The following is a 144,179-nucleotide window of genomic DNA, read 5'->3' on the forward strand; positions in this document are numbered from 1 at the left end:
TTTAAATCACTAAGTTTTAGTCATGACCACACCTTTTTTTTTAATCTATGCATTGCATTGTGGGTATCGGGCATGTTGTTGAAAATGTGTTCTTTTTCTGTGCAGGGGTTCAGCAGGGTTGTGGTGTTAGTGTTAATTTGGACTTCATGTGTGTATGGCAATGTTTATTGGCCTTTTTGTGTTTGTTTTTGTATTTTTGTAGAGCTGCACCATGAGTCAGAGTCATAGGAAGAACAATGGATTTACTTTTCATCTATAATTGTTTTTGTTGAGTGTAAATCCTTATGCTTTGCGTAATTAAAAGCACTTCCCATACTGGTAAATTAGATTAAGCTAACTCCCTGCCTAATTTCCATCCATGCTACACTATGTAAAGTTTAATAATTATACAAAGCAAATTATATTGTGGAAGATTTTAATTTAAATCAACTTGGAATCGAGTCCAATGAACTGATGATATTAAGTCTAATAATTATACAAAGCAATTGACAATGGAACACATTTTAAGTTAAATTAATTTGGCATTTTGTGTTTTGTGCTTAAAATAGCAATTCCATTCAAATCAAGCATTTAAGTTTAATACACTCAAGTTTTCATTACTCACTACTTAAATTTTTTAAGGCAAAGGGTTTAGAGTTACATTTCTTAAAAATTTTGATGTAATCAGTTTCAACTATTTTTTTGAGTTTAATTAACTTATTGGGGTTTACAGTGTAACAAAGACCCAAACATCCATCACTGACCAAAGGCATCTACTGATCTAAAATGTTTAATACCTGTTGGTCCACTAATCCTATTAATCCATGTAAATAATCTGTATAAAATACAATTATTCATCTTTTCATGGTCATCGGATATGACTCATTTGGACGTTCAGAGGCTCCGCTGAACGTGGAAACACCATCATCTTCTACAACATTGATTCACCAGTAAAACCCATGGAGTTGGTTCAATGACAGTGGATAGAGACACTTGGTTTATGTTCAGTTAATGATAGATTTGACTGAAAAAGTCACATTTTCTTCAATTTTCTCTGTTTTTGATATAATAACCTTCAACTTAAATCTGAGCTTTTATGAACATCTATAAAATCAGTGAATTAAATACAGGAAAATACCTTATTTATACTGATAAAATACCAAATACAGAAGATACTATTATAAATAAATGGTGATAAATCACCAAAGAAAGGTTAGATATAGAGAAAATTTAATTTGGGAACTGGCGTTAAAGTAACGCTGGGTCTTTATGGGTTTCTCTACCTTTTTTTTTTAATGTTTTGATAGTTAGAATGGTATTACACAGAATATGATATGTTAAATGTATGAACTGTGTGTGTAATTTACAGTGTACTAACGGATAAACCCATGGGATCCACCACTGGTGTGTGTATATAATGTATGGGTGTACATGTGTGTGTGGCAGCAGAATATAAACACATACTAAGACTTCCTGCCTGAAGACCAAACTGAAGGGAGATTTAGAGTGAGAGGGAGGGAAGACAGACAGTAAAGGGAGAGGGAAAGAGGGACAATGATGCTAAATAGGAGGAGAAAGGGAACAAGAGTGGGAGGAAGACTTATTAAAGTGAGTGAGATATACAACAAGAGACGGAGGCACAAGGATCTGAGGATTTTTTTTTTTTTAGAAATCTAGAAAGAAAACAGTGTCAGTAGACAGTCTGAGAAAGTGCCAAAAATGACACGGATAACTCTTGAATCCCTCTGTGAAGAAGAGCGTTTATTGCTGAAATGAGTGGAGAAGCTGAAGAAGAGGGACGAGACTGACACTCTTTGGAATAATGAAAGCCTGAATTACTGCAGAGAGGGAAGAAAGTGGCAGAAGTTCATGTTAAAAGATGGTACAAGATTGCAAAGGTCACTGAAAGCAGCACATCCTTACTGGGAAAGATTCAGAATCACCTGGCTGAGTAGAATCTGTGGATTAAGACCAGTATAAAGGCTCAGTCACATCTATTTTTAGAAGTCCTGTCAGCCACCTAGATTGACTTGTTTCCATCTTATTCTCTGGAGGTAAGTTCATTATCAGACTGTAATTATATGAGAAATAATCACTGCATCTATAGATTTAACAAAAGTGAGTTAGGGTTGGTTATGTTTGTAATTTGTTACACATGGAAAGGCCGCTCTGAACTTTTATTGCAACCACAAGAACAAGTGCCTCTAAAATTAGACTTTAAAACAGAAACAACATGTTCTTTTTGCCTTCAGGGGCTCTCAGTAATCCAATAATTTGATATGGGACAGCGTGAGATCTGTTTTCCAGTAGTCCATCCTGTATCTTTGACTGTTGCTAAATTTCTTTCTGTCACATTCCTAGGCATGCACACACACAAAGGAGGCTCCCACGCTGCAGAAATTTATTTGGACAGTGTTATTTGTGATCTGCCTCTGAGCCCTCTGCTCTCCTCTCAGGATCACTTTACAGTCGTTGCATCACCACAGTCTTTGATGTTGGAGAGAAACAATAAGACGGCAACGCTGATGCATTAGTTTGGTTTTGTATCATCTGTTCGGACTGAAATAAGGCTTTACCCAATTATGTATAGTAGAATGTAATCAGTTTTCAATTAGTGCCAGCTATTATTTGCAGCTTTAAAATCTAATTAGCACTGAAGGATTATACACGGTAGAACATAGATATGCTTGCAGGCTTACAGAAACATTTCAACAATGAGCATCTTAAGAGTGTAACCCAATTTTTTTTTAACTAAATGTGCATCATTGCTACTGTGTGTACAAAAAATTATACAGATTGAAATTAATCACCACCAGTTGATAACAGGACATTTTTTCAGCGTCTGCATTTGAGAACTAACTGTCTGAGTGTGAGGATCTGAATGCCACTATCGCTCATCTCACCAGTTTTCAACGCCTCCGAATACTATTGAAATATACTACCTGTCATTTGTTTCTGAACAGAGGAAGCAGTTTAACACACAATTTCCCCAGAGCGACCCTCACATCACTCGTTAGCGTTGCTAATGATGATGAACTAGCTCCTGTAAGTTGAATAATATCTGGGGATGTAACAGTGGAAACACCATTTATTTCCCTCAGTAGCCTTAATGTTCTGTGGCTGGACTGGTCTTGTTAATGCAGATGAATCACATTATTCATGCCTCACCCTCAGCTGAGCATGTTATTCTCATTAGTCTGAACAGACAACATTTTTCATCAGCTCGATGATTATTTTTGCCGTGAGAGATGAGTTTTGAGCTGTGAGAATGCACAGAACAATACCGAGAGTTTCTTGAACCTTCCCTGATGGGGGCTCACATGAGTAATTAAACTACATTTGTTGGAAAAGGATTTAGAGCAGTGTAGAGGGTTAGGGTTAGGCCTCCAGTCGATCTCACATTTTCATAGGAAATGACATTTAACCTAAAGCTTTTATATTAATATTCCAGTGGAGTGAGTGAACCGTGCAACAGTCACAAAAAGGCAGCTCACCTCACTCTATCTATACTGTGTTGACCCATATGTAGTACAGTCAGCGAGTGCCCTCTACTGTCTTAATATTCATATAAGGTAGACTATAGTTCATATTTGCATATTTTTACCCTCAGAGCTGAGAACACCATATGGAAAAGGTCACATGGTTATTTCAGGTGTCTAATTTTATCAAGTGCAATTTGTCTTGTACACTGGAAGACATTATCAGTGCAATTTGAAAATATGAAATATAAAACATACTGTAACGCCTGCAGTCACATTTTATGCATTGACATCTGTTTCTGACATCTCACTTCTTCTTCAGTCACTTTTTAAGTAGTATAAAATATACATATACATACAGAACTTTATTGACCCCAGGGGGAAACTCACTGTACTGTGTATTTGTAATTATCACCTGCAGCTGAAAGGCTATGGTGTATATATTGTAGAATTCAGTGCATTTTTATGCACTCAACAGTTATTGTAGTGTCATCACTGTATCCCTTTGAAACTAAAATGTGTTAATATGAAGTTCTTTTCCTCTCGGTTTCACAGAATGTTATGTATAACTTAATTATGCCCTCTGCTTCTGTTTTTCCCACTGTATATAAATGTGGAACTATACACTGTTACCTTGGTTGTGCACCCATGGGATCACCCCCTCATACTCTCTTTAATCTTTTTACCCATTTCAGCCTTGACATTCATGTGCATTTATGCAAAAGATGATATAAACGGAATAGAATAGAATAGAATAGAATAGAATAGAATAGAATAGAATAGAATAGAATAGAATAGAATAGAATTATTGTCATTATACAATGGCTATACAACGAAACTGGGTAGAGCTTACCCTCATATATTTACTATTTACACAAAGACACACACACACACACTCACACACACACACATACATACATACAAACATATATTGTTCATCTTAACTGTCTAAAGCCAAGATCAAACATAATTTATGCAGACAGATTTGTTTGATTGTTTGATTCGTGTAGTTAACAATATAATTGTTGTCAGACATGTGTACTTGTGAATTAATTAAATATAGATAAGAGTCCTGAAAAACACCCACAACTATATTAAAATGAAGGGCCTTGACTTGCGTAGTAAAAATAACGTGGAGAAAAAAATCATCTGCAAGCTTAAAACAGTGACTTTCTTTAGTGTTCACAATAAAAACAACATTTTCAGTTTAAATTTCAGTAAAATGATCCATTATCACACAGAGAAAATGTAAAATCTGAACGTTGACAAGATGAAATGTTGGGATCTTCCAAATCAAAGACAACTAATGTTAACTGATGGAAAATTATAGAAAAGCTGAATAAATTCAAGACATAAAATGGCACAAACACATTAACTGTGGAAGAAAGTGTCCTGTCCATCATATACAGACTTCATTCATGTAGCTGTCCCAGTTTGGCTCTGCTCTCATCACATTTATGAGAAGAATTCACCATCTCTCTTGAGATAAATAAACAGATGAGCTCCAAGAATATGATTAATTCACATAGACATAGATATTGTCTACTGTTTGTTGTCCAGACCTAAACAAGGTTAAACTACTCCTAAGATGTTCTTTTCTTTTTACAACTGCAATCAGAGGGTTAAATTTTGACTCTATAGAAGTTGATGCATTTCTTTTTTTTTTTTAATTTGTGCTGGTATGAGTTTAAATCTACATGTAGTTCATTCAGAAATAATACAGCTTGGTATAAATAAACTCACACTGAATTCACAAATAAATAGTTACACTCCAAATAACCAGTGTAAATAAATCAGATGGTTCCACTGGCTCACCAGGCCAACAGTAGCATCCTTATTGAGGTCAGACACAGGGTAGTGAGACCACGTCAGGGCAGAGACATGGAGAAAGGGTTGTATATGATAGAGGATGAAGAGATATTTGAGGAGAATGTAAATATCCGTCAGATGATGGTGAGGCTACTAAGGTATCCCTCAGTGTTGACTGGATGTTCTTCTTGAAAGTGTGAATTTGTGAATATATTTATATATATAGTCCCAAGACAGGTGAGTACAGGATGTTTACTTTCACCTATAGCATGGTTTCATAGCCTGACACCGATGAACAGTACAGAAAATGTCCAAATGTGTGTGAGTATGTAATGTATATTATGTTTACACTGAAGCTGAAATCACTGGTTTTAAACACTGTCTTTTTGTCCTGCAGTTTCCACACAAACTAGGACTCAAAAGACCCATCTGCAGCATCAGCGACCATTCGCACCATTGTCATCATCACCAGAACCACCATTATGATGGACTTAAACAGTACTGAGTCCTGGATTTTTAACAGCACTTCATTTCCCAGCCTGCCGGTAATAGCCAGTCCCAGTAACAGAAGTGGCATGGAGGCATATCTCCAGCGACTGGCGCATTTAGATGAGGGGCTCTACAACGACTTCTATGGTCTCTGGATTGCTCTGATGGTCATAAACTCTTTCATATTCCTGGTAAGGAGGCTTCTTTTAGTGCAGTGGATATTCTCACTGTTGTGAAATCGCTGACAATGGCACTTGGTTGAAACTTCTAACTCTCCTCTTGTCATTCTGGGGTCCAGGTAGGCATGGTGCTCAACATGGTGGCACTTTATGTTTTCTGTTTCCGCACCAAGCAAAAGACCACTTCAGTGATCTACACCATTAACTTAGCGGTGACAGATCTCTTGGTGAACCTCTCTTTGCCGACTCGTATCCTGCTCTACTACAGTGGAGGGGGCTGCCTCACCTGCTCCTACCTGCACATCTTCAGCTACTTTGTCAACATGTACTGCAGCATCTTGTTTCTGACCTGCATATGCGTCGACCGTTACCTCGCCATAGTGCAGGTGGGTTTGTACTGACCTCACTACTGACTTCCCCTAAAGCCTAAACTGTCCTTTCACAACAAACTATTGTGCATATCCTGGCTTCAAAAACAGGGTAAATCTAAAATTGCACATTTTGTTTTGACCTTGCAGGTTGAAGCTTCCCGCCGATGGCGAAATACCAGTGTGGCTAAATGTGTGTGTGTCTCTGTCTGGCTGTTTGCCATCGTGGTCACCTACTCCTTCCTTTCCAGTGCTTTCCAGCACACAGGCTGCTGCCTCTCAAAGCTGCTCTTCCTTACCATCACTGAGTTCTTTCTACCACTCGTCATCATTGTGGTCTTCACTGTACGGATTATGTGTGCCCTCGCTGACCGCCGCCTCATGCAGCAAAGCAGGTATTCTCAAAGTTTAACACGAGCCCCTTTTACACAGCACTTCTGTTACGGGAATATTTCATCTTTATTCCAGAATGACGTCTGTGTAAACGAAATGGTGGGGTCATTTGGTCCCACCTTTGTCATGGCTCTGTAATGCCTCTGGAGGTAGTAACAGAGCCATGATAAAGGTGGAACCATGATTCCAGAACGCTATGTAAAAGGAAAACCTTGTTCCGCAACCAAGGTGTGACGTTTTGATGATGGCGACCCCCATGCTGGGGGGATTTAAAAATGAGCATGGGCCATGTACAGTAAACAAACATGTCAGTGTGACCAGAAAGATGTTGAACTGGGAAGACGCCGAGATCCGCGAGCTGTTGTCAATTCGAGCGGAGGACTCTATCCATGCTAACATTTGTGGAACAGTGAAAGACAGGCTGACTCTGGAGAGGTTAGCAACACCGACACCGCTATGCTCAGGGTATTTCAAACATGGAAGTGATACGTCACATTACACGCTGTGCTGCGTCACCACCCCTTTGATTCCGGAATGCAGGTCCGCTGTGTAAAAGTCCAGCCTTTCTCACCTCTGTTACTCCTCTGGCTTGGCTGTGGAAAAATCGGTCAGTGGTGGAAAAACTGTGGGATCACCATTTCACCTTTTTCCAGGATCTCTGTGTAAAAGTGGCCACAGAGAAGTACAACGTCACTGGTTGAGCATTTTAATAAATAAATCATTTTATTAGCTACAGTAATCAAGTCAAATACTGTAAGTGACCAATGAAAAAAAAAAAATATTTAGGCATTTTTATTTTCTGCATCAAGATTTCAAAACAGGTAAATAAATAGAACAAATCAAAAATGACAATAGTGGTTATTATTTGATTTGATTTTGAAGATCTCTAAAAAAAAAAAAATAAGCGTCTGTAGTGTCCTGGCTCAAAGCTGATCCAACACAGACAGACATACTGGATGGTTCTGTGGATAAAATTATACTGACACTTGACTCAGACTCGTTTGAATTGGATTTGATCCACAAACTACACTGAATGTTTTTTGCTGCATTCCATACAATTCAAAGACAAAGGTTTCCATGTTCTGTGTGTCACATTTATTTTGATGATGTGTTGATTTAGTCTGATGAGATTTCAATAGCAAACTAAATGTTGCCTGAAGACCCCAAAATAATACATATACAGACTGGTGTCATGAATGGATAATAAGTTAGTTCTGAGGTAAAACACAAAGATGTTACCTCCAATTTAGATATAAGAACAAGCATAAAAACAAATGATTGGCCTGACTTGCTCCAGAAGAAAAAATATTGTGTTCTGTAAATTTCCAAATAGAAGGCTCTGGAAAAACTTCCCCCACTTCAAAGGCACAAGGAGAAGGAGAAAAACTAGCTACAGGTAAAGAACTCCAGCAGCACTTATAGCATAGAACAACTTAATTAAATCTAAATATAGACCAACTAGGGTCTGATGAAGGCCACTAACTGAAATGTCTTCTATACAGGGTGTATAAGAAAAAAGTAGACTCTTAGAAAAAGCTACATAAAACCAAAATGCAACGGCATTTTGAAAATCTGAAAATATGTGTTTATTGACCATGAAATTGTCCCTTGATTGACACCAGTGTCCTGGGACAATTTTCATGCTTCAGTGAACAACGCTAATTTGAATTGGGCAAAATAAAAGTCTTTTGTGCGCTGAAGTGTAAGGGTTAAAATTAGATCTGTCACCATAGACAGTCAGGTTTGCAGCCCTATTCACCTGGAACAAACTACAAAAAGACCTGAAACTTAAGGATCTGGTTTCGTTGGACATTTTTAAGAGGATGTTGAATGACTTAGAGAGGGAGACATCTGGCTGAAGATGTTTTACCTGATGCACTTTGTCTTCATTTCATGGGCACTTTTTGCAAAGTTGACTTTGGAAAGTTTGACTTGACAATGTGTTTTTTATGTATTCGTTTCATGTATGAAAGTCTGTGTATGTAACTATTTAATGTACTGCTGCCCGTCTTGGCCAGGACACTCTTGAAAAAGAGATTTTTAATCTCAATGAGGTTTTCCTAGATAAATAAAGGTAAAATAAAAAAAAAAAAAAAAAAAAAAAAAATAGATGACCAGTTCCATTGGTCTTTTACTTGCATATGTAAAACAGGGAAAAAAAATAATTACATGTTACCATCGATACAAAGATTTCACATTAACAACAGGTTTGAGTATATCATGCCAAACACAAGGGGTTAATGCTGTGAGTGACAAATTTGCGTGGCAAGGAGCGGGACCCATGTGGAAGACTGAAGGTACTGGAACCCTTTGACTAACAGAAGTGTGTGCCTTTAATTAAAATCCTGAAGTGTAAAACCCAAATCTTGACTCACTGAGCAAATTTTGCTGTTAATTTTCAGTTTCTCAACGATGTGTGAAATCTTTGTATCAATGGTAGGGGGTTAACACGTCATTATTTTTTTCTTGTTTTATGCATGTAAGTAAAAGACCAATGGAACTTGACATCCATGGCAACGGATCTCATATTAACCTTTACATGTCCTTGTGCAAAAGATTAAATTTTGCACAATTCAAATTAGCATTGTTCACTGAAGCATGAAAACTGACTCAGGACACTGGTGTCGATTAAGGGAGAATTCCATGGTCAATAAACATATATGACCAGATTTTAAAAATGTCTTCGCATTTTGGATTTTTGTTGTTTTTTCTGAGAGTCTACTTTTTTCTGATACAGCCTGTATAACAAGCGCTGCTGGAGTTCTTGGCCTGTGTTCTGTAAATTTCCAGCTCTGACACTCTACGACTATACATAAAGTATAAAGTCTACATTTAAATCTGGAGACAGTAAGCAGCCACTTTAAAATTTCAAGCCTGACACCCAATGAAAACCTGTGACACAAAGGATATGGATGGTTTTAGGTCATAAACAAAATTGAGTTGATTACATTTTTGCCACATGGTGCTTCCAACAGACCAGTTGTTTTCTTTTCATGATCTTAAGTCTGAATATTTTCCTTTTTTGAATATTTTGACTAGTTGTAATTTTTTGCAAACACATGCTTTAAATAATAGAATTATATTTGGAATTTGGGAAAATGTTGTAAGTGATTTATGGAATGAAGAAAAACTTTCATTTCACTCAAACACAAAACTAAAAGTGGAAAAATCAGTGGTTTCTTAATTTTTTTCCAGATCTGTTATAATGGCCTATTAGAATGGTGGTTTCATAGATCATTCTGTCTTATATGTTAATGTGTGCTTGTTGTTCCTCATCTAGATGGTCTGTGTTGTTTTTTACCATCTGATATTGTTCTTACCATTGGTGGTATGTGCCGCCCTTTACCATTAGTGGTATTGTAATTTTTTTTTTTTTTTCTTACCATTGTTGGTATGTAATTCTTCCTGTTCTTTACCACTTGTGGTATTATAGTTTTTTGTTTCTACCATTGTTGGTATGTAATTATTATCATGTAAGTTGACGGTTAACTGTTACCTGTGCTAACACCACCAGGAATGTACTTTGTTTCTATTTTTACACACATTTGGGTTATACAATGTAAATGCTGTCAAATGAGTTCATTCTAATTTGGTATAGGCCTATTTTGGTCATTGTTCTGGCTTGAAGTCACAGAACAGGAGTGAGTATTTAAAATGTTATTATGTTAAGTTATTTGATGATGAGAATAGGGTTGGGATTAAATAAATTTGTCTTCTTCCCACTCCTTTTCGAGTATAGATGAATGATTTTTGTTGGAATTTTGAATTTGCATGTATTCTGCAATGCTTGAAATAAACAAACAAATGAATGAAAAATGAATGAATGTGTTTCCTCAGGGAGAGGAGAAGAAGGGCCGTCCAGCTGTTGACTACTGTCCTGATCATTTTCACTGTCTGCTTTACACCATTCCACATCCGACAGGTGAGGGGAACACATGGGGGACACAGTGCTTTAAAACATCCTCTTAATGCTCATTATTTGTGACCCTAAATGTTCATATTTATGATCTGAAACTGTGTGTGTCTGTGTCTTTGCATGTTGCACTTCCTGTTTTTCTGTCAGGTGGTGGTGTACTTCTATCCTGACATGCCTCATCATGTGATAGTCTACCACTTGACCGTCACTCTCAGCAGTCTGAACAGCTGTATGGATCCTGTTGTCTACTGCTTTGTTACAAATAATTTTCAAGTAAGACTGGAAACCCCTGCTTTTCTCAAACTGAGGACCCTTCCTTTCTCCATCCATTTTTTCCTTCAGCCATAATTTGTCCATCTGTTACTCATTCACTCTTTTATTTACTCATCCGCTCACTGAATAATTTACTGCTTTTTCCTCCCAGGCTACCATGAGACATCTCTTTCGTCGTGCAGAGCCTGAGCAGACAAGTGGTGACATTGTCAGCATGCAGCACAGCTCCAAAGCCTCAGGACGGACAGCCAATGCCATCACTAATAATATGATCATGATGGCCAGCATTCCCACTTCACCTCAGAAAGACAATGTGGAGAAAAACCAAACAGTGTAAATCCCCCTTCGACGTGGGAGGAAGAGAAGTGAAAGTTACAGAGATGTCACATTTGCCTCAGGAAAGATGTGACTGATATTTCTGTTGACCAGTGATAATCTTGGAGTATAATGGCACAGTGCTAAGAGCTCAGGCCTTCCAGTCAGCTGGGTCATTAACAGTTTAAGGGAGGACAGGTCCATTGGCAAAGACAGTGATAACACTGCAACAGAGCTTCTTCATATTTGTATTAACTACTTGAATAAACACTGTCCTTACAAGAGGTAAGTTTCATTTTCATCATGTCAAGCAAGGCTATCACTTTGGACTTGGAACTTTTCAACCATGGGACTGTTTTTTTTTTAGAGTGTATCATTCACCTGCATTTTGGTTTCAGTAAATATAGTCTTCAGAATTGCATGACTTGTATACATTTAACACCCAGATATTTTTTTTGCCAGCAAAATTGACAATTTTTTCAAAGATGTCTGTACGTGTAAAAATTGAAGATTTGTGGGCATTAATAATAAAACAGTCTCTACACCTATGTGATGTAAGTACAGTCATTTTTTATTTCGATGTGATTTTATCTGAACAGAAAATGAAGTAGAAATAGAAAGAGTCCACTACTGAAGAAATTTACTAAACAGTTAAAAATAACCTTGTAAAAAGAGCTTTACATTTCCAACACACAGTTTTTCAGCTAGATTACTTGTTGACATTCTCATTTGCCACTTAAGAAGATCTGGCACTAAAAATGGGAAAATATTTGGGATTGTGCCCACTTATATGCAGCAGATGGCAATATTTCTCTACTTATTTTTTGTTCCCTGTACAAGAAAACCAAAAGAGACATTATTACTTACATAAAATCTGCTTGGGGAATTGATAGTCGCTACAGTGTGAATGTAGGACAGTTTTTCTTTAACTTTCTTCCTTTTTTTTTTTTTTTTTTTTTTAAAGTAGAATTTTTTTTATTTATTTTTTTTAGTTTTTTTATTAAGTGCATTAGCATAACCTCCAGCTGCAAAGTAAAAAAAAAAGCCCTATCAGATGTACAGTGGTGGAATTCAGGGATGTTTAACCCATAAAGAGCCAAATACCAACCGGTAACCAAAAGTATCTACTGATCTAAAAATGTTTAATAACTTGTGTACCACTAATCCTATCAATACAAGAAAGTAATTGGTGTACAATGCAGTTTATCATCTTTTCATGGTCACCAGATATGACCCATTTAGACATTCAGAGGCTCCGTACTGAAACACTGTCTTCTACAACATTGATTCACCAGTAAAATCCATGGTGTTGGATTAATGACAGTGGATGGAGATGCTTGTTTTCATGTTCAAGTATTGGTATCTTCACTGACAAAGTCACCTTTTCTTCAGTTTTTTCTGTTCCTGATATAATATTATTCAACATTAATCTGAGTTTTTATGAACATCTACATGATCAGTAAATTAAATATAGGAAAATAAATGATTTCCACTGAAAAACCACAACATGCAGAGGATTATAGTATAATAAATGGTGATAAATCATTTAAGAAAGGTTAAATATAGAGGAAAAAAATATTTTGGAACTGCCACATAAGTAACACTGGGTCTTTATTGGTTAAATAAGATCAAACTCTTTGTATTTTCCCTTTAAAACTCCCAGAATATAAAAAGCTAAATAATGTCTTAAGTATTGTTTATCTTCATCTTTTTATTTCTATCAAAATTCTCCTCATCATTATGTTTTTTATTCATAATTAGCGGTAATAATGCATTTGGAAACCCAAAAGATGATGAATGGTGCACTGGCGTCACGTGATCTGTCTTATGACCAGCCCTCTTTTGTTACTGTGGAAACCAGTGACATTGATGAACGTAGTAAAACGGATGGTCAGTCGCCTTAGCCTGTTAGATTAGCCGAAATGCTAAACCAAACTGAGTTTCATTCTTATATTATCGCAACGATGAATATTGTTGACTGTTTTTTACGTTTCCTCGTCGGACTGAACGGCGTGGTGAGTTTCATTTTTATTTGTAGTTTTTTTTTTTTTTAATAGGTTTCTCTCACTTGCAACCTTCTAACATTAGCTGTCATAATTCATTAGGTTAGCTAAACTCGCTATGGTGTATAGTAGCCGGAAATATTAACGTCAGTTTATTCATTTATGTCTCAAATTGCTTTAGCGTGTGTTAAAACTACGCAGTCAGTGTTAAATGTGTTCAAAAGTTGCGTAAATACACGTGTGTTGTAAATTATCTGTTAGTGCCGTTGCTTAAATGACAGGTATTGCTTCATATTATTCGTGTTAGTGTTAGATCAGGTACGTGAAGGCACCGTTACCTTTAGCTACGCGGCCCCCTCTTAAAACATGACGGGTCCTGCCTGGATCAACAAGCACCGAGTTCAGGTACATTCCTGTGTCATTTTCAGCTCAGCTTGGTGAGGGTAAGCAAATTCGGACGGGCACGGTGCTGGTTACTTTTATAATGCCATAAAACACAAAGCTGCACAGGACGCTCCCTCTGAAACGTTATAAAGCCTAGTGATAATGTACATTGTTTACACATTGAATTTAGTGCTGCAAAGACTTTATTTGGAGTCCTGTCCTCCCCCAAAAAATGAAGACTTGAGGTGAGTGAGAAAACATGGGATTAACTAACCAATAGACCTAAATTATCAATTCACTTTCAATTAATTGAAGGAGACAGTTACTTAACTACAAGGCAGACAGGATTTACATGAGCTTCACTTACGCAATAACTGAGGTGTTGAAATGAAGGAGAATTTCTTAATGTGCTTTTTTTTTGTTTTCAGACCCCTGAAATCAAGGCGGGGTATTGACATAGTACATAGATTACATTTGATGTCACTGGACTTGTATGAGAAGTTTTGTAATATGTACTGTCATATAGTAAAGGTGTGGCATAAGTGATTTCATCCTTGCTTGTTTTCTCTTTTTTGATGCCCATCCCTTCTGTAAGCCATTAGTTATGTGTAAAAGCATGAAGGCTTGATGTTCACATTTGTTGAAAGTGAGTAAAGAGTATCTTTTTATAGCTAAGTGAATTTTAGTTTCCTATTTTGGACCCAGCTGGAACACACTGGCACACATGGGAGCTTTCTGGTATCTGTCCCGATTACTTGGCTATTTTTGATCTGAAGCATAATTGTGTATCTCTACATTTTTATTGTAATTTTTTTTTTTCTTTTATGGAAAAGATAAAGAGTTTTCTGTTGAAACCAGCTGCCTAGTAATAGGACTTTACTGTCTAACCAGTGTCTGTTTTTCTACAGGTTGCTGTGTGACTAAATGCCTCTTTGCCTTGGAGTGTCCATGTGTTTCGTCACTGACTTACTCAGAAGTGCTCTCACATACACACATTGGGACCTTTGTAAATCTTGCACAATCCAAAACCTGCACATACACAAACCAACTCATGCATTCCTGGCCACAGCAAACACAGCCACAGACCTGTACAAATCAACAACGCAAACTTATCACTAACTCAGCTACAGGACGCCACAACTCAAATATCACAGGACTCCCTCCTCCCACCTCTTTTACTCCTCCTTCTACATACCTCTTGAGCTGGCCAGGACTACTATCTATTCCTGCATTTTTTTAAATGCTGCAAGCCACTGTAGGAAATCCAGCCATTTTACTGGTGAGCTACTGAGGTCGTATTTTGTTATGAAGGCCACAGGATAAAATGCCTAGAAATGCATGATTTTTTTCTTTGTGAATTTTGGGCATGTATTTGACTTATTCTAATAACGATCCATGCCTCCTCCTCAGCTATTTGTGACTGTTTTGGTCTATATGGATCACAATCCCGAGGCTTCCTGTCTAACAGAGATGCTCCATGATTAACCAAACTGGATATTTTTGATGTTTTTTACAGAGTGAGTGATTAAGATCTATACCATTAGCATTACACATTCTGTAATCATATCATAACATATTGTCAATGTAAAGTAAATGTATGCTACCAACCATTCAGCAGAATAAATGTTCGGTCTGAAATCAAACCAAACTGCCATGGAAGGTGAAGCAGAGAAGGAGGCTTCAGGTCCTCTGGAGAAGAGGAGTTTTAATGAACAGACAGAAGAGAGTGAGAATGAAGATGATGAGGTGGACTGCAGACGCCTGCATATTCCTTTGTATCGATGGGTTATGCACGGGGCAGTGATGTTTGGCCGGGAGTTCTGCTATGCCATGGAAACTGCCCTTGTGACACCGGTCCTGCTGCAAATAGGTAAGGAGATGCACGCAGAGACTGATAAACTACTGTTCCTGTTCTCTGTTCCTCAGCCATCAATTATTGTTATGGTGGTATAAATGAATAGTAATTAAAATTATGTTAATTGTGGCATCATCGCCTTGTTTATGATGTACTTAGGATATTAGATTACTCTGCTATACATTTATGGGGGGAATTTTCTCTTTCAGAGATTAAAATAACTTGGATTAGATTTATTGGAAAACAAAACACAAAAGTTTGTAAGCTAATATTTTTAAGATGTATGATAAAGCATTATACAAAGCTTTATGTATATTTATATGAAAGATTTACAAGTCTTATAGCAGAGAGAGTCTGAAAAGTGAATGTATTATAATGTGCAGACTTTTTTGATGTAGAACTGGTAGCTCACAGTCCTTATGACTAAGGGTTAAGATTAAACTTTAACTATGAAGATGAACTATGACCACTATTTATAATTCAAATTGGGAAATTCAGTCTCTGTATTTCACCCATTCTAGTAAGCATACAGACTAATACCCGCTCTCTGATTAATTAAGAAATCTAAAGCCAAGTAGCACTTGATCTTTCTTTCTTGGTTGTTAGTTCTGTAATGCTTATATATATATATATACAAGCATTTTGCTTGTAGATCAGTAACCACCTCTGTATATTATTTGCATACACTAATGGTTAAACACCACTGTCATATTAACTCTGGTTAGTTTGTTGACTAACAAGACTAGACAAGTCAAGTTTAGGAAGCCTCTCAGTTCTAGCAATGAGCGTCTTCTTTTCAGTTCCTTTTCATCTGTTGTTTTTAACAAGGATGCTCTAACTGTACAAGGGAAAACATGTCCATCATTCTGAATTTCAACTGCAAGCATTATTGAAACCTAGTGAGAGTTGGCTGTCATTTCACTAGTCAGACTGAACCTATTGATTGCCCTGGTTGCACACTGTATCCTGTGTGCCCAGCAGTAGCCAGCCTGGGGCTATGCAGTTTGATGTCAGGTTTGCCACCATGGCAGAAATGGAACAAAAGCATTTTTTCCTCACTAGGTATGACAAGAATGTCTGACAAAGCACATTTCTGTCTCACCGTTCCTCCCTGTTTGTGATATTTTTTTGAAAAATGCTTCAAACCTTGTATTTGTAACATTGCACCATATTTTCTAAACTTGCTTGAGTAATCACTGATGAAATGGTGCGTGTGACATCAATGAAATCTTTTGATTTACTGTCATCTGCTGTGTGTTTATATGGGATATTGATTGTCAAATGAAAGTTCTACCAGTTTTGATGGTGTTTTAACGGCTGAAGCATCAAGTGTGTTTTGACGAGGCTGAACTGGGTTTAGCTTACAAATTCCCCAGGGTTTTCATGCTTGACCAAACATTGCTGCAGTTCCTCTTTTAGTTGTCTGTGAGCAAAATAGATTTGATTTGGGTTATGAAACTTGATTGTATATATCTTCATACAGATTGATGTATACTTCTACTCTCTCAGAAACACTCAAGAAGACCTAATAACTATAGTTCTTCTATAGTTGTAGTTCATCTGGTGTTTTGTTGACTCAAGGGAGAGGGAATGTAGGAGCACAGCAACATGGGTAAAATATTTTTTTCCCGTGAGAACCACTCATGTTACCCAGGCATTTGACTGCCTTTAAATCCATGAGACATTTACAAAAACTAAAAGAGTGAGAAATAAGGAAACTTCCCAGAAACAGTTCCCTCTCTGTAACTGATCCAGTGGTATTGATTCATATCAGTCTTATATACCATATAACTGGGCCAAAATAGTCCAGTGAAAATCATCATATACCACTGGTTTTAGAAAGTAATAGAAAATGATTGTTTCTAAGTTCAAGTGCAGCTTTGTCTTGTTCTGACAGGGTCAAGTGAAGGTGATTTCACCACTTTCCTGGCTGGTTGGTGCATATTTCTGCCTGTGCTGTTGTAACAGGCTACCTCATTATCTTGTTCCTGCCACTCGAAAAGTTGTTGGTAGAGGAAGCTACACAGGAGTGCTTGTGCTTTTTCAGCCATGCGGTGGTATGCAGAGGCTGAGCTGAGTTGTGCTTTTACTGTATATGGAACATGGGAAAGTTCTGTGTGAGAACAAATAAAGATTCCCTGTCTAGCTTTCTGCCATTTCACATTTAAGTCAGTTTTGGTCCAAGTGAACATGATCAGAGTTTACTACTTCATTTAAAGATATTGCTCACCACATATGACTCGTAGTAGTTTAGTCCTAATAATTTAGAATTAATACTAAAAGCAGTATGCAGTATCTTATGACCATAATGGGGAAATTTTAATTATAGGACTAAAAAGCAGAATAAACAGGCACTAGAATAAACACACAGTCAGTTAAGAGACAAAACAGAATTATAGCTTTGCAGTGCTGATGTTAATATTATACTGTGATTGTGAGTACTTTTTCTGTCTGTGTTTTCCCAGGTCTTCCTGAGCAATATTACAGTTTAACCTGGTTCCTGAGTCCCATCCTGGGCCTCATCTTCACACCTCTGATTGGTTCAGCAAGTGACCGCTGCACTCTGCGATGGGGTCGGAGACGACCGTTCATACTGGTTCTGTGTGTGGGCGTACTGATGGGAGTAGCGCTCTTTTTAAATGGCTCATTAATAGGTGAACAGAATGTTGCAAATATGATCAGCACTAACAATTTACAAAGCATACTTTAGTAGCTCAAGAAAATGTTTTGTGGTGTTTTTTCAGGTCTTTCCATAGGTGACAGCCCTGGCAGCCAGACAATTGGCATAGTCCTCACTGTCTTCGGTGTAGTAGTGCTGGACTTTTGTGCTGATGCATCTGAAGGACCAATCAGAGCTTACCTTCTTGATGTCGCTGATACTGAGGAGCAAGATATGGCCCTGAATATTCATGCTTTCTCTGCTGGTAGGACACAAACATTCCCACTGTCTTGTCTGGACAGTAGTGTCACTGATTCATTGTAAGTGTTCGTGTTAATTACAAATTTCACGTTTAGACATGTGTGTCTTTTTCTTTCTGTGTTCCTCTAGGGCTGGGTGGAGCAGTGGGTTACATGCTGGGTGGTCTAGACTGGACTGGTACAGCTATTGGTCGTGCATTTAAGTCACAGGAACAGGTCCTTTTCTTGTTTGCAGGCATCATCTTCATAGTTTCAGTCACACTGCACATGTTCAGTATACCTGAGCAACCCCTCATCCTGTCCCACCAGTCTAAAACTACAGGAAGTGGAGAGTCTACCAGCCAGTTGTCTTTTCGGCCTGTTAGCCACACACCACCGCTTCTTGATGTAATTGCAGAGGAGGACGCTGTTGCTCAGGCTTCATCCAGAGAGGACAACGAATCAGATAGGGAAGAAGGGGAAATGGACTTCCTGGCTGTGGACAGAATCCGGAGTAAAAGTGATTCAGTTTTAGCAATGCCAGATGCTGCAATTGAGTTAGATCCTGATCTTCATCCGGATGGTCAGCTTTTCTTGCCAGAGTCGCATCACTTTCTACCAGAAACACAGGCGGAAGATATTTTCAAGCCATCAGACCACAGCACTGAATCCTCTTTTCTTCCTGCTCCCCCTCCTGGAGATTCAACTACTGTTCCTGATGGGATGCAGGATCTACAACCTAAAAATGTAGCATTTCCAGAGCTTAAGGCTCCAACAAACAGTCCTTCTTCTCTTCCCCTCACAACTGGGTCTGATTCAAACAACAGCCAAGTACAGGTGATATAAAGTTCATGTACTCAGAAATGTCCCACTACTGTTGTGATCACTTGCCTTAGCATGAAATGTTTGATAGGTTATGAGACATTTTATTGCTTTTATAAATGTTAACTTGAATTAGGGATTTTAAGGATTTTTAATAATAAGCCTATTTTTGCATGAGGAACAGTATTAAACTTTTCAAAACCTTTGCATTTGTTTCAGATATATGCTCATTTCCCTGTTTCATTTCTGCCCTAGCAGACCAAGGCTACCAATGGTGTCAATACTGGCTGCTCTAACAGTTCCAATGTAATGAAAAGCCATCCCACCCCCAAGTTGGGAAGCCGCCCCACCAGTACCTCAGTAGCCAAACGGCCACACCCTCATACATTCTACAGACAGGTACAAGTTCATTTCTTAAGTTATCCTAATGTTAATCACATTGTGATTCAGTGTACACTTTAGTTTATTTGCTAATATAAAAATTCTTTCTTACTCCTTCCTTCCCCAGCCCTCCTTCACTTTTTCTTACTATGGACGGGTAGGATCACAACGCCACAGACTTCGACGAGCTACACCAGCAAGCCCTCGGCGAATCACCACGTCTCGCAGTCTGAATGATCTGAGTGACCTCCAGAAGCATGCAGAGAGGCGTGAGTTGCAGCTGTCAGTCAGCAGTTTATCATCTGACGGCTCTAGCAGTGAAGGTCAGGGGCCTGACCAGGGCACAACTGTCCGACTGCTTTGGCAGTCCATGATGAAGGTGAGCAACATGGGAAATTTTCACAACGTCAGTGTCATTTTGTTTTCTTTTTACTGTTGCACTACACAACACTAACATCAGGAAATGGCAAAGACAGTACAAAAAAAACATCAAACCTGCCGTTTTTATCTGCGAAATATTTTCTCCATCTTCATCTTCATTACTTTACCTAATTTTGTCCTCAGATGCCAAAGCAGCTATGGAGACTGTGTGTGTGTCACCTGGTCACATGGTTCTCTATAATAGCTGAAGCAGTGTTTTACACAGACTTCATGGGACAAGTCATCTACCATGGAGACCCCACGGTAAACACGTGCACAAACACGTACCTCCTACCATCATTTAGCAGTTTTGGCAGAAGACATCGAAAGCTGGAGTAATTGAGGGTGTCAGATGCACAGAAACATTCAACTGAGTCATTTGCACAGAAAACAGCATGCCGCACAAACAGTCACATGCCAACTGCAGATGAAAAACACAATTATCTCATAATTATTACAGCATGTCTGATTCTCTTTTCTCAGGCACCAGCCAATTCCACAGAGCTTCAAAATTATCACAGAGGGGTACAGATGGGCTGCTGGGGACTGGTGGTCCATGCTGCTACTGCTGCTGTATGCTCAGGTAAAGCTCTTGTAGAGTTCAGTAAATAACTTAACTATTGTACTTTCCTACATAATCTCACTTAATCTCATCCTTCTTTCCAGCAATCCTTCAGAAGTACTTGGATAATTTCGACTTGAGCATTAAGGCCGTCTACATTGTTGGAACACTCGGATTCTCAGTAGGTCAGTAACTGCGGCTGGAGTGGATTATTGCATAGTGTGTAGATCAATAGAGTCAACTGTGTGAAAACCACACTAAAATAACTTCTGTTCCCTCTGTCCTTAGGCACAGCTGTGATGGCAATCTTTCCAAATGTCTATGTAGCCATGGTGATGATCAGCAGCATGGGCATCGTGTCCATGAGTATCTCATATTGTCCCTATGCGCTACTTGGGCAATACCATGAAATGAAAGAGGTACATATCAAAACTTGTTCTTCAGTAAATATATGTGAGTCGTGGAACAATATGCAGTTGTAGTCATAATCTGTGTTCTATTGTTCCTCAGTATGTTCATCACAGTCCAGCAAACACACGCAGAGGTTTTGGTATTGACTGCGCCATCTTAACCTGTCAGGTGAGCGCTCACACCTTTCACTTTATGATCCAACTACATGTATTTTCATCTCCTAACTTTAATCTGACATCATTCTACAGGTTGCATTTTAATGGAGCTAATTCCCTGCTCAAACTTAAAAAGAAAAAAAAAAGACATGTTTTAGTAATGCCCTGCAATTCACTAACAAACACAAAATCTACCTATCAAATAAATATATACATCTAATACATCATCCTTCAGAAACACCAACACCATATTTTATAATTACAAAAAACATTCTACAAAGTAAAAAAAAAATGTCTTTGCATAATTGTAATTTGCCTTTCACAACTGTAGATGGTGCTATGAGTCAGTTTAAAAGTGGTGGTGTTATGCTGAGATCTGCCAAATATCGGACGTTTTGAAGTTTCACATAAACAATATCACATTTTCTTTTTTTTTCTTTTTTACAATGTAAATTTCACACATTAGCATCGTCTAAACCAACTGTGGAAAGCTTAATTGAAGCTAAATTGGCTGCATATATTTTGACATCAAAATGTTATTGTGCTGCATGACTGTATGTTGTTTTTCCAGGTTTATATCAGCCAGATTCTGGTTGCATCAGCCCTTGGGTCTGTGGTTGAGGCAGTTGGCAGTGTTCGTGTCATCCCTATAGTGGCTTCTGGGGGCTCCTTCCTGGGATTCCTCACTGCCTGTTTCCTTGTCATTTATCCTGATATGGAGTCTGGCAACTCAGGACAGGACCAAGGCTTTGAGGGTTCAGCTGCAAATGGAAATAAGAACAGTCCAAGGCTGGCTCTGCTGGACCTCACCTCTTCAGAGAAGACGGAGAACCACTCTACTGTCTGAGCATGAACTCATACAGAATGTTTTGGGTTCATTCTTGCCAAACACAATGAAGTTAGTAAGGATTATAACAAACACGTCTGTGCTAATGTGATGGTCTGTGCCACTCTGAAGGTAGAGAAATGATGAAAGAAGGGAAAAGGGCAGATGACACCTAATGGGTAGACAGTTGGAGTGTTCTGCTTCTGCTGCTTGTACCTCGAGTCAGTCACAAACAAGTGTTTGATGAGTAAGATGAACAGGAATGATTATGAGGGAAGGAGGAGCCATTGAAATAAAAACAGCCACCTGACATACTTGGTGAGGCTACTGAAACCAACGAATACTACTGAAACAAACATAAGCCTTTATAGTGATAACCTCAGTGGGAGGAAAACACAGCACTTTCATATCTTACCTCTGAAATGTAGGCAGTTGTCACATTGATGCTGGAGACTTATTTAATAAATTATATAAAATAGAGCTAGCTTTACACATGACGATTTGGGACGTAGCAATATTTAACTCAACAGATGCTGCTCCATAACTGCTTTATAGACAATCAAAATGCTGCCAAAGCATGACTTTTTGGTCCTCTTCCTTAAAATTGTAGGTTGATTGCGGATAAAATCTTTTTGGAATAGTTTTATCATAGTGTTTTACTACATTTTGTATTCAAGGGACAGCCACAGCATGGTCTTGGATAAATGTAAAACACACATTAAGACGCTCTATTGTTCTGTTTCTGGGGCGTTACGGTGGTGCAGTGGTTAGCACTGGCACCTCACAGCAACAAGGTCCTGGGCTTGGTTCCAGTGTTGCACGGCAGCTTACATGTTCTCCCCATGTCTGTGTGGGTAAATACAGGAGCACTCTCTTCTATCACTGATAACACTTTCTCATATCACAGTTGAATTTACAGATGGATCAGTTACCACACTGACTTTATTTATTGTAAAATGCCAAATGTAATGTTTAAGACTACAGTAAATTTATAATATAAATAACATTTTATCAAGGCCATATTAGTTAGAACCTCAAGTGATGGGTTTGTGTTTTTTGTTTGATTCTATTGCAGGTTGATGCTCACTTCACTTTCTACTGAGTGACTTTAGCAAGTTTTTTTCAAATATACAGTACAATCGGTTTATTTTTTACTAAAAAATGGGAAAATCAGATAAGATTTATTGTCTTCTCTCTGTCACGGTGAAGGGATTGCAGTTTGCGTTTGCACTTTATATTGGAATTAAAATGACCTCAGCTCTGATGTGTATAATAGCACTGTGTGCCGTTATGATCAATACTGCCTTAAACTTCGCCTTGAAATATCACAGTTTAAAATACCTCTAGGATTTAATACCAGTTTACTTGAACAAGTCATAAGAGGTGGCAGAGTTTGTCTAAAACATACATGTCCTAACCAGATGTAAACATGTCATTATAAATGAATACATACAGAGTGTGATAAGCTTACATTACTATTGTGCTTCCTTCATAAAGATACTGTTGAATATGGAAGTTGATATAATTGGCACTTATCACTGCATAGAGCAGCCATCTGGCATCCTGTCACTAATAAGAGTTTGACTGGTTTAATCAGGGAGTTTTAATGTCTTGTGGTCTGAGGTGTTCTAACTGAATGCTGCACGTTGAACAGTGGAGAGACCATGTCAATGCAAGGACAACCTATGCAACCATAAAATCTCCTTGTCAAGGGGTTTTCACCAAATTAACCTTAAAGCAAATAACCTCAGCTTGCTTTTGTTCTTAACAGACTGTTAAGCTTGGAAAGTTCAGAGAAAGTGAAAACATTGTACAGCACCTTTTATTGATTTCAGATTTCACTAATTATACTGTCTTATTAAACAATGAAGATCTTAATTCATTGAATAGTGTTTATAAGGTGTTAGAAAATGCATTATAAGTTCTTGGCCTGGTTTTTTAAAAGCGCTTTTTGCTATCTTTTATTCATATATATATATATATATATATATATATATATATATATATATATATATATATATATATATATATATATATATATATATATATATATGTGTGTTTTGGTTATGACAAGTTTACATGGACTGGCCAAAAAAATAGATACTGTACATTATGAAGAAAGTTCTCTTACAATTAGACAGTATTTTACCAAACTACACTCAGCTTTATATGGTCATTGGAATCAGAGCATACTATGGCTGCTAATGTGCCTGAAAAAATCTGAAATCTGTTGAAAAAAATCAAATTTATTTTGATTATAGCCTATAGTGTAAGTGGTTTTGATTTCATTCAGCTGTTAAGAGTCTGAAAAATAATATTGTGATTTTTGGTTCCTTTTGCTGCTCTACAAAATTTTGTACACTGAAAATGTGGTATTTTTTATACTATTAAAAAAACTACTAAATGCTTCTCTAGCTTTGTTTTCATTGGCATTCCTCATGCATCATGGGTACATGATGTGTATACCTATCAGTCATACATATGTATATCATGGAATAGAATCTGATTTAGATTGTGTTATGTTACAATGCTGCATTTTAGAAAGTGGATCAGACAATTTAGTGAAATGAAAGATTCCTCAATGTTTCACACAAACTATAAAAAAAAAAATTGAGTTTTTCTGTCTGCAAAACAGGATAAAATTGGGTGACAATGTCTCATTATATAAATACTTTTTCAATCTGAATGAAGCAGCAAATTTTCTGTTGCTTAGAAATTAGAAATTGAATATATATGATAAATGTGTTATTATTTTACTGATCCCGCTCACGTGCAATCAAATTGGACTGTATACGGCACCTATGACTTACAGTCTGTTTACTAAACAGCAATACTCATTGGTGATCAAAGCGATTCCACAAGGTAACATGGTAAAAGGAAGGTTGATTCATGACAACAGAATACCCAGGATCCTGTCACTTTTTATAGATGATATTAATTTTATGGATGAAAAATGTACTAACAAATTCATACGTGGTGCCCTCACATCCAATCTCTTCCCTTTATCATTAAATAGAAAAAAAAATATTATCCTAAAGAGATTATAGTCAGGATCAGAACCAGATACCCTACACTACCCATATCACTAAAAGCTAAAGAAAGACATTTTAAAACCTTAAATGATATCTGTCCTTGTAATGAGTTTCTGAGACAAAGATTCAGTATGGAGAAAAATAACTGTGTTTTTGTGACTCTGACACTGAAACTTTAGAACACTTTTTTTTTGCTGCACTTACACCAGAGTGTTTGGGGAAGCATTTCAAGACTGGATATCCTAAAAGGACACTCAGTCGCCCAAGCTGGAATATAAAGGCATCAAAACAAAAAACGAGAAATGACATTTAACAATTTAATTATTATGGCCAAACAGTTTATCCACAGATGCAGATTCATAAGCATCCACTGTTCTTATGTTCTTAGTTTATATGAGATAAACTTAAAAAAAAAACAAAAACAAAAAACTGTATTGTGTCAAAACCAAACAAGCCTTGACTGTATATAACAATTTGAATGTACTGATTCCTGATTAGACCTCTGACTTTTATTTTAGTTACTTACTTTATTATTTATTTATTTATTTATTTATTTATTTATTTTACATGTATACTGTTTTATACAAATACAGATCTATACAAATATGCTGTTAATGCTCAGTCTGAAAAATTAGGATGTCTCTATGGACTTTTTTTGAAAGTAATTAAGAATAAATAAGGTTTGGGGGAAAAAGTATTATTTCTGGACAAAGCTAATCGTTAGATCAGTGGTTCCCAACTTTTTTTGGCTCGTGACCCCATTTTAACATCATAAATTTCTGGTGACCCCAGACATTCAAAATTTTTTTTTGCTAAAATGAATTTGTTTTTGATCATGTAATAGTTTGCTACACTATGTTGCAAATAAATGTTCATTTTAGACGACATTTAGTCTATATAATGTATATTATTATGGACGGAGGCAGTAAAGCCAGGTGTAGATTACTGCACAAAAGGAGAATTTTATTTCCCTTGGTCAGGATATGTACAGTCAGTCCAGCTTGGATTTACAAGGCTGACAATTAATACTGAACAAACCATAACTCAAACTATGAATTATGAAAGAGCTGCAGCATCTGAAACCGACTACAATGAACATTTGACAGATAAACAGAACCACAGTGCTTCAGTTTCAGCTTCACAGTTTGTCTGCTATGGATTGTGATTGTCTCTGTCAACACACCATATATTTTTTTTGGTAAGTTTTTATTTTTATCAATTACTAGAAATTTCAGGCGACCCTATTTGAATTTCAGGCGACCCCATGTGGGGTCCCGACCCCAAGGCTGAAAAACATTAAAAAAAAAAACAGTCTGTTGCTCACCTTGTCAATTACTGCCATCTACAGGCTAGTATGAATTATTACAACAAAAACAAACTTTAAGGGAAAATCGATAAAATGAGATAAAATAAGATTTATTTATCTCCACTGTGTTTCTCGGAAAGTGAATTACTTATTTAAATCATCATGTGACACATTTTCACGTCTAAAGCCGATTAATTACACTCTACACTGTGGAATGTCAGCCAGTAGTTGCCAGATGATGACAGAGCCTGTGTTGTGGTTGTCCTGTTCCACAGAACTACAGTCTGGCTTTGACTTTGGTTTCATAGAACAATGATGCGCTTCCTCAACTCGTCAGTGCGCATGTGTAACCGTGCACGCGTAGAAAACAGGAAGCGGGCTGTGAGACGGTGGACATGGGACCCGGGATGAGTCGGTGTCATTCAGAGGCAGAGGAGTTTAGGAGAGACTTTAACTCCAGACCACAGCCATGAAGGACAGGGGGTATGAATGAGGACCTGCGAGGGAGTCTGTCAGGAGGTTAGTGGTCCGAAACAGCCCGGCTCAGGTGAAGTTATGACGCTTTTGACAAGTCGCGAGATTTCCGTAAAGCATCCTCTACCTGTGGAGCTTGTGACTCCGAATCACATGTCAGAGGGTCAGTAAAACTTTTACCTGATATTCTACTGTAACTACAAGACTTTACTTAGTATCTATATTTGTGTCCTTCAAAGGACACATTTTGAATCGAATGAATTTGATGAATTTGTCGAAATAATCTGAAATAGCAGTGATTTTCTTCTTCGTCGTATTTTTGTTCTTCTGTTTTAGATGTTTCTTCTTCGTTTGCTACTTAAGTATATCTTAAGTAGCAGTATATCTTTTCTCTACATATTTCAAATATAGCCATTAAAGAAACTCATTATGGTTAAATTGATGACGATATAGATGTTTTGTTATTCAAAAAATTACTTCATTATTATTATTATTGTTATTATTATTATTATTATTATTATTATTATTATTAGTAGTAGTAGTAGTAGTAGTAGTAGTAGTAGTAGTAGTAGTATTTAGTGTTAGTATTATTTTCTACAAAACTGGAGTGCAACTTCAATATCAGGATTTCCATGGGAGCAGATAAGTGAAATAAATAAAATAAGTGTTTCTGAACATAAACAAATGTTGTCCATAAAGTTGGAATAATGTTGCTTTCAGACACATTTCTCTATTTATTCCTATTTACGGGGGGGGGGGGGGGGGGGGGGTGGCTGAAAAGTTTATAGCCTGACTAAGAAGGAGTTATTGCACAGCAATGAAACTTGGCATACATTAAATTCAACCTTTCCTGATACTAACTGCTTGGTTTCCTTCCAGATAAACCCACGCTGGATAAATAATTTAGGACTTTGAAAAGTAGTACTACAGACATTTCATGAAGATTCTTGCTTTTCACCCCTCCCTCATTCTCCCTACCCCTCTTGAATTCAGCTTCCCAGTTTTGCACAGCTGATAAAGCTGGAGCATCATCCCCTATAGCAGGGATGTCAAACTCATGTAAGTTCAGGGGCCACATTAAGCCAAATTTGATCTGAAGTGGGCCAGACCAGTGAAATAATAACATAATAATATATAAATAATGTCAACTCCAGACTTTCCTCTATGTTTTAGGGTGAAAAAATGTAAAATTAAACAATAAAAATGTTTACATCTACCAACTATCCTTTAAAACAATGTGAATAACATGAACAAACTGTAATTTCTCTACATCATTTACATGTATAAACTTACAGATCACAGTAGATCTACAAATACACAAAATATTTAATAACAGGCAGAATACCGGTAAACTTGGTAAACACTTCAGACATATCAAAATGTTCATATGTGTTCAGGTTATTCGCATTTTTGTGAGATGGTAGTTTGTTTTTGTGTAAATACAGTAAAATGGCCTGAAAATGTTTATATTTACAAAGAGAAAAACTTGGAGTAGTGAGTATTTATAGGTTATTATGCTAGTATTTTACTGATCTGACCCACTGCGGATTAAATTGGTCTGTATGTGGAACCCGAACTAAAATGATCAATATCTTCAGTGTAATTTTTGCATTTTACAGGTTCTTCCCAGGGGCCAGACTGGACCCTTTAGAGGGCCAGATTTGGCCCCCGGGCCGCATGTTTGACACCTGTGCCCTATAGCAACCATGTCAGCATGAATGTCCTTGGGGGCTAACCCCTTTTTCTGCAGACATTTGATAAGACCACGGTGCCACGAATGGTTCACGAAATGTCTCTGGTACTGCTTTTCAAAGTCCTAAATTATTTAATCAGTGTGGGTTTGTCTGGAAGGAAGCCATGCAATTAGCATCAGGAGAGGTTGAATTTAAAGAATGCCAAGTTTCATTGCTGTGGAATAATTCTTTCTTAGTCAGGCTATGAACTTTTCAGCCCCCCCTCGTATACATATCATTAATCACATCTGACCAGGTGCAGTGGTTACATATTGAGTCCCAGTTACCCTTCATCTATCAGGGATAAATCAGATTTTCACTATCATTTCTTGACAAGAGGTAAAATGTTTTATTCCAACTTTATGGGTAACAGTGTATCAGCCCCTTAACTCAGTAGGGCTGTTATGGGTCAAAACACAGTAATGTCCTGTCAGAGAGCAAACTTTAATTTATTACCGTTCCAAGATTTATTTCAGTATGAAGTGGCTCCTTGTTTTGAATAATCCCTTATGGTCCAATTAAAGCAAAATGAATTTAAAAGTAAAGATGTGGGTCATTTAGCAACACTAATCTGTCAAATTGTCTCTAAAATGTCCCTTCAGAGAGATTTCGAATACTGTTTTGACTCTTACACTGATGATTGAAATGCTCCAGAAATTACCAAATGCTTGTCTCTGTTACTTAATATTGGTCTTCACGTTGTTACTGAGAGAGCTCAGTGCACTGAGCTTATGAAAACTGGTGCAAATAGACAAAACACAAAGAAATAAGGGAAGTGTCGTCAGTTTAACAACACGTGGTGCAAATACAACAGCAAAGTACAGAAATGCACTGTAAATACCCATCACAAACAAATATACAGGCAAATACAATATAGGGTTAACTTTCAACGTGGTTTATCTGTAAACATTTCCATTTACATCTGTGCTACCTGTGGTGTCTTTGAATATTTGTTTGTGTTGTGTGGATTTAGGGCTGTGTAATGGTGAGAAAGTGGCAATAACACACATATTATGGCTCGAAATATTGCAATGTGTTACAGTCATTTTAGGAAAACCTATTTACAACACAAAATGAACTGTCTGCCGCAATCTTTGCTTGAAAACATAATATCGCAATATCCAAACTTGTGGTTTTGTTGCATGATTTTGTGTTTCCTTGTGTTTATTTGTATGTTTTTACTTAAGTTGCACTCTGTTGACCTCTCTCAGCCACTGTACATTGATCCAAGCATGAAATTGAATCCAATAACAAGCTAGACCATCTTTAACCAAAATGTCACCAGGGTCAGATTTTAGAGAGTTAGATTATTAGAGTGTAACCACTGACAACATCAAAGAGGGTTAAACCATTTGAAGGATAGTCTAATGAGGAATTTGTGCTATTTTTCAAGGATCATATGATTGACTTACCGGTATATATTATTATGTCACATCCACTGATAATGATGAAAGACAGCAGGTCATGTGATAGGCTTTTGAAGTGGGATGTTTTATTTTAACCATTGTGGGATTTATAAGGATCATAAGAGATTTTTAACTAAAATGTTCTAATCCTTCTTGTTGTTTTTCAATGGTTTCAGTCATGGTCTAGAGTGGAATCGATGCCTACTTTTCTTTGTTGCCCAGTTTGAAGTTATTTTTGTGTTTTCAAATGTGCACTCACCCTTCTCTGCACACATGAGCTTAATTTTCCAAGAAGAAACTAGACTGTCTGGGACATGAGGGAAATGTGATTAAAAATGTTTTGCTCCTTACTGTAGTGACTCAGTTGTACATAAAGACCAACTATTTGAAGGTGGAAAATAAAACCAAAGCTAGAATGTACAACAATGGGTCGGTACTCAGTCATAGTCTCTTGATTTACTGTGAAACGAAGCTAAATGGGGGCTAATTGGAAGATCAGCAACATCCTGTTTCATGCTAACATTACCCCTCACACAGATTAGTCCGTTCAGTTGTTTCTCAAGCTGTCAAAGATTTCTAAGAACACCTCATGGATCCCACTGATACTAAGTGTGTGATTTATGAAAATTGATGTCTAAGCAAAAATAGATTTTAAATGGTGTTTGCCATTGTTTGTCTGAAACACTGATTTAACATATTTTCATTTTCTTTGCCATATAAATACTCACAGCGAACACACTGCAAATGACTGAATGCCTGAAATGCAGTACATGTGAAAAATCATTTTACTTACACATGCCATACTTTCACACTCAGAATTTGTGAACTTACCACAGACTATTTGATGATAAGTTGTGGTAAAGTATGTATAAGGATCATGGATATATTTATTATCCCAAAAGGCAAATTGTTGTTCTGCATAAATAGAAAGACAATGATTAAAAGAGCGAGTAATGCAAAACTAAAGCAGTAGGACATTATTAAATACATTATAGAGAATAGGGATCACATCATGTTATTTTGGGCCATTGGTAAATGAACACACTTTGACAATACATTGCATCTCTTTTCATTTTTTATGCTTCATGAACTGTATGAGCAGACAAAGAAACAGGAATCATACATTTTCATAAAGGTATTATCAGCATTAAAACTATGATTCTTCCAGGAAAATATACATAAATGTGCACATCCCACTGACAAAAACATTAGTGCACATTGAACATTTTACTGTTGTTTCAGACAGTTGTGTATGTTCTGTCTCCAGACAGAGAAGATTTTTTTGCATCAAAACTTCAGCAAAGGCAGTTCTTCACTGTTAAAGCTCTGCCACCATGAAATAAACAGCCAAAGTAAACAAGGCCTGCTGTGTGTGATTCGTAGAACCATCTAATCCATAATTAGTTGTGGTATGTCATGGTGCCGTTTGCTTAGGTTAACCTTAGGGCTTTATAGTTTAATGGAATTTGTCTTCAGTAAAAGAAATAAAATATTTTCATTTCTTTTTAAAACCAAAACATCTTCCCTAAATTCTGGTAGATCAGTAAATTACTGGACTCTTCAAAGCTTCTTTAATAAACCTTGTGAGCCGATAGTGCAGAGCAGAGTTACTGAGTTTATCCACAATGTTATACAACTGCATGTGTTAATGTGCCCATCAAGTAGCTGTAATAATTGGTGAGACTTATTTCATCTTGGACTGATCTGTGCTACAGTGACTGCCGGGTCTGTTCAAGTTGTTGTTGCTGTTGAACAGCAGCGATGATAATGAGCTGGAACAACCAGTCGGTCATGTGTTAAGACTCTATTTAGACCATCGATGTGATCTCATGCAAATAGCTGAAGATGAGAGAAACAAAACAACTTTCACCTTTCGTAACAAATAATATCTCCTGTGTGCTTGGCTGTTGCTTTTCCTGAGTTCAGTGGTTGTTTTTCCGCAGGTCTGAGAGTTCAGGTTTCTGCTGGTCCAACTGAGTCCTGGACTGGTTTCAGCAATGGGAGATCATCTGCCTCCGTCTCTGCTGGAAGTCTGCGTGGTGGTCGGAGCATCCAGTGAGAAACTCCGAGACGTCTACCAGGTATTCTCCTCATGGCAGATGACGACAATTATTGTGATGATTTGTCATTATGTTAAAATGTCCAAGTTGATACTATCTCAGTCAAAACAATGGCAAAAGATTGCAGCATATTGCAGAGCCAAAACTTCCTTTACTACCTTTCACAATAAAAGCCCTGAACATAAATACTATGTTTAGGCCTTCACAACATTAACAAACTTAATCATTCGGGGCATTTCTATGAAAGATGAATAAAATAGTAAACAGTTTTATTAACATTCCGTTTAGTGGCATGTTTAGTTAAAAAGGTGATGTTAATATTAAACATTAATGGGTCTGATCAAGTGAAAGTGAACATCAACATGAAAAAGTAAATTTACACACATCATTTATCAAGTGGGCTCATTTTTAGCAAAAGATTTCTATTTTATGGAACTGTTATCCTTTTTAAAATACCACTTACACAGTATTATCACATTTAAAAATACTATCTATGAACTGTTACTGAGAAATTACTCTTTATTTGTAATTTACCTAAATCAGTATGGATCGCCACAAGTTGTAAATAACACTGTGTTAGTATTAAATACATTAAATAAAGCATTGTGATTATATCTGGCTTGTTGTTTTAAAAAATAAGTCAACATTTTGGGTGATGCATACAATGGTAAAGAGTCATCCACATGTTACTATGGGAGCCTGTCCGTGTGTTACCGCATTCTCATGTCAATAAAACAGAGACTTTTCAGTATTTTACTCCAAAATTGATTTTCAGCATAGATGAACATAATATCTAAAAGGTTTTGTCCTACTTGATATCAATTACTGTCGAGAACTGCATATTTGACTTTTTTGCAGAAAGCTTAACAAATTGCGTTACCGAACAGTAATCTGACATTCTTGACCTAAAAATTTTATCTCCTCAAATTTTGCTATACATAATGTTAAAGTGCTTATAATTACCTACTCAAATATATATAATACATGTGTGTAAGTTACACTGCTTACATGACAGAGACTGTTGAACATGAAATGTGTCCACGTGTTACCACTTGATCGGACCCTAATGTTAACTTAGTAACATGCAGCCATTGCTGGAAACATTATAAGAAATACTCAAACATAAGTCAGCAAATTATAGAGCACAGACCCACTCATATTAAATATTTTATTGCTGAAACACAACACATTGTACTGCTTATTTAAGAGCCTGAAATCATATTGTACTGAGCAAGGAAATAGGTATACACATTAATTGTGGGAAAAGAAAAGATCCTTCCTAATTGTTCCTTCACATCTCAGGCCAACCAACAGGCCATTAACAATAATGGGACACCAGAACACCGTCTACCATTGGAACCAGAGGTCCTGCATGTCCTGGCCCCTCCCTTCATTAGCAGACCACACACTGACAGCGAAGTGGTTCGGTCACATGGGAAGAGGCGGCGTTCTTTTCTCAGGAAGAAGAGGGATCACTCTTCTTCAGTTATAACACCTCCCACTATAGGTCTGCTGCATCTTCTCTCTGTCCACACATGTAATATAACAGACTGATAAAATACTAACCTGGAAAAACACACATTTTTTAATATTTCCTAAATATCTATGACTAAATTTTATATTTGTATTTTAATTCTTATTTTCTCATCAGTGAATGATGGAATCTTTGGTGTATTCTGGTTTGGGTAGTGTAACCTCTCACACTGTTGCAGGTAAAAGTGGAGCAGAAGGAAGAGCAAGTGAAGATGTTGCTGTTCCTAAAGACATTGACCTCATGGCTTTACCTCAACTCTGCTTCCCTGGTATTTAATATTCAGTGACACACTCACACACAGTTTCTTTGTTTAAGATAACAATCGTAACAACAGACTTTCTATAGTATTTTCAGAACATAAGGATCAAAGCTCAAGCAACATATAGAAGTGATAATTATAGCAATTGTTCCATTTATGTATGTTAGCGTTTTCTCTCTCAACACTGAATGTTACTTGTATACAGTAAAATCCATTGAGCTCTTGTTATTACAAAGCTAAGTGATGCTATGTAACGCTAACATGTTTTTTTTTTAATAAAGATTTTTTTTTTTTAACAGAAGCTCTTACAGGATGTTTATGGTGTTTAGCAAACATCTACAGTTCGTTACAATGAGATAAGGCACATTTTACAGAAGGAACATATATAAATGTTTAAACTTACAGATACACCACACAAGGATGAGTTTTAAACATTAGACGAGAAGAGAATAAATAAATAAATAAAGTAACTCAAAGCAAAAATATTACATGAACTTTTCCCATTCCATCCCATCCCATCCCACCCCCCACCCTCCTCCCTCATACGACTCTCAATTTCGCAGTCTATGTGCATAGTTTATACTTACACCCATCTGTGCACAATCATATGTGTAGAAATCAACACATTATTCTCTGCAAATGCATCAATGAGGAAGTTATACAAGAAGTACCTGTAGAGGGATAATTTGAAGTTGCTCCATGAAGGCTCACATCACCATGGTCAACCAAGCACTAACATGTGTTTGATAGCACCAGTGTCTGTATCTACTACTTCCATTAAATTATACAGAGTATCACAAACCTCACAGATGAACTGTGAATATAAGGAGGTGTCCTTATGTTGACAATTCATCAGCATATGAGAACCACTATGTCCATCAGGGCACAAGTTTATATTGGCATTACTTAATATTTATGTGTTTGTGCAAATAAAAAAAACAATGCAGCAGACTGGATTATAAACCCCCCACATCCAATTAGGAGGAATGTCATCACTCTTAAGCAGTATAAACAAATAAACATCATACAATCTACAGAAGTAAACAAACTGTATATGCTTTCATGGATGATCACAGTTGGAGGAGTTTTGTCGATTGTAAGACAGTCTCAGTTAATGTGTACAGCAAAGGTATGGGCACTGTTACTGCTCCACTTACTCCAGACGAGAGTTAATGACAGGGCTATAACATGATATTAAATACTAAAACATGTTTTTTGAGCTGTAAACAGAGTCATATGACTCATTGGTGATGAAATTGCAGCAAGTACACACAAACATTGATAAAAAAATTTAATTGTCTGCCTTTTGTAGGTGAAAACGGCTCAACGTGCTACTTCCTGTTTCCCCCTATTCCACATCACAGAGCTATAGTTTTAGTACTGATGTGAAATTTGTATAAAAAATAAAATATGAAAAAATTTCTGCCAAACCTACTGAAAGATTCTGCTAAACCTTTTTAAATTTTCCAATAAAGCTGTTATATCACAATTTGGAAACACAGGACTCAAAGGAGGGTCAATTCATCTGAGAATCAATTAATAGGTTTGTTGGTTTGAATCCGAAATAACGTATCACAGCACAGGGGAACTCTGGTAAGTTTAAGGGAACTGCAGGGCTTCACTTCTCTGTGGAAAATGACTAGCAAGAAAAATGGCACAAAGATTCTAATTGTAGTATACATGTAAATTGACATTTATTTTTAGGTTGGTTTTTCTCAGGTGTTAAAAGTCAAACCCTTTCAGAGCCTCATGTGGTTTTGCATAAGTGTCTTGTGATTCTCTGTCACACAGATTTCCCTAAACTACTCCTGTATCACATGATCCACACCTGCACATTCACACACCGATCACCTCCATCTGAGCCTCTTTCTGATCATGTGATGGGTGCAGTTAGACTCAGAACAGGGTTAAAGTTAATATTAAAGATGCCACCAACATTTGATATTAAATGGCTGTACAGTATGATGCCATAGAAACAAAAGGAAACTATTTAGGGCCATAGTTTAGCTCATCTCAAAGGGAGCGTGCAGTAAATCAAATCTAAATCCAGTCTAGATCTTGCGTAGTCTATAGCCACATGATAATCAAAAACTTAAAAAATGTGTGTAAATATGTACCTAACTCTTTTGTACCAGGTGGGCTCCAAGTAACCAATGAACAGAAAGATGAACAGTTCCACTTCCTGGTTTTCACTGATGTGTTTGGCAACAAGACCCATGGAGCTGTCATGCAGTGTTACAGGCCGATAATGGTACGTATGTGTCACTGTCAGGTCTGATAACATGTGGAGAACATAGTCGAACATGTGTCAGTACATGACATATCTACATCTGAATCCTACTGTACATACAACACTTTAGAAAATAATGTGCACTCAAACTAACAACTCATTTTTGGTTTTTGTTTCCTGTTTTTTCAGGATGGGACATCTCTCTACCAGAATGGAGCTGGATATTCTAAGTTTTCTAGGCTTTTCTCTCCCTACAGTTTCTGTGTCATATCTAAGTATCCATACTTCACAGCTCTGAGAGATTGTCTGTCATGGTGAGTGACCTAACACCAGTTGGAGGTTGATGGATTTCATTACATTTGTTTTAACCCGTTCATGCATACTGGTCACTGCAGTAGACATCTATTCTACAGCTGTTCTCTTGTATATTCATGGGTTTTCTTGTTTTAGTTCCATTTTAGCCAACACAGTGGATGCTTATGCACCATCCCATACACTGCAATTCATACCATTACTGTAACTTTGCTGTTTTTGATAAACTTGATTTGCCGTAATATTTTTTTGTGTAAATCAATTGCTAATTGTTATTACATTGTAATTAACAGTTTACTTAATCAAAAAGGTTTTTTTTATATTATCTCCATGAAGTGAGTAATAACTAGTATTAGAGTATGATAAAATGTGAGAAAACATCAGATTAGCTGCATGAAAAATGTTTTTATTTCATAGTTTTCACACAGTATATCAGTAAATACATGTGTTTTGCCTAAAAATGAAACGCATGGTGTCCAGCTGAGTGGACGTTTTTGTGACGCCATGAAAAATAGGTTCATAAAAAAAATTCAATCACATTGTTCTTTTCATGCTTAAAGAGGAATAAAAACACTCAGGAAAAAAATATTGACTAAGGTTTTCATAATTCATGCATAAAAGTGTTAAATCTGCACTTTCTTTCTTTCACATAGGATTATTAATACAGTATTCTCACATGTATCGTTGATTATGTATATGTCTTTTAATCTCTTGTTTTTCTTTCTTACCATTTCAGTTTTTTAATCCAGCTGAAAACTTGCCGTTTATCAGACTTAGAGGAAAGAGTGAAGGAGTTTGCAGCCAAACTGTCACTAGTGCCTATACCACCACCTGGACAATTACATTTAGTAGGTGTCTGCAGTTGTTTAATCTAAAACAGAAATTTTAATTTGTCAAATGCATGTGGGTCTGATCGAGCAAAAGTGAACATCAACATGAAAAAGTAAATTTGCACACATCATTTATCAAGTGGGCTCATTTTGTAGCTAAAGATCTCTATTTTATGGAACTGTTATCCTTTTTAAAATACTACTTACTCAGTATAGGAGAAGTCCCAAACTTTCTGCTCGGCTGCATTAAATTAACAAAAAGACATGCAAAAGACTGTCTATTACATTGAGAAATTAAAATTCTGAATGATGAAGTTTGTGAATTCATACACTGGTCACATTTAAAAAGACTATCTGTGAAGTGTGACTGAGAAATGAGACTTTATTTGTAATTTATCTATATCAGTATGGACCAGCACAAGTTGTAAATAACACTGTGTTAGTATTAAATACATTAAATAAAGCATTGTGATTATATCTGGCTTGTTGTTTTAAAAAATAAGTCAACATTTTGGGTGATGCATACAATGGTAAAGAGTCGTCCATGTGTTACTATGGCAACCTGTCCACGTGTTACCACATTCTCATGTCAATAAAACAGAGACTTTTCAATATTTTACTCCAAAATGTATTTTCAGCATAGATGAACATAATATCTAAAAGGTTTTGTCCTACTTGATATCAATTTCTGTCTGGAACTGCATGTTTTGAATGTTTGCGTAAAGCTTAAAACGTGTAAATCCACTTGTTACTGAGCAGTAATTTGACATTTTTCACCTAAAAATTGTATCTCCCCAAATTTTGTTATACATAATGTTAAAGTGCTTATAAATACCTACTCAAATATGTATAATACATGCTTTTAAGTTACTCTGCTTACATGACAGAGACTGTTGAAGCATGAAATGTGTCCACATGTTACCACTTGATCAGACCCATGTGCAAATGCCAGTCCACATATGACTGCGTAGTTACTGTAAAAATGCACAGGCTGATTGTTACTAGCGAAGACTTACTGACTTAACGTGTGTGCTTTCAGATGTTCAGCTTACGGCCTCTGACAATCATATTACCATCTGGAGAAGACAAAGATCACCCTCCTGTAGATTTAGACCTCCATTTGCCCTTCCTTTGTTTCAGGCCACAACAGCTGCTTCAGGTATGACACACACACACCTGTTGTGTTTGTGTTAGTGAAGTGCCACCTTGTCTCTCACTGTTTCTGTCTCTGTAGGTGCTGTCATGTCTTCTTCAGGAACAACGGGTGGTCTTATTTTCAGCCGACTGGGCCCGACTCACACTGGTAGCAGAGAGCTTCTTACTTTATCTGCAGGTCAGTTTATAATCAGCTGTTTAAACAAACCTTATTGAATAATGTTTTTCCTCTTTAGATTCTTTATCAAACCATCTGTTCTTCGGTCATTAGTAAACTCCTTCATCTTGTCTCCAGCCTCTGTCGTGGCAGCAGCCTTATGTTCCTGTCCTGGCTCGTGGCATGTTGGACTTCCTAATGGCTCCAACTGCTTTCCTCATGGGGTGCCACCTCAACCATTTTGAGGAGGTTGCTTCTGTAAGTACAACCATTACTCTTCAAAGTGTGTAACAACTGAAAACTAAACATATAATGAGCTGGAAGTAATGTTAAAAACTTTGAAAGGTATGATGGAGTCACTCCTTTTGCTTGAAGCTGGTTATCATACCAGAGTCCTGGGTCAATCCATCTCAAATCACTCAATAAAATGGCATTTTTAAACCTCACCCCCTCCAATTTTTTAATGAAATTTGACATTTTGATAATTCATAGCCAGAAAAGCCAAAATTTCAAATTTTAACTTTTTCAGACCAATGGTTTTCAAAATAGGGCAATTTAATTTTTTTCACTTTTCTACGAAAAGTAGCCTAATTTTAAATTGCTGTTGCTCAGCAACCACTGGTCCAATTTTAAAAAGCAAGGTACTTCTGTAAAGGGGACATTTGGTTACTTTTGCATTGGATAACCTTTTGATTTGTATTTTGACCTTTAAACTGACACTGTGGGACACGCCTGACCTCTTCGACACCATATGAAAAATGTAGCCCTATGTGTCAACTACAACATATAAAAAAAATTAGATTGCTTATGGTCTCCCCTATACAGAAATACCTTGCTTTTTAAAATTGGACCAGTAGTTGCTGAGTTACAGCATTTGAAATTAGGTTGCCACGGCCTTTTTCGCAAAAAAGTGCAAAAATGAAATTGCCATATCTCGAAAACCATTAGTCCGATTAAGTTAAAATTTGAAATGTTGGCTTTTCTGGCAATGAATTACCTATGCACCAGAGGAGGTGGGGTTTAACTCATTGGGTGAACTGAGATGGACTGACACTCCCACCACATTACAGCATCACTGAAAAGCCATTTAATAATAATCAATCTCTTTCATTCAGGAAACAGATGATTTGATCCTCATTGACATTGATAATGGGAATGTATCCACTTCCTGCTCTGAGACCATTGACTTACCAGATATTCCTCCGGCAGCTGCAGAATGCTTCACGGAGAGGTATGCACAACAAAGCCAAAAATATCATAGAATAACAAATATAAAGATGAATCACTATTAAACAGACACAAGACTTATAAAAGAAACAGTTCAGTTTCTCCAGTCTGAGCCAATGAAATGGTGTGATCGTGTTTCACAGGTGTGCGTCCTTGCAGTTACATTTTGATCTGGATCAGTGCCACCTTGCAAGCTGCACCGATATCAATGAACATCGGACACAAAGACGAGTCTGGCAATGCAACCTCAACCATGACATCCAGAAGATTACACTGGAACTGATTGTCAACATCTTCAGGTTCTGAGTACATTGTTTCTGTATCCAGCTTTGATGAAATGAGATCTTATAGAATAGTTCTCCTTAAAAGATGAATCCTCATTGTGCCCATGTATGTGTATTTAACAGGGATGTTAGTAACCATCTGAACTATGAGCACAGAGTGTTCAACAGTGAAGAGTTCCTGAAGACCAGAGAACCAGCTGAGCAACTTTTTTACAAGAAGGTGACCAGTCATTTACAGAAAATACATGCTTTAACTTGTTCTGCTGGTTTTTTAAGTGTAAAACTGTCCTGTGCCAGCAACTAATGTTCAGTGGAGAGATGTGTAATGTTGGCTTCTGGATACCGTATTACAGGTCTTAAAAAGTCTTAAAAGTCTTGAATTTACAAATCTGCATTTAATACCTTAAAAAGTCTTCAAAAGGTAATAAATTTGATATGGTAGGTCTTAAGTTATGTTCCCATAAAGTTGTTGGCTGTGTTGTGTTTAAATGTGTCTGGGAAATATCCAAGCTACAAAGAAAGTGACATTAGTCGACTCAGTTCCGCCTGTTCCAACCAGACAGTTTATATTGAAATTAGTTAGTTAGTTATTTGGTGTAGTTTTTATTTCGAGCACATAGAATCAGATAACAAAGAACCATACAACATGGTCAAACAAAATTTTTTGGCGCTCAAAAAGGAGTGGGAAGAATTGTAACTTAAAATTAGAATTGAAATTATGGACTAATTATCAATAACTTTGCAGCCTCCGGTGAGAAATGAACATTCAGCCCAACACATGTGCAGCTGTCAGTCATGCATGTGTTGCCTGACAAAGCTGACTTTGGGAAGTTTAAGGGATTGCTCACAAATGAAAAGTAAGCATGGGGTAGTGCAAGTTTAATAATGCCTGGTTGGAGAAAAGTCATTCTCAACATGGTTGACACAACTGGAAGGGAACGTGTTTGAATCTTGCTGGACCTTGTGCAGGAAATCAGTTAAACTCAGGACGATGGGAATCAAGGGATAGGAGAAAATAAATACATTTTCCCTAAATTCTAAGAGACACAAATTTTTGCCAGTATGGCCGTGAAAAGGGCATTAAATTCTGTTCTAAGTAGTCCTAAAAAGGTCTTAAAAAGTGTTAAATTTAACTTGTAGAAACCTGTAGGAACCCTGTAGGAACATGTTGACCTTAGCAGACGGTAGATACTGGGGTGTTTGCATATTACCATGACTGTGTTTTAGGTGCTGGAGACACACATCTTCCATTCCTTCCTAAAGGATCGTCTCAACAGGAAAATGGACAATTTTTCCCGTATGGAGCTCAGCACTCGCTCTGAAATGCATAAGTAAGTTACTAAAATAAAAATACATAGAGTTAAATTAACAGATGACATTCATAAAACATTTGTTCTGTCTGTTCTGTCCGCATCCAGGAGGTTTGTATTTCAGTCTGATTCTGCAAATAGTCTGCAACCGAAATAAAAGAAACAACCATAAAATGTCCTGGGTGATTTGTTCCTCACAAACAAGGAAGTGAAATATGAGAAGTGTCAATAAATTGTGTTATTTCTGTTCCTTGACCTCCAGGATGAAGGCCATGTTTGAAGTGTCACGCAGACCCACCATGCAGGAGATTCAAGCCCGCAGAAAGAGCTCTATCACAGAGAGCAGGCTCAGTAAAAGGTTAGGGATGAGCCTCCCCAACCTCGGAGATGATCAGACCCTCAGCTTTCAAAGAAACACACTGCTGACCAGGATCATGCTGTCTGATCCAGGTGAGACTACAAGATAAGGAAGGTTATTTATCAAAAGAGCAGACTTTAAAGCACTCCTCCATTAAATACATTTACACCTACTAAATGTTTCGAAGTCAGTCATGGAATATTTAGAGATGTGGCGTGTACATACAGTGAACAGCAGGTGAACTTGTAATTAATTTTTTTTTTTTTTACATATACACATATTGTGAAATTTTCAAAGCAGGAGCCACATTTGTCATACGTTAACATAAGTTAACATACGAACCCATAAAGACCCAGTGCTACTTTTGTGGTAGTTAAAATAAAATTTTCCCTATATTTAACCTTTCTTAAGTGATTTACCACCATTTATTGGAATATTATTCTCTTTAGGTTGACTTTTTCAGTGTAAATCATGTATATTCCAATATTTAATTCACTGATCATGTAGATGTTAATTAAATCTCAGAGTAAATTCAAAGATTATTTTGATCAAAAACAGAGAAAACTCAATAAAAAGTGACTTTTTCAGTAAAATCTATCATTAACTGAACATAAAGCAAGTGTTTCCATCCACTGCCATTGATCAAACTCCATGGGTTTTACTGGTAAATCAATGTTATAGAAGATGATGGTGTTTCCATGGTAACTACGGAGCCTCTGATTGTCCAACTGGGTCATATCTGATGACCATGAAAAGATGACAAACTGTATTTTACACCCATTGTTGACATGTATTAATAGGATTAGTGGCTCAACAGGTATATAACAGTTTAGATCAGTAGTTGGTTTTGGTTGCCAGTGGCTGTTTGGGTCTTTATGGGTTAAGCAAGTTATTATTCAAAGTAGAGTGGTTTCCTCATGTGTTACGACAGGTCTGGAGGTGATCCTAAACAAAGTGGCAGGAAGAATTTAAACTCTTTGCTTGCTTTCTTACCCTCTTTCTGTCTAGTAGCAGTGAGAACACCTGCTAAACCTGCAAAGGTGTTTAAGCTCCCCGATTTCCCAGCCTCTTTGTCCTTTCACTCGGTCCAAAGTTATTACAGCGAATTGATCCAGCAGCTTGGAAAGGCAATCTTCTCTGTTCAACATGAGAACTCAACTTTGCTGGCCAGGTATTCTACTTTTATTATTCGCTGCAATTCATCTTCAAAAGCAGTGCATCTACCCTGTTCACGTGTTGTCCTTGTCTTTATTTTTTGTATTTGTTGACATTCCGTCGCATTATCTCGACCTCTCGCAGCAGTGCAAACACTCGAGCCTCATATCCAGCTCTGAAGTCTTATTGATCTTAGTTTGAGAATTACATAATACACAGTCAGATTTTATAAGATCATTAATAATTCTTAAGAATGTTTTTTTTTTTTTTCTTATTTTTAAGTCTTCGAGGTAGTTATTTGATATGCACTTTAACCCTTTCATGCGTTAATTATGAGAACCTTAGTCTAGATTAGTCTTAGTCTTGGGTGTTTTTATTCCTCCTTAGGCATGAAAAAAATAATGTGATCCGAGTTTTTTTTTTCATGGAATTACAAAAATGTCCATGCATTTAATTTTTGAAGTATAGAAATGTGTTTAAAACCCAATATCAGAAAGTGATATGAAAATAATGACAGAAAAACATTTTTAATGCTGCTAATCTGATGTTTTCTCACATTTTAACATATTCTAATGGTAGTTATTACTCACTTCATTGAAATAATATGCAAAAAAATCCTCGTTTTGTCTTACAAATAACAACTGATTTACACTGAAACATGTCACTGCTGATCAGGTTTATCAAGAACAGCAAAGTTACAGTAATGGTATGAATGTCAGTGTATGAGATGATGCATAAGCGTCCACTGTATTGGCTGACATGGAACTAGAACAACAAAACCCATGAATATACAAGGAAACGGCTTTGAATAACTGTCCACTGTAGTGACCAATATGCATGAAAGGGTTAAATTAAAGAACTTACAGTGCTGCTGTTTTTTGTTTTTTAAGACTACTTTAGGTGTAAGAACTAACAACTACTCATCACATTTCAGTGTAAAGTTATATAGTTATTTTATATATTGCAGCTGCGTCACCATCAACACATTTATTTATAAAGCATTAACAAATCATAGGTATCAATATCAAATCACCACTTCATCTCTTATATACAGTACTGTGCAGAAGGTTTAGGCTACAAGTAGGTTTGTTGTGGAATAATATATTATATAATATATTATAATATACAAACGCATTTCTCAGTCTCTTTAAGAAAATACAACTCAGCATTAAAAACAAGAATTTCAGAAAAAGAACAGGCTGAAGAATCCAGTATTTAATGTGACCTTCCTCTGTACTTAACATGTCTCTAATTCTGCTGCACAGACATAAATGAGATAATGAGATTTACTGGACTAATCCTCTAGTGTTTTACACCAGGTTTCATTCAACACATGTCCAATGTTTCTGACTGTTTGGGTTACTTTTTGTCATAGGAACAGAGATCACACTAAATACTGACTGTTTCCTGTAGAACCCATCTTTTTCTCAAAGCTTTTAATGCTGTGCACAATATTTCGCTCTATTTTTTATTGTATTTAATAAAAAGATTAAGAAATGCATAATCTGCTCATTGCAACCACGTAAAAACAACATAGCTAAGAGTAGTCTGATACTCCTCCACAGTACTGTATGTAAGTTCAGTAATATCATGTTTCAGTTCCTCATGTGCACCTTTCAATCAAGTATTAATTCCTTACAGTTAGACTTAAACAGGGCACTTTCACAAGTCTTGAGAGACTTAAAAAGTATGGAATTTTGAAACGCTGTTTTCCAGACCTTGAAAAGTCTGGAATTTTGTGTGAGAGTCTTAATAAAGTATGGAAAGAAGTTTCTCTCATAGTCAAATTATAGAGTATTCCCAAAGGCCCATCATCTTGTAAGATAAGAAATACACGAGGAAAGTATATTAAAAACTTGATTTCACTTACTGGTCATTACTGGAATGATTCTATTGAAACTTATTTTGTGTGATATCAATGGAATTTTGTGATTTTCATATGATTTGAAAACGTTTTCAGTAAAACATGATTTCCAGCGAATTATCCATTCATTCATTCATTCATTCATTCATTCATTCATTCATTCATACATTTATTAAAAGTGTTTTTTCTACCACACACAACAGGTACAATGTTAACCAAAAAAGGAGACACACAAGTATAAAAATACATGCAGTCAAGGTCTTGAGGAAAAAATGGCAGTTTTGAAAAAGTCTGGAATTTTTATTTGGATAAAGATCAAGCACCCTGTTAAAGCTTTTTCAGTGTCTAAACTGTTTTCCAAAGCTTTGTGATTTGAATGACATCATTTCTCTGTAGATTCTACTATTTGCGTGGTTTCATCAACATGCTGTGTTCACGGCGTTTGGATGCTCTGAGTGATTTCCAGAACCTCTATAAAACAGACACAGCCATCTTCCCCACGCAGCTGGTCACATGGCTTGTAAATTCACTGCATCATGATGAGAGACATCAGGCCGACAGGAGACCTGAACTCAAGAGACTCATCCTTAAGGTGAGTCCTCTCAAGCCACTGTCACTTCTCAAGAGGAAGTTGTGTTTGTAGGAAGGTTCTTTGTCTTCATACATATTTCTTTTTTTGTTTCCCTTCACCTTAATTAGGTAAAGATAGACAATGAGAGACCTTTGGTGCAGCCTGATGATCATGTTAAGAAGTTTGAACTTCCCAGAAAACATCTTCAGCTGGAAGACTTTGTACGATGTGTCCAAGAGTCTGGGATTGTTAAGGACGTCGCAACCATTCATCGTTTATTCGAGGCTCTCACAGATGGTACGTCTGGTGATAATGGAGGCTGTTTTTAGTTTGAGAAGTCCTGAGGTCAGTCATTCATTCATTAATTCATTCATTACCTGAACCCGCTTTATCCTCACTAGGATCGCGGGGGTTGTTGGAGCCTACCCCAGCTACTTATGGGCGAGATCATTCAAATAGTGATAATTTTCCGGACAAAAATAAACCTCACAATATCAGATCTGATCGTGTTAATGTTTTTCTGAGTGCTTTGATAAGACATGGTCTTAGCTGACATGCAGAAGAGACACAGTTAATTATTTTCCACTCAAGCATTGTAGGAACATTTTATTAATTGATTACGTGTCTTGTTCCAGACATGGAGGAAGTAAGCAACTGACAAATGATTTGTCACACTCCTTCATACATACACATTACCCCCTGTACAGCATAGAAATGACGGAAATAGATACATGGTGCAAACAGTAGAGGGTAAAATGTTTGTTCAGTTGAAATAATGTTAATCAGCAAATATTTTGATAATTTGGTAATTATATCCCCAAAATCGAGTTTCAGGGATATAATGGTTTTACCCCAAATGCCACTGCCGTTGGATATCGTTTGTGTGAACACAATAACTAGGATAGATTTGGTTGGATTTCTTATCCCTTAATGACCAACAAAGGGGACCCCTAGTGGAAGAACCCTGTTGATTTCAGCTTCTCTATGAGTATTATAAGTCATTCATATGGGGGCGCTTTAGTTGAAAATCAGTTTTTTTGGACATAATCAAGCAATAATAGGCCGATTGAGATCAAATTTGGTTCATATTGATCTTCTTACAAGTGTTCATTTTCTCGCTACCTTCCAGAGTTCATATGGTGTCATTTTCATACACTAGGTAGAGTCATGTGTGGAAAAATTGGTTCTCTGACCATTATTCTGCCATTATCATGTCGATGTAACTCAAATTGAGTTCATATTGATTGTCTAATCATTCTCTTTCTTCGTTCCACTACCTTGAGTGTACATGATGTCATATTTTAACACCAGGTGGTGTGTTTTTTCCAAATGGTTAGGGGAGCTTCTGTTGAAAAATCAGTTTTTTGGATATTATTAAGGAAATAGTCAGGCAATCAAGCTCGAACTTGGTTCATATTGATTGTCCAACAAATATCTAATATGTTTTCTGACATTATTCAGCAAATAATTTTCTGTCATTGTTCAGGTCAGATATCCGTCATGTGAATGTGATAACTATCCCCCTTTAGCACCAACATAGATGACCTCTAGGGGTAGAATCTTATTGATTTTGGGTGGTCCATGACTATTATCACTTGTCTAAATGGGGGTGCTTCTGTTGAAAAATCTGCTTTTTTTTTTTTGGAACATTTTTAATAAATATTGTAGGCCAATAAAGCTCAAATTTGGTTCATATCGATCATCCAAAATTAAGTTGGTCTCTTTTGTACATTGTGTCATTTATTTGCTTTATTATATAGCAGAGGATTGGGGGGATTTCGAGGATACACCCTTGCTGTCGGCCCTCGACAGCGTAAGCCTCGTTGTTAAAGTCATTTTTTAGGTAAACACGCTGGTCATCTCTGCTTTTCACTTCCTTGATAGGAGAATTTGTTGTTGATTTTTTACAGTAATTAAAGTTGTGTCATTAGGTTTCTGTCTGTTGGTTTGATAATAAAAGAAAAGATATCCTGAGTCTTGTTAAGTGAAGTTTTAAAATATTTACACTAATAATGGGAAGATAAACTGTTTAGTTGTTAAAACATACTGATTTATTTTTACTACTATTTACTGCTATTTTTTTTTACATTTTTCAGCAGAAGAAAATATCCCATGTCAAATTCCATGACCTTAACATTTTTCTTTGCCTGATGGTTTGATATTCAGGCTTTGGTCATGGAACAAAATGACAGCCTACATTTGTTTCACGAATCTACTCTATTGTTCTGTTACGCAATGAAGTGTTACAGATCTAATTTGTGAGTTTAATTAGTCATGTGAATTAAATTTTGGTGGTTATATTATTAGCGACATTAAACTTGAGAGACAACAGACATTTCATCACATCTGACATGTGAAAGTCATGAAATATGTTGTTCACGGATCCATAGTTCGGTACTCCATCAACCACAGAGCAAGTCTTTAAAGGCACGTCAGAACAGTTGTTTTTAACAAGGCTGAACATGTTTTTCCCCTTTCCAGTTTTTATTTTCAGTCCATGGTAAAAGGCAATCATGCGTGGTTAGAAAGAAGAAAAACGCATCTGAGCAGAACATCAGGTCCAGTGGTTCGTAATTGACATCTGGGAGATTGCTTTTATCATGACACTCTGTGGAACTTTATGATTTCAGACGCTCATTTACTGGCACATAAAGAACAATATGTGTTATTCTGAGATATCCCGGGTGGTTGAAATTGTGCTGGAGCCAATATGTTCATGTGAGCATTTGTGTTTTATGTGTTTTAATGGATACATTATCACTGTGGACTTTCCAGTGTGTTTGTTGTCTTGTTTTGCTATTAGCTGGTGGTATCTGTATGGCTTAAAAGCACTGCTAATTAAACATCTGTATTGTAAATGCACTGATACACAGTGTATTTATGTGTCTTTGTATATCAGGTCATCCAAATCAGGTGGATCCTGAGCTCTTTAGAGTCTTCTACACCTTCTGGAAGGAGACCGAAGCCGAGGCCCAAGACGTCAACCTGCCCTCGGAGGTCATAGACCACCTGGACAACAGTGAATGTGTCTATAAGTTGTCTTCGTGTGTAAAGACTTCACATGGTGTTGGTAAAATTGCCATGACACAAAAACGCCTCTTCTTGCTTACCGAGGGACGGGCAGGCTTTCTGGAAATCACAAAGTTCAGAGACATACAGGTCGAGTCATTTTCCCTGCTATCTGTTTATTTGGGTCTTATAGATATTGTTGGTGCTTTTTTTTAACTTCATTTCTGTTATTAAGTAAAATCTCATAATGAGTCTTCTTTTTTGTCTGAATTTTGTTGTTTGCTGTCTATCTGCAGGAGGTAAAGATCTCCTCAGCCCCCTTTCTTCTTCTTCGGATTCCATCTCTTCGTATCCAGACCACCAGCAGGCCTGAGGTGTTTGAGGCCAATCTGAAGTCAGAGACTGAACTCTGGAACCTCCTGGTCAAAGAGATGTGGGCTGGACGCAAGATGGCCGACCAACACAAGGTACGACAAAGTCAGCAGGGGGATCCTGACACATATTCACATTTAATTCAACAAACTTGTTATGAATAATGTTCAAGTGGTTTGGTTTTGTCCCACTTGTTAATGATAAATCACCCAACAGAGACATGTCATTTAGCTCATTTCTGGTCTCTCTAGGACCCTCAGTACATGACTCAGGCTCTGACAAACACCCTGTTAATGGATGCTGTCATGGGCTCCCTGCAGACCCAGAAGTCCATCAGTGCTGCCTCAAAACTCGCCTACTTTGACAAAATCAGACATGAAGGTGAAAGCTCACTCTTTCTTCAACTTTTTCTTCAGTTTCTTTCTTACATCGGACAGAAAAAAACAGTTTTATCATATTAAATCATTGTTTGTCTTTCACCAGTGCCCATGATGGTGCCTAAAACGACATCTGAGACGCTTAAACACAAGATCAACCCATCACTGGGCCTTTCTGAACCTCAGACTGTACATGTGCTGCTATACACACCAGGTGCAACTTCAATTTTTTTTTTTTTTTTTTAGTTAGTGATACACTTAACGAGACATAGTGGAAAGAAAAAACAACAACAAATAAAAGACAAATCGAGCAAGTAAACAAACAAACAAAAAAACAATGACGATCAACAACAATGACAACATCATATTACAATGAAAAAGATAATAAACGTCAAGAGTAACTAAACAATATGGATTGATTTGGGGCAATAGGTTAAAGGGAAGGGTTGTGGTGGATGAAAGTGGGGGGGTGAGAGTGCAAATAATTATTATAATAATGATAATGATAATAATGATGACCCAACAATATATAGTAATAATACGAATAGTCTTATTTGTTTTTACTGTGGCAGCAGCAGCGGTGGAGGCAGCCACAATACCAGTAAAAATGGGTTAAATAATTCAGTATTTATAATAATTTATATCAATTTATATCAATCCGAGTTTCTATTAATTAATTTAAATTAATGTGGCTGTGGGGGGTGGAGCCAAGCACACAGAGCCCGAGGCGGGGAGGACACCATCACCTTCGCACACGCAACTTGTGAACTGGTTTTATTCGCACGACTGTTGTATTGAATATATCTTATGTGTATTTTGTAAAGGCAAATGAATGAGTAGTAAGACATGCATAGTCTTATATCATGACGCTCTCATCTCTCTGTGGGCTCTATAATGTGGATCGAATTGCAATTAAGTGGAAATAGTGTCAAGTACATCCACATACTGAATCATGTGCCTTTTATTATCTGTATTGCTTTTTCTATGTAATTTGCTGTATAGAAATGTGTCTGCTGTCTATTTGTTGTGCAGTCACAAGTTCCCCATGGTCCACTGTTTTCCCTTGTCCAAATGAACATTCAGGTCAGAGTAAGAACAGGTGGAACAAAAGAAAGCAAAAAGGATGAAAGTATTTTTATAAACCTCAGTCTTTGATATCAGTTTGGTGTGATTTTCTGTATTTTACATATTAGAACCTGATAGAAATTAATGAAGATTTAGATTTTTGTACTCATGACTGTATATTAATACAGCATTCAATAAAATATTTTCTTGAAACCAGTTGAGGCAGACTGAGATTCAGAGGGGGGGGGGTCAATGTCCGTAGATTCTTGTTTTATAGTTAACTTCAGTGAACCTAATCCACATAACCTCATTAGTCTTACTGTGCTGTGATAGATGACTTGGTAGTGGCTGCCATTTATTTACACTGTGAGAACAAAGGCAACTCCAAGCTACTGATTAAACCGTTACTCAGCAGTCAAAGGCGTTAAATACAGCAGATAACCCAATATTTAACAGGGGATAAAAATAAGAGCATTGCACATTTAAAGTGTGAAGCGAGTGTGAGCTTAAGTCCTGAAAATAACTCTTCAATTTTTCTAATGGCCTTTGAGGATGTAAAAAGACACCCACCATAATAATAATAATAATAAGTGACATCTCCCATTCTGTCTTCAGGTCAGTTGACTTGTAACGGCTCAGGCAGTGAGATCAATCCAAAGCTGTGGGTGGCTCTGAGTGGTGGCCGAGTGGTTGTGTTTGATGCAGCCAGCTGGTCCATGCTGGAGGACTGCATCATGGTTGGAGAATCACAGCTGGTGAGGAGACATATGGCTGAGATATTTGACTACTGAATATTCATCCTGTGCTTAGACGATCCAGTTTTCCATTTTAGTATTCGGATAGATACTGCAGCGAGTGAGGACCCACTTGTAAAAGACCTGACAGGGTTATTGGGTTTTAACTTAAACAAGCAAAGCACTGATCATCACACTTCAGTTCACTATAGCTCTCCTTGTTCAGGCCTGTTTAAATAACCAATAGTGTATTAAAAGTACTGTTGCTATGACAGAAACACAGCAGAACAAATCATAGTGATCACATCTGTTTGGGTCAAACTGAACACTTTAAGAGGTTCATTGTTATAAGCAAACATTTAAGCCTCGTATTATCCTTGGGGTCAATTTGACCCCATTCAGTGTTTATCTTTCAAAAAATAATAGATGACTTTTTTTTGCTTCATATTTCATGACTTTTTCTAATTTGATGGGGACAACTGATTAAGCACAAAATTATCGTATTTTTTTTCAAGGTGCTGAACACATATTTCACACAGTGGTGTTCCTCTGGGGTCAGTTTGACCCTAAGCTGTTTTATCTTTGTAAAACTTGTCTGTGTGTGTGACCTAACATCCCCACACCTGCAGGTGCAGAGTTGATACTTTTGAGTTGATACACAACAGGGGGTGGGGAAAACAACTATTCCCACCAGAACTTTGATACTTGTTGTGGTGTGGGCATGTGGGAAACAACTTGTTTGTGAACTTCTGCCAAAATAAGGAAGCCAATGTTGGCTTGTGAGTTGATCACATCCAAATCCTTCCAACTACACATGCCTCCCCTCTAAAATTATCATCTCAAGTACAATATTTTCAATTGATGGTTACATGAAGAGCTCGAATAATGACTTTATGTCTTCAACATGGCTGACTGTGTGTCTGGTGGGACACACTCTTAGCAGCACGTCTACCTTGTTGAAGTGAGTAGAGGGACCATAGTTTTCCATTTTTGGTGCTAACGTGACATGGGGGAGGGGGAGACAATATTCTCATATTTTCTCATGTATTCAAAAAACAAAGTGCCTGACACAAAAACTTGGTCAACAATTTTCCTTCATTTTCTGGAGGCAAATATTTCTGGGATCAGATTAACCCCAAGGGCAAAATGTGTTAGTAATATTTGAGGATAATAGGAGGGCTTATCTGTCAGTGTTGTAAGTCTAATACACTGATGGTTTATGACAATATTTTGAAACATGTAGTGCAAGATTTGTAACTGAGATATGCCCTATATTTCTGAATTGGAGTTATGTTTCTCCCACTCTGCTGCTCATAATGACAGTTCATGTGATGTGACATGAATGCAGCATTATTGTGACTTTTTCTCACTACACAATCATGCATGTATCCATCCATCCACTTGTGTATTATTTTTATTATAGTTATCAGTCCTCTCCCTTTACACATTTGCAGTATTTGCTGTTGATTACTATCAGAGCTCAATAACCTATGACATGGCATCTGTGACAGAGTTATTTTTTTTATAGTATAAAGTGCAGTTTAACTAAGAATCCTTATTCTGTGTCTTAAAGAACTGCATGCTGGGATTGGTCCAGGAGCAGGTGTGGATAGGATCTCAGGACTCTGTAATCTACATCATCGACACCCACAGCATGTCCTGCAACAAACAGCTCACTGAACACAGACACGAGGTGACGGGACTCACAGTGGACACGAGAGAACACAGGTAGACAATATCAATACTTCACAGTAAAAGTGACTCCAAGTGATCAGACGAAGGCTTTCAGCTGGCCTCATTTTCTCCGTTTTCCAGTCACCAGACGTTCTCGTGCAGCTGTGATGGGACAATTCTGCAATGGGATTCATCCACCCTTAAAGTGAAGCGTCAGCTCCACCTCAGCTGTGCACGTCTCTCCTCCATACAGATCCATGAAGGCACACTGTGGTGCTGTAAGTGTAACCTCTTAAAATAGAAGAAACACTGTCTGCCATTACTTCTAAAATACCTTTCCCCAAAAAATTGAAACTAATACCGTCTGTCTGTTGTTCAGGTTGTACTGATGGTATTGTGGAGCTGAAAAGAAGTGGAACACCACAAAGAAGGATGCCGCTTCCCGACGACCTACAAAACATCCCCAGAAACTTCAGCAGCTTTATTGTGATCCCAGAGGTGACTTGGCATTTCTTATTCAGTACACAATAGGGTTAGTTTGGATTTTTTGAAGTGGGTATGTATGAGGTACTTATTTACAGTCAGTGTAGAACCAGCAAGAGACCAGAGTCAGCCCTAGTCTGGAGAAGAAGGGATACTGCTAAGGAAGCCATACAATGTACGGCTATGGATGAACATAGAAGCAAAGCCTATTTTAGTCCCCTGAAAAAACCAACGTCATTTAACCCATAAAGACCCAAACATCCACCATCTACCAAAATCATCTACTGATATAAAATGTTGAATACTTGTTGATCCACTCATCCATGTAAATAATTGGTGTAAAATGCAGTTTGTCATCTTTTCATGGTCATCAGATATGACCTGTGCATAGAACCCATTGAATACATGGAGAAAACCAGGTGGCTGCCCAGGCTGTATTTTCACTGCTTTACCTAGTGCTGTCTTATCTGCTTCTCCAAACTGAGAGCATACCACCTGTTACCTACTACAATTCCACTTTAATATGTCATAGTCTGAGGACAGCAAAGAAAGAATTTCATTGTACAGGGAAACCTGTTATGGTAATGTGCATATGACAATAAATACTTTGAATTAAAAAACCCAAACTATCAAACAATTGAATAAATGTAAGAATATTTTTTGTCATATTTCCTATGTAAAAATGCTCTCATAGTTTATTATTAACGTCTTAATTTTTCACCAAAGATGTTGGTGTTCACTTGCTATTCACCCACAACAGTAAAAAATGTATTTTGAGTCTTCATTTACTTCTGATGGCAGTGCGTTATACTTACAATATAGTGTATTGTGCATACTTTTTTTTTTTTGCAGCGGGGTGAGTTGTGGACAGGTTCTTCAGACTCAGGAGAGCTGTCTCTGTGGTACACTAACTACAACAGACGTCCCTTTAAGACAATCTCACTGTCTGGTTGTTCAGGAGTCACCTGTATGATTCAAGTCAAGGATAAGGTAAACTGTGATCGCGGCTCTCAAAATACATAACAGAAGATGGATAACTAGTTTGTTTCTTTCTGTGGTGTGTGGTCAGCATTTGCAGTTACATGGTAAACATATGCTGAATGTTCTTTCTTTCTTTCTTTCTTTCTTTCTTTCTTTCTTTTTCTTTCTTTCTCTTTTTTCTCTACTAAAAGCCTGACAAGGGATTTGAGATGGAAACTAGCAATAGCTATAATCTCTTTATGTGAATCATCAGTTACTACAGCTTGTTTGTAACAGGTAGAAGTTCTGCATTGTCCCTATCAATAAACTTTATAAATACTTAAATAATGGCTTCATGGTAAAAAGGAAAGATGCTGTTTATAGAGGAAGCAAAGTGGAATCATGATGGAAATGTTTAGTGTGATTTGTGCAAGTTCTTCTGTGTCCCTATTAGATACTGAACTCTCTCTCTCTCCCTCTCTCTCCCTCTCTCTCTCTCTGTGTATATATACATATATATATATATATATATATATATGTACATATATATATATATATATATATATGTACATATATATATATATATATATATATATATATATATATATATATATATATATATATGTACATATATATATATATATATATATAATATATATATATATATATATATATATATATATATATATATATATATATATATATATATATGTACATATATATATATATATATGCACTGTTGCCCCCAAATTTTTTGGCTTTTTTCATGAAATGATTGTGATGTGATTTATTCTTGATAGATAAAGTGTAACTGGGACTCAGTATGTAATCATTGCACCAGGTCAAAGGTGATTACTGATGTGTATAAATAAGAATAAAAAGAGGAATGTGTCTAAAAACATTATTCCCACTTTATGGCCAACAGTGTATATATTTACATTTGTGCACTGTTTTCTACTTGCAGTCTTTTAAGCTACCTTTTCTAAGCTAACTGTGTAGATGAAATAGTTTCTATTTCAGTTCTATGTTTTTCTCTGTTTCTTTTCCCCTCTGATATCTTTCCTCAACCTGTTGTTTGTCTCCTCAGATCTGGGTGGGCTGTCACGGCTGGAGCGGTGTTGGAGGTCATTTTGATGGTCATTTGAGGAGTCAGGTGATGGTGGTGGACTCAGAGACCCACACTGTGGTAAAAGAACTGCAGGCACATTCAGACAGCATCCAGACACTCTGCTCTGCTGAGGATCGCTACGTCCTGAGTGGCTCGGCATGCCGTGATGGCAAGATTGCAATCTGGAAAGCTCAGTAGAAAGCTGAGGTGGAGAAAGAACTGGAATGAAAACAGGAGGGTGGAGGTGATGCAAGAGAGGGAGGAAGTGAAAAGAGGATGGCATATGATAACATTTTTGGCACTTGACTGTGACAGCAAGTTCATCCTGTAAAAGCTTGAGTCAAACAAAAATGGAGAGGCATAAAAATAGTACAATGTGAAAAATGAAAACATACTCAAAGAAACTTGAAGACCGGTTTGACTGCTTTTCTTTCAAAATGCAGAAGAGTAATGTCTGAACCTTAAGAAAATTAGTTTGATTCATGGGAAGAAAAGCCTTTGAATTAGAATGTGTTAAGAAAGAATTCCTTCATAGGTTTTTTTGTTTTTGGAATCGCAGTGTTTCCTAGTAACATGATTGTGGCACAGTGAAATACTGAAGTAGTTTTAATCCGTTCATTCATTCATTCATTCATCTAAAACCACTAAGACACAGTGCATTTTTTGACATAGTCATGTACTTTTTGGATTTAAAGGTGGGGTAGGAGATCTTAGAAAAATGGTTCGAGCGAGCTACATTTTGAAAATACACAATTCAAAAGTCCAAACCCCTTTCTTCAGACGTTCTCCCAAAACCAAATATAGTAAAAAATGCTCCAGGAAAACATCTCCCACCCCACCTTTAAGTGTTGCATTTGTGTTTTTTTTGTATCTCCCCTGATTGTCACATCATCTTTTAATGTTCTGATAACAGTTGACATTTGATGACATAATTTATAGATTCATATGATGGGGTCAAAATATTTAATTAAAACTTTCATCTGTCTGCTTTCGCACATTTCATTTTACAGACGGGTTAATCAGGGTGCATAAATTATTATTTTTTGTAAGTACAAATAGAATCACACTACCCTTTTAAACATCTTTGCCAATGTGAAGCTTCACAAAGCAAAGAACAAATTCTGCACTTAAAATACAATAATATGGATAAAACATTTTTAAGAACTGAAAAGTCAAACTTTAAAGAGACGTTGCCAAAACATAAAGAGGAAGCAATAAAAAAAGAACAGCTGTGTTTTTTAAGATTTGGGGTTATCATAAGTCTGATAATTCTTTATTTGTACAAATACAATGCAGCTTAATCCAAAGAGCTGTAACATATTAAATCTGCAAGTTAGTTTTGTTGCCTTCTGGTTTTGTGTAAAAGATTTTGGCACTTGTGAATATTTATTATGTTCATATTAAAAGACAAGTTGAGCTATAAATACATAGATCACAAAGAAATATAGACAAGCGGTAAAGAGAGTGGGGTCCTCTGGGTTTGCAGCCCTCTGGACCTGAGTGCTTCCACGTTGATTGATTGATGAAAGAAAGAACTTCTGTGGTCTCAGTAGTATAACTCCTGATCCCACCAACCTGAGAGAGAATGGTCACATGTCAATGAAAGCTCTTTGGAAGTGGAGATTTTGACTCATAAATAAGTGGGATGAAGGATATAGACTTACTTCCTGGATATCTTCTGACTCCTAACTTCCTGATCTCATCGTAGACGAAGATTAAAATACCGTACGGAACAGGAACAAACCACCACTGGACCCTGGAAAGTAAATGTAAAAATAAAAAATGTTTGCGATAAAAATAAAACTGAAGTGACACAGCAGAAGGTAAGGCAGAAAATTAATACCTGGTGGCAACAAACCAAGCACACAGGCAAAAGGGTAAGAAATAAATGATAAAAACAATGAAATAGAGCAAAAGAATGAAGAATAAAAAAGTTGTTAAATAGTGGAACAAAAACTAAAACAAGCTATCAACAGCACACACCATAAAAGTAAGAAAAACTGTAATGAATGGTAAACAAGTAGATTCAGCCTTTGGATTTAGTCGATAGAACCTGAAGGCAATTTCACCATGTTTCACCAAGTCAAGTCATGCAGCAGATCACTGTGTAATGTTACCTGATGGGCATGAAATTGAAGATATTGGGCATTCCAGGGCAGTAACACAGCAGGTTACCCAGGCAGAGCTGGAAGATGATGGCTGTCACCAAGACCCGATTCCTACACACAGATGAAAACAGAATATATCATCAAACACCCAAGTAGAAGCCAGTCAGTTTACATTCAATCCTGGCCTAATGAAAATGCAAAAGGATGTCATAATTGAAAATTCAGGTAATGAAGTGAGGTTAATCATGCTCACAGAATGATGCAAAACGATGATTTGGCACTGGAAATCATTAACTTTTTTAGCTTATTTCAGAGGAAGTAGTATGATCATCAGTATATCCAGATGAAAGTGGAATAATCCTGGGAATGTCAATGCATTAATTCTAAGTGGTGGAATGTAATAAAGTAAAAGTACTTCATTACTGCACTAAAGTCAGTTTTTTATGTATCTATATTTTACTTAAGTAAATTTATTCAGGGATACTTTTTTACTTTTACTTCACTCATACCTCACTTCATTTTAGAGCATAGAGGTACAGCTGGATTGATCTTCTGTCCCAAAGGAGCGTGACACAATTCAAAAAAACTCCTTTTGAAGTTGAATCAGAAATGCTGGTAATATTCAGATTTAGAAATGTCTGGCCTGTTGGGTTGATAACTGTGCCAGAAGATTCTGTTTGTTGTGGGTCCTCTTTATAGTTTGAGACCAGAGTTTGTTCTGCTTCTGTTTACAGTCTCAGTACTAAACTAGAGAAGCACTTGGAGAGCGCAGACCTCTGCCAAGGCAGATCAGTGCCCCCCCGCCCCCACGATCACCACCAAAATTTTGTCATTTGTTCCTTGTGCCAGTATCAGCATTTCCTGAAATTTTCATCCAAATCCCTCCATAATTTTTTGAGTTATTTTGCACACGGACAGACAGACAGACAAACAAACCAATGCTGGCAAAACCATGACCTCCTTGGCAGAGGTAATAAGATGAACAGTCATAGGCTAATGCTGGTTCTTTCTTTGTATATTTACCAAACGTCCAATTCCATCACTTTTAATCAATATTTGCTTTATTAAGTATAATGGTTGAATTTGGATCAAATACTTTTGCTTTTTAAGTACATTTTAAAATGAGTACTTTTACTTAAGTAGATTTTTCCCTGGATACTTTTACTTTTACTTAAGTAAACTTTTTACCCCTGTATCTGTGCTTTACTTAAGTAAAAAAGTGAGCATTTCATCCACCACTGGTTATTCTTGATGATAATAATGTAATAGAACAGACAGACCAGGTGGACTGACCTGAAGAAGCCCTGCTGGAACACAGACAGACGCCGAGTCTTCCTGATCAGCACATCTGAGATCTGACAGATCTCTATACTGACAAAGAACACAGTGTAGCATGTGTACTCCTGGTACAACCTCTGACTGAAGGTCTGCAGCAAAGACGGCAGAAAGATGTGACGTTACTGATTAGAATATAAATGCATTTACATTTATGCATTTGGTAGATGCTTTTTTCCAAAACGACTTACAGGGGAAGATTAACAATTAACCCTTTCATGCACAACGTCCACATTTGTGGACACATAGTTTAAGCTCACTTCCCAAGGGTTTATAAAGGCAATATTCTCTAAACCACATGGGGGCAGTCTCTACAGACCCTAAGCAATACAATGAAAAACAATATCATCTTAATTCTAGAATTTTGACTGTTCTGTTCTTATAAAGTTAACCTCCTTAGACCTAGCTATGGGTTTTCTGTCTACGTTTCTGGACAAGAGTTTCCCAGCTTTATAAAAAAAAAAAAAAAAGAAAAAAAAGCAGTCCACCGAAAGGACATATTCCATTACAAAAAAATTTAAAAGCAGCTGAAAAAACTGTTGCCTCATGATGTTTCCAATATATGCAATTATTTAATTTAAAAAAAAGCCAAAACTTGTACTTTCCTGGGTCTCAGGAGGTTAAATATCTTCTTAATAAAACCCTATTTTTTAAAAAATTCTAAATACATTTCAACTTTAGCCTACTTTTGAGTAATAAAATCAATCTACAAAAAAATCTAGATACTTTTTTTCATAATGCATGCATGAAAGGGTTAAGCTCTCTCTTTCTACTCTATTTGTAAAGCACTTTAAAACAACCATAGTGGACCAAAGTCCTGTACAGGAGAATAAATATAAACTAAAATAAAAGAATAAAATACAAGAATACATATGCCACATAAATATGGCTGCCATTTTCTAAGAGGTAAATGAGTGTCTACAGTGTCGGACCCATTAATGACCCCTGTATGTCCTGTCCATACTAACCCATTCCTGTCCATAGCTGTCCTTTAAGTCCTGAAGATGAACGTCCTCCCACTGAGAGCGCAGGCCGACACACAGGAGTGGAAACCAACCCTCCTGGGCCATGGTTGTGAAATAATCTGTAAAACCTGCGAACGACTGGATGGCTCCTACAACAAACAGAAATAGACCAAACAAACGGTTCAACGTGGTCCTGCATAATAAGTTGAGTTGACTGATTGTGTGCAGTGTTGTTTGCAGAGGGCATAGTCTCACCAATCTGGAAGTACGAGTACACAGCCAGCGCTTCATTTACCAGCCGATCACGACGAGGGTTCCTGGGTTTCAGGTGCATAATGTCACTCTCTGCTTTCTCATAAGCCAGAGATACAGAAGGGAACTACAGGATAGATAGAGTAAATAAACACATGGTTGTTCTGCCCACAGCAGTGATGATGGTGTTTAATGATGCAGTCATTACACAAGCAAATGGGAGACACTTTTGAAATAAAAAGTTAGTTTAACGGTGATAGTTAGATGTGCAATAATCGTAAAAAAGCTGCTTAGTTCATCATAAACTGACACTAATAGCATATTGACTTACAATGTCTGTGGCCAGCTCAATGAAGAGGATGGTGATACAGCCCAGAGGAAGAGGCACGCTGACGGTGATGTAGATCAGATACGGAGTGAGCTCAGGAATGTTCTTGGTGAGTGTGTAGGCAATGGACTTCTTCAGGTTATCAAAGATAAGACGACCTACAGACACAGTTTTATTTTGTTTATGCAGTCTTAGGGTGAAATCCACTGTCATGACATTTCCTCTTACACAACTACGTCCTGGTTGGTAAAAAATACTGTCTACCTTCACGGTTACTATAGTTACCAGCTTTAACTAGCAGTCAAAAAGGTCATTTTCATAAACAATTTTAACAGAAAAATTGGAATAAAGCCACAAAATGCAACATAAACATATTACAAGTAATAATCATCGTAGTATTTATTTGCCATAGTGATAATGTGGTTAAATTTTTTTCTGATTTGCACTGTTTTTGGCTTTTAATAAAAAGTTATTTTGTTAATTTTATTAGATATCATGTCACCTTTCATAGGTTTTGCATAAAGCTGACAAAAGATATCAAATCTTTGAAGTAAATATGATACTAAACCTGGTTATACACTTGCAATTAAACCATAAAAACATAAAAAATAGTAACTCATGCGTAAATACCATTCGACACTTTAACAGGTGTGTCAAAGTCGTTTTAGTTCAGGGGCCACAAACAACCCAATATGATCTCAAGTGGGCCAGACCAGTAAAATTATAGTAAAATAGCCTATAAATAATGACAACTCAAAATGTCTCACTTTGTTTTAGTGTGAAAAAAATTAAATCACATTATAAAAATGTGAATAACCTCAACAACCATGTACAACATGAAATTTCTTATAAAAAATGAAAGTGTAATTCCATCAATATTACGTCTCAGGTTATCCCTAACATGACTTACAGATCACAGTGGGACTACAAATGCATGAAGCATTTAGGAACAGGCATAATATTGTTAAAATTGCACTTATTTTTCTTAAGACATTTAAGGTAGTTCATATTTGCTCAGGTTATTCACATTTTATTGTGAAAGGATAGTTACCTCCACCAAGGAGGTTATGTTTTTGCCAGGGTTTGTTTGTTTGTCTGTTTGTTTGTTTGTTTGTTTGTTTGTTTGTTTGTCTGTCCGTTAGTGTGCAACATAACTCAAAAAGTTATGGACAGATTTGGATAAAATTTTCAGGGTTTGTTGGAAATGGGATAAGGAAGAAATGATTAAATTTTGGTGGTGATCAGGGGTGGGGGGGGCCCACGGGGGGGGGCACTGATCAGCCTTGGCGGAGGTCTGCGCTCTCCGAGTGCTTCTAGTTTGTAAATATAAATATTTCCATATTGTCAAAAAAACAATTTAACAGGCAGCTACTGGTATTCAGCAAACCAAAGGTGCTCATGGAGAGGGCATGAACAACTGGAAAAAGACAAAAATTCATGCTTTTTGTTGAACACCCTGAAGAAGGTACATGCTGACACTGTGTGTTTTTTTACTCCAGCCCTTATGAACTGGTCTACAGGCCCTCATGGAATAAAGTTTTTTTTTTTTTAATTTTCAAAATTTTCTAACCAGGTAAGTGCCTGGATTTTTGTCTTTTTCCAAATTTCCATATCGTAATTTGACTTTTTTCATATTAAACCAAGAAGAAAATTTGGAGTTGCCATTATTTATAGGTTATTATGATATTATTTTAATGGGGATCCCATTGGGCTGTATGTGGCCCCTGAACTAAAACAAGTTCAACACCCTTGACTGTTAATATCTTCAGTGTAATTTTTGCACTTTGCAAATTCATCCCACAGGCCAGATTGGATTCTTTGGCGGGCCAGTTTTGGCCTGTGAGCCGTATGTTTGACACCCCTGCACTATACTATATATAGGGCAGAGAAACGTTTTAAGTTTGTCACATCCTGTCAGCCTGCCATAAAACTGAGGCCTTTTCCTTTTCATGTGTGTAAAGTAAACAAAACAAAAAGGAAGGGCTGCTTCTGTAGTTTTAAAATATTATAAAATACATCTAAACTGAAATATTTAAACCTACGACCACTTTGAGAAGCTACATATACTGGATAATGTTCTCTTTTCGAGGCTCACCCTGCTCCACTCCAGTGACAATAGAAGCAAAGTTATCGTCCAGCAGGATCATGTCGGCCGCATTCTTCGCAGCATCTGAGCCAGCGATTCCCATGGCAACACCAATGTCAGCCTTCTTCAGAGCAGGGGAGTCGTTCACACCATCACCTGTTACAGCAACGATGGAGCCCTAGGGGAATGACACACTTCTTAAAGCTCTTTTAAAACCTGAAAATGGAGTTTGATCAAACACACTAGATCTGAAGCTGACAAGGCTCAGAAAAGGAAAGTACTTCTTGTTCCCTCTCAAAAAAAAAACAGTCACTAAAGGGTGTGGGAGGATGTGTATTTACCAGACGTTGACAACTCTCCACTATGATCAGTTTCTGCTGTGGAGAAGTTCTTGCAAACACCATTTCAGGATGGTTTCTAAGCGCGTCATCCAACTCGTCAGCGGTCATTTCTTTCAGTTGACCGCCACTGATCACACAAGCACGGGCGTCTCTGCAAACACCGGACAGTGGTGGACACACAAATATATCAGCAAATGGTGAAGACACAGGTGTAGACACATGCAGAGACAACAGGTGTATGTCTCATGGTTGTGATGAGTGATGGGATACTTTTTGTTGACTTGCTCCACAGGTATGCGTTTTCTTTGTGCGATATCTTCCACTGTTTCGCTGCCCTCTGAGATGATGCCAACGTTGGCTGCAATAGCTCGTGCTGTGATTGGATGGTCTCCTGTTACCATGACAACCTAGGAATACAAAATATATTCAGTATTGCAGGGGTGTCAAACTCATTGTAGTTCAGGGGACCGGTAAAATAATAGCATAATAACCTATAAATAATAGGGAAAAAATGTTGTCTTTGTTTTAGCAGGAAAATTTTCAAATGATGAAAATGTGAATAAACTGAACAACAAAGTACAACAGGAAATTTCTTGTAAAAAAAAAACAACAAAAAAACAAAACAAAAGTGCAATTCCATCAGTAGGATGTCTCAGGTTATCATTAACGCAACTTACAGATCACAGTGGATCTACAAATGCACAAAGCATTTAGTAACAGGGATAATGTTAAAATTGCACTTATTTTTCTTAAGACATTTAAAGTTATTCATATTTGTTCAGGTTATTCACATTTTATTGTGAAATGATAGTTCGTAAATATAAGTATTTCCATATTGTAGTTTAACTTTTTTCACATTAAACCAAGAAAAAATATGGAGCAGTCATTACTTTATTATTTTACTTGAGGTCACATTGGGTGGTATGTGGTCCCTGAACTAACAAACGAAAAGACATATGTTTATCAGATACCAAAAACTGATTTTTGTTTGTGGACGCACCCTGATACCAGCAGTTCGACACTTCATCACAGCGTCTGGTACGGTGGCTCTTGGAGGATCAATCATTGAGATAAGACCAGCAAAGCACAGACCTGATGTGGTGAAATTCATCTCATCTGGGTCAAAAAGGTAGCCTCGGGGAAACTCTTTCTCATTCAAATAAATATGACAGAAACCTGATGGAAGAAGAGCAGCAGATAAATAGTAATGAATAATTTCAAATATTATGCAACACAACACCATGTGTATGTGTCCTAGACAAGAGCAGATAGTCGAGGAAGCTGATCACAACTTAAATGGATGGCTGAGTCATTTTTATATTGTAATGTAACATAAGAGTCAAGGCTACAAGCGTAGAAATCCTCTAACCTAGGACTCTTTCTCCCAGTCCTCCCAGGTCCATGTAAGCGGTCTGAAAAGCCTCTTTCCACTGTTCATCAAGTGGCAGCTCCTGGCCTTTAATTAAAATGGTGGAACAGCGCTCTAAGATTCGCTCAGGTGCTCCCTTCATCACCAACAGGTAGCGCAGGTCCAGAGGATCCTCCAGTTCATGGACCGACAGCTGAAGACAGAGGCCACAGTGTCACAACAGCATCACAAAGTGACTCCACATGTTAATGTAAAAACAAAAGTCATCATGTCTTTGTTTACAGTAAAGCAGCTGATAATGTACTCTCATTTACACCAACCACCCTGCTCTCACCTGAAACTTATTGGTGGAGTTAAAAGGCACTTCCACCACTTTCTTGAAGCGGTTTCGATAGTCCATAATGTTCCCAACAGTGAGCTCAGTGAACTTCAGCAGAGCTGTTTCTGATGCGTCACCAACCACAATCCTCTGTGTGAAATCACATGAAGACATTCAGTACAGATACAAGTCAAATCACATTTAGAGCAAAGCATTCTTTATCATCCAACATATCATTTGGTAACATCTATTCCCACACACTGGATCATGACCCAAGAAGAGATTTTATATAGGTTAGTAAATAAATGTGCATTTTAAATTTTTACTTTTCTATTACAATTGTGTTTTCTGTATGCTACACAGTGTACCGCTGTGAGGAGAGCCCACATTTTCATTGTGCCTTATTGCACAATGACATTCTATTCTATTCTATTCTATTCTATTCTATTCTATTCTATTCTATTCTATTCTATGCATGTTTCATATTATTACTAATAAAAATTACAATCATCATGATTCTACTTGAATGAATCTTGTATTAACATCCAGCAGACACTCAGTTTTTTTGAAGTGAAGTGAAGAAATAATAATGAAACTACCTTTTTACCTTTATCTAAATCTAGCTCTATAAGGCTGAATGTGTTACCTATTCAGGATAATATAAAGAGATGAGGAGATGTATTTTTCTCTCAGTTTACAGATAAAGCCTTGTAAACTGAATTATGATGGTCTGCTTAAAAAGAACAATGTTGGGAACATGTTTTAGATTCTGTGCATTGATCTAGTGGACAATGAGGCAGAGTGATGGGGAAACATTTTGCTTCATTGCCTCAAAAATGTTGACATTGAGATTATGGTGTAGTATCGAAAATGTACCTTTGGAATTGGAATTCCCTCTTGATCAGGTTTGAATGTAGCTCTGTTACACAGAGAAGCCACTCTGGCCAAGGAGCGCCATGTTTCTGAAGACTGATCAAAACTCTGGCCTGAAGTCAGAGGGTAGAACAGCGTCACTCCACTGTGGATTGGTACGATCCTGTGTTAAACCTTTAGATGACTCATCGGTTTACCTGACTGATCCTCAGTGGTGTCAGCAGCGTGGATCTGGTTGTCAAACCAGAGGTGGGCTACAGTCATCCTGTTCTGGGTCAGTGTGCCAGTCTTATCAGAACAAATCACGGAGGTGGAGCCTGAAAACACACAGTTTAGCAGTTATACACTGAATAACCACAGCAACAAGGAGCTTCAACTCTTATTCCATATTATGGAAAACTGTCAGGTTAAAAACTGCAAAAATCAATCCAAACATGATGCATCATAATAATTGCATTGCACTTGATAATAAAATAGTCAAATGAGATCATAACCCACCCCCCGGATCACACAGCTAATGAGCTGGTTAAAAATGCATGAATGTCAGAAAAGTTCATGGTAAAAGTAGAGAAGCGCTCCCTGAATAAAACATGTATTTAAATTGTATAAGTAAAAGAACTGGGACACATTGGATTTAGGTGTTTCACTGCTACCAGGGAGCTGAGATACAATGTGATAATTACAAATACACTAACATATTGTTATTTTTTTAGTGCTAAAAATATGATTGCAATAAATGTTTTTATTCCTCTTTAGGGTTGATGCTGTTTATACTGTCATCAACACCTCACAATGTGTCAGAAATGACTCAACACTGTTTCTTTTTTTAATATATATAAAATCATAGTGGTTTTAAATGTTCTGCCTCTAGATCTCTGAAATATTTGTCACATTGTGGTCATAAATAACAATTTAAAACCAAAAGTTGGTTTCGTCAAGCCTCAGTCAAGAAGAAAAAACAGGCTTTAAATTAAAAAATGAAGGTGTGATTTGACCCATTGTTTTGCCCATATAGTGTACTTCAACTCACCACTTAGGATCAGTAGGACATTATCGTACTATTATCATTATTATTATACTTAAACATGTGTCATACTAACCGAGAGTTTCCACAGCTTCCAGGTTCTTTACAACACAGTTCTTCCTGGCTAATCGTTTAGCCGTCAGAGACAGACAGACCTGTTCACATAGACACAGAGAAACACCTGTCAATTTGTTTAACCTACAGAACAATGACATTATATTAGATGTTTTCTAACAAACCAAGTATAGGGTGTTATAAAATGTAGTACTACAATACATAATCCACTTGATTATCCATATATTGTAATATATAAATCATCAAATATAGAATATCATTATGAAAATCAGACATAATAAAGACATGTATGGTTCCCATGTAGTTTCATTTACTCACAGTAACAGTGGCGAGCAGTCCCTCTGGCACATAAGCCACTACAATAGCCATGAAGAAGATCATGGCTTCCAGGAAAGCGTATCCAATGAACATGGCCACAACGAAGAAAGTAAACCCAAAAAAGATGGCCAAACCAGCGATGATGTCCACAAAATGTTCGATTTCTATAGCAATGGGTGTTTTCTCATTACCGACACCACTTGCCAAGCTGGCAATTCGACCAATGATGGTACGGTCACCGGTGTTGATAATGATACCAGTGGCCACACCTGCAGAGGAGAGGACAGTTTAGCAAAGTGTTTTCTCTGCTAATGATGGGGCATCTAAGGAGAAAATTAAGCTGATTGTACTTGTGCAAAATATTACAAGGTTGTGCATAAAAATATAATAAGTTCTCAAAACAGATTCAATATGTGTTGTGTGTTTGCTGCACCTTCCAAACAGGTGGTAGAGAAGAAAGCAATATTTCTGGTCTCCAGTGGACTTTCATGAGTATATTCTGGACTCCTGGTCTGCGGTTCAGACTCCCCTGTCAAGGATGAGTTATCCACCTGGAACATACAAAACATCATAATAAGATGGTGAAGTTTCCACAAAATTAGAAGGAACTATTTGACACCATTCGTCTAACAGACATGACACAATTAAAGACATGTTCTTCCATTAAGTCATTAGACTGCCAGGTCTACTGAAGATGTTGCAGTAATACAGGCAACAACTGAGCCCCATCTTGGATGAAACTAGGTTTAATTTTTCTTATGAAGCAGCTGTTCTTTCTATATTCATATGTCCAGGATGTGGGTGCTCTACCTTGCAACCCTGAGAAGTGATGACGCGAATATCAGCAGGCACTCGATCTCCTCCTTTAATCTCCACTAAATCTCCCACCACTAACTGGTTGGCATTGATCTGGTTCTTCTGTCCATCACGGATTACGACGGCTTGCTGTTTTTGTAGATTGAGAGTAAAGTGAGTGTTTGAGGGAAAAGAAAGGCAAGAAAGGATGTGAGTGATGAACATGAGTTTTCAGAGAAATGACCCTATAAAACATGAGAAGGTGAGTCTTTTGGAGATGTATTTATTCTTGTTGATCAAGTGAACATACCTGTGGCACTAGATTTTTGAAGCTGGCAATGATGTTAGTACTCTTGAACTCTTGGTAGTAACCAAAGCAACCAGTAACCACGACAACAGCAATGAGGGTGATGGCAAGGTACAGCTGAGTGACAAAACGAAAAGATAAATATTGGAGGATTTTAGGATGAAAATACAAAAATGAAATATATGTGAAGGTAAATAGCTCACATCGTCAAAACAGGTGAGATTTCCTCTTCCAAGTTCAATTCCAAAAGCAATGAAGCAGATGACAGCAGCGACCCACATCAAGCACTGCAGCCCTCCAGCCAGCTGACGGGCAAACTTGACATACTCTGGTGTTCCTTTGGGGGGCTTCAGTTCATTAGGACCATCTCTCTCCAAAACCTGAGTGGCAAAGGTGGTGGTCAAACCCTGTGGGAAGAGGCAAAAGAAAGAAATGAAAACCTGTAAAACTAAGGAAAAGAAAGAAAGAAAGAAAGAAAGAAAGAAAGAAAGAAAGAAAGAAAGAAAGAAAGAAAGAAAGAAAGAAAGAAAGAAAGAAAGAAAGAAAGAATGAACTCCAACTGGTCAAGGCAGACGGCCATCCTCCAGTAGTCTGGGTCTGCTCCAGGTTCTGCTGTTAAAGGGAAGTTTTTCCTCATCACTGTTACCAGTCACAAGTGTTTGCTCCTGGAGGATTCTGTTGGGTTTCTGTAAATTGGCTTAGAGTCTGGTTTCAACCAACTCTATATGTAAAGCGTCATGAGATAACTTTTGTTATGATTTGGCGCTATATAAATAAAATTTGATTTGATTTGATTTGATACACCAACAAAGGCAAAAATACCTGAAGCAAATTATAACCAGAATAACAAACAAAAGAAGAAATTTATACTGTTATTCAGAGGAAATACATGTGTAATCTACATCCAAAAAGCAGTAATGAAGTAAATGCTTATCTAATCCCATCCCTTTTCTCATGTGCTACAATATTTCAGAGTCCTGACACTGAGCCAGTCGACCACTAATGTAGTCAGTTAGAGCTCCACCAAACCAAGAGGAAACAACAATAATATTATTATTAGTTTTTCCCCTCAAACCCAAAGACTAAACGGAAGAAACCTACTGTTATTCAAGCATTTTGGTCCTAATATCTTATAAAAATCTTCTCTTTATAGCTCTGTGTAAACTGAATTATATTTGGACATTGTTTTAACCCCACATTCATCCTGTTCCATAATTCACCCCGTGGATAGAAACACAAAAGATTTTCCCCATTGTGCACATTATATTTACCTTTTAATTTATGATTTTCTTCCCTATTAATTAATACTTTTTTCAATATTCTTCGACACAAATGGCTATATGTTTTAGAAATTATATAAAATGAGAAGTTAACATATGTGAAAGCCTTAGTGCCTTATATTCATCATAGTTTAAATAATGTTTGAGTTTTCCTTCACATGTTTCCGCCAACCTTCAAAGAAAGAAAGAAAGAAAGAAAGAAAGAAAGAAAGGATTATTTACCTTAGTAACACTGGTTGTGTACCTCATTTCCAACTCTTCAATTGTAATTTCATGATCATCCTGCAGGAGGCGACAGAGAACACCAGTGGTTGACAGTTGGAACAGGGTGTGTTAAGGTCACTTTGCTCAAACCACACATGGCTGTTTGCACATTCACATAAAAGACTGTATCACAGCATGATTAATGTGTTGGCTTACAATGTCCATTTCCTTCTTCATGCCCTCCAGTTTCTCCTTTTTCTTCATTTTTTTCTTCTTTTTCTTATCCATATCCCCATCCATCTCGAACATGTCGTAAGTGTCCTGACGCAGGGAGATGTTCATATGTAAGTATATTTGATTAGTTTGACGATAATACACATTTTAAGAAGAAATAGAAAGAAGAGGAAAAAATATGGACACAATAAAATGTTACATTTTTCACTTTTCATACACATGTAGACCACATATCATCTGGCCTCAGTACTTTTACACCTCATTTATTAGAAAATATATCAACTTTAATATGAGTAAACTCTTATAATTCACTGACTGGAGTAGATTATGCTCATGTTTGCCTTCACAGAAAAGAACAAAGAGCTTAACAAAAAAGTTGTGGTACTATAACACATTTAAGAGCCAGGTTTGAAGTGACAGTACATAGATAAATTGAAATATATTGCAAGGTTGGACTGGGATTATACCCAACTACTAAACACTGTTCATTTATCAACAGTATATCTTCTTATTGTATAATTAAAGTGACCAGATGGAATGATTTATTAACACTGAATGAATGACCTTCTGTGCTTACACCCATATATTACCCAAACTGCCCATCAGCTAATATGCCAAGTCTCCTACCTTTTTACTCATGGTTGCAGGAGTAATAGGGGACTGCTCTCCTAAATCAATGGAGGTCCAGACCACTCGATCCTTCTTCGCCCCCGAAATTTTGCCTGTCAGTGAGGTTCAGTCCCAAACACACACTCAAGTCTTTCACTCACACACACAATGGTTAGAAACAGGAAAAATTTTACAGAAAAAGCTTTTTATACCTGAAACTCCCCCTAATTTGAATGCACCTGCGCACCACCAGTTTTGGACAGATGCATTTGTTTAAACACACACATAAATATGGTGCCGTGCGTAAAATGGCACCTCAAGTGGCAACAATGTCACCCCTAGGCAGGTCATTTACACTGCACATACATGCATGTGAACGCACTCCTGTATCGCTTATCTGCCCTACGCACGTTTCTGTTCCAGATAAACTGATTGGAGTAAAGAGCAGAGGAAGGTTATACCAGACCAATGTCACTCCTGCTCATGCTTGATATTGCCCTGCAGCAGTGTACACCAAATGCTCTGGTGCAATTATAATTGAGTTACTCCACATGAGAATTATTGCCATGCTTTGTTGTGCATTACAATGAACTGGTGGCTTTACCAGTCCAAAATAAAACAGCAATCCCAGCAACTGGAGTTTTTAAATACTACTACTACTACTACTACTACTACTACTACTACTACTACTACTACTACTGATAATAATAATAATCATCATCATCATAATCATTATCATAATAATAATGGATTAGATTTCTATAGTGCTTTTCAAGGTACCCAAAGTCCTTTACATTACTGATCCATTATTCATTCGCTCTCACATTCACACTCTGGTGGTGGTAAACTACATCTGTAGCTGATGGAAGCATGGCTGCCATTCCGTGCTAAACGGCCCTCCAACCATTACCGAACGTTCACACGCATTCATATACCAGTGTGGGTAACACTGGAGGAAAGGTGGGTGAAGTGTCTTGCCCAAGGACACAACGGCACATGACTAGGACAGAGTGGGATTCAAACCACCAACCCTTCGGGTCTGGGGTGCCGCTAACAACTGTGGGCCCCATGAAAGGTTAACGTTGTGGGCCCTTCATAAAATAAAAATATCTGTAAATTTGTTGTGTGTGTGTGTGTGTGTGTGTGTGTGTGTGTGTGTGTGTGGGGGGGTGCTTAGTGGGAAAAAAACAGGAGAAAAAATTTGTGGGGAAAAAAATAGGAAAAAACTTCTGTGGGTAAAAAAAAAACAGGAAAAAAATATAGGAAGTGAAAAAAACAGGAAAAAAAAATTTAGGGGGGGGGGGGGACAGGAAAAAATTTTGTGGGGAAAAAAACCCAGGAAAAAAATTTAGTGTCAAAAAAAAAAACCTAGTAAAAAAATTTTGTCGGTTTTAAACTGTCCTAAATACCTCACCTATCACTAACTGATGCCTTTGGGATTATTTAGAACTGTCTTCTTCCCTGGAGTCTCTGTGCTTTATTGCCTCACAGGTTTTACCTGGATCATCTCTGGACCTGCTGCTGTGGTCCTGCCTCTCTCCTGCCTTCATCCTCATCACTCACTTATCCATATATGGGGTGTGTTCCATAAATGCTGTAACTGGCATGAAACCAAAAGTGAACCTTAACTTTGGATGTCCAAATCCCGGCTTCTGTGCCTCTCTTTTACTCCAAAGCTAACACGAAATTTTCACAACTTCTAACATATATCTGCGGGGCCCCATGAAATTGTCATGTCCCCCCCCCCCCCTTACGGCACCCCAGCTTCTTTTTTTTCTTTTCTTTCTTTTTTTTTTTTTATGGGCTCAGCTGGCTGACAGGCAGCTGTCTGTACCGATAAGGCAGCAGCCGACACCAACTGTACTTCTGTGAAGCTGACGTGTCAGCACCCGGCACCCCAGCTTCGAGTATTGGATGACACGCTCTACCTCCTAAGCCACAGCCTTATAATTTTTGAGTTGTCTGGGAGAGAAATTCCCTGTTACACATGCCTAATCCACTACATAACACTGGCCCAGATGGTTAGTGATGCCCTGCAGCATCACAACACCACATAAAAGAAAGGACACCATTATAAAACAGCCTAAAGCTAGAGTTAATCTGCTGTCACGTCTGATGGCTGCCCCACCTCATCAGCAGGGCTATGGCAGGATGGTTCACCCACAGAGTTTAATGGTGTCAGCACATCCACACGCACTGCGTTAGCTTTTCCTCCTGTTGGAGGCAAAGAGCAAAAGTGGCTGATGACCACACACTCCTCTGGTCTTCACCCTCATCAGAAACTCCTATCATCATGTTTATTAATACACTCCTCCTCTCTGCAGGTGTCTGCTCCTCATTTGTCATGTCATCTCATGCTGTGCTGCCCAGAAAGTGTTTTTATTTTTATTTTTTTTTAACCACATCTTCCCAGAAACTCATGTGTTTTCACCTAGGATTTTAATGAGATGAGTCTTTACATAGTATTTACACAGCAGTAGCATCTTTCCAAACCACCAAATAAGACAACTTGAACAGAATACATATCTCCAGGTTTGTATGTATACAATTAAATGCACATGATAGAGGAGAAATGTATCGAACACTATTTTTCAGTATTGCAAGGACACCTCAACTCTGCACTGGATAAGGATTAGACTGTATATGAAAATGAGAAACAGGGAGTCAACTGACAAAACCAGGATTTCTGCAAATAATAGCTATAACTTACCAGTTTTCATTCCCATGTAGTCCTAATTATTTGTTTAGTAATAGTAAAGCAGTGTTTAATTAAATTGAAAACATTACACTTGAAACATTACAAGCAAAGTGTTAACAACAAACTTCAGTGACCTTTTTGGAAGTAATTATTAGACCATCTGTAATTTTCAATAGAACCTTTTGATACTCACTTCTTGCAGTATTAATTGTTTCTTGATTGTTTTTCAAACTCAGAATTTCTTAGATTATATGTTGCTTGTTAATGAGACTTTTTCCAAATGTAACCTATTCTCTTTCCTTCTTAAATTTGTAGAGCAAATGTTTCAAATGTTATTTATGAGATTTTGACTCACATTTTCACCAAGACAATCCTGATGGCTTTACAACTGATGCACTCACTTTGTCACTGGGGTCTAATAATTATTTCCAAAGCCGTATATTAATGAGAAATCAAAACAACAACTTTTCATTGACTTTCAGGTCTAACTGTGTTGTGCCAGGCTACTGAAGGAGTCATATTGTATTCATTTTGCCTCTGTAGGTTAAAAAAGAAAGCAGGTAATACAATTACAGCAGAAAAGACACATAAGTCTAAGAATAATTTCTTTTATAAACCTACTGTTAAAGTGACATAGAAAAACTCAAATAACTCAACAGCATAGGAACATAATAATATGTTGAATTTAATTTCCTCCTGTCCTGCTTAGAGAGGTAGGAAGTAAAAATGGAGCGAAGGTCACTCTGTCCCTTAACTGTTACTGGCAAGAACACAGTGCATGCTGGGTAAATAAGGACTTGCTTACATAAGTCGTGCTTAAGAAAGTCAATATTTTACTGTTATTTATACTGCAATTATACTGTAATCGCAGTAAAGTTATCAGACTGATTTTGAGCAGGGAGAGAAGAGAGAAGAAAAGAGAAAAAAAGAGATGATAATTTCAGAGTGAGAGACCTGAGGGGATAGAAGGATGAAGATGCACACAAAAAAATACAGAATTCCGATCAGATTCTCTCATAAGGGGATGCTACCAGTATTCTTGAGTCTGGAGGTCATCTGCCCCAAGGTCCCCCAAAAGAAGTGTCAAATTTCATCACAGGATTTGCACAATTAAACTGTAACATGAAGCTGTTGAGTCATACATTAGATTTTCATTTCTTACCCGTCTCTTACAGGGATGAAAATATAATTGTATATAATTGCCTACTTATTATAGGGATTGCTTATTTTTCTGACATGATGCAGGTTGTTAAACATAAGTGATCAAGTTAAAGAAAACAGATGTCCTGTGGATAAAATTGATGTATTTTGCAGCAAAATTCAAAAGACCTCTCCAGAAAGTCACTACTATAAATGGAATAATAGATTTATGCTTAGGCTTTATCCTATACTATCATTAAACATATAAAGAGACAAGGGGACTGCTTTCAGCTCAAATACTTTGTCTTAAAACATAGAAAAACAAAACAAAACAAAAATCAAGAGAACAGATCAGTATTATTTGCTTTATCATGTCATTGTTTTTTTTTTTCTTTCTTTTTGGCTTGCACTTCCACACTAAAGGCTGTAAAAATGCAACCCTTTACATACAGTACTGAGTAAGAGTCACAACTTCTAGGCTTGTTGTTTTCACAGGGCTGAAATTAGCACACAAATGTACTTCTCATTCTCTTTTCTTCAGATACAACAAGAAAACACAATAACTATGTGCACATCCTTAAAAGACACACAAACAACTGAAGTAAATTGGTTCTAAAGGTTAAAGTCACTATTTCGTGTGACCCCTCGAACCCATGACAAGAAGCAGCACAAACAGTTAGAAACACCTGACGTGTTGATACAAACCTGGTATGAAACAACAGAAAATGTATGCAATAAATAACATATTGTTTAACCAAAAGATTTAAAGACAAGTCAAGTGCAAAGGGAGGTCACACTATTTTTCATTTATGGAAGCTGCTTTTCTCCCCTGAAACTTTTGTTATAAACCAAAAAAGACCCAAACATCCACCAGTGACCAAAAGCATCTACTGATCTAAAATGTTTAATGCCTTTGATCCACTAATCCTATCAATGCATGTAAATAATTGGTGCAAAATGCAGTTTGTCATCTTTTTATGGTCATTAGATATGATCCATTTGGATGTTCAGAGGCTCCGTAGTGAACTTGGAAACACCATCATCTTCTACAACATTGATTCACCAGTAAAACCCATGGAGTTGGATCAGTGACAGTGGATGGACACACTTGGTTAATGTTCAGTTAATAATAGATTTTACTGAAAAAGTCATTTTTTCTTCAGTTTTCTCTGTTTCTGATATAATCACCCTCAACTTTAATCTGAGCTTTTATGAACATCTATATGGTTAGTAAATTAAATATGGGAAGATTTTCACTGAAAAAAATGAAAAATAAAGAGGATAGCATTATAATAAACAGTGATAAATCACTTAAGAAAGATTAAATAGAGAGAAAAAATCATTTGGGGACTGCCACTGCCACTGACTATAGAGTAAGTGCAATCATACAAATATCTTGGGACGATAATTGATGAAAAACTGAGTTTTAATGAAAACTGCAGATCTGTGTGTAAAAAGGGCCATCAGCGCCTCCACTGCCTTAGAAAACCTTCACACTTCCACACTGACTGAACCATTTTAACTTAGTTTTATCGTTCCTTTATTGAGTCTTTTTTATCTTTTTGTCTGGTGGCGTGGTTCAGTCAGACCTCAGTTGCAGAGAGAAACTCATTGAATGAAATAGTGAGATGGTCCAGTCGCCTGATTGGTGAGTCCCAGTCTTGTCCCGCCTCCCTGTACACTAAACAGGTACAGAGGATGGCTTCATCAGTTCTTAACAATGACTCCCATCCTTTACGAGGTGAATTTCAACTCCTTTCCTCTGGACGGAGGTTCTTAGTCCCAAGGTGCAGGACACAGTGTTATAAAAATAGCTTTGTTCCTGTCGCCGTCACTGAGCTCAATAAGAAATGGTGATATTGCACTTTACTAACTTATTTAGTTATTTATTCCATTTCTTTGCTCTATTTATTATTATTGTGACTTCAAATTATTTAATTTTATGTTCTTATCCTGGTTTTTATCCCGGGTTGTTTTTATCCTTTCTGGTTTTTATTGTGTTTTATTGCATCTTGTTTTTATTTATTTGATCTTATTTATTTTATTCTTTTATTTATCCATGCTGCTATACCGATGAATGGTGGAACGCTGAGCACTTTTTGTCCTGTCTGTAAGCGTGATCAAGTGCCTGTCTTGCATGTTCAATGTATGTGTTGTTGTAATGCCAAGGCAATCACCTAGACTGCAAAACAAATCTCCCTACAGGTATAAATAAAGTAACCTTGACCTTGACCTTGGCCACAAAAGTAGCACTGAGTTTTTATGGGTTAATGCTGTACATACTTCCCATATAGGCATCTATATATATCTATATGTATCTTAACCCTTTGATGCATGAATTATGAGAACCTTTGTCAAGATTTTTTTTCCTGAGTGTTTTTATTCCTCTTTAGGCATGAAAAAAACAATGTGATTGAATTTTTTTTTTTAAATGAACCTATTTTTTATGGAGTTACAAAAATATCCATTCAGCTGGACACCATGCGTTTAATTTTTGAGGCAGAGAAAAATGTATTTAAAACACAATAACAGAAAGTGATATACTGTATAAAAACTATGAAATAAAAACATTTTTAATGCAGCTAATCTGATGTTTTCTCACATTTTAGCAAACTCAAATATTAGCTATTACTCACTTCATGGAGATAATATGCAAAAAAAAAAAAAAGTATATGAAAACTGTTAATTACAGTCTAATAACCACTAGCAACTGATTTACAAACGTTGCAGATCAGGTTTATCAACAACAGCAAAGCTACTGTAATTGCATGAATTGCAATGTATGAGATGGTGCATAAGCGTCCACTGTGTTGGCTGATATGGAACTAAAACAACAAAACCCATGAATATACAAGAGAACAGCTGGAGAATAGCTGTCCACTGTACTGACCACTATGTATAATACAGAGACTGAGAAATGTGTGTGGTTATTATATTACTTTAATAAGGCAGAAACCCTAATGTTGTCTTACGACTTTTGCAAAGTACTGTATATAAATCTGATTTTATACATAGCTTCATTATATTTGCATTAATGACAGACAGGAAAATAAGACAGGCCCTAATGATGGACCAGGGCTGTGTTTGTCTGCATTACCTTCAGCTGACGCTAGGTGTCCTTTGTTAACTGCTAAGTGAGAGACTCGTCTGCTAACTGTAACTGAGATGAGAAACATGGTTAAAATATTATGTAACTACCTAACGCAAACTAAAATTTGTAAACAATGTGGTTTCATTTGTTGTCTTACTTTTAGAGTGAATAAACGCTTCCGTCCATTTACAGCTGCATCCGCATGTCACGTAATATCGGTGTGTGACGTCATTTTCCTGCGACTGCCGCCGGCCAATACCTCCATGTGAACCATTTTAACCAAGATTACAATAAATTAAGGTAAATAGCGTATCTTTTTGAGAACTGTGTTTACGTTATAGAATTTGTTTGGACGCTGTCTTGCAGTTTAGACATGTTATAGGAGATTTTCGGCGCGTAGCGTTCCACATTGTTTATTCCTTACCAGGACAAGGTCAGGAAAAAATGTTACATGACAGGAGAAATGCACTCAGTGACTACACTCGGATCTGTTATGATTAAGGTTTTGATCCGAAAGGTTTTGTTTTAGGTTAGGTGACAGGGGCACATACATAACTGTGCTCATCCCAGCTAAGATAAGTAATCTGTGTTATGTTCAACAGTATTTACTCTGGTGACATTATGCCTTCCAGTAGCTGTAAACGGCCGCTGATTACACAAAGCATATTACAACATCAAGTTGTCTGTAGTTTAGAATTTGTACCCTTTTCCGAGTACCTTTATGTAAATTGCTATATATTATTGAATTATTTCATAGTTTATTTGGTGAAAACAAACTATTAGAAGTAACATACTTTAACATAAATGTCAGTGCATGTGTAAACCATGTATGAAATGCAAACTTTACATTAGCTGCTTCATATACTTTATTTATATATTCATTCAACCAACAGATGGCTGTCTCTATGTAATAATAGTAGTCCCTTATATGTAGCTTATATGGCAACATTATTACTACTGTTGGTGCCTTTATATATGACGTCATATCTCATATATTACATTTTTGTGTAGGGATGTGTATTGGCAAGAATCTGGCGATACGATATAAATCACTATACTAGGATCACGATACGATATATCGCGATATATCATGATTGTGTTATAAAGGCAATTTTTTGTTTGTTTCTTTTTTTAAATGATTATTTCCTTGAAGAATTTAATTACACTAGAAATATGCACAAATACTGAACAAATTTTTATTTGATCCCAACAGGATCTAATGCTATATCCCAAAATTTTCCTGTGTTAAAATTTAAATTATGTTTTACAGACAATACAGTTTAAGATCTTGCTCAAATGTTCATATTCTATTAGCTCATAACTAACATCATAACATTATTTTTGTGCAATCCCAACAAAGGAACTAACATTATTTAATAAAAGAGTGTTAAATAATAATAAAGAAAAACCAAAAATGAACCTCCACAATATCTGCATTTGAATAAATACCTGAAAATATCGATACAGTACTTTTTAATATCGATACAGTATTGTGAAATGAAATATCACAATATATTGCAGAACCGATATTTTCTTACACCCCTATTTATGTGTGGGTTTCTTCTCGTCATGCTTCTTTGTCATTTATTCTATTTTAATCAAATGTTTTCTTCCTGGATTCTCCTCTACCCCTCAGGGCCGATGTGGGATGGTGACTCGGGTGTCTGAATTCTGAGAAACCTTTTCAGTCCTCTCCTGGTGTTGGCTCCTGTCTCATCTGTTGGATCCAATGGCCAGTCGTCTGTTGGTCAGATATGCCCGGTTATTGTGCCGGGCTTCCTCCCAGGCTCCAGTCGTGGCTGCTGCTTACATGCCCTCACCTATGGCCACAGAGGTGCAAAGGGCGCAAGGCTGGCCAGGTGTGGTAGAGAGGTTAATGTGTGAGGAAAGGCGATTTGTTAAAGATGATGTCTCTCAGACTATGCCCACTCGCACTGAGCTGGACGACCAGCTGGATAAAGCAGTAGAGCCAGAGGATATCCTGGTGGCCTGGGCAGAGCATGGAGGAAATGGCAATCAAGCAGCAAGTGCCCTAAAACAATGGACTTTTTTAATGCTAAAGACGAACCCCACGTTTAGGAATGAACTGCCAACACTGATGATGGACTCGAGGCTGCTGGATATGATGAATACAGTATCTCAGAATGTAAGGAAATAAACACATATAGGTGGACTGCCCTAGTGTTGGTTACTGAACTGACTTATAAAACTGCTGTTCTCTATAGTTTTTGATGTCAGTTGAGAAAAAATTCATAATTAACTTTTAAACCTTACACTGACTGAAGTACAAAATGACTACATCTCTTTTATCTGCCAAATAAAATATCTCATCCATCTTTTTCTTCCAGGTGTCACAGGTGTGGAACAGCAGTCTTGTGTCTGTCTTGCAAGCTTTGTGGTTAATGGGTCTGCCCTCAACAAATGCAGTGCTCAGTTCAGTCCAGACAGAAATCCTCTGGCGTGTCCGAAGGCTAACATATAAGCAGTTGTCCTACCTAGCAGACTGGGGGTCCGGGAGGAGGGGACATCAGGATGTGATGATAGTGAATGCTGTCTTAAAGCAGCTGGAGCTACGCTGGACAGAAATCTGTGATGTTAAAACAGTTGCTGTACTGATGTCAAAGGGAGAACGTGTGTCGCCTGCCTTGATGGATAGACTAGAGGACAAGGTAGAGTAAAATGTGGAAATAGTAACTGCTCTATGTCTTGGTGAACAAATTAAAATATTGTCCATTTACAAAGAATTATGAATCACTTTGCCCACATGTGATGAAGTACGTCAAACTGCCTGATAAGAAGCAAAGAACAACTCAATCACACCTCTCTTTCTGACTTTTATAACACCACAGCAAAACATCTGTTTCAATGTGTATAATTGACCTTCATAGCAGCCATTTTTACTTGTTATGGCAGATAATTAATAGCTAATTACTTCAGTTCAGAATGTTTCAGGATACTTTCATTCAGTTTCAGGGCTTTAGTTTTGCATGCATTTTGGGACACTTGACAGGAACATATTCAACAGTGATGTTATCAGGACCATCTGTGTTTTTGTTTTTGTTTTGTTTTTTTTTGTTTTTTTCAGGTAAGCCATATTATCTGATGTGAAAAAGGTCTATTATATTGTGAAACACTTGTGTTTTTGCACTTGCAGGCTTTAGAGCTCGCAGAAAGCTTTTCATCAGAAGAAATCCGCAGAGTGTGCGTGTCATTGGCTACTCAGAGCCGCAGATCTGTCCCACTGCTCCGAGCGCTGTCCTACCACCTTCTCCAGAAACCGTCATCAGAATTCACTACTCCACTGATTATGGACATGGCTTTTGCTTACGGTAATAACACTAACAACTTACATATTTTTATTCTTGTCATACCATGTCTTAAACTATTTAGATACAAGGCTTTGTGAGTATACATTTTATTTTATGTGGTCTTAATTACCACAAAAAACACATCTCATTTTATTTGTGAGTCCTTTGTGTCCAAATGTCTGATGTTACAAAGATGTAAACCTACTGGTGCACCAAATACTGTCTTTGTACTTGCACCTACCGCTTGGCAAAATGTTGATTGTTATGTTGTGTCACTGTGATAAATATATTGCCTGCATCAAATCTACTTTAGTAAAGGACAACATACAGACTTAAACTTACATTTATATTCACTTATAGTGACTTCATAAAAAGAGTATTAAAATGGGTTAAATCTTATCTTGAAAATTACTCAAGAAACATTACATGTCTGTGTCTGACGCCTGTAGACACCCTTTATACATATATGTAAACACATTTAGAAATCTAATTTTTGCTATGTTTGTTACAACTAAATCTTTCTGTACTGTATACGGTTTCAAACTAATAATGTCGACATTCTTCTCTTGCTTTTCTTAGGGAAGTTGAATTTTCACCATACTCAGGTATTTCAGCGAATGGCCTCAGAGCTCTTACCCAGAGTCCCTGAGCTCAGTCCTACTGATGTCACACGCTGTGCTAAATCACTTGGCTTCCTAAAATGGCTCCACCTCCCTCTGTTTGAGGCCTTTGCCGAGGTTAGATGCAAATTTAACACTCATTGTGGTTCCTTTATTGTGACAACTGTATCTAAATACAAATGTTTTACAAGTGTTTTGGTTTTCTCTCTGTGCCCTTTTTTTCTCTAGCACTACACATTATACAGTGACAAATACACCATTCTGCAGCTCTCTAATCTGCTCCTGACTTTTGCCAGACTGGGCTTCCAGCCCAGCAAAGGAGAGGATTTTTATGCCAAGGTATAAACCATTTATAGTCTGAATCTCTCTAAGTAGTTTGTTGGTAATCTCACAAAGGCAGTGGAAAGAGTTCCACTCTTTAACACTGACTAGATTGGGAAACATGTCTAAGTAGCATCCACCATCATTTTGAGCAAAGTAACTCTCTTGGTTGATTGGCTACTTAATATTTCTAGAAACCCTTCACAGTTGTATTGGGTGGGGCTAAGCACAGGGTACTGCAACAGTGTCTTTGCAAAATAATGTTAAGTTCAATGTTCTTGTTGGAGCATTTCTGCATGGCGAGTTAATGCTTAGTATTAAGAATGACTTAATGACTGTTGAAAATATATGTATGTTTGTCAAATCCTGCCATTTTCTACATGTGGTTTCCTTCAAATAGAAAGGCGACTTTCACTATAGTGATACGAATACAGTAGAAAAGGGGAGACTGGAAAGCTGAAACAGTCGGTCAATGACAGGATTATTTTTTGCAGATTTCATCCTGTGAGCCAGACAGTCTGTTTATTATAAACCTCTCATTGGCTGTTTCAGTTAAGATTATTCTACCTATTCACAAGCCGTAAGTTACCATTGTCAAAGTCCACTGGTGACCACACACAAAAATGGCAAGTTTTGACCAAAATTTGGATCATAAAGCAGAGCAGGCTTGTTGTTCTTTTTTTTATTTGGGGAGATTTTATACTGTGGAGCAAGCCTCCTTATGCAAGTATTTTACCAAGACGAAAGGGTTTGTCTTGGGCACTCGTTGCACAGACTGTTGCTCCATACCTTTGCTTATTGCTGCCCAAGATAATTGTGATGAGTTTAAGTAAACATAAACAACCCAGTGAGTTTATTCTTGGGTCCACTCACACACTTCTACCCCAGTACTAAAACAGACTGAGGTCTGGCTGTGTGAGACTAATCCTTTTCTGTTTAATGCTTGTCCATATTTGTGCCTCCTACCTTGAATACACTCTTTGTCCATGTGTGCCACTCTGTGTGAAGGTTCACTCATCACTGAAGGACTCTCTGTCAAGCCTGGAGCCCTTCCTGCAGACAGATGTGGTGTGGTCGTTGTGTGTGCTACAGCAGGTTCAGCCCAACTACCTCATCCCTCTCTTACAAGAGAAACATATTACCAAACTGTCAGGTAAGACACATAGCTGCTTAATCTTTCTTTAGTTGTTCAAGATAAATAGTGAGTATAAATATGCAGATACACACTTTATTTCAGTGCACTTAAGCTCACACATGGTGCATACATCAACGTCAGCAGTTCATGAGGAACTCGCACCTGCTCCTCTAAACCTGGAGAGGGTACTGAAAGTGGTTCAGGCACCTGCTGAGGATGAATCATGTGAAACCAATCTTTCCTCAAGTAAAGAAATTTTCCCCAAAGAAATTCTTGACTCAGAATACATTTACTCAATTAGTAATAAGCAGTTTCCATTAAAAGATACCATTTTCTTAGTCGCCATGAAGAATTATCCAGCAGAGGATGGACAGGTAACAATGGGGAACTCCATGAGGAACACTATCAGATGTAGACTGGGATGGAAAGTTGATTAAAAACTGGACTTATTGTTGATTTTCCCAGATCAGTTAAAAAAGTGATACATAGGTCATCAGAAAATGAACTCAAAGATGCTTTGATAATTAATTAATTATTTAATAAATAAAAATGCTCAACTTCGACTGATTGTATCTTTTTAAAAGGGAAAAGTTAGAACCAGGAAATGAAATGCTACATGTTCTGATCAGAATAATTAGATAAGTATCAACAAAATTAAGCCCTTTTGCAATAAATACAGTTGTGGCCATATGTGTTTTGAATGACGCAAATTAATTCTTTGCTTAAATGTGATTTATTTGCCAATGTGTGTAATTGTTGATAGAAATGTGGAAATGGAAAAAAAAAAAAGCAGCAAATTTTGTGAGAACCTCAACTCCACAATATATAATAAACTACCTTAATGAATAATCCTAACCATAAATATGGTCTGTTAAGATAAAAAAAAATGTTTGGCCAATATTAATCAACTGTTTTTCTTATCATCGTGCACTACTCTTCTGTCTCAGTAGATGGCAGTGTAGTATTAGTACACTCGCTCATATTTCTCATAGATATGAGGAGCAACGCTGGGCTCTAAACCAGTTTTGAGGTGAGTTTAAACACTCAGTCTGTCTTTCTGTTGTCTTTTTCTGTCCACAGAGGGCAGTCCAACTCGAGCGGACAACTATCGCCTGAAGCTCCTCCACATCGCTGCTTCTCTGCACTTAGAACACTCAGGTTCCTCAAAGACAACAGCCGTCCCGTCTGCCCTGACCGCCTGGTCCCACCAGGGCCCAGTCTCCCCCCTATCTCCCCTGCAGAGCAGTCTGAGGGAGGCTTTACAGAGTGTGGTAGGAGACACAGCAGGGGCTCTTCGCACTGGGGTGGTCACTGTGTATGGCTGGACTATTGGTAAGAGGCCACGGCAGCGTTCAACACTGTCACCTTGAATTATAACTGTTCCTGGTCCCAGTTTCTGTGGAAGGAGGTTTGATTAGTCAAGATTAGACTTACAGTACTGTGCAAGAGTCATAGGCCACCTTTAGGTTTATTGTTATAGCAAAGTTAAAACATTTCACTTTTCAACAGGATATACAGGATATGTACAGCATTAAAAGCTTTAGTGCCACAGTATTCAGTATTTCAGGTGACCTCAGCTGTGTAGTATTCAGAAATTAATTCTTTTTTTTTTTTTTTGTAGTTTTTCTGTCTAGTTTTCTGCTTTAGTGTAAGTAAACTGCACACATAGGTTTTTTTTTTTTTTTAATTAGCTATTTTTAGTGTAGTTTTTATTCGGTTTTAGTGTTTTTGTGTATTATGCCGGACAGATATAATTTATAGAACCACTGTACTTTAAAGGTCTCATATTGTGGGAACACATTGGTTTTCATTTACTTAATTTGAGTTTTTTTTCTTGTATTTTTCAAAGCTGTTCTAATTTTGTGAGTTATACAGTTATTTTTCTTTTTTTTCTTATCTTATGATCAGATGGTGAAATGGTGGTGGATTGCAACAACAGACCAGTGGACTTATCGATACTGGAAGCCCCACATCTTCCTGGAGAAAGAAGTGGTAAACCTTTACCTGAAGGAGTACGGCGGTGAGTCACAAAGAACAATCACATAAGACAGGATTTATCAAACCACTTTGCTCTTGATCCTTGTAGTGCTGGATCTGTTTTTCCTCTGCTTCACTTTTTTCACCTGTGTTGCCTCTTCATCCACTTATGTTAATCTGTTTTCAGGCTTGCTTTCGTGGCTTGGGAATTTCCAAACTTTGTCTCAAAGAGTAAAGACATTCTGGGGAGGTTTGCCATGATGAAGCGACATCTTCAGCTTGCAGGCTTCATCGTAGTGGAGGTGGGGCTGGGGATGGATACCCTGCATTTTTATCTTTGTTTGTTATGGTGGTTTAATTACCTCAGAGCAAGACCCAGTGTCATAAGTGTTTTCTCTATCTCTGCTCATTTGGTGAACTCAGCTGTTTGCTCTTCAGATATTTTTTATTACAAACACACAAGCGAAGGCTTAAAATAGCATACTCTGATGTGTTGTGTTTGCTGCGACAGTAGTATTTCTGTGAGCCGCGGCTCTGTTGGTGCAGTATCTGACAGGCTAAGGCCCCGCAAACAATAGATGTAATACTTTGGTAGAGAGTCAGGTGGGTCTCACTGCAGTCTGTGGTATAAATAGACCCTGAGCTACCAGCAGTCTCATCTAGGCCAATCCAAGCTCACTCTCTCTCTCATGTAGGACAGTCTCCTTAGCCACTGGTAGTATCGTTTGCCTTTTGCTGTGTTGCAGGCAATGTTAATAAGGCCAGCGTATCTACCTGAGACTGACAATATGAAAAATTCATTCTCTTCTTCCTGTGCCAGTACAAACAGTGTATAACATGGTTAAGGAGTTTTTGATAATGCCTAGATATATGACCCTGTGTTGTCCTCTTTCAGGTGCCATATTATGAGTGGCTTCAGCTGAAGACTGACTTCCAGAAGTCGGCGTACGTAAAGGATAAAATTGGAAAGGCCGTAGCCGAGGACATGGCCAAGTGAACTGGGCAGCCTGGAGCGAATTTGCAGGCTCAGCTAAAACAGAGCTTTCCCAACCAAATAGGACCACAGGGAATACACACACAAACACCCACGTTCACGCTCAGAACAGAGCGGCAATGCAGAAAAGCTCTCTCATACTTTGTCAGGCAACAACAAAAAAAAAAAAAATTCGCTTTGGTTCCCTTGGCAACATGTAGGGCTTTCCCTGTTTCCATGGAGATGACGAGCAAGAGTTTTAGAGCCAAGGAGACATAAATAAACACATCTGCAAGTCTTTCACTAGAGAAAATATGATGGATTAAGTCAGCCCGTAAGTGACATGTCAAAGCAGATGCACGGAAGTGGAGTGTAGAATTTATCATGTGAATATATTGGAATGTTATATTATCAATATGAATGTGTGTGGAGTTATCTTGTGATGGAATAAATTGATTTATTGCAGTTTTTGTTTGTCTTGGGTGCTTTTTCACTTGTGAGGTGATGTATGTTCCGTAAGACTCAGGATATGGACAGGCTGTGTACTTTTATTTATAGTGTCCACAGTCCGGCAGCTGAAGTGTTAGATTGTTGTGTGGTAATCAATAGAAGATGATACATTTCACATCTAATAGCTAGAGGCTATGGTAAACTAGTGAGTGTGTCAGTGAGTGGTTCAGTAGAAGTAGAATGCAATAATCTGAGGAATAGTGCGTGGTTCATTTGGAGTCATTGTATGTCTTTTCTACTAAAACTATAATAAGCTTTTCATCTAACACATAATTGTTTGATACTTAAAGTGAAAGCCATCTTATCATAGTCATTGTTTGGGTTATCATGCATACATCAGTCTATCCATGTATATATGTGTGTGTTTATTCAAATACAACAGTTTTATCAGTGGCAGGGACTTGTGGCAAGATTCTTAGATAAAATACTGAACCTGCCCACTGCTGTTCACAGGCAGCGGCAGCACTCTGACATCAGAGGCTGATAAGCAGCTGATGTAAAAAGACAGGCCATTACAAGGCAGGTCACAGGAAAGAAAAATGAGTTTAACTTAAGAGGAAGCAAAAGGATAATACAAAGCCACAAGGGCCAATGAGGGAACAGGAAAAAACATGGAAACTTACTCCAACACACCCTAATGTGATCCAGAGTTATGTTGCTACACCTCGTTCTTCGTGATATTCAGGGGTCAATAGATCAATTGACGGAGTGTTGACAAACAGCCCAGCTAGCACTTCCCTTATTGAACTCCTTGGTCACAGCGTCTTGTATGTGATGGATCAGCAGTGTGAATGTGGAGTCAGTGTTTTGTGTTCCTCACTTCATTAAATTACATTTTGACTTACCTTGTCCTGCTAAAAATCTTTATAAATATGACCACATGTATCAGTGAAACAATGTCTATATGAATTTTTTTTCCCTCTTCTGCCCTTGACAACATCCACAAACGAGGGGATAACATGAGCCAAGTACCAGTTTTTCTTTTTCTGAGTTCATTGCAAGCTATATTTGTTGAGGTCAACTGGATTGCACAGAAGCCATTATGCATTATACAGTAAAACAGCAATGACTTCTGCTGAGCTGGCATGGGAAGTTTTGGGTTGCCATGGAAACAATCACTGCTGAGCGTTTGGCTCAGTGCTGCCGCCTCTTCTCTCTCTTTTTATATATCCATCTAATTTCAACTCACCCCTTATCTATTAAAGTTTAGGAAAACAGAGGCGAATGAGCAAGATTGATTGGGAGGTGGCTGAGATGGAGCAGAGAAACAGATGCTCTGGTTCACCTTAGGGGAAGCGTCTCTTAGCAGGTTCTTCAAGGATGTAATCAGAACAGAGGGCAAGAAGAAGGCATATAATGAGCTGGATACGTTTAGGTTTCATTTCTGACATTTGTGATCTATCTAACTTTCGGTTTCTCTTCAGTTTGTTGGTTTTGTTTTCCTTTAATTACCCTCCCTCGTTTGATTTCTCTTTATCTTCTTGTTTTTGCAGTACTGGTCCTTTCCTTCAAGGTTGAGGGCAGCACTGAGAGGGCGGTGGAAATTTGCTGACATCATCTCCTAGGATCCAGTCATAGCTTGGCTAAAAGAGGAGGGAGGCGGAGAAGGGAGAGATAGAAAGAGATACAGGGAAGAAAGGAGGGAGGGGAACAAGAATTGGACATCAAGAGAGTATACTGCGGCTCGCCCTCTCTCTCTCTCTCTCTCTCACACACACACACACACACACACACACACATTTTCAGAAGAACTGGATCATGAGGCTCTAAAACACACACCCACAACAGCAGCATCACTGTGCTGCACCACAGAAAGAGACCAGCTCACTCTCACTCTCTCTCTCTCTCTCTCTCTGTGTGTGTGTCTGTCTCATACACAAACACACATATAGACAGACACGTGCTGCAGGGGAAGATCTAAGTGTTGGGTCGCTGAGCATTCAGGTTCCTCCTCCCCTGCTTTCTTTCTCACTCTCACTCTCTCTCACTCCCTGTTCACCTTGTCTGTTCCGGCTGTATGGTTTATTGTTGCGTCAGAGCCAAAGAGAGCCAGCGAGAAGCATGCCAGGGGAGAGCATTCACAGATCTGTCCCCACCGACAAGCACCCTGAGTCGGGGGCTGAGGAGACAGGGCTCCCTGGACCAGGTAGGACTTCTAGGGTTTGGGATACTTAAGTTAATGATGTAAATGCAACTAGACAAGGGCATATTCGTGAAGATGGGGTCAGGATAGTAGAGAGCAAGTTGGCAGTGTTGAATTTAGATTTATGTAGAAGGAAAGAGAGTACGGAAGACGAGATGGAGTGAAAGTGGAAAAGACTATCATCACTAGCACTATCTGCTTTGAACAACCGTGTGGTGAAGTGTCAGGTGGGTCATTTATGTCAGGCTGTTGACATGTGCAGCCTAACTATGCTGTGATTCAGCTGCATACTAGTCTCCTCACTAAACTGCATGCTGAATCGCCTTCCAGCTCCCAGCTATTATCATCCTCTCTGAAGTCTCCACCCTGGAGCTTAACTCCCTGCCAACCTCTATGCACTCCACACCACTAAATCCATATTAACAGTCTCTCTTGAAATGCACCATCTGACTTCCAAAACCTTTGTGCATTCAACCTCCTTGGCAACTTTCATCGTCATCAGGACCCCAGCTTTGTCCCCCCAACCCCACCCTAACCCAAACCCTGGCAGCTTTATTCCTCCTCCCATCGTCAGCCCCAGTGCTACTCCATTCTCTTCCACATTTCCTCAGCAGTTTTGCAGGCTGTCAGGGCAGTGTTCACTGGCTCCTCCCTTCCCCCATCCTCAGCAGGAACATGACACAGCAGCATGGCAGAGCACTGTAACACAACCACACAGCACCAGAGCTGTTGTTATTGTTGTCAAATGTCAGATAATCTCAGTTTCTGCTTCTTTGTATATTTATAGTACTGAACTCAAGGAGGCAGAAATAAGAAGTCATTAGGAGATTCAGTATATCAATATGTCCCTTAAATCACAGTAATCTAATCATGCCCACAATAGTAGTCTATTAGAGGAATCAGTGATTTATAAAAGAGTTCCTGCAAAACATTGCACACAATTTACATTTTGCAGCTATAAATTATGTCATTGTAACTGTGTGCCAGGTGATGTTCAAAATACACTCCCACACTCTGATGGAAGTAATTTATAGTTCGCTATTTTGGAAATTTTCCTGTTTTAACTTAAACATTGACCTGATCTGTGGGGGCTTGAAATTATTTTAAGCTTTCTTGGCCTGAATATTGTCAGCGGAGGGAGAAAATAGAACTATTGGATGCTCTGGTTAAAACTTGTAACCTACTCAGGCACACACTTGATGAAAAAAAAAAAATTGTTAGAGCAGTGAACGTACTAAAAAGACCAATGTAATAGATGAGACTTTTGGGATGTGTCTTTGTGGCTTCATCTGCAGCTGAAACAGAGGCTCCCTTTGGGGCTGACAGGCCGGAGTTGCAGGATCTGTGACGCAGCTCCAGCCATGCTCAGTTTTCTGCATCCAGCTACTCATCCACCAAACTCTGTGCTTGATTTCACCGCCTTCCCCCAGAGAAGACACTCAGGCTGGGCCGGAGACGAGCACAGCGGCAGACATCTCCTGACTGCAGCATTAAGTCTGCAGCTAAGAGACAGACAGACACAGTAGACAGGCCTTACAGTATAAACCATATTGGATTATTTAGGGAGGCTAGCAAGAGTGTAGCTCACACACATAACACAACTTCTTCATTGTCATACTGTTTAGAAAATTACTGGATTTATTTTAGACTGTGACCATTGTCACATCTCTTTAGGCCTTGCAGGAAAAAATCACAATCAACGTACAGTGAAAGGTAGTGTCCGTACTTATGCTTTTCTGTTTGATTGGTGACAGGTTTTAGTCACTGTGGCATGACTCAGCATGCACACAAACACATCTAAGGACTTATTATTAGGGCAGTGATCAGGCAGTGCTGCTAAGTGCTGATGCTTGCATCCACCAGCTAAGGCAGGGCAGGAGAGCAGTGAGGGAGTAGAAGCAAAAAAGATACTGTTTGAAGAGAAAAAAAAAAGCATGGGGGCGAGAGAAGGATTTAGCAGACCAGGCAAAGAGTCACAGTTGTGAAACAAGAGAGAGATTCTTATATTGTTTTAGAAAACAGAATTGAAGAAGACAGAAATTATGGAGTAAAGATACAAGGGATGGGCTGTAGAGCAAAGAGTGAATTAGTAAGTGATATCTGGGTTCCTGGTAGAGCAAGTGTGTGTGTTTGTGGCTGGCACTGAGCTACTTGTGTGTTATAATGGCCAATCAGCATGAGGATTGAGGTCACCGTGGCAATGGCCCAGTTAAAGGGAAGGTTCTCTTCAATCCCTGAGTGATACAAAGAAAGGGTATTACATCGTATCCTTTGGCGATATTTCAGTAAATGTACAGTTTTGTATATGGTAATCGATTCAGCATAACAGAATCAGTTAAGGTAAGTGGCTTAACTGAAACAAATGAAGAATACAGGCCTTTTATTTCATCAACTCCACCCCTCGGCCGTATACTGCTTACTAGTGACCTAATTCCTTTCATTCACCAGTCACTTCCCATTCTAATCTTGATGACAGTTATTAAGATGATAGCATGATCTGTAAGAACAACACAGCAATTCTGCCTTGGTTTGTGCACCTCTGTGTGAGGCAGTGGAAAAGAAAAAGATAGTAGAGTTTATATTTTGTTTTCCAGGTCTAGAGATTGGTCAAAGGGTACAACAGACTGCGACAGTCAATCATTAGACACTTTAAACAGCAGGATTATTTTCCAAGTGCTTGAGAAAAACAATGAAAACATGTTTTCAGTTCTTCATCAGTTAACACTTTTCAGTTGTGCTTATTTCATCAAGGTCACATGCAGTGTCAGGGTAATACAAAGAGCTAAGAGGTGTTTGTTTGATATAATTACCACCATTTCGGTGACATTTTTGTTGCACTCTAGTGTGGGAGAACAGAAAAAAAGTTCAGCTGAGTTCAACCTGTGACAAATCTCTAACACACTTCACTCTTTTTCTGTTTCATGTTGTGGTTTCAGACATGACCAGACACCCGTCTACTGATTCCACGCCCAGTGACAGTGGATCCTCGCCCAGTGACAGTGGGTCAAGCCCTTCTCCCAGTACTCCTCAGAAACTACTCCCAGCATGCACCTCTCCGTTTGGCCCTCGGCTATTTCATGCAACATCTAGCTCCTCTGGTACTCCAAGACCTCAGCCTGAAGGCTCTGACCATCGCCACACACCTAGACTTTCTGGAAAGTTAGGTGGTCATGGACCTTGTGGCCGCCATATCCCAGTTAAGATGGAACGAATCAAGGTGTGTGTTTATCGATGCGCTGCAGTAATCGTTTTCAGTAATTTATCAGGCAACTCTTTATTTTAAGGTACAGATATTCACCATTGGCTACTTAGGATACATATTATTAGCATGCTGACTCTTTATTAGTTAAAGTACTTATTAATGTATTATTTTAAAAGATCATAAATTCAATAATCTCCTAATCCTAATCTCATATTTTTAGAAAGTAAAGAAGTTGGTGTACAAGAATTCTGATATTAGGTTCTAAAATGAGGTTTGAGTGAGACCTCACGTCACTAAATAATAAGTAAAAAGCTAGTGGGGGGAAAAGGCTGGTTTGTAGCCTAATATTTGGCACTTTATAGTGACTAACAAAGAGACAATTTAGCATTAATATGTCTTAATATGTAGTTATTGGTTAACATGGACCTGAATATAAATAAAGCTTAATATGTACATTGACTTTTTATTCCTAGGTCCTGACTGGTTCTGAGGTGGAGAGTGACTATCAAGAACCACAGACCATTGACACAAGAGTGGTGATGGGTCAGGAGGCACGGCTCAAGACAACAGAAATCCAGAAAGGGAAACCTCCAGTCGGCCCAAGTGGTCAGGGAATCCCTGCACCTACCAGTCTACCTATTCCGAGCTTTTCAGATCCTCAGGCACAAGTAACAGAGACCCAGGTGGAAACCAGTAAGGAAGGAGGCCAAGTACAAAGCCAACAAAAACCACAAGACCAGGAAAAAGACGCTGTACATCCCCCTACCACACTCCCTTCCTCCTTACAAAGCCCCCTACTCCCTGCTCCTTCCTCTTGCCCAGAACCAGTCACACCTGAAGACAGTTTGATAGAAAACCAAGAAGAGAGTCAAACACTCTCTCAAGATGAAGTGCCTTCCCCGTCTTTCTCTGAGCTGGTCTGTCCGGTTACTTTGTCCTTCTCCGAGCCTAATTACGCTGTTGACCCACTACGAGTGGGTGTGCCCTCATCTCTGGACCCTGACCTGTACTATACTGCACCTTCCACGCCAATCAAGATGGCGTCCCGCTCCTCACACCTTAAGCATCATTCATATCCTGGTTCTCCAGCCTGCCCTCTCTCACCTGGCTCTCCTTCAGACAGCGAGGACCTCTGTTCCCCTCTCACTTCTCCTTCTGGCTCTTATATTACAGCAGAGGGGGGTAGCTGGACATCGTCTTACACATCTTCCACATCGCCTTCCACCTCTCCAAACCTGCTCCTCACAGAAGAAACACAGGAAGCTCCTGCTTGCTTTGTGGGCTCCTTATCAGAAATTGGAGATGAAGTTGGGGAGGATAAAGGGAGAGGAGGAGCAGAACGGGAGGAAGACAAAGCAGGAGACTTCTGCCTCTGCCGCTCTGAGGATTATGGTATTAATTCACAGACGGGCATAACAGAGACAGTGATTTTAGAGGAGGAGGAGGAGGCTCTAAAAGGGGAAGAGATCACGATTACCAGAGAAACTTGCCGCCCTTGTTGGGTAACTGATGATACATCCCCTTTAAGGAGCAGTAGCAGCCGGAGCAGTGACTCCCAGGAGGACGGAGGAGAGTCTGAAAGCTCCCTCTGCCCATTGGAGGAGGCCACCGCTGGGCCAGCAGAGTATTCGAGGTCTATGCAGACTGGTCTGAAACTACAATTGGAAGCATGTATATCAGAGGAACCTTACGGACAATTAGATGACCATGCAGAACTTGCCTCCACTGCCTTGACTCCTGACACTGAGAACATGACCATGGCTTCATCCAGCCTTAGCCCCGACTCACCTGTCATCCCCTTGGATGCTTTTTGTTCTGGAGCCTTTGACAGACTTGGCCCTGGTTCTTTCATGTTCTCCCAGGCCACTTGTGCTGATGATATACCAGAAGAAGAAAGAATGATCCCTGCCTCCCTCATCTCATTCCCACTCCACACAAGCCTTATTTTCAGAGCAGATTCAATGGAAATCACCCTTTTCCCCACAGAAGATGAGAATGAAATAGGGGAAATGAATGACAGAAATGAAAGGAAAGATGTTGATGCATATGCAGCAGGAGAGGAGGAGGCTGATGTCGAAGATGACGATGATGACGATGATGATGAAGAGGAAGATGACGATTATGGTGATGACGACGATGGTGCTGGCACTGCTGATGCAAATGATGAAGAAAATAATGATGACATTGGTGATGACTATCATGATGAAGCATGCGAGGAAGCTAAGGTTGAAGTGAAAGTAGTTGAAGAAGAAGACCAGGAAGAAGATGATGAAGAGTGTGATAGCAAAGCAGTGGAGGATCCTACAGATGAAGACAGCTCAGCATCTTTTCTTCATTCCCTTTCTGAAACATCCATTAATGAAGGGTTGGATGAATCTTTCTGTTACCAAGATGACACAGACGACTCATTAGATTCAGCCTCTTACAATGGAGAAGAAGATGAACGTCTGTACAGTACTGAGAGACATGCACAATCACTGGAACCCACCGCTATGGACACACTTAACCCAAATGAAGTTCAAACAGAACCTGAACAGGAGTCTACCACTGGCACATGTCATCAAGAATCCTTGCACATTAAACTCAAATTAGAGGATCCTCCTGAGACAGCCTGCACCTCTGAAGCCTTTGCAGGAGAACTCAAAGGCAAAAATCTAGAAGCTAAAACTCTGAATGCACCTGAATCTGCTCAGACCCAATCAGAACCTGAGAAAGAATCTGCTGATGAAATATGTCATTCAGAGTCTATGCACATGCAAGCAAGTCCAACAGAACCAGTGGATGAGAGTAGGACTGAATGTGACATGGATATCTCTGAGTCTTCCATCTCCCCTCCCCCACCAAATGAGACCTCAGACCTCAACTCAACCACACCCACTGGTACTCAAGCTTCCTGTGCTCCTGATTTCCACACTTCTCCTTCTGCCACTGCCTCTGTAGCTTTTACAGATTGTACAACAGACACTCTTGCAGCAGAACTAATTCCAGAAAAGGTTGAGGAAAATCCCCAGCTTAAAGATATACATTTAGAACAGAGCAATGATTATCCAACAGAGGAAACCACAAATGAACCAGAAAGAGACTCTTATAAATTGCTAATTAAGCCTCGTCATCATCAGCCAGAAAGCCGCAGGACTATAGAAGCAGGGAGGCTTTTATTATCGAAGTCTTTCTCCAATAAGTCTGATCCTCCTGTGCGAGCAGAGGCTATCTTTAAGTCCAGTATTTACAGGGAGTCAGACACAGAGCTTGACCAGAAGAATGGGAATGCTTCAGCTGAGTCTATGAGCATGGAGTGTGGAAGTACTGATTCTGGTCTGTCTCTGAATATAGGGATGACAACTGCCACCAACGACTTGAATAAAGGAGTTCTTCTTCTCTCTTGTCCTAAAGATGCTGGTACCAACCCCAGTAATATTCCTGTGTCTGCCTCTCCAGAAGTCACATCTGAAATTTCAGACAATTTAGCTCTTAGTCCCGAACACTGTCCTGGTGACTCGGCCCAGGAGAACCTGAGAGAAAACACTTTGACCACAGATGAGGGAGCGCTTGCAGCGATGGGATCTCCTTCACCCTTGGCCATCTCACCCAAAAGGGAAAACTCAGAAACAGATAAGGAAATAGGTATTGGAGCTGGGGCATGGTGTGGTGACAGAATGGGCTTAGACTTAGGTTTAGGATTCGGATCACAGTCTGAGTTTGGTGTCTGGGGAGCAGGAGAATCTCTCTCTCTGTCTCTTGGAAAGAGATATGAGCTGGAGGCAGACAGTCTGCTCATGTGTGACACAAAGGGTCCAAAGACGCAGTCGTGTGAGGTTCCCAACATTAGCAGCGAAGTCTACAAAAATTACGACAACATTCTGGTTTCTGTTCTGGATGAGGATGATAACAACAGCCTGTTTCAAAAGAGGGACAGAATGGTGGATGAGGAATTGATACGAGAGACAGCTTCTGAGTCAAATTTGGCCAGTTGGAAGTCCATTGAGGAGATCTCAGAAGCTGGAGGTGGAGAGGATGGAAGTTCAGCATTTCCTGCTGATGATATCAGTAATCTTCATCCAGATAATGGTGGCGATTACACAGACACACAAGTGCAAGACACTTGGAAGAGTTCTAAAGATAACAATGACTCTACCTTTGGTTCACTGAAGTTCGCCATGCGTGGAGGTCTGAATGCTCTATCAGAGGAGGTGAGACCTCAAAGTGTGACTGTCAACAATAGAGAGTCTGTGTCTAATATTCCACTTGAAGAGATGCAACCTCAGGCTTCTCACATAGTCCCTAAAGAAGAAAAAGTTTCAACGGACAGTCCTATAAATGATCACCACAGCATCATTTTACCTAAAACTGATATGGGTAAAACTGTAACAAGTCAACATTCCTGCTCCCTAGAAAATGCCAAGTCAAGATGTCATGGTAATCCTGGCGGTCAGACAATCACTCCAGAGATTAATACAGCATTTTCTTTACTACAAGGATCATTCGGTTCCTTTACTCCCAAATGTAAGTCTAATGAAAGCAGATCAAGAAGAGGTTGTCAAGACAAGGTGGAGAATAATGCCCAGTTACAACAAGGGAAAGAGCCCCAGAGTGAAGGCCAGAGAAAAGGTGATGTCAGCCAAGTGACAGACAGACTTGTTGATGAACCAAAGACTAAAGAGGCCTTCAGAGGACAGCAGTTTGATGTGTGTAACTCAGGGGAAGAAGGCGGGGAGTCAAAAGGAGAAGAGAAAGCAAAAGAGGGAGGCAGAAATGAAGAAAAGAACAAAAGTGAAAGACCAACCTCTCCAGTACAGAATGACTCAGAGCACTTTGATTGTCACACCCCTAAGGGGGAACTTTGCACAGATAAACCGATTGCTGCTAAGAAGGGGAGGAGAGGGAAGCAGAACAAGAACAGGGCTTCCCATACAGGCAGCCCTCAGGACTCAAGCCCTGCATCTGCTGATGACCCAAAGAAACCCTGTTTTGCATTAAAAACTACAACTGATGGATTGTCAGAAGGGATCGCAAACCGTTCGAAAACTAAGCGAGACCAAAAACCGGACAATAAAGCTGTGTCTTCTGGAGAATCTGATTCACAGATCCAAAAGGACAACAGTCCCACTCCTGATGTCAAAAATTCTCCCCATGAAAACTGTAAATCTACCACATGTATTCCAGATAACCTCAATGTTGTGGTGGCAAAGAATCAAGACTTACATCTGCCACGGCGAGAGCTCGACAACAGACCACTATCTGTTAGTCAGAGGGGAAGCACAGTGGACATAAATGACAACAACATAAATACTGGGGAGTGCTCATCTAACCAGGACTCCGTATTCTACTCTTTGACTCCACTTTCCACCTCCCCTGCTGTGTTCTCCTCTGCTCTTGCTTGTGCCTCAACAAAGCCAGAAGATGATCTCCCCACACCTGTGCAGGAATCCCAGCCTGTCCTTTCAGCCCGTCCACAGTCTACACTGAGTATGAGTCACAACACTTCGACCATATGCTCTACCTCCTCTACAACCCACCAAGCCACTGTTTCACAATTTCTTCCAAAAACTAACCACCAAGAGGCCACTGTTGTCCATTCTACATCAACCACATCTGCCATGAGTGTCTCTCTGCCTTCATCCTCCTCTGCATCACCACTCAGCCTGTCCCAGCCGACCCAGGAGTCCTCTACATCTGGGTCTAAAGCTCCAGGTTCAGCATGTGTATCCGACTCTGCTTCCCTATCACATTCTCAGTCCCATTCACAGCCTAATGCCAATACGCAGCCTCACAAACCCAACAAGAAAGGTCGTACATGGAGCACACAAGACAGGTACAGAGGTGGGTATATAAATGACACTGCAAAGCGATTTTCATTCAGGTTGAGATTGTGATAAAAATGTTAACTACACTATATATTAATAACTTGTCAACATCATTTGATTTTATGTGGATCAATAGTAGCAGAGATACGATAGCATCAAGTTCTTGAGCTTCCACTGATAAATGTGGTCGATTTGTGTGATGTGTGTTTCCTAAGATCCCAGCCTCGCCGAGGAAGAGACGGACAGCGAGGATGATGGCGGACTGCCTCGACGTGGCCACAGATCCCAGCCCAGAGGATTAACAGGAAATAGAAATGGACCTGTGCCGAAAGAGTCTGGTCTACCCAGTCACAAAGAAATCCAGCCTTTCTCTTCCCGTCAGATAACGGACAGACAGACAGGATGTCCAATCAATCACAGCCACAAGAATTCAGAGCAAAGTGAGATGACCTTCAAAAACAGTTGTGAGTTATTTCAACCATAACGTTTGTTTGTATAGTAGCAAAATTGCAGAGACATCTAAAGTATATATGAGTTTTATAGTGTTTAAGTGAAGTCAATAATACAGGCAGAGCAGCTGTTGAATCATGTAGTTCACTGCTTGAATTATAGATGAGGAATTCCTGCCATTACCATTTACATTTTGCACATGGAATAAAAATCAAATAGCATACATATATACAACATAACATAACATAACATAACATTGCATAGCATAGCATAACATAACATAGCAAACATAACATAACATAACATAACATAACATAACAAACATAGCATAGCATAGCACAACATAACATAACATAAACATAAACATAAACATAACATAACATAACATAGCATAGCATAACATAAACATAACGTAGCGTAACGTAATGTAACATAACATAACATAACATAACATAACATAACATAACATAACATGTTGTATTTCTGAAGGACAAGTCCCATTTCCCGTTGATCTGCACTAACGCCCTTGCTACGTCTTCTGTAGTGATTATCAATTACAGTAATAAGGATATAATATGCTTTTCTTGCCTGTTCTTATATTCTGGTGTAGGTTCTGTTGTGGCCTCGTGTAATGAGTCTGAGAGTGAAGGGTCGGTGCCTGAACTAGAGGAACCGGAGCCACTAAGGCCATCAGAACATCAGGTCTGTTCCTTTAATAGAATTGTAATATTCATTTCCAAGATTAATTAAACAAAAATAGCATTGGATCTAATCTGGATTATGATATACTGATTTCACTGTCTTGAAAACTTGTTTATGATTTGTCAGTTTACATGAAAAAACATGCAAAACTGTCAAATTCCACAATATTTAGGTATTAATTCTTCATAGTAATTGTCCTAGTATAATAATCCTTATAAGTGCAAGCCTTTTGCTGCTGCTGCTATAAAAAATACACTGTTTTTCTTCTTTTGTGTGAGTAGTAAAATCTGTATAAAACATTCCTGTGTGAATAATATTTAGTGTTTTTTTCAGTCTATCTCCTCTGCAGATGAAGGACTGAACAGACCAAAACAGAGCCGCAGTGAAAAGAAGGCTCGAAAGGTCAGACTTCTGAATGCATAAAGAACAAATAAATAGAATAAAAATGAATGAATAACCTGCCATGACATATTGTTAGTCTTTAACAGGATCTGATCATTCAAATAAAACCATCTGTGATACATTATTGTGTGTCGATTATTGTGTGTTCTCTGCTTCTATTTGTGTGTTAGGCCATGTCCAAACTGGGTCTGAAGCCAGTCCATGGTGTGACCAGAATCACCATCAGGAAGTCTAAGAGTATCCTGTTTGTGATCAGCAGACCTGATGTATTCAAAAGTCCTGCATCGGACATTTATATTGTGTTTGGTGAAGCCAAGGTAAGTCTTTCTTTCTTTCTTTCTTTCTTTCTTTCTTTCTTTCTTTCTTTCTTTCTTTTCTTTCTTTCTTTCTTTCTTTCTTTCTTTCTTTCTTTCTTTCTTTCTTTCTTTCTTTCTTTCTTTCTTTCTTTCTTTCTTTCTTTCTTTCTTTTTGTTGAACATAAAATATTAGTACACCCTTTAACAAACACACCTGACCGTACTTGACTATTATGTCAGAATAATTAACTTGGGGACATTTATGTGACAGTTGGGAGCTAAAGCATTGTCTACTTTGTTTAGAACCAGTTTTTTCCACTGGTGGGTCATGACCATAAAGTGGGTCACAGACTTGTCACCAGACTTTTTTTTTTTTACTTTAAATGAAATCTGATGTGTGGCTTGTATTCTGACAGATGTGTCAAAGTCATGCAGAAGCCAGAAGTGACCAGAAAAATAAACACTGTGTTAAATGTAGATTCACAAACACTCACAATTAAAGGATGAAAACTCAAGTGTGTTATAAGCCACAACTAAAATATCCAAACTGAAATGCCATTGAAAACCCAACCCACACTGTTTTCACTCAGTGTGCTGCTGTTGTAACGTTTACATATCATTAGCCTTATAGCATAATTGCCTTGTCATTTTTTCCATTTATTTATTTATTTATTTGCCAGATATGTGATGTGATATCTGTGTAACTTTACTCTCCTAATGCTGATTCAATTATCATCAGTGGTTATGACCTGAAAAAATATGACTTAGGTAATTATGCAATGAGGCTAACGATATGTTGTAAACTGTGTTGTAAATCCTCTCCTCTCCTCTCCTCTCCTCTCCTCTCCTTCCTCTCCTCTCCTCTCCTCTCCTCCTCTCCTCTCCCTCCTCTCTTCCTCTCGCCTCTCCTCTCCTCCTCCTCTCCTCTCCTCTCTCTCCTTGTTTCTCTCATTTCTCTGTCCTCGTTCTCCTCTCCTCATTTTTCCCATTTCTCCTCTCCTCATTTCTCCTCGTTTCTCCTCGTTTCTCCTCGTTTCTCCTCGGTTTCTCCTCCCTCTCCTCTCTCTCCTTCTCCTTGTTTCTTCTCATTTCTCCTGTCCTTGTTTCTCCCTCCTAATTTTTCTCGTTTCTCCCTCTCCTCATTTTTCCTCTCCTCGTTTTCCTCACTCTCTCTTCCCTCTCCTTCTCTCCTCCCTCTCCTCTCCTCCTCCTTCCTTCCTCCTCCTCTCCTCTCCCTCCTCTCCTCCCTCTCCTCCTCCTCCTCTCCTCTCCTCTCCTCTCCTCTCCTCTCCTCTCCTCTCCTCCTCAGATTGAGGACCTATCTCAGCAGGCTCACAAAGCAGCTGCTGAGAAATTCAAGGTGCCTGTGACCTCCTCTCCTTTGGCTCCCCCCGCCCCACCCAGCCTTACCATAAAGGAGGAGAGTGAAGAGGAAGAAGAGGAGGTATTAATTCTAAATTCTTATTTCTGAACATCACTGAAAAGTCTAAAATGTCAACTGTCGTCCCAACATCTGCATTGGCTTCTCTCTTTACTTCAGGTGGACGAGGGAGGTCTTGAGCAGAGGGACATTGAGCTGGTGATGGCTCAGGCCAACGTGTCACGAGCCAAGGCCGTCCGTGCACTGAAACACAACAAGAATGACATTGTGAATGCTATCATGGTGAGCGGGGAGGAAGGGAAGACGAGAGCGAGAGTCGGAAAGCGAGAGGGTAGAGGGAGGGCAGACGGCGAACAAAATAATGAGTCACAGGCAGTGAGCGGAGAGCCTGAGGAGGAGGGAGCTGCTAGAGGAGAAAGAGTAGAGGACAAATGACAAGTCAGATTTCTCCCCAGTAACTGAGCAACCTCTACAGCTCTGTGGGTTGTCAGTACAGCCTCATTCCCACTAGATGGCGGCAAAGACTAACACTGAGTTATCAGGTGGCGTTAGTGGCGTAGATGGTTTTTGGAAAGCCTCATCCTACATATCCTCCTGAGACCCAGTACGTTGAAGTTTAGGCTTTTAGATTTTTGATTGGACACAGTATGACACAACAGTGTTTTCAGGTACATTTGGAATTGTTTTTAATAGAATGTCCTTGGAAATGAACAGCTTTTTTTTTTAAGTAAAGCTGTGAACTCTTGTCTACTACAGAGGACAAAAATGCATTGCTGGGTCAATCAATCAATCAATCAATCAATCAATCAAACAATCAATCAATCCATCAAATTTTATTTATATAGCGTCAAATCATAACAAAAGCTATCTCATGACACTTTACATATGAAGCTGGTCAGAACCAGACTCTAAGCCAATTTACAGAAACCCAACAGAATCCTCCAGGAGCAAACACTTGTGACTGGTGACAGTGGAAGGAAAAACTTCCCTTTAACAGGCAGAAACCTGGAGCAGACCCAGACTACTGGAGGATGGACGTCTGCCTTGACCAGTTGGGGTTAAAGAGAGAGGGTAAAGGAGGAGAAACAAGAGAGCAATAGAGATAGAGAGAGACAGGGGGAGAAGGAGGGAAGTAGGGGGAGACACATGGATGCAGTTGATGCACAGAAAACTGAACTAGAACTGTCAAAAGTAGATCAGCTGGTATTATTATAATTACTAGAAACCAGAACAAAGGTCCATGACTGTTAATACTACTACTACAAATACAAGTACTAACAGTGGATGTACTCCCACTACAACTGTTAGTACAAATAATAGAAACCTCTACCATCTATGGAAGTATATAATAAACACTATCATGACTGTATGGATAAATTTCTCAATCTCTGTTTTACATCTTGATCAGTTGAATGCACTCTCAAAAATAGAGGTACGAGATCAGAACATTTATGTACCTATAAGTCAATTTTTTAAGAATGTTCTCTCAAAAGTACAGTATTGGTCTTTAGGAGGCCAGAATTGCACCTTTAGACTATGAAAAAGAGTCCAAAGTTATGTTAAGTACAAATTTGTACTATAAGGTACCCTGCAGCATTAAAAAATGTGTGTAGACCATGAGAATAGGCTATAGGCTAGGAGAACTGAACAGTAGGCCTAATTATAGTTAAAACATTAGGCTTAGCACATTATTTATTATATATCATACTGTAATTACTCTATATTATATTTAATAATAATTTGTGTTGTAATTTAATAGCCCAATTAGCTCAATGATAATAGCCTAATAATTTATTTAGCTTATTAGAACCTCTGATTATTGCCATAATTTCTGTTTTATCAGGTTTTCATTCACACCTCCATGTCTTGATGTCGTAGCTTGCCTATGCCGTGTTTTTTTTTTTTTTTTTCTCAATTAGGCCACCGGTTCAAACTTTAAACATCATGGCATTATCAACTATACGAGAGTTTTCTTTCTGTGTAAAGTACTTAAGGTACAACAGTGGACCATTTCGAAAGGGTACAGAAAAGTCTCTCAAAAAAGTACACCCCCAGCGACAAGCATTTGTACCCTTTTAAGTACAAGCTGGTACCTCTGTTTTTGAGTGTGTAATACTTGAACTTACACTTTTTACAGTAAGAAAAACCTTCATACATGTACTCTACCTGTCTTAGTTAAATGTTTCACTTCTGTTTCTTCTTCTTCTTCTTCCTCAGGAGCTGACCATGTGAGTTGTGAGGACATTCGAGTCCTGAATCCTCTCCAGCCTATAAAAGCCTAAACGCCACTGACTCTTCTGTATCGCTGCTACTCTATGTTGCATCCCCAGTATCTGCTAAATAAAGTCTGTTACAACGTGGGCTGTGACTGCACCAGAAGAATGATTTTACTCAAAGGTTGCAGATGGATAAGTTAGTAACTTACTGTATTTCAACATTAATAACAGCACATTAAAGTACTTTAACATAGCATTATACTAATTCATTATGGCTAATTAAACTTGTCCTGATTTTACAATGATACGATGAATACACTATGAAGTGTTATGTATTTATCTCCCTGCCAACCAACCTCAACACCACTTCTTTTTTTTTTTGATGGACAGTTTTATGATACAAATTTAGATATTACAACAGCATCAGATTTAAACATTTCGAAAGATTATATCTTAATGTAAAAATCCATCATTAGTATTTTAATAAGCTCTTACAAAAGCTTACATTTTAATTATCATTCACCACAGAAGTGAAACCTTGCATTACTCTCCAACTGACACAAATAATTAGAGCTGAAATATAGTTTTTGATATCATTAGAAGTCGACCGGTCTGTATTTTTCTCATTAGTGATAAAAAACTGACACTGCACTTAACACCACATGTAGACTATTTCCTTTTCTAGAAGCAGCTTGCAAACATTTTTAAAATTGTCTATTATAAAAAAAAAAAATCATCTCCGACAATAATGCAGATCCTTAAAATCCACAATTGGCTGAATATGTTCCTAAATCCATCCTCCACTTGCAAAAGCTTACATTGTCTAAAATGTATCTGAATCATTTTCCACTGAGATTTAGCTTTGACAACAAACACTGTGCAAGACTTACATTTACAGTCACGTTTTTCCAAAAAAAGAAGTCCCATTATGAATCGAAACACTCATTTTCCCGTTTCTTCAGCCTCTAATCATGCCACACAATACTGATGACACTATCGCGCATGAACAGATGCCGAATGCATTTCTGACAATCTGTCTCTTTATTGTACAAAACTGATTAGAATACAAAACACACAGTCGGTACTGCAGGGTGCTGCTTTGACAAGAGATAGCGAGAACACAAACTTATAGCAAACACGTTGAGTCATCAGTTTTAACCCATAAAGGCCCAAACATCCACTGGTTACCAAAAGCATCCACTGATATAAAATGTTTAATAACTTCTGATGCACTAAATCCTATCAATACATGTAAATAATTGGTGTAAAATACAGTTTTTCATCTTTTCATGGTCATCAGATATGACCCATTTGGACGAAACACTGTCATCTTTTACAACACTGATTCACCAGTAAAACCCATGGAGTTGGATCAATGACAGTGAATGGAGACATTGGGTTTATGTTCAGTTATTGATAGATTTTGTTGTAAAAGTCACTTTTTCCTGAGTTCTCTCTGTTTCTGATATAATAACCCTTAACTTTAATCTGAGTTTTTATGAACATCTACACAATGTATGAATTAAATATAGGAAAATGCATGATTTTCACTGAAAAAATGCAAAACACAGAGGATAATATTAAAATAAATGGTGAAACATCAACTAAGATAGGTTAATTGAGAGAAAAATTCATTTGGGAAGTACCACAAAAGTAGCACTGGGTCTTTATGGGTTAAATGATAGCTAATGGCCATAGATGTAAATGTACACTGCCTGAATTAGTTGCTGTTCTTACAGAAATACAAATGTGATACTATTATGTATTTCAGTGTATGAAAATATTAAATTAGTGGCATTAATAAAGGAAAAAATGTCATGGTATTGAATATGAATATCACAATCTAGATTATACAAAAACTCCATCATTTGGAATATTTTGTTAGTAAAGTGTTTTAGTAGGGCTTCTTCTTTGATTCATAGCCCTGTATCAAACACAGATGCCTTTTCATACGACAAGGACTTTGTGCCTGATTACTCTTCATCTTCTAAAATCCATGCAGGACAGTATGGGTTTCTACTTGGCAACAAGTGGTGCTCTCCTGAGTATTCTTCATTGCAGATCAGGCAGATGACTTCAGTTTTCTTGAATATTGAATTAAAGTCTTTGAAGCTGAAGTGTCACCCTGGTGGTTTAGACGTCTAGGGAGTGGATGGAGTGGTTTTAGGCGGCAGGACGTTGCTCTCAAAGTGTCCTTGGTTCGTAATGTTCCCAGCAGGGAAGTATCTGGCCACCACAAAGGACGAACCGTCTGATGCAGTGGCCTTACCTACTCCAAGCTTCCGAGTGCTCTTCCATACCATTGCAGTGAAATGACCTGGGAAGTTAGAGAAAAGAGACATAAGAAACAGGCAGAGGAAGATGAAGATGGAGTGAGCGAGCGACAGACTGTTAGAACATCACTGAAGCTGAGTGAACACAGTTCCTCCAAATATTTACAGACATTGGAATTTTAATGCTCGTCTCTCTCATCCGTCTCAAGCCTCTCGTTTTCCCCCATTTGCACACATAACTCCTCTATCTCTATGGCAGACAACATGCATATGAATCACTGTGAATCACTCTGATGAGCTGCTAGGAGTGATCTGCTTCATGTGTGATTAACTTAAACAGACTCATACACTCTGAAATCTGAGGTTCTGGGAAACCATCTGGAGGAATTAAGGCAGACTAAAAATGACATATGGGTTTAGGAGGGTTACAGAGGACTGCAATTTCCACTCAGTTTCCTCATGACTGGTCACAGAGTCAGGCAGTCACGTATATTGACTCTGGTGTGACATCGGCGTGAGAATAACAACAACCTTCCCCACGCCTGAATAAACATGACACTGAGACAGAAAAACTGGCAGAGACACAGAGCAATACATGGGTAAACTTAGACGGATAAATGTGAAAAGAGATGACAAGGAATTACATAAGACGTGCAGAGGAGTGTTTGATCTGAGGTAACAAATCTAGGTGACTGCAAACTATGAAAAATGAACCAATTTAAGGAAATGCTGTGTGACTAAGAAGGAAAAGGAAGTCAGACAGATGGACGGAGCCTTTTGCCTATCTCACCAGTGCCAGAGGAGAATCCAGGATGGTTGAAATTGTACTGTTTCACTTCATCATACCAGCGATCTGACACATCCTTTCCTGCATATGAGACAAATCATGCATTAAAGGGCAATCCCATCAGACATGAGTCAAACATGTTAATCAGAATAATGCCTACAAACCACTTCAATCTATTAATGACAGAAAATGACTGCACTTCTAGCTATAAATTCCCCTTTGGGCACTTTGTTTATAGTGCTGCACTTTTTGTCACCCAGTCGTGCACTGTGGGGGATGTTTTATGAATCACATAGTTCTGCATGGACATATTTCTACAGTGAGTCATGTTGTCTCAGCACTTGCACACAGTATGAAGTGGAAATGGGGAAATAGATCCCAGCTGTTCACTTGCAGGTTGGGACAAGCCTGCACAGAGCATTTACTTCAATCTTCACAGACTAAACTATTTACATGCATAGATGGATAGGTTGCATGATAGAAGAGTGTGTGAAAGGCTCGCACATACAGTATAGTGTATACACATCATCACTCATGTCATTCTGTACATGTATGAACATACCTGACTGATCATAGGAGGCCCATGCCAGATTCTCTCCACAGCTCCCCCTAGTGGACTCCACACTGTGTTTCAGGATTCTTGTGCTTGCCAGACTTTCAGCATAACTGGACAGAGTCAAGGAAAGTTATACGTAGTACTGCTGACAGTGCCTATTTAAAGTATGAATATTATGGTTGTGACATTATAATAGACAAGACATAGACAAGTTACATTTTATAAAGTTTTAAATTCAGTCCCCTCAGTGACAAAGGACTGTGTAATTTAACACAAAATAATGATGCAGTGACAATGTTAATAATACTACTACTACTACTACTACTACTAATAATAATAATAACAATAATAATAGATTGGATTTCTATAGCGCTTTTCAAGGCACCCAAAGCACTTTATATTACTGGTCCATTATTCATTCACTCTCACATTCATACTCTGGTTAACTGGGTATGACACCAACTAACCCAGCTGACAGTCTAATAGTATTTCTATGAACATAAGGCACTTGATGACATTTCAGGTTAAAAGTCTGAAATTTCAACACAAATTTAGGACAATGCAAGAAATCAGCAGTTTTTCGTGACATGGGTGTTATTGTGCATTATCGGTCCATATCAGATATTGCCTAACCGCTGTGGCTTCCTGAAAGTTTATTGTGCAACACAGTGGCCTCTGTCTTCTCTGTCAGTACAACACACACTTTTTCACTGGATTATATTGGTAATAGTGGAAATATAATTTTAGCTGCTGTTAGTAATGTTAGTAGGTTTTCGATTTGGCAGCCTTGGCTGGAGCTGTCACAGTTATCGTGGCCAGCCTGACAATTGATGATGTGGCTGGTCCTTGTTAATTAGGTTTGTAATATGTTCTGTGTGTGGTAGCCCACCGGGCAGCCTCTTTGCTCAGCTTGCTGCTCAGCTTCAGTGGAGGAGCCTGGTGCTTCTTCCTGTACTCATTATGGCACTGCAGCAAGTCTTCAGCAAACTGCTTTGAGGCTGAGACAGAGGAATGACAGAGACAGAAAGAGTTAGACAGCCAGAAAGAGAGAAATCTGACAACGGAGACGTGGTGATGCAACCTGAACATTAATGCATGACTGCAGAATACAAACTTGAGCTGAGTCTCACCACCTACGGGCTGACTGACCTCAGACACTTAGTGCCAACTTGGTGACAGATGACAAATGTAGAGTAGAAAACGTCATCCCCATCACGCCTCTCAGCCTGGTGCCTATCACTCACTGGCCTTTTCACAAGTCACACACCAACACTTGAGTACTCACACAATAGCCACATTCAGATGCACACTCTCAGTATAATGCTGCCTAAATCTACCAGCAAGTGCTCAGCATAGTGAAGAGTTAATGCATTTCAACTAAGAAATACTAAAAAAGAAATTGGACACCTCATTAAAATAAGAAGACAAAAGGGAAAAAATGAGATCTGAAATTTTGTTAGATAATAAAGTTATCAAACACATCAAACAAGCAGGAAAAGACACACACATTTGGACACAAACCAACTCAGGGTCAAGTTCTGCCTCAGACCAAACTGGAACAGTTAAAGTTAAAATCCCCAGGGTGCAATTTCACTTACCTGACTTCCCCATGGTGCTGACACAGGAAGTCTTCAGTAAGATCAGTAACAAGTTTAGTACTGAATTAAAGCTGCCTCTGCTTTGCTCTGCCTTGTTTCTGTGGTTTTCTGTCTTCCTCTTCCTCTGATCCCAGTTCCCTCTCCCTCTCTCCTTTCAGTGCAGTCAGTCTAGTGCTGATGCGTTGAAACAGCTGCTAATGCTTTCATTTCAGGCCTTTCCTCCAGTTCCTGCCTCATACTACCTGGAAGTGAAGGCAGATAGGCAACGTCCCTCTTGAACTGTGTTTTTGTGGTTATGTAATTTGCCTCTTCTTCTTCTTCTTCTTCTTCTCAAGCTTTTGTCTCACTGTCAGTAACCTCATGGATTCAGAGGAGCACACACCCACTAATATAAAGACACAACATTCCTACTAACGAAAGGGGAGCCCTCCAGTCACCGATGACATCATCTCTATGAGACACATGCCCATATATGGCTACAGAGATTCTTTTATTCTGCAACTTGGTCGCCAAGGAGAATCTTACTAGTACAACCCTTGCTACAATAGTGGCTTCTCTTGCAATTTGCACAGTCATGGTGCAGCACTGTGCTAAATGTGATGACATTAACACACTCCGAGATGGGCCCCTGGGTACAAACATGATCCTCATAGCTATCATTACTATTTCTGAATAAAAGTTTCACCTTTCAAAATCATCCTTTCACTTTCACTTAGGCCAATAGTTTCAAAGTTCACTGACCGTACAAACTTTCTGAGGGACTTTAAACCATCATGTCTTAATTTTACCAGTAACTTTTAGATACCAAACACACACGATCATAAATGAGAGATACTTCAGCCTTACTCTGTGACAAAAAAGCAATGATTGAGCCATTTACCTACCACAGGTGACACAAAGGGAGAAGAAGACTCACCATTCATCATGCTGCAAAACTAGTTTCTCTTATTTGTTTTGTCTGTATGAGGTATGCCACCCTCTGTACTTTAATGGAATTTCTGAATAGAGATATTTATCACTTTGTGGAAAAAATGACACTGTCTTTCAGAAATACAGGAATGGCATGCGAAATCTCACAATGGATAACCTTGAATATTACTGTAGATCTCATAACTCAGCTTTTGAAAGTGTCTCTCTTTTGGTACAGGCTACTGGTTGCATGAAGAATAAATGAACACCATTTTCTGCACTTTTCCCCACATCCTTTAAATCAGTTGATGATTACAGTGTCAGCACTGAAGCATTGTGTTGGAACTGCTGAACATGTAACAGTATGATGTTAACTTAACTGGCAAAACTCCCATTCGTAAATGTTTGTTTGTATGTAGTTTGTTGGACTTGGATAATTCAAGATCAGCACATAAATACAACAGGGGATGAAGCTGGACATCAAGCAACATATTTGACACATTCTGTAATTCTACTTTAATGTGATGCAGCTGCAATTTCTTTCTTTCTTTCTTTCTTTCTTTCTTTCTTTCTTTCTTTCTTTCTTTCTTTCTTTCTTTCTTTCTTTCTTTCTTTTTCTTTCTTTCAGATTTCACCATCTATAAACACACATTTTTGTGAACATAAAGTATTAATACACATTGTTAACAAACACACCCAACTGTACTTGACTATTATCTCATAATAAATTAACTAACTTATGTGAGAGATGGAAGTTTAAGCAATGTCTGCTTTATTTAAGACCAGCTTTAAAACCTGGTGGGTCATGACCATAATGTGGGTCACAGACTGGTCACATGACGTTTTAATGCTTTAAAAGAAATTTTATGTCTGTATTTTATTCTGACAGATGTGTCGAAGTCATGCGGGAGCTGGAAGTGACCAGAGAAACAAACATAGTGTTAAATATAGATTCACAAACACTGTTATAAGCCACAACTAAAATATCAAAACTGAAATGTCATTTAAAACCCAACCCATACTGTTTTCACATTTTGTAGCTTCCATATGTTGTAAATTGTGTATGCTAGTCACTCAGTTTGTTATTAGAGTCATGTATGTCTATTCTGTTTTGTTTTTGATATTGACTATGTACCCCGCCTTCACCCATATGTAGCTGGGATAGGCTCCAACAACCCCTGCCACCCTAGTGAGGAAAAAGCAGGTTCAGATGATAAATATTGAATATGTGGTTTTCTGCCCCTAACTGGTTTGAATTCTAATAAAGTGTGATGCAACTTGATGTACATGGAAAAAAGTGTTTGGTGAGGCCAGACACTGGTGTAGGGTGGTCTGATATTTTTCAGTGAATTTTATGATAACACATTTCTGTAGTATTACAATTATATGTGTTTCACCCATTTGCCCCCAGTGTAATTATTTCATTTGCCACAAGGTGGGACTGTTAGCAAAGGCACTAAACAATGACTTGACTGGACGATTAGTTACACTAAGAGCAACTAATGACATCTCGGTCTCATAATATGAGTGGACATGATTAGATTCATGTGAAAAGTCAAGCCACTTGATTTCTCATTAGTTGGATAGTGCTATTTTAACAAATTGATTTCCTCGTTGCTTCCTCCTACCATCTGCATAGTGATGGGTCTGGACAGCTGGAAGAAGACATTTACATAGTGGTCTCAAGACACAGAGACTTTGCAGCCATACATCTTAATTCATACTAATTGAGATAGCTGTGGAGTGTGTGCACTGGTGTGTATGTGTGGTGTGAATGTGTGTGTGCGTATGCATGTCATGGGGGGGTTGGCTGTATAATTTATGGAGAGAGCCCCTTTTAGAGGGACAGTGCAGACATTGATCCATGCAGATATTACATCATTTATCTCTGCACATTGGCTATATCTGCTGTACTTATTGCTTGGCTCCTATCCCTGTCAGCTGCAACGTCGTTCCTCCTCTTCCCCTCTCCTGCTCATCGGTTTTCCTCCATCTTTCATCCCCTTCCTCATTGTTTGCAATATGTAATTTTCATTCCCTCCTCACCTAAAGCACCTACTGAAAATCTTCCAGTAGATATCAAGAAAAAAAATCTTTCTGGGCCTGAAATAATTTTCCTCTCCCTTTTGTGGCTGCAGTGGATGTAGATTTATGGCAACAGAAATGTGAAATAACGCTAACTGGGTCTGTAAGTGCACTTAGTTGCATATAATTCCTCTTTAGCGATCCCAAGAGGAAGGTGAGGACTTTTTAATAACTCCTTCTATTCACCTCCATCCTCATTAAGAGGTCTGGTTGAGTGAGAATGGAGAGATCTACCGAGGGGGTGTTGAGAGGATTGATCTCAGCTGCGAGAAAGAGAAGTGAGGGGGCTGCACTTTTTCCAAAGAGTTGTTGGAAGCTCCTACTAGAGTGCCGCTCCAGAATTTGACACATCAAGACGCCTTTTATGGAGTCATTAGTGCAACTGTTCCACCGAGGACAAATGATTCTGCGGGTTAAGAGGAGTTAATCACCTGCCAATCAAACCTCATCAAGCCGCCTCTACGGATGAGGCTCTACACAAATCTCATCATATTTACGGAGCCTTCAATTAAGCAGATACAGACAAGGAGACACATGCAGAGAGGAGAGAATGACAGGGCAAGCAGAGGGCAAATTGGGTGGGGGGTATGGAGGGTGTACAGAAGAAGACAGAGATAGAAGAAGACAGAGACAGTAAGCAGAGCTGGCCGACTCCTGTCTGACACTAAGCAGCAGAAATGTAATGTCTTAAAAGGCCATCGCAGTCAATAAAGTTCCTAATGTGCTTAAAGCAATTACTGTGTCCGGAGAGGAGCAGAGTGCAAGCAGGATATTAACCTCAGTAACCCGCTCTATCTGTTCTATAATTAAATTATCCTCACATCTCCATTCATATGCACACACTCATACACACTCACATAGTTAACAGTATGCAAGTATGCATGTCCAAAAGACATCGGATGGTATCTACAAGTCTGGTGACATCCTGAATTTAGCAGAAATTAACCCTAATATATACAAAAACAAAGACAATTGGTGATAATGAGCATTGTTTGAGTTTGGCATTGACTGGCATGTTATTTTTTGTCTTCTGTTGTGGAAACATGACAATGCATTTAGCCATTTAAGGATGCACAAAAATCTGTTAAAACTGTCTTTCTGTGTCTGTCTAGAGAAGAATTTGGGTTAAGGGTCCTGTGGTTTCAAAACATTTCCTGGAAATTGTCTAGCTGAAGCTTTAAGGATGAAATAAATAGAACGGATTAACCTCAGTTCAGTTATAATGGAGGCAGTGTTGAATATGCAGAAGTCACATTACTTTGTTCATTAGTTTAATGCAGCATTATTATAATAAACACCATTTTAAAAGGTTCTTTTAAGGGAACTATATTGTAAATCATTTAGAAGTTATATGACCTAGTTGCAGTAAACCTATATTTATGCAATATTCTTTCTCTTGTACCTTTTTTAAGTACAATTTAAACTGTTCAATTTGCTCTTTTGCAGTGTAGTGAGACCCTGTAATCCTGGCTGACATCAGGAGCTTCTGCCTGTTCCTTGTACTCTCCTTGTACTCTTTTTTTTTTTTTTTTTTGCATATTCTAATATAAATAGCTTTGTCCAAATTTAACAACTAATAGGCTCTTCAAGCTGATTTAATGCTGTTTAATAGTTGTAATGCAAAACATTATTTGCATAGCCAGAGAGAAATCTTGACATTGTGGCTGCTAATTATTGCTTCTGAAAATAACCAACAACCCCTAAGCATCAGGCAAAAGCCCCGCCGGAGCCCTCCTCGGCATCTGGGACAGCTTTTGTGGTTAGAGTGGGCAGCAAGCTAATTTTGTATTTCTGGTTGGTGCCTCTTGCTCTTATGTCTGTATTGTTAAGTAATATATTCTGACCTTACCTTGGGAATGCTAAGCCACTACTTTAGATCAACGTATAACTGAGTTATTTGTTAAATCCGAATTGTTGAAAGTGAATGTGTGAGTACATGTGTGGTCTGGATATTTGTTGCAAGGGGACTGGGATTATACCTCTGATTCCACAGTCCCTTGTGAGGACAAAATGCAGCACAGTGGAAATAAGGGTAAAGATGTGGTCAGCTGTGGTCAGTTTAAGTCAGTGCAATGTGTGTGTATGCTCTCCCATATAGAGAAACATGTTAACACACACTCTGTTACACATCTATTATCACAATAAACAGTTACATCCACTACTGTGCAAATGCATTGGGTCACATTTAGCTGTGTTATTTTTGTGATGAACATAATATCTATTTCACAGTGTTTTTATTAAGATACAATACAGGGAGATGTTATGCACAGTATTAAAAAGCCACAGAAAGTATGATCATGAATAAATGACTTCTGTGGGTCAGTGACTGGTTTGACCTCTGTTTACATGGCCAAAAGTAGCCAAGACAAATAAGAAACAAATGACGTGTGTTGAGGGAAACTTGGTGTCAAACATCCACAGAGTGCTGTAAATCTCCCATCATCCTCCTAGAAAAGTTAAGGAAACAAAGTTCACAAGGAGGTCACAGTAAACACTGAACTTTTCTAAAATTCTTGTTTTTAAAGTTGTTCTCATATTTCCACTATATTTTTAGCTATATCTTGTTACAAAGGCTGAAAAATATGTTATAATCTATCTGATCTGATCTGGTATGATATGATATGATATGATATGATACGATACGATATGATATGATATGAGTTTAAAGGTTGATTAAAGGGCCTGAAAGACAATTGAAGAAATTAGATAAATAGTTGTGCTTTCAAATTATTCATAAAAGACAAAAGATGATACACACAGACAAAAACAAACAAACAAACAAAAAAGACAAAAGATCACAGTGTCACTTGCCATAAAATAAAAAATTAAGTAAAGGATAAAAATGTCTTAAAAGGCACGAAAGGAAATTTGTGATAAAAGATGCAACACAATGAAAACACTGTAACAGCCATAACAAAACAATCCTGCACATCTCAAGTCCCTGATTTTATAATTTCAGACTTATTTGTTTGTCTGCTTTCACAGCATGAAATCAAAATGAAATAACTGTAATCTGATTTCGCTTTGTGGGGCATTTAGCTAACAATGTATGAAAAAAAAATCCTCGAAGATGTATTTCACAACATGATAATTTATAACAATAACAATAACTATCATTTCAGCGCACAGCATTTTGATCAAATCTCCATGAATATTTAGGTCCTTCAGTGTGCGAAAACCTAACATGCTTGTGTGTGTGTGTGTGTGTATTTGAGGAGGTGGTGGTGGTGGTGTATGCTGTGTCAAAGTGTGTGTTGTTTGCCATGCTGAGAAGTCCTCTGCTGCTCTGGCGAGACGATACAGAAGGATAGGCTGTCTGGGAGAAAGGTGTTAGCCCATATATAGCTGTCAGCTCCTGACTAATACAGAGATGGGAATAGGAGGGGTATTTTTGCCACTTTTCTGTGTGGTGCACATCCAGACACACTCTATTCACTTGGCTATAACATTCCCTAATGTAAACACTGTCATATAAACAACAATTTGTCACTACTGGTGTTTAAACTGTCACCATATCTGCGGGCAGAGTGTTAATATTATGAACTGATATATGTACTGAATTTAATCAAATCAACTGCTGCAAAGCCGGCAGGAATAAAGCTTACACCATGTTGCAGCGAGTAAGCGCTTTATTTAATTCATACATATGTCCTTGAGGTATTCAAATATAACCTGCCGATGAATATTTAATGACGAACATAGTAACCTCTGAGCAAACTTGATTTTCAAACATCAGTGCATTACAGCTCACTTGGTAAAATGTGTCAGCGTGTTAGAAAACAGTCCAACTTAGTCAGTGTGTATGGTTTATTCAGCAAAATACTGCTAACTGACGGTGTTCTAAGTAAGTAGAGCAGTGTTTTTCAACCCTTGGGTCGGGACCTCAGGTGGGGTCGCCTGGAATTCAAATGGGGTCACCTGAAATTTGTAGTAATTGATGAAAATAAAAAAACTTACTGGCGAAGTTTAAAAAAAAAGAAAGAGTACTTTAAGTTTAAATTATTCAGAAATATTGAATTGAGATGGTAGATGTGCTTTTGTTGTTGATTTTTTAAAAAATTTTTTATTTGTTATTATTATGGTGTGAATGCTCGATGCTGTACACATTTAAGTTGATGTAAGCAGTGTATTAGTTGAAAAGGATAGGCAAAAAAATAAGCTTTTGCTTCTAGTCTATTCCTTTTTTGGTTTTTATGTTTATTACGATTCATGTACTGAGTACAATGATTGATGTAAAACCAAAATAAATTCATACATTCATTCATTCATTCATTCATTCATATAGTAAGTTGAGAGAGACAATCACAATTCATAAAAGACATGACAAACTCTGAAGCTGAAACTGAAGCACTGTGATAATAATAATAATGGATTAGATTTATATGGCGCTTTTCTATGAACGCATACTCAAAGCACGTTCAGAGGATCCATTATTCATTCACTCTCACGTTCTCCCTTTGGTGGTGGTAAACTACATTTGTAGCCACAGATGCCCTGGGGCAGACTGACGGAAGTGTGGCTGACCACCACCACCGAACATTCACACACCAGTGTGAGTAGCAGAACTGGAGGCAAAGGGGGTGAAGTGTCTTGCCCAAGGACACAGCAGTACATGGACAGAGCGGGATTTGAACTGCCAACCCTTCAGTTATTGGACGACCTGCTCTACCATCTGAGCCACGGCCACCTGTGGTACTGTTTATCTTTCAAATGTTCATTGTGGTCAGTTTCAGATGCTGCAGCTCTTTCATAATTCATAGTTTGAGTTATTGTTTGTTCAGTATTAATTGTCAGCCTTGTAAATCCAAGCTGGACTGACTGTACATATCCTGACCAAGGAAAATAAAATTCTCACTTTGTGCAGTAATCTACACCTGGCTTTTCTGCCTCCATCCAAAATAATATACATTATAAAGACTAAATGTTGTCTAAAATTAATGTTTATTTGCAACATAGTATAGCAAACTATTACATGATCAAAAACAAATTCATTTTAGCCAAAAAAAAAAAAAAAAATCTCAGTTCTGGGGTTGCCAGAAATTTGTGATGTTAAAATGGGGTCACGAGCCAAAAAAGGTTGGGAACCACTGAAGTAGAGTAAGTGAAAGGATAAAGTTATAACATCAGCAGCTTGATGTTGTCATCTGATCCTTAGTAACTCCCAGCAAGAACAAGCATTTGTCTACTTTTCTTTCATAGAGGGATCTAAGTTGAAGTGAATGACAGTTTGATATTAGAGTTTGAGAAAGTAATTTCATCTGGCAGACATGTATTATTTGTGTTGCTTCAATTCAGTGCATAGGGATAAAAAGAACTGAATGTAAAAATGATAGGAATAAGCAGCTCACAGTTCAGTTAAACTGGAGTGAACAGCTATGATACAGGCTTTTGTTTTGTTTGATTATGTACCTGTACTATATATCTAGCGTTGCACAAATGTAGAAAACCTTGATTTTCAGGTTTCATTTTGTCACCTGCAAAATGTTTCATATTAATGCTTACATCAAGCCTCATGTCAATTAGACTTTAATTCATTACCTCATCTGCAACATTACATCTGTCTTTAATTTATCACCTCATCTGCAACATTTTATGTGTCTTAGTTACATGGAACATATTCTCATCAGCAGCTGTGGTGGAAATAATATCTACCCACGATCCCACACTGCTTCACAGTCTCATCTACTATTGCTTCTTTTTATTGTTTTAATTCAAGACCCCTGATGCAGAATTTACATACTAAAAGACCAGAAATGAACATTTTTTTGTGTGTTTGTGCTGAGAGGTACTTCATTTTTTCTGTGAATGATAAAGCCACTACATAGCTCAATACTGCCAGCTGCTCTGCTAATGTCCATTTTCTTTGCTCATTGTTCGTTTTCTCTCTTTTGTGGTCATGGATCACACAAGGCCAGAGAGAACAAACAAAAAAATTTAATGTGAAGTGAAAATGCATGACCATAGCCTTGGGGAGAAGAAGGACAGCAGGGACAGAACCATTTGTATGTGTGTGTGTGTGTGTGTGTGTGTGTGTGTGTGTGTGTGTGTGTGCGTATACATGTGTGAGAGACAAAAAAGAAGGGGACTATTTCTCTCCAAGCCAAAATGAGGTTGGGGAATTGGATAGAACAGTTTCGTTCCCCCCAATGAAAGTGGATTTCTCATATTCGCAGGAGGACATATGGGGTGTGAAGACAAGGAGTTGGATAACAACAGGGAGTGAGGGAAGCGTGCAAGTCTGAAGAGACGACAAGAAAAACTAAAACCGAGTTAAGGGAGAATCAGTTGGGGAGATTGCTGGGGGAACCTCCGGACTGGCACCACTGTACACTTTAATGAAGAAACTTCCCGAATCTTTCTGGTGGGATTGAGTACGTTTTAGCCGTCTAAACAAAACGTCGTGTTTCTGTGGAACGTTGATGGTCTGCACAGCATGCATTTACACTGAAGACCACAACATACACTGTCCAGCTCACCTCACTCCATCACTGTGAAAGTGCTGATACACTTACTTGAACATGTGCAGACACACACACAGTAACAGGTGTACACATTAGCAGGTACACACATAGGCAAGACAAGGTGGTAGACAGACGGTGTGGAGATAGATGGGGGAGGTAAATAGGGGTGTCATGGCAGTGTGATGGAATGAGGCAGAGGAGAATTCATCCTGTGTTTCCTCTAGCCTCTGTCCCCCTGCTGACAGCATCCTGAAATAGGGCCCGCTGTGTCTGTATATATACCTGTGTGTGTATAAGTGTGTGTGTGTGTGTTTTTACTCATGTGTCTGTCTGTGTGTGTGCCTCTCCCTCTGTTTTTGTGCATCTCCACAGCTTTGGGAGTGGGATGAAAGCAGCCAATGTGGAGAGAGAAAGAGATAACAGCAGGGAATGAACAAAAGAGGGGAAGAGCCCTCTGGGGAAAATAAAACGTTCCTCCTGTTCGTTTTCATCCTCAGAGCTGGTTTGAACTGGTGTCCCATCGGGCCATCGGTCAGTAAAGTATGATCAGATCAGCTGAACGTCTGTTTGCGTTCTATACAGGTTGACAATACCTGGGGGTAATTATTTAAATGTTGTCGCTTGCATATTAGTGCAAAAATATTATGTGTTTATCTTATGTTTTCTCATTTCCATTACCAGGGGGACAGGTTTGGATCATTCAAGTTGCATGTTTGTGAAAAAAAAAAAACAACTTAAAACCTCCCCTGGGTGGGGATAAAGTTGAATCGCTGCAATCCTACTGCATAAAATACAGATTTAACTCAGCTCAGAGTGTTATATTTCATCAATTTATTCATATATTTACAATGTTATAACCGGGCAGTCGACCAAAGCTGTTTTTATTTTGCCTCCCTCCCACCATCTTGGACTGAGACTGACTTTTGTGTTAACATACAATTTCTGTTTGGCAAATACTACTGTGGACTCTTGGGAAGTTTATATTTTATTTTATTTGTTTTAACAAGGCTTTAACACAGAGACTAAAAATGACCAAAATGCACAATTAAAACAATAGTAACAAAACATGCCTCAAGGACATGACTGTAGGAGTGAATGAAAATCAATTTGACACGCTCATTTAATTAAAGAAATATGTATAATGTATAAGGCATCATGTATAATATATATCACAATATAAGACACACTTTTCTTAGATTTAACCAGAATATTAATGAGGAAATGTGATTAATTAATTCCTCACTTCACAAAAATTTTTATACAATAAAAGCAGATTTTTTTTATTATTTTTTTTTTTTTTAAATGATATTTTGGCCACTAAACACTAAACAGCAACAAAGAATCCACACTCTTGTACTGAAGTAAACCTGGAGACTGTTGACATTAATGATTACAGTTTCATTTAGAAGTCGGTAAGTGATGGAGGCCGGCAAATTTGGGAGCAGATGATAATAAAGACAAGGATGATGAAAAGGAGAGACTTTTTTTTTTCCAAATGACTCCCTAAGGCATAGAATAAATGTTGATCTAGTGCAGGGGTGTCAAACTAAAGTTATATTATGATAATGTTTACACCTACAAAGTTTCCTTAAAAATAGGACCAATGGCTCTGTAGCTTACCGGCCAAATTAGAAGCTTTGGGAAATGGATCCAGATGCCATTTATTATCACCCGGTTATGTGTATTTATTATATTACAGAAATAGCCCATGTTTTGGTCATATTCCAATCAGATCTGTAAAAAATTCAAATTCCAACTTGATATCATTAATACTTACTGATTTATTGGATCAATCCACTTCCTATCTCTTATAATGGGAAAATTTTTCAAAGTCGCACCAAATCCAGAATCAGATCTGGATGGAAATAATTTCAATACCTTGTGTTGACATCATCATAAAGAAGCTGTATACCGAGTTTGAAGTCAATCAGAACTGTAGTTTCAGAGAAGAAGATGATTGAAATTTTTGTAACGGATGACAGAGGACGACAACAGACGACGCTGACACCGACAGACGCCGCATGACGACAATAGCTTATGACCTGTCGGCCGGTAAGCTAAAAAATCTGAATAACATGAACACTTAAATGTCTTTTGAATAACAAATGCAATCTTAACAATATTCTGCCTCAGTTTAACAGTTTATCATTTACACATGTGAATTACAACTTATATTATAATTACAAATACACAAAACATTTAGTAACAGGTATAATATTGGTAAAATTGCACTTCTCAAGACATTTCACGTTGTTCATATTTTTTCCGGTTATTCACATTTTTTGTAAAAGGATAGTTTGTTATTGTAAACATTTTCATGTAATTTAACTTTTTTACACTCAAACAAAGAAAACATTTGCAGATGTCATTATTTATAGGTTATTCTAATATTTTACTGGTTTGACTCACTTGAAATCTAATTGGTCTGTATGTGTGTGTGTGTGTGTGTATGTGGGACCTGAATTAAAAGGATTTTTGACATCCCTGATTGTTAATATCTTCAGTGTAATTTTTGCATTTCACAAATTCATCCCAAAGGCCAAGTTGGACCCTTTGTTGGGGCATATTTGGCCCCCAGGCTGCATATTTGACACCTGTGATCGAGTGTGATGTAAAAGTCCCATAATCATAAATTCTGATGTGACTGTTCAGACCAAAGCTACAGTGAACTTAGGAACACATATGAAGTGGTCCAAATCAGAACAGAAAAGACCAGATTAAAAGTGATGTGAAGGGACTTATACTGTTAAGGGGAAAAAAAAAATCTGAATTACATGAAAAAATTACAGTATAACAATATCAATGAATGTGACATAACTTGTAAATATGAAACAGGTCTATTTATTAATTTTACTCAAAGAACAATATTATAATTGTTATCAATGTTGATATTGTCATTTTCTCATTGTCATTAATGGGTGAATAAAACAAAATGAACTGAGCCGAAATGACTTGAATTGAATACATTTTTAGATCGTTTTGGCTACTTCATCCATTACTTGGACCCAGATAAGAAGAAAATGGATGGACAGATGGACGGACGGACGGACGGACAGATGGATGGATGGAACTGGACTGAACTGAATTGAAATAAACACGTTAAATATCTTGCCAGTGAAGTAGACAGTAAAATGCTCATTGTGAATGTCAGTACACAGCTATACTTATATTTCATAGTTCGCCTCTGCAATCCAACCTGACCTGCCCATTTTCATGTCTGCACCTGCCATATACTTTGCAAACTAAAATTGCTGTTGCTTTGTGTGCTTGTCTACACCTGTCATTTGGACAAACACAAACCGAAACTTATCAGTGGGTGAGTAAAGCAACACTATGACTCTTAAGCATTTAGGTCTTTAGCTCTGTCTTTGCCTTTTTAATGCACTTCTATTGTTTTTCTCTTTCCGTTTGTCTCTTGTTGTTTCTTTTAGAGGCTTCGTCTTTTTCTCCCAAGCGATTAAAAACCCTCCCAGTATTCAGCTCACTGAAGGCTGTGTGGAGTAATTAGAATTAAAGTATTAGAGGTAAAAAGGAGGATTTGAGTCTGATTATGATGAAGGAAAACTATAATCCAAATACTTTCTCGTGGGTTTTGTAAATTTTGCAATCCACACCTTCAAATACACAAAGCTAAAAGGACCCAAACTTTATCTGCTTTTGAAGTTGCATGCGTGTGGGCATTTGTTTCAGGTATGTGTGAACATCAACAGTGTTTTTGTGGGGGTGCGTCTGTATTGTGTGGGTCTGTGCACGGGTGAATGCCAGTGAATAGGCCTCATCTATCTGCCTTTCTCTTCGCAGTGAGGCTGACTTTTCTTCTCGATTAAAAATGAATGTCTCCCCTTCTGCTCTCTGTCACTTTTCCTCGCTCCTGCTCCTACTCCCTCTCCTTTTTGCTGTTATCCCCCCTATATCCTCTCTATTTTCTTCAAGCCATCTCTATATATCACCCCACACCACACACACACATGCACACTCTCTCTCTCTCTCCTCCTGGCTCTCTCCTCCCATCTCATTCTCCGCGACCCCCCCCTCGCTTTCTGAACATATTTCATCAAAGGCCTCCTCACAGGTAACACTCACCCTGATCTCATTAACTGCTACTAAGCACAGAAAACTTGAAAGAACACACTGTCTCACACAAGAGCACATGCGCGCACGGACACACACACACACACATGCACACACACACATATCGTTTGTATAACCCTAACAGTAGCATAGGACAGGAGAATCAAAGACAGAAACCTTCCAGTAGGCTCATGTATAATTCTTCAGCTGAGGAGTCGTAACAATCTAATGATTTCAGACTATGGCACGGGGGCCTAGATAGGCCTTTATATTGCCTTTGTGTGTATATATCCCCCTCACTCAGTCTCTGTCCTGTTAGCAGCTGTATTAACCTGGGGTCTCTCTGCTCTCCCGATCAGTGTAACCCCATTAACTCCCATTAAGTCTCATTACCACCCTCTTAAGGATCGTTACTGCTTGCTTTATCTCATTTCCTAAACACCAGTGTATGCATTCTGCAAGAGTCTGTTCAGTACAACACCATTTTTGTCAGTAATTGTGAGTCATTATGCATTTCATTGGAGGCGGGACCAGGTGCGAATGCTGGTTTGCCACTCAACAGTTGACAGTAATTGAGTAATCCAGTACCTCCGAAAGGAAAAGCATAAGGCAACCCACACTGCCAAGGAAACAGTTTTTGAGGCCTGAAGGGCTGTGTGGAAAAACTACCAGAAAGGGGGCACTGGAGTGACAACTTGACACCGAGTCAACTATAATTATACATGACTGTCAGTGAAATACTCAGTAGTGTGTGGTCACAGGGATGAATTATATATTCACCACCATCACCACTTCTGTTTTTGAGTGGAATTTGATGTTGCAAGGATTTAGAGGGACTGGAATCTGGGGGAAAAAAAAAAATGAAGGAAGAATACAGAAAAGGGGTGAATGGAGGGATTGAAGACAAGGAGGGAGAGCAGAATACATTAGATAAGAAGAAGTGCACTTTTACTACAATTCACTGAAATCTGTAACATTCACAGAGAAAATGTATGCGGCTTCTTGATTCGGCACATTTTTATATTTTCTCATTTTTCATTTGCAAAATTGAACTAAAAATGCGAGTGTGATTAACATTTGCTCTTTGTTTATTTGGAGATAAATAGCGATTCATAGTCTCACCAAAAAAGTGAGTGCGTGTATGCTGCTTCCAGTATAATTTATTTCACTTCTTGTTTTAGTGCGAGACTTCTTGTTCTTGTTTTCCGTAAGAGAGGCTGTTTTGGGTGAGATTAATTTCATTGTTTTTGTGCAATCCAACAAACTGGTGAACATCCAGCAGATATAACTGGTTAAACAAACACATTAGAAAGCTTTTGACTATTCAGCTGTCTTTAGTTTTTAATGAATTTTTCTCATTTTTGTTTCTCTTCAGCAAAAATGCATTTAGTTTTATTTATTTAGTTTAGTTTAGTTTGAATATGCAAAAAAATAAAGTAATCCTACTTAGTCTTTACAAATGAAACAGATTATAAGAAAACAAAACAAACAAAAAATAGAAACCCTGTACATATACATGGAAACAAAGTATGACTTCATTTGCACATTCGAAAAGGAGTGGAAGAAGTATAATTTATTTAATCCCACACCTTCTCCACACAACAGTCTATTGTTCAGCTTCCTATCAGCATAATCTGAAAAATCAAGTCCCTTGGATCAGTTAACCTCACTTATCATCTTCACATACACATGCCTACATAGGAGAGTTGACAACTTCCTGAAATTAAAATAAGAGACACCTCGTTGGCAGGGCCGGCTGACCGAATTGCCTTCATCCCTCCCGGTATGGTGAATTTATTTTGCCTTTTGTGTGTGTGTGAAAAAATGTGTCCTTTTTCTGCTCAATACAGGACACGCACTTCTGTTTCTAAATACGGACAATTCCTTTTTTCAAGGTACGGTTGGCAACCCTTTACACACCTACACTGACACACCAGAAGAGTAAAAAAAATAAATACATACATCCTTGAATGCAACATAAAATGAATACGCAATAAAGTAAACAACAACAGCAATCAAACAAAACATAAACAAATCAACACATATAAAAAAAAAAAACAAAACCCATGTGGTCATACTCAAACACCATCTTCAATTTTATACTGTGTATAAACCATCTCTTTAATCCTCTTTTTAAACTGGCTGTTGTTTGGACAGTCTTTGAATTCCACCTTCAATCTGTTCCAAACTTTTACTCCAAAAATTGAGACACAAAAACTTCTCTTTATTGTTCTCACTTTTAAAGTTTTGAAATTATGTTGTCCTCTTAATTCATAACCCACTTCCCTTTCTATGAATAAATAAATAAACACTTTAAATATATTTAAGAAGTGTTCATGATAGCATATGATCAGGTCTTTTCGAACCTAAAGAGTGAATCATAAATTGCCTTCAGATCTAAGTCAGGCAAACAATTTGAGTGGAGCCGCTATTTGTGCCTGTGACAGGCTTTGCAATATTCAACAGTGTTTATGTAATAAGGTGGTGTATTTAAGCTGTCAAAAAGCCCTGGTTATATTATCACTCTACTAAAGCTGCTGCTTCATGGCTCAGTTTAGAGCTACTGCTGCCACAGTCACTGCTGCCGCTGCATTTCATCACCAGCTGCTGCCTGAGCCACACACAGAAAGCTTAACTAGATGCATTTAGTTTTAACCCCCTTTGCACTGGTAGTTCATTTACCAGACAGTAGTTTGGCTCATACACATTAAATTCTATATATCTGATGCAATTCTGTGTGTTTTGACTGTAAGCTTTGTAAGAGCCTCTTGAAAAAAAAAAAAAAAAGGTGAATTTCTAACAATAGAACACAGAATAAAATCAAAGGTTAAGTATGAAATTTTAATTTTACTGCTGACATTTTTTTCTGGTTTTCATTTTGACAACTTTCACACCCAGCCAGATGTTTTCAATTAACTACACATATACATACATGATTACACCTCAAACCAGATTCTATATAAAACTCTATGTGCTGCTGAGAAAGATTATTTTATTCAGTGTGACAAAACTAACATGAGACAGAGGGAAATCTCAGATATGGGTGTAAATTGGTTTTTAAGACTCTGTTTATTAAAAGACACAGAGACAGTGACATTTCCTCAGGGTATGAAGCACACATCAGTATTACACCCTCCCACCCCCACCCCCCTTTCAATCAGGATTTATAGTCACTGTGATTAGAACCCCAATAAAGTTGAGACCAAGCCCTGATGCTAAACTGCAGCGTAAGAGGAGGAATGTGTCAGTATGTGTGTGTACTAGAGAGAAACTGAAGAAGTGGATCTGTGTGTGTGTGTGTGTGTGTGTGTGTGTGTGTGTGTGTGGAGTGTGTTACACGGAAAGATTGGATCTGACCCATTAACTTTACAGGCCACTCATTGAGCACCAGTGCAGTAGGGGTCAGTGCGGAGATTTTCACTGTAAATCTCTACAACGACCCCAGTGATAGACCACAGAGAGAGAGAGAGAGAGAGAGAGAGAGAGAGAGAGAGAGAGAGAGAGAGAGGAAGGAAAAGAGAGCAAGAGTCCCTCCTGTCTAAAAGGGGAAAACGCAGCTTGTGACAATGTTTGTGAATGTCCAAAGCAAAGACAAGTTTCAGTAAGGATATTATCTGCTGCCAACAAGACAGCTGGACTTTATATTTATTCCGTGACTCATTTACACTCTCTTCTCTGACAGCTTAGCTATCTCCAGTGTAAATGATGAGGGTTGTTTTTCAGTCAGGTCCTCTCAAATTTCCGCCCTCAGAAAAGTTGTTTATAGACGTGGCTTTTCTGTTTTTGTCAGGTCATGGCCGGCAAACCCAAATCTAACCTCAAAAAGCTAGCTGAAGGGGGTCATGTGAGGACACGCTGTGCCTTGAGAAAAACTCAAACAGCAGATGTGTCGTGTAGAGGAGGTGAAGCGAGAACAGGGAAAAGTCACTGTACCAGACATCAGCCTCAGACCAGGGTGTTTTTCCTGGTCTATTCTGCCCTGTGGCACAGCAGCTCCTTGGTTTGGACACACCTCAGATCCCACTACCTCTACCTGTACCCTGCAGGACTGCGCTGCCATCATCTAAGAGTGCTCCCTCTCCCTTATTTTACCATCCCTCTCTTTCTTTTTGACATCAAATCACACTCTGCAACAAATCTTTCCACTGTAGATTATTAATAATTCATTCCCCTTGACCATGCTTTTCACTGAATAATTGCTATGGTTATTCATGTATCTGATAATCCATTACCTGGAGAGCATCTGCTCTGATAACCCCGTCACCATAGCAAACCCACATCCTTTGCTTCTCCCTTCACTGAGATTTACATTTCACCATACAACAATTTTCTATTTATTAGTTCTGCTTTAAAAATAGCACAGGAAAGTGCACTTGACAAACACAACACAATACTTTAAAACATGTATAACAAAGAAATCAATCATTCTGATTATACAGTACAATGATCTAGAAAGCAGTATGTATTTGCAAGCCTTATTTCATGCACCAGAATTCATTAGCATACACTTGTAGCTCTAATGCACCCTGCATTTTGCTTAGACAGTCAGATAGTGCACAGTGTAAAGCCAATCATGGTAATGGCCGGCTGTATAGGCATCTGGGATGGTCCAATCATCACCCATGCCTCGGAGCGTCTTTCCCAGATTTGGCATTTGATGTGTGATTGCTGCTTCCTTGCAGTTTTGTTTTGATCATCAGAATACTGCCCACGTAGTTTGAGGTTGGCTTGTGTGGTGTGTAGTTCACAAGTACTTGACTGGAGCTCCTTTTCTGAGGAGTCAGGCTTTTTTTCCTTTAGTGCCAGAGCTGGTTGATCTCTGAGATTGATTTTAGGGGCCAAAGAAAAACATGCCTCCGCAGACTTATATTAAAGTTTTAACAGGAGCTGTTCTTATTTATTCTTCTATATTTACCAATAAAATATAGATGATTTTCTTTGTTTATCAAGTCTGATCCTGTATTAGCCCTTAGGGGTTCATAGGATGAAGAATAAGTGAGTAATGTTTACCATAATTCCTGCAAGGAACTAGAGCAGCGACTTTAATGACATTATTTCTGTTATCACATTTTATGTTTTGTATTTACATCATTATTCTACGATGTGTCACATGTAGACAAACACTCATCACAAATACACCCTTTCCACTTAGTAAAGCAGCCGAGCAGAGGGAGTAATTACCGTTGAGGACAGGTCACTAGGTCTGTGGTTCACCTCAACCCTGAACACTGGAGCTATTCTGGACCTCTGGGAAAATAAGAAGGGCTGCACTCAGAGGCTATGAGCATTAATTACTCATTGGAACAACACAAGAGTGCAGATCCGACTGTAATTGGTGGGTCTATCTGCAAACTCCATGAATCCGCCTGAACTGACCATACTGACCACTGGATCACCGACTCATTACAAGGATTGTTCTTTTACTCAAATCACCACTTGCAAGTAAAAATATGTTATTTGGTTTGCACACATGTCAGAGTCATTATGTTCTTGGTAAGGTCTGTGAATTTTATGGTTGTATAATGGAGATTGTACAAGAAAGAGAGTAGGGGGTTGGGAGCATTCCAGCACATTGTGTTTGTGTACCATGACCTAGACTTGGTCCAAGTTGTGTGTTTGTACAGAGCTTAGTGTTACTGATCCACACTTGTAATAAGTAAACTTTTAGCTCATCCTGATCCTGTCTGAAAACGGTCCAAAGAACATTTACTAAATTACTAAAGAACTGAGGTCAGAACTGAATTGCTTTCATTCAATAAAGAACTTTGAAACATGTCAAATATCTAAACTTGTATTCATGATGGTTTCTGATAAAAGACATAATTAAAAAAAAAAAATCCATCTCACACCAAGAAGTAGAGAGAAGTCACAAATTTCTTAAAGCCTTCTACGATGACTCATAGATTGAATTTAATTTACACCCTGTTCTCTGTGCTTTCCTTAATTTGAAAGTTCAGTGCAGGGATTTGATAAGACCAGAAATTCATGAAATGTTGGCACATATTAATGAATACATGTTCCAGTGAAATGTTCCAGTGTTGCACAATGTGTTACAGATGTTTCCATGAAAAAAACCCAACATCTAAATTTGCACCAATCCAAGTTAAACACACACGAGTTTGTATTGTGAAAACAAGACAGACTAGTGCCAGCACTAACACACATACTTCCCATCCTCTGCCACGGACTTCCCCAGTTGCTGCAATCCTTAACTTAAGCCCATCCTAAAATGGGAGGGGATAGCCCCAGACAAAAAGTACAGTTCAGAGAGTAATGAGAAACACAGACACATGGGCTCGATGAGCACAAGGTTGACATTTGTTGTTTTTTGCTCCTTTTGAGTTTATGATTAATTTGTTCAAGCTCCTTTGAATCTGGACATCTTACTCAGTCCTATAACACTATATCTGCCTACCACTGACAGAAAACCTGGTGAAGTGTTTTGTTTTTTTCAGTACTACAGGAGACATCTTCACTGTTTGTGTCAGACTGTGGCCGTGTCAGCTGACAGACTGAACAGCATGTCAAAAGAAGAAAAGCCAGAAAGTATGTCGTTGTATCCTCTGGGCACAGCAGCTGCCCCTGAGCCGGAGCTCCTGTGTATCTTTGGGACGGGGGACTTAGGGCGCTCTCTGGGCCAACGTCTGCTCCAGTCGGGCTACAAGGTGGTGTATGGCAGCCGCAGACCTCACAGCTGTGGCCCTGTGCCTCAGGGAGCTCAGGTAAGACACATGGCATGACGTCTTTTAAAACCCTGGATTTACCTCCTTTCTAAAAGCCGCTGTTCTTAAAACTGGCAGCTAATACCTCTGAATGTAAGCAAGTCAGACCTCTGTGTCATCTAAAGCCAGTTTGGACTCAGTCAGTGTAAAGTGCAGAGGTAATGTGGGAAAAAAAAAGTTCTTATCTGGTTCTGAAAGCAGACAAGGTCACTGATAATGTGTGTTTATGTGTGTCTGCACATGTGGCTGTATTTTATTTGGGTGCTGATTTCTGAAACATGTTTCTTGAAAATAGTTTGTCGTGTAGATTTTGTGAATGTGGTGTTGAAACGGTTATTAGTGAGTATACAGCAGTGTCATGTGTATACAAGTTTGTGTTTGTGTTCCAGGTGATGAGCCACACAGCTGCAGCCCAGTCAGCCAGTGTGGTCTTCATATGCATTCAAAGAGAACACTATGGCTTCCTGGAGCAACTTGCACCTCAGCTTAAGAGGAAGGTACCTTGATGCACACACAGGTGTTATTTTGTAAAATAACACTCACTCTATTTATTCAGTCATCCATTCATTTTTATCCACTTTACTTCTGTTACTGGCTGGAAGGTGCTCGTGGACGTAAGCAACAACCTCAGGAAGAATCTATACCCAGAGGCTAATGCTGAGTATCTGCAGAGGTAACAGTACATTAAACAATTATACAATTTTCTAAAGGACTGACTCACCTAATTGATCATGTGGCTTGAATTGCCAAGAGCAGAAGATGAAGAGTTTGTTTGTTTGTTTTTCAGGTTGACCCCTGAAGCTTATGTGGTGAAAGCTTTTAACACACTGTCTGCCTGGGCACTGCAGAATGGACCCTCAGATTCCAACAGACAGGTACTCAAGTTTCTATTAGTTACTGAAGCATGTTTGATATTTACAGAAAAGATGGATTTTCTGGAAAAGTGGTTTATGCTATGCTAATGAGAAGAGTCAAGTTTTTTTCTAATGGTGACACATCTGATTTTGAAATGAAAGTATTCATCGTGCAGACTCATCTACTGCTTGTCACATTCGTCTTTCTTTGCAGAACTACAAGCATTTCACAATGCTCTGATGTGTTCACACAGCAGGGTGTTGACCAACAAGTTAAAAATAATAGTCTTGTTTAGAAAGGAAAATATTTCAGTCCAAATTATATTATTAACTCATTTTGAAGGTTTGATCAAACCAAATCCAAGTGAAAGAAGCCAAATCCGAGGAGTCAGCCTTGTGGCTTTGCTGTGAATGCCATCTCTGATGTACCCTTGAATCAATTAACTCCACAGTCGCTCTTAGATCTAAGCTTCCCATCATGTGCTTTGCTTTCTCTCTGTTCTGCAAAGCTGTGGCATATGTGTTTTTTTTCCTTTCATTTTGATCTGGTTGCACAGTCCCAGAGGATAGTATAAACCACACAGGATTGTGTGTGTGTGTTGTGGGGAGTATTTTTATGGAGCAGTGTAGATGTTGACCGAGCATTGTTGTTAGTTTTTTACCTGTCTGACTAAATTTAGAGAGTTATACGGGAAGCTTCAGCTACAAATACTTTTATTTTCAATCCTCTAGAGTAAACGCATGCTTTTTTGTCACTGTTGGTGTAAATGCATGAATATAAATGCATAAATATAACATAAGAAAGACATTTACTTCTCACATGGAGAAATGTCAGAAATATGGATGTTTTCATTTCTCAGGTGTACCTGTGTGGGAACAGCACTGAAGCAAAGGAAGCAGTAACAGAGATAGCCACCAGGCTGGGTTTCAGTGTCCAGGACAGGGGCTCTCTGTCTGCAGCCAGAGAGCTGGAGGACTTCCCCCTGCAGCTGTTCCCACTGTGGAGGCTGCCGCTGCGCCTGGCCTTTGGCCTCACTGCCTTCTTCTTCTTCTATCTGCTCACTAGAGATGTCATCTACACGTATGCTACTCAGAAGAAAGACATCTCCTTCAGAATCATGGTGTCCCTGGCAAACAAGGTATAGTCTCAATCGAAATTGCATTATGCTTTCTGAAAGCAGTGGCAGCTGCTCGTCTTTCAGAGAGGGGAAGCTCGCTGTCAGCTTACATAAAAAAATGGTCAAGTTATTTAAACATAAATTCGGCCCTCTGTTCCTGTTTAAGAAAATGGTCAGTGACCTTATCGTACCAAGTAAACAAGAAAACACTGAAATTATGTTAAATTGAAACAAGGAAGTACAATGACTGTGTTTTTTTACAGTGCAAGAAATGAACAAGTAATTTCGTAGTGGTTTCTCTCTCGATTTCACAGCAGAATGCGCGACGGTATTAAACTGAACTCTGTCAAGTGAAGGAGTAGATCTCAAAATAGCTGTCAATCAAATGGAATTCAGCCTTTCAACTGATCCTCCAATCAGCATGTTGAATCCTGGCATCCAGCCCGGCCGAGCTCCGCCCACAGTTCCATTCACCCCCAGAGAGTCCCACCCCCGGGCGTCCAGGGGCGGGACAACATCGTGGCATTTATCAAATTACCATCCACTTCTGTGGCAATGAAAAAAACTGTTCCACTCAGTCCCATTGAAGTGCATGGATGCTGAGCGTCTACGGGTAAATGCACTGAGCAGAGATCGTATCAGAAAACAGTGCAACGGGAATGTATGAGAAGTGAACAACATCGAGCCCGTTGATTTGTGATAAAGCTGATTCTGAATGAGCTCATCTGTGAGATGAACGTGCTCTAACACATTTGTAGTCGATGAAATGTCAACACAACCGAACATATTTAACCATTTAATTTTCGTAATTTTAGGGGAAGTCGAGCTTCCCTTGCAGTCTATGAGAAATCGCCACTGTCTGAAAGGTAGTCAAGAGCCAGTTTAATTGAATCATAATGCATGTTGTTCTTATACCACAGAAATCACAGGGAGTGCTTCTTTGTCTTAATTTCTCTGAATGCCTTGTATGCTTTTTCAGTGGTTCAGTGTGTAAGACTGTGGAGGACTTAGGTGGATCTAATTGAAGAAATGGAATATAATGGTCATAATTATGTTTTCATGACTGTATAATCACCTTAAAACTACAACCATTGTGTTTTCATTAGCTTACAAAGAGCCAATTAGAGCGACAGAGGGAGCAGGGAATCCTCTATGTTGGGTTGGGGGGCTTTTATCAGAACAAACATTTTCATCTTCTTCTCTTGATTTTATAGCAGGCACCATTCTGTGGTGAGATACTGTCACCTACTATGTTTGAGTGTGGACCAGAGTTGGAATCCTCTTAGCCCATAATGGCCCCCCCAAAAAAAAAACCAAGAAGATGATGCCTTTTGTTTTTGTGTGTTTGGTTCATGTCATTGTTCCTAAGAAATCCCTGAGGTCGCATGATCCAGTGGGAACAACAGTAGTTCTAAACCTGTAACTTGAGCAAGGGAGACAGGAGAACTAACATAGCATACATATTTTTGACGGCTTGGGAAACCCACATGAGGCCCTTTGGGAGCTCATGTTTTCCAGAATCCTGTGGCTGTGAGGTGACAGTGCTAACCACTGGCTCCAGAGTAACCACCATCCAGTTAAGTCTGATGTCATACTGCTGTAAACTCATTTCCAGGCCCAAACTATCTACAACAGTTAAGGTTCAAAGGGGGCTACATTTATTCGATTAACGAAAATATAATGATTAGAGTAATTTTCCCAAGTCAGTGTTTTACCTGTAGCAGATCACAGTCTGCAGGGACACATTTAGGAAAAAGAAGAATTACTACTGAAAACAATTAAATTAATCTGTGTACTTTGAAACTGTCATTCTGTTTTTCTTTTTTTTTTGCATGTAAAGTGTCTACAATAATGTTAAAGCTCCTGGTCAGTTTACAGCAATGCTTCACTACATCTCATGCTCAGCTGTGTCCATCCCTTAAGAGTGATATTTAGCTTTTTTTAAGAGTAATTATGCATTTTCAAATATTTCCATGTGGTCTACATAAACTGTAAATGCTATGCTTGGGTCTGAATTCTTCATTAATTCAACTCCATAGGTCCATCTTCAACCCTATTTCTGAGTAATGACACCAGAAAGGTCGTTTTGAGTGCTGGCCCTTTAAATGCAAATGAGCCACTTCATGCCCCGCCCCCTACAGGTTGTTGACTGTGCTGCTCTGTCCTGTTCAACCAACAACTGAACATTTTACGTAATCGGTTCGAAGTTTAGACACGTTTTCAGTATGGACTACAACCGCTGCTGCTGATAAACAATTATGTTGTACTTGGAGAAATGTTCGTCGGAAGTCTTGACCTTATATGTGCAAATGTCATGACGTAACTAGTTATAGACGTAACAAATTAAGCAGGAATTAAAACGGGTTGTAGAAATCCACTTGATTTTTGCCAAAATGAATACAAAGATAGCTTTGCAGCACCTGGAGGGTTCAAATTCAAATTTTTGATCTATTAGGGTCCAAATACACAAATAAATGAACCAAAGACTAATTAAAGTTGGTTTAGAAAATATGACCCCTTTAAACAGGGCTGTGTTAACATAAATTGTTAATTTATTAACCTTCACGTGAAATGGAATGAAATTAAATGAAACAAAACATAACACCTCATAAACCCATATTCTATTAAGATTTGGCCAAACATTCTTTTTTCCTTTTCCTAGATGTGTTTTATAGACTCTGTGACACACTACTGCAGGGGACTGAAAAATAGTGTATAGTGGATCTGGAAAAAACTTATGACATCACACCCTAACACAGAGGATGGGGATGGGGGGGTTCATTTTGGTGAATCTTGTTGGTTATAATCTTCAACTTCATCAACACCTGCCATTAAGTCTTGCACAGTGTAACATTAATTAGTTGTGTAGCTGTTTTACACACTGGTCAACACTGGTCGGTTCCTTAATCTTGGTGTATTGTGTCTGTGATGTGTGTCTTAGCCCTTGGTTAGAGTTGTTTCTTATAAATGCCTTGACCCCTAAACAAAGAGAGAACCTGTACATGCAAATAAATTAAACACAAACGTATTTGAGATCTTACAGTACACTAAGCATGTAAAAAATCCATCGTTATTTTCACAGGTAGTTATTTACACGTCTAATAAAATACCTTGTTGGGTGCTTGCCACAAGAAGAAGTTTTTATGTCCATGAAAGTCCCTCATCCCGTCTGCTTCATCTTTCAGGTGTCTTTTGTACAACTTTGTGTGTGATGAAGTAGAGTTTTGTTGTTTCTTAACAATGACCTGCAGCCCATGAAATGTCTCAGTTCACTCTGCATGAGTTCATAACCTCACGTTCTCTTTTCATACAAACAATTAAAAATGAAGTTTAACCCGACACAAATCTTTCTTAAAATTTTTATATTTAATTTAACGCAATATTCATTCAATCATTCTTTGCCCAAACGGATTAATCCTTAAGAGGATTGCACCCTATCTTGAAGGTTTGGTACACCTTGACCATATCTGAACATAACATATTATATCATATAAGTTATGTAAATTTTACAGCATGAAATTTGATTATTAGATTAGATCACTATTAGGTACATAAATTGTATATGCAACAGCACTTACAATTTGTCTTTTTGCTTTTATGAATGAAATTGTCATGTGAGACAGGTTGTTGCTATGACTCACTTTAACAACACATCATGTATATCACTGGGACATTCCTGGCTAAATAATGGATTTTTATTCTTTTTTTTTTTAGGTGTTTCCAATTGTGTCACTCATCATGCTAGCTCTGTGTTACCTACCTGGTGTTATCGCTGCCGTCTTCCAGCTCTACAGAGGAACTAAGTACAGGTCAGACATCATACTGGGATTGACTAAAATTCACTTATGCATGGACATATTTAATAAATTTATCATGCACATGTTACAGGCGCTTCCCCGACTGGTTGGATCGCTGGATGCTGTGCAGGAAACAGCTGGGACTTCTAGCACTTGCTTTTGCTTTTTTGCATGTGCTCTATACACTCATCATCCCCATTCGGTAAGATAAGATAAGATAAGATTCCAAATCATAGAACCATTTGTTATCTGCAGCAATACATTCAATTTTGTTAATGGTAATATAAAATTATTTTGGTGAATAAACTGTTAAAAATTGACCTGTTAAAAGCAAGAAAAAGAAAGACAGAAATACTGAAACTAACTGAAGGCCTAAAAAGCAAGCGCAACTGAAAAGAGAAACAATTTAACCCTTTATAGGGCACTAAGAAATACTCTGAAATTCTAAATTTCAACCATAGTGTATTATTGGAGGACATAACAAGACTTAATTGCTTTCATGCAATTTAAAAATTTTTTTTTTGTCATGTAGAAAATCAAGGTTAATGAAGTTACTGTATTTGGTTCCTTGCCTGTATGTGGCAAAAAACAAAACAAAAAACCAAGAAGTATATATAAGAATACAAGAAAAATACATGTAATGCAGAAGGAACATGTATTTTAGAACATCAGAACATGACTTTTAGAACATTAGAACATGATTTTTAGAACATTAGAACGACATAAGTGCTGATCCAGACACCTGTCCACATCCACATTCTCCCTTTGAACATCATTCCTTACATTAGTACCATTACTTCATGGTACCTAACAAAGCAGGTACACTCACTGTTCATGCAGAGGTGGACCTTACAGACCCTGTAGACCACATTGGACCTAAGGTTGTTGACTCACTGTAACTGCTGCTGTCACTGTCTTGTAATGCGTGCGGAAATGATCATAAATAGTCACTTGCCTGATAACAGGTTAAGGGATTTAGAAACACTGAATAATGAAATTAATGGAAAAATTCCTAAAAAAATATATATGTTGTAGTAACTGTTACTTGAGATAAGAGTTCACATTTTTCCTGAATAGTTTTATCATTTTCACTTCCAGATATTATGTGAGATACAAGATTGCTGCAAGTACCATCGCAAAGGTAAAACAGCCACACAGCTAAAAAAAAATGTGTTTGAAGTATTTAAACTTTTTGCATTAATTTAAATAACAGTTTTCTTCAGAACAGTAACAGTTCTTTGTCGCACTGACTGTCACTTTAAGATGAAGGAGAACCAAACATCAGAATTAGACACCACTATAGCCTGGCGTAGTGACTCTTACTACTCCATGGGGATTCTGGGATTTGGCCTGTATGTCCTCCTGGGAATCACGTCTCTCCCCTCTGTCAGCAACGCCCTCAGCTGGAGAGAGTTCAGCTTCATACAGGTGAATACTAACTGTGTCTGACTCATATGTGGCTAACTGGATCTATGAACTTTTGTGTGTCCTCACACACAGTGACACACTGTGTACACTGAAAACAGAGCTGTTCCTTTAGCTGTGTGGGGTAGTATGCATATTTGGTCACCAGCATCCTGTTTGCACGGAGAAACTCTGGCAGTCACAACAGCGGAGTGTGTGTGGATTTCTTTATTATAGTTTCCACTGGTGCTGGGCGTATGATTTTATAAACAAACTTTCTTTTGCTGATGTTGATGTCTCTGCATGTGTCGTTTTTATTGAAATTAAGAAAATACAGTAAATGTATTAATTCCATTTTGGTTAAAAGATGTGTTAAGATTTAAAATACTTTAGATGTAACTAGGGTTTACATTCCAAGCCCACAAAATCTGGTTGAGTCAGTCGGGTCAATGATGTACAAAAACAACATATTAACCCTTTTAGGCCCCCGAGATTTTTTTTTTTGCTTGTTTTATTTTCTTCAAAAAATTTTCAATTTCGATATCAAGTTTTCAAAAAGCTGTTTCACTCAGTTATGTTGCTTGTCACAATATTGTGACTGTGGCGCTTAAAGGATTAATGCTTAATACTGTATATAAAACCAGGGACAGAATTAAACTCAGTACTACTTCAGTGTTGTGCTATACAAGGGGATAGTTTGGATTTTTTTCAATGAGGCTGTGTGAAGTGCAAAGAGTAATATAGTGGTTCCCAACCTTTTTTGTCTCGTGACCCCATTTTAACATCACAAATTTCTGGCGACCCCAGACATTAAAAATAGAGACTTTTTATTTGCTAAAATTAATTTGTTTTTGATCATGTAATAGTTTGCTATACTATGTTGCAAATAAACATTAATTTTGGACAACATTTAGTCTATATAATGTATATTATTCTGAACAGAGGCAGAAAAGCCAGGTGTAGATTACTGCAAAAAGTGACAATTTTATTTTCCTTGGTCAGGATATGTACAGTCAGTCCAGCTTGGATTTACAAGGCTGACAATTAATACTGAACAAACAAGAACTCAAACTATGAATTATGAAAGAGCTGCAGCATCTGAAACTGACCACAATCAATATTTGAAAGATAAACAGAACCACGGTGCTTCAGTTTCAGCTTCACAGTTTATCATGTCTTTTATGTATTGGGATTGTCTCTCTCAACTTACCATATATTTTTTATTAGTAAAGTTTTTAAAATTTTTATCAATTACTAGAAATTTCAGGCAACCCCATTTGAATTCCAGGCAACCCCATGTGGGGTCCTGACACCAAGGTTGAAAAACACTGAAGTAATACCTTCAGCAGACTACAGTCAACAAAGCCCCATTTAAGAGAAACAGGGGTGTAAGAGGACTCATACTAAAAAATATTAATGCCCACTCTGGAGGATATGAACATGTTTATGTGCTTACATAAAGTTTGTGTTGGATTCTATTTTGTGTTAGTAACCTGAAAGTTAACAATTATTCAGGCCCAATCCCAATTCACCTCTTGGCCCTCCCCCTTCCCCCTTCCCCCTTCCCCTTGGCCCTAGCACTTGGCACTACCCGTTGAAATGGAGTTACAAGGGGTAGATGTTGAAACATTACCCTATGAAATGAGAAAACCCATTTACACCTGTTACATCATCATCAGTCATCGATGCTGCTATAAACAGATGCAACAACTTTGTTTCCAAAAGAATTCACCAATGCCATCAGGAGCTGTAACTGTCTCTGTTGCATGGACTTTTGGTATCTTTTTGCGGTTATTAACTGCAAACCGCAGAAATACAATCTGTGACACATTGAAATGACATTAAACGGTTGATCAAATGATTAAGTTGTTTATGAAGAAAACACATACTTTTGTGTGTTTCTTTCATCACAGTGCTGCACTTTTTTGCTCTGTTTACCTCCATCTCATCAATGATTCGAACAGAATTATGGGAGATTTCTCCTACCCCTCCGTTTGTAGTGTGGTCCTGAAAAATCTCCGTTTCGAGAGCCAAACAGCCCTCCTCCTCCGTCCTCCGACTCATCGAGAATCGGGACACCCCTACCCCTTCACGTGAATGGAGGGGAAAATGAAGGGGTAAGGGTAGGGGTAAGGGGTGAACTGGGATTGGGCCTTAATCTGCCAACATTCATGACACCTGGCACCATGGGTTTTTTTCTATGTGGAGGTTTTGGGCCATATTTTCCCCCAAAATCCTTAAACTAGCTCTTGACTTCCTCCATGCTTCTTTTCTGCTCTTGTAATACTGTAAACCTTGTGACACTATATAGTATTAGTTTAGAAATACAGTCATTCATTCATTTTCCGAAGTCTTTAATGTAATTTTTTTGGAAGTATCACGGCGGAGCCTGAAGTCTGTCCAAGATACCCACGAGTGAAGGTGGGGTGCACTCTGGATAGATTGCCATTTCATTGCGAGACAAGAACTACACTTTACGATTATTAAAAAATGACAGACTCCAACGCAAACTTCACCCAAGTATGCACAAGAGATGTACAAATGTCACATAGAAAGAACAGTGAAGTAAGGTGGTGAAAATATTCTAAATATCACTTAGACCAGGTGCCCCATGGCTCACCTGGTAGAATTAATCCCACATAGGCCAATGTGTTGTCGCAGCAGCTTGGGTTCAATTTTAACCTGAGGCAATTTGCAACACATCGTTCCCCTGCTCTCTCTGCCTCCTCAGATCCTGATCCTCTTCACTTATTCTATCAAATAAAATGAAGCTAAAAAAAGTTTACACCTAAACTGACATTGATTTTTTCTTGGTGAGCTTGTTATAAGAAGCTCAAATACTGTTTTCGCTCCTGGCCCCGTTGTCTTTGCTTCCATGCCTGTGTCGCTGAGTGCTTCTCATAAATGATACTTTACAGGTCACAATCTGCTCCACATTCAATACGATTAAAATCTGATTTGTTTGTATAGATTAGTATAGCGATGTAGAAGTGACCCCTCCATCTGCACTTCATGCTGTGCATTCTCTTTTTTTTTTAACTTCAGTTTACTGACACTATCCGTCAGATCTGATGGCAAGGCTCAATATTAACAGGCGACCACTTACAGGGTCAATATTTAATTACTTTTTTAGTTACTTTTACAGGGTAACATAATTAACAGGTATCATAGTTGATACCTGTCAGTTGCTGGTTGATTTTTGCTGTTTTCAGGTATAAAATCAACACAGCTGCCTGTAACCAAACACCACATGGCATTTTTACAGAAAGACTCTTCCAAATATAATATAAGCAATTGAGTAAAATTGAAACTGAAAGTTATTTATAAAGATATTGTAGTAACACTGTTGACATGTGATAAATCCACACTTGACTCACACACTACTTTATAATAAATAACTGAGAAAGAGGAGAAAGAACATACTTTGGAGTCTTTTCAGTATTTTCTTCAGGAGGAAATGACATCATGTGGAGCAGGTCATGTGATTCGGGATAAACACACTTCCTTCAGAGATGTGTTTGTAATGGGTAACTTACTTGAAAATTATTTCTTGGACACATATACACTTCGTTATTTTCCATATAAAATCTGATATACTGCCAAAAAATAAATATCTGTCATGATTATCTCAACTTAATAAAAAGAACACAATCCACACAATTTTTGAATAAGCTCATTTTACTATTGTTTAGCTAATTAGAGGGTGGTTGTTATTACATTTGGATGGTTATTTAGTCGACACTTTAGTATATCTAGTCATTTTCTATTAATAAGTGATTGTTTCCATAATTAAATAATTATGGAAATTGTAAAGACATGATCATAATGAACATAAAAAACATTCGGGTTTTTTTTTAAATTACTTTTAATAAAAATGTATGCAAGATATACCCCATGGACTTCCAAAGTCCCTCAATTATATATTGACACTACAGATAACTGTTGAATCTGTTAGAAAGACAAAAAACTTTCCTTATTGTACACTGCCATCCATCCATCCATCCATCCATCCATCCATCCATCCATCCATCCATCCATCCATCCATCCATCCATCCATCTCATCATCTGTCAAGAATTCGGTTTTCTGGAGGATTTCAGGTGGTTCCTCCAGTGTTTCTTTTATACTGTATCATGACATGAGCTTTTAAAACTTACATTTATTATTATCAGACCAGCCCCTATAGCTCTTGATCAGGAAATGGGCAATATAAACACATAAAAGAAGTTAGTTCATGTTGGCTTTGGATCACAGACGACCTCTGCAATTATTACAAACTGTCACAAATCCACTCGTGGGCTTATGAATAAGTACCTCATGAACTCTCCTTCAAGGTATACAGATGCTTTAACTATACATTTGAGGTACGTAGAATTTTCTTGATTTTTTAAAATTTTATTTCATACTACTTTATATTTCTACTCCACAGCACCTCAGAAGCAAATATTCTCCTTAAATGGCTGTGTTTACAAGATGCTAGTCAGATTCATATTGCTAATAGAAAATAGATGCAAACTTATAAATGAATATGTATCATAACAGTGTATAAGTATACAGTCATTAAAAAGAGCCCCACCATTACCAGATGCTACATTAAAGATGAACACAATAATGCTTCAACAATTCTAATATATTGCTCTGAAATGAATCCGAATTTTAGTGACTCTACATTCTTTTAGTGTATTTTTATGCTAACTCTTTGGTAGTAAAATTCAGGACTTTTAATATTAATACAGTATTTTTACGCAGTGGTGACCTTACACTCATTATGTAAGTACCACCGAAAAAGAATTCAAACACACAAAAATTTTTGATGACGCCATGGAGTTTGAACTGGTCAGCTAAACCTGTAAACTCGCAGATCTTTCATCAACTAACTACAGACACATGTAGAGAACATATATTTTAATTAACAGACAAGAATGGCTTTTCTGCAGGGAGTCAAGCACTATTAAAACCCTTCAGTTTTTCAATGGATCACTGTTTTTGTTAAACTACCAAACCAAAAAGACTACGACAACTCGTTTTCATCTCAATTGGCAACCTTAAATATTTAAAGCACACATTCTAAATAAACTTATTTTATTATGATATTTGCAGTAAAATCATATTAAAAACTGCCTCATGTCGTTGTGTTCTGGCCTACTTTTGTATACCCTTTAGTGATAGACACATTTTGTAGGTAACAGATTTACTCATGGTTCAAAAAGAAATCAAAAAGCAGACAAACACATCACACAGACCAATCCTATGTTATTTCAAGAGCCAGCGTTTGATAAAATGAATACAAACAAGCTCATTGGGAAATTTAATTTGGAACAAATGATTATCTCACCTCTTCAATGTGGCTTGAAAAGATGCAAATGACAACTAGATTGATGATTCAGTTAACAGAGAGATACACACTCACAATATTAAACAGGCGTTGTTGGTATCCACTTAGAACGTGCCTGCTGGAGATATTTAAACTGTGTTATAAAATTTTCGGTGTACTGCCACTATTGCACCTGTTTATGCTCTAGGCAGCTGAGGTTCAGTTAGTGTGGAAATTCACGGTGAGGGTACTGGACCTTTAAGGAATGTGGACACTGGCAGCAAAAATATTTGCTACAATCTTCACATCATGTTGATTAGCCAAGTTTTAGACTATGACTGATGAGGACAATTCTGCACTTCAGCCCAGATGGAATGTGATAGAGTGGGTTAGACATAAATGTGCCGGTAATATGATGAAAATGTGAATGTGATTAAAAAATTTTCCATTCTTGTCTTATCAAAAAGGGAAAAAAAAGCTATTGTATTTACATGTGCAAACACAAATATTTACCTTTTTCCCCACTTTGAGCAATTGAAAATTAAATTGGCTTCACCACAGGGACCAAACTCATTCATAAATGTAACTGGGTCATGCCACGCTCATTTTCTCCTTCCACACCCCTCCCCTTTACTCCAGCCCAAATTAGAGCAGTGCTTTAAATGTTAAGTTATTCATCAAATGTAATTTGGAGGGCATACATTATCCGTGGCTGCAGCCTCTAAGTTTTATATGTGGATCATGTGTAAGGAATGGATCTACAGCCCTGTTAATGTGCAGAAGTATATGTGTATATTCCCTTTATTTACACAGTCTTTTGATCAGTTTTTTTTTTTTTTTTTGTCAGTATGTAAAATATCAACATGTACAGTACTTAAACTTGTTTTTGTCTTTTCCAGTCCAAGCTGGGCTACCTGACATTGTTCTTCTGCACATTTCATACCTACCTGTATGGCTGGGATATGTTTCTGCGTTCCTCCTACTACAAATGGTACACTCCTCCGGGGTACATGCTTTCCCTGTTGGTACCCTCTGTGGTGCTGGTACTGAAGCTGCTGCTCCTCCTGCCATGTGTGGACCGCAGCCTTACCCGCATTAGACAGGGCTGGGAAAGGACTGAGCCACAGGACGACAGCCAGAAATCACTCATTACGTAGGACCCTTACAACACAGAAGACAGAAGTATGCGCAGAAAACAGAGAAAACTACAACAAAGTGACTTGTCCTTCTACAGCTCTATCATCAAGTAACCATAGTAAATGTCACAGAACTTAGACTGTATGACTAATGCATTTATTGTTCCACTTCAACAAACTGCTTGAAAGATCCGTCTATTTTTGTATGCTGAAAATGTTCCATTTTGTACAAATAGTTCCACACACAATAAAAAGCAACAGATGTATAAAAGATCGAATCTACTTTGACACAAAAAGCTTGGATCTAGGAAATTCGCCTTATCTTTTATGAAGACAAACCTTTGTAAGTATTCTAGTTTTAAGAAATATCGAACTTTGCCTAAAAAAAAAATTCTACACTGTTTTTTACCTCTTCTCATGAAATGACTGTGACAATGTGATTTATTCCTGATAGATAAAGTGTAACTGGGACTCAGTATGAAATCCTTACACCTGGTCAAAGGAGATTACTGATGTGTATATATATGAATAAATAGAGGAATGTGTCTGAAAACAAAACTATTCCTACAGTGTTGCTAATATTGTGCAACATTTAACCATGATTGTTGCCATTATTTGAAGATTAATAGCACTTCCACAACTTAACTGAAAAATATTAAATCTATTAGCAGCATTAACTAACATTTTGACTTTTTTTTTTAACTATTATGGTCTTCTAGTGATGGCTAGATTGTTATTACAGTTTCATGAAATCTAGCTAAACAAAATTGTTTCAGTAAATTTTGCTTTGAAATATAAGTGAAAAAAAAAAACAAAACAAAACACCAAAATTGGAAAATACAGACCTTTTTGTCTGTGCCTCTGTTCTCTCTGTCCTAAAACAAGACTAAATGTAAAGACAAGATCATATGACCTGGTTTCACAACGCTGTGGAAAAGTGAAGCCAAAATATCACAGTTGAGGGAGCTGTTGTGTTGGTTCAGTGTTGAGCTGCATGGTACGGCGGTAGAGTCTACTATTTCTGACATAAGCAATTAAAAGCCATCAGTCCCATATTTAAGGCCCCCACCTCTGTGAACCACCCATGATATGACAAAGTGTTGCAGGTAGGTTTTGTAAAGCCTGAAACCAAACCCAAGAGGAAGTTGAAAGGTAATTGTGTTTATTGTGCACTGAAACTTTAATACTAGACGACCATGTACATCTAATATTCTCGTAGACTTCCACATGAAGACAAAATGGCCCTTTCTTGTGATTCCAACAGTGACTGTGAGTTTCTGACCGACTTTTATGGCTTGGTTTTCTTTTGTACAGACTTTTTTTTCTTACTGTGTCTCTATACAAAATTTGTCTTGTAAAGCAGAATGCAAAATCATTTCAGAATAAAGCTAAGTATGGTGTGAATGAGTAGTTGTGTCGTTCCTATTTTCCTTCACCCACCAACTATATGGTATCATGACGGGAAATGCTGTTAAACTGGAGTTCTCCCTGCTGAGTTGAGTTTGCTCTGTTGAGTCATCTTGGTCTGATCTCTCTCCAGGGTTCATCCCTGTAGCTGATCTGACGCTGTTCTTCAAGAAACACTCACTCTGAGCTGGAGACTTCTCCCCAGTCACTACAGGATCTCATCTCATCAGTAGAGAGAGAAGCGTGCAGACTTTTCCTGCAGAGAGGATAAAATATTTGAATGTGACAGTACGGATACGCATTTGATTCTGTGATGCAGAAACCTGACTGAGTGTGAAAAAAGAACACAAGTGACGCTAACTGGTAGTTGTTAGTGACATATGATGTAGCATTAGTCTAAATATTATGGCAAATACATATACAGCTCTGGAAAAAAATAAGAGACCACTGAAAAATTATTACTTTCTCTGATTTTACCATTTATAGGTATGTGTTTGAGTAAAACAACATTTTTGTTTTATTCTCCAAACTACCAACAACATTTCTCCCAAATTCAAAATAAGAATATTGTTATCTAGAGCATGTATTTGCAGAACACGACACATAGTCAAAATAACAAAAAGATGCATTGTTTTCAGACCTCAAATAATGCAAAGAAAACCAGTTCATATTCATTTCTAAACAACACAATACTTATGTTGTAACTTGGGAAAAGTTCAGAACTCAATATTTGGTGGAATAACCCTGGTTTTTCATGACAGCTTCCATGTGTCTTGGCTCTCCACCATTGCTGTTGGATGACTGTATGCAGATCCTGGCATAGAAATTCAAGAAGCTCAGCCATGTTCGATGGCTTGTGACCATCCATGTTCCTCTTGATTATTTTCCAGAAGTTTTCAAAGTGGGTTCAGGTCAGGAGATTGGGCTGGCCATGACAGGGTCTTCATCTGGTGGTCTGTCATCTACACCTTTATGGACCTAGCTGAGGCCAGGAGCATTGTCCTCATAGAAAAACCAGTCCTCAGAGTTTGGGAACAATGTCAGAGCAGAAGTCCAGTAGTTTTTAATAGTTACTTTTTGATTCCAATCACTTTTGCTTTACTAGTAGCATTCTTTTTGCCTTTTGCAAGAAAATAGTGATGGCCACAGTAGTGTTTTTTTTATACTTCTCTTTCTTAAATAAGACATGGATGAGGTGTTTATTAAGTAGAATAAGGTGTGCTTGTGTTGGAATTCAACAGACACAGGAATGGAATGGCTGTCATATATACATGCAGACATGCTGATTTCAGAGGAAATTGCAGTGGTCTCTTAATTTGTTCCAGGGCTGTATATGTGCAGCATTATGCTACATATATGATTGCCTTTAAAATACAGGCCACAAATACAACTTCAGGAACAGAAATAAAAAAGAAAAAGAAAAAACAAACTCTTCACTTATCACCAAGATAATTCCAGGAACTTTGTGTAAAAGACGTTACATTACAGAGATACATAATCTAGTCCACTTTATCAATTGAAAAGAGACAAATTGACAGAAA

At 38.1% G+C, this 144,179-nt stretch overlaps 8 protein-coding genes across 20 annotated transcripts; 6 read left to right on the forward strand and 2 right to left on the reverse strand.

The window, feature by feature from the left end:
* Window positions 1-1,625: 1,625 nt before the first annotated feature.
* Window positions 1,626-11,748, forward strand: LOC115436007 (G-protein coupled receptor 20-like). Its single transcript, XM_030158688.1, has 7 exons — window positions 1,626-2,033; window positions 5,681-5,947; window positions 6,055-6,321; window positions 6,454-6,698; window positions 10,534-10,618; window positions 10,760-10,885; window positions 11,037-11,748. The coding sequence occupies exons 2-7, from the start codon at window positions 5,750-5,752 to the stop codon at window positions 11,220-11,222; spliced, it is 1,107 nt and encodes a 368-aa protein (XP_030014548.1). The 5' UTR covers window positions 1,626-2,033; window positions 5,681-5,749; the 3' UTR covers window positions 11,223-11,748.
* Window positions 11,749-13,067: 1,319 nt separating this feature from the next.
* LOC115436005 (solute carrier family 45 member 4-like) lies at window positions 13,068-23,882 on the forward strand. 9 transcript variants are annotated; one of them, XM_030158681.1, is made up of 15 exons: window positions 13,068-13,215; window positions 14,496-14,866; window positions 14,998-15,104; window positions 15,203-15,457; window positions 17,908-18,096; window positions 18,187-18,366; window positions 18,492-19,177; window positions 19,418-19,561; window positions 19,671-19,922; window positions 20,108-20,227; window positions 20,447-20,546; window positions 20,630-20,710; window positions 20,814-20,944; window positions 21,036-21,104; window positions 21,663-23,882. In XM_030158681.1, exons 4-15 carry the CDS (start codon window positions 15,211-15,213, stop codon window positions 21,936-21,938), a joined length of 2,475 nt encoding a protein of 824 aa, XP_030014541.1. In that variant the 5' UTR covers window positions 13,068-13,215; window positions 14,496-14,866; window positions 14,998-15,104; window positions 15,203-15,210; the 3' UTR covers window positions 21,939-23,882. The 9 variants fall into 9 exon arrangements, with proteins under 9 accessions (XP_030014541.1, XP_030014545.1, XP_030014543.1 ...); XM_030158685.1 differs by having other exon boundaries at window positions 15,206-15,457; XM_030158683.1 differs by having other exon boundaries at window positions 14,496-15,104; window positions 15,206-15,457.
* Window positions 23,883-26,619: 2,737 nt separating this feature from the next.
* On the forward strand, window positions 26,620-55,941 carry LOC115435915 (DENN domain-containing protein 3-like). 4 transcript variants are annotated; one of them, XM_030158542.1, is made up of 28 exons: window positions 26,620-26,802; window positions 31,812-31,949; window positions 33,231-33,435; window positions 33,641-33,730; window positions 35,857-35,972; window positions 36,141-36,265; window positions 37,000-37,111; window positions 38,133-38,252; window positions 38,328-38,426; window positions 38,544-38,663; window positions 39,521-39,636; window positions 39,776-39,931; window positions 40,040-40,136; window positions 41,144-41,247; window positions 41,489-41,676; window positions 42,593-42,755; window positions 45,000-45,195; window positions 45,303-45,471; window positions 48,074-48,333; window positions 48,480-48,650; window positions 48,807-48,936; window positions 49,039-49,146; window positions 50,613-50,752; window positions 52,305-52,459; window positions 52,547-52,683; window positions 52,785-52,903; window positions 53,741-53,878; window positions 54,936-55,941. In XM_030158542.1, exons 2-28 carry the CDS (start codon window positions 31,866-31,868, stop codon window positions 55,152-55,154), a joined length of 3,837 nt encoding a protein of 1,278 aa, XP_030014402.1. In that variant the 5' UTR covers window positions 26,620-26,802; window positions 31,812-31,865; the 3' UTR covers window positions 55,155-55,941. The 4 variants fall into 4 exon arrangements, with proteins under 4 accessions (XP_030014402.1, XP_030014400.1, XP_030014403.1 ...); XM_030158540.1 differs by having other exon boundaries at window positions 26,620-26,774; XM_030158543.1 differs by having other exon boundaries at window positions 26,621-26,774; window positions 42,596-42,755.
* Window positions 55,942-56,014: 73 nt separating this feature from the next.
* Window positions 56,015-76,874, reverse strand: LOC115435916 (potassium-transporting ATPase alpha chain 1). 2 transcript variants are annotated; one of them, XM_030158545.1, is made up of 25 exons: window positions 76,714-76,874; window positions 69,797-69,891; window positions 69,152-69,256; window positions 68,954-69,013; window positions 67,655-67,858; window positions 67,455-67,568; window positions 67,160-67,294; window positions 66,783-66,900; window positions 66,350-66,618; window positions 66,033-66,111; window positions 65,130-65,249; window positions 64,936-65,045; window positions 64,075-64,209; window positions 63,741-63,933; window positions 63,372-63,547; window positions 62,642-62,778; window positions 62,372-62,522; window positions 62,040-62,208; window positions 59,948-60,102; window positions 59,620-59,743; window positions 59,368-59,513; window positions 58,358-58,491; window positions 57,074-57,175; window positions 56,621-56,712; window positions 56,015-56,531 (listed from the first exon to the last, which is right to left on the reverse strand). In XM_030158545.1, the coding sequence occupies exons 1-25, from the start codon at window positions 76,790-76,792 to the stop codon at window positions 56,503-56,505; spliced, it is 3,231 nt and encodes a 1,076-aa protein (XP_030014405.1). In that variant the 5' UTR covers window positions 76,793-76,874; the 3' UTR covers window positions 56,015-56,502. The 2 variants fall into 2 exon arrangements, with proteins under 2 accessions (XP_030014405.1, XP_030014406.1); XM_030158546.1 differs by lacking the exon at window positions 76,714-76,874 and adding an exon at window positions 69,991-70,417.
* Window positions 76,875-76,902: 28 nt separating this feature from the next.
* On the forward strand, window positions 76,903-85,506 carry tbrg4 (transforming growth factor beta regulator 4). Its single transcript, XM_030158547.1, has 11 exons — window positions 76,903-77,007; window positions 78,344-78,853; window positions 79,056-79,376; window positions 79,862-80,036; window positions 80,595-80,752; window positions 80,864-80,974; window positions 81,965-82,109; window positions 83,172-83,423; window positions 84,000-84,111; window positions 84,256-84,370; window positions 84,964-85,506. The coding sequence occupies exons 2-11, from the start codon at window positions 78,437-78,439 to the stop codon at window positions 85,063-85,065; spliced, it is 1,908 nt and encodes a 635-aa protein (XP_030014407.1). The 5' UTR covers window positions 76,903-77,007; window positions 78,344-78,436; the 3' UTR covers window positions 85,066-85,506.
* A 1,690-nt stretch (window positions 85,507-87,196) lies between these two features.
* nacad (NAC alpha domain containing) lies at window positions 87,197-102,292 on the forward strand. Its single transcript, XM_030158539.1, has 10 exons — window positions 87,197-87,697; window positions 90,631-90,911; window positions 91,370-96,716; window positions 96,916-97,164; window positions 97,761-97,852; window positions 98,186-98,254; window positions 98,425-98,571; window positions 99,860-99,994; window positions 100,091-100,213; window positions 102,149-102,292. Exons 1-10 carry the CDS (start codon window positions 87,613-87,615, stop codon window positions 102,161-102,163), a joined length of 6,543 nt encoding a protein of 2,180 aa, XP_030014399.1. The 5' UTR covers window positions 87,197-87,612; the 3' UTR covers window positions 102,164-102,292.
* Window positions 102,293-104,167: 1,875 nt separating this feature from the next.
* glipr2l (GLI pathogenesis-related 2, like) lies at window positions 104,168-107,784 on the reverse strand. The gene is made up of 5 exons (XM_030158548.1): window positions 107,362-107,784; window positions 106,653-106,761; window positions 105,770-105,873; window positions 105,211-105,288; window positions 104,168-104,464 (listed from the first exon to the last, which is right to left on the reverse strand). Exons 1-5 carry the CDS (start codon window positions 107,372-107,374, stop codon window positions 104,289-104,291), a joined length of 480 nt encoding a protein of 159 aa, XP_030014408.1. The 5' UTR covers window positions 107,375-107,784; the 3' UTR covers window positions 104,168-104,288.
* Window positions 107,785-127,155: 19,371 nt separating this feature from the next.
* Window positions 127,156-142,638, forward strand: LOC115436227 (metalloreductase STEAP4-like). Its single transcript, XM_030159018.1, has 10 exons — window positions 127,156-127,609; window positions 127,999-128,106; window positions 128,212-128,282; window positions 128,397-128,484; window positions 129,324-129,602; window positions 133,296-133,390; window positions 133,470-133,580; window positions 134,477-134,519; window positions 134,642-134,806; window positions 140,995-142,638. The coding sequence occupies exons 1-10, from the start codon at window positions 127,409-127,411 to the stop codon at window positions 141,250-141,252; spliced, it is 1,419 nt and encodes a 472-aa protein (XP_030014878.1). The 5' UTR covers window positions 127,156-127,408; the 3' UTR covers window positions 141,253-142,638.
* The last annotated feature ends 1,541 nt before the right edge of the window (window positions 142,639-144,179 follow it).

Source organism: Sphaeramia orbicularis, chromosome 16 (genome assembly GCF_902148855.1).
Source record: "Sphaeramia orbicularis chromosome 16, fSphaOr1.1, whole genome shotgun sequence".
NCBI lineage: Eukaryota > Metazoa > Chordata > Actinopteri > Kurtiformes > Apogonidae > Sphaeramia > Sphaeramia orbicularis.

Excerpts from the sequence above, each read along its gene's own strand:
- LOC115436007 (XM_030158688.1), top strand. The coding sequence starts at position 5,750 with ATGATGGACTTAAACAGTACTGAGTCCTGGATTTTTAACAGCACTTCA. Across the intron at positions 10,619-10,759 it reads CACCATTCCACATCCGACAG|GTGGTGGTGTACTTCTATCC; the intron begins GTGAGGGGAACA and ends TTTTTCTGTCAG. Across the intron at positions 10,886-11,036 it reads TTGTTACAAATAATTTTCAA|GCTACCATGAGACATCTCTT; the intron begins GTAAGACTGGAA and ends TTTTCCTCCCAG.
- LOC115436005 (XM_030158679.1), top strand. The coding sequence starts at position 15,211 with ATGTTCGGTCTGAAATCAAACCAAACTGCCATGGAAGGTGAAGCAGAG. Across the intron at positions 18,097-18,186 it reads TTTAAATGGCTCATTAATAG|GTCTTTCCATAGGTGACAGC; the intron begins GTGAACAGAATG and ends GTGTTTTTTCAG. Across the intron at positions 21,105-21,662 it reads GCGCCATCTTAACCTGTCAG|GTTTATATCAGCCAGATTCT; the intron begins GTGAGCGCTCAC and ends TTGTTTTTCCAG.
- LOC115435915 (XM_030158542.1), top strand. The coding sequence starts at position 31,866 with ATGGGAGATCATCTGCCTCCGTCTCTGCTGGAAGTCTGCGTGGTGGTC. Across the intron at positions 39,637-39,775 it reads GCAGAATGCTTCACGGAGAG|GTGTGCGTCCTTGCAGTTAC; the intron begins GTATGCACAACA and ends CGTGTTTCACAG. Across the intron at positions 50,753-52,304 it reads TGGTTGGAGAATCACAGCTG|AACTGCATGCTGGGATTGGT; the intron begins GTGAGGAGACAT and ends TGTGTCTTAAAG.
- LOC115435916 (XM_030158545.1), bottom strand. The coding sequence starts at position 76,792 with ATGTTTCTCATCTCAGTTACAGTTAGCAGACGAGTCTCTCACTTAGCA. Across the intron at positions 67,569-67,654 it reads ATCTCACCTGTTTTGACGAT|CTGTACCTTGCCATCACCCT; the intron begins GTGAGCTATTTA and ends TTTGTCACTCAG. Across the intron at positions 65,250-66,032 it reads GGAAGCTGTGGAAACTCTCG|GCTCCACCTCCGTGATTTGT; the intron begins GTTAGTATGACA and ends GTGTGTTTTCAG.
- tbrg4 (XM_030158547.1), top strand. The coding sequence starts at position 78,437 with ATGGCCAGTCGTCTGTTGGTCAGATATGCCCGGTTATTGTGCCGGGCT. Across the intron at positions 79,377-79,861 it reads TGGATAGACTAGAGGACAAG|GCTTTAGAGCTCGCAGAAAG; the intron begins GTAGAGTAAAAT and ends TTGCACTTGCAG. Across the intron at positions 84,112-84,255 it reads TTACCTGAAGGAGTACGGCG|GCTTGCTTTCGTGGCTTGGG; the intron begins GTGAGTCACAAA and ends ATCTGTTTTCAG.
- nacad (XM_030158539.1), top strand. The coding sequence starts at position 87,613 with ATGCCAGGGGAGAGCATTCACAGATCTGTCCCCACCGACAAGCACCCT. Across the intron at positions 90,912-91,369 it reads TTAAGATGGAACGAATCAAG|GTCCTGACTGGTTCTGAGGT; the intron begins GTGTGTGTTTAT and ends TTTTATTCCTAG. Across the intron at positions 97,165-97,760 it reads GATGACCTTCAAAAACAGTT|GTTCTGTTGTGGCCTCGTGT; the intron begins GTGAGTTATTTC and ends ATTCTGGTGTAG.
- glipr2l (XM_030158548.1), bottom strand. Across the intron at positions 105,874-106,652 it reads CTGAGCAAAGAGGCTGCCCG|TTATGCTGAAAGTCTGGCAA; the intron begins GTGGGCTACCAC and ends GACTCTGTCCAG. Across the intron at positions 105,289-105,769 it reads GGCCTCCTATGATCAGTCAG|GAAAGGATGTGTCAGATCGC; the intron begins GTATGTTCATAC and ends TCTCATATGCAG.
- LOC115436227 (XM_030159018.1), top strand. The coding sequence starts at position 127,409 with ATGTCAAAAGAAGAAAAGCCAGAAAGTATGTCGTTGTATCCTCTGGGC. Across the intron at positions 134,520-134,641 it reads CTGCAAGTACCATCGCAAAG|ATGAAGGAGAACCAAACATC; the intron begins GTAAAACAGCCA and ends TGTCACTTTAAG. Across the intron at positions 134,807-140,994 it reads GAGAGTTCAGCTTCATACAG|TCCAAGCTGGGCTACCTGAC; the intron begins GTGAATACTAAC and ends TGTCTTTTCCAG.